The sequence below is a fragment of the Sipha flava genome, unplaced genomic scaffold, assembly GCF_003268045.1.
Source record: "Sipha flava isolate LNK unplaced genomic scaffold, YSA_version1 198_pilon_pilon, whole genome shotgun sequence".
Classification (NCBI taxonomy): domain Eukaryota; kingdom Metazoa; phylum Arthropoda; class Insecta; order Hemiptera; family Aphididae; genus Sipha; species Sipha flava.
In genome coordinates this window covers 333,253-477,431 of record NW_020272778.1, presented here as the reverse complement: position 1 = coordinate 477,431, position 144,179 = coordinate 333,253, and the positions used below count along the sequence as shown (strand labels likewise).

Sequence of the window (144,179 nt, the reverse complement as noted above, 5' to 3'; positions counted from 1 at the left end):
ATGATATTACAAGTTGGGTATTATTTTTTAGGTTTATTAGCAGTGATATGGCTTGTAGGTATGTTTCAGAGTATGAGGTTAGTGGGTGATTGGATAAATTTTTTTTTTATGTAAATGGTGGTGCCAACATGAGCTGTACCATCGGGATGACATGTTAGGCAGATTTGATATCCAGGAATAGTTAAATGATCGAGAAAAAATCGAGAAGTAAAGTGAGTCTTGGATATTAGGGCAATTTAATGTTTTTTTCGTTAAGTAATAATTGAAATTCATTTTTATAGTTATGAAGACCGTTGGCGTTCCAAGAGAGTATGGAAAAGGAAGATATTAGATCGGTGTTAGGTATCATAATTAATGCGTAAAGACTAGCTTGTTTATAAGTGTTGTAAGAAGAGTTATAAGAGAAGTTATGAGTGACTGGAGTTCTTGGATAAATGATGAAAGGTGATTATAAATATTAGGAGAGGTATCGGGATTGCAGGAGTGATTTTTCGTATTACCTTTGGCTGAATCGGCATAGGATGTCTGTCGCGTGGCATTACTGGTTGAGTTTGGATTTACGAAGTTCTGGTGGGTAGAATCCAAATTGATGGTGTCCGGGAAGTTGGTGGTTGAGGGTTTACTTGGAAGTTGATGGTGATTATTTTGGGCGGAATCCTTGGATTTTGAATTTCTCGATCGTTAAAGAAGTTTGTGTTTGACGCAACCTTTATAGTTGGCAGGATGAAGTTCACCACATAGTATGCAGGAAGGCGGCGTGTCTTTGGACTTTTCGCAGAGTTCGGACAAGTGATTAGAGCCACATCGGACGCATCTGGGTTCACGGTTAAAATATGCCTTGGTAGGTCCGTAGTCTTGGTATCTGAGGTATTGGGATAGGTCTCGCTGGGAATGAGGCTCTTCAATTTTTATTTTTGTATAACAAAGCGAAATCAATTTGAAGATATTTAAATTGTTTGGAGCCAATTCGACGAAAAATATTGGGAGGGCTAATTTGGAGATTCTTGACTGGATGTTTGAAATATTTCTAACTGAAAATCCATTTAGAGTGAGTTCATCTTTGATATAGTTTATATCAGTTGTGGGGTGAAGATTTCGTATAACGTCGCGATATGGTTTATCTTTTTTTGCTTGATAAGTGAAATATTCGTATTTATTTTTGTTTAAGAGATGGATTATTAGGCGGTATGAGTCGGTTGAGGTCGTTGATAGTTTTAAGTGTTTAGAAGTCGACTTACATTCGAAACCGTTTTCCCCTGTAATCACTAGTATTGATTTTACGAAATCGTTATAGTTTACTGGAGTGGAGATAAATATTGGTGGTGGAATTGACGGAGGTTTTTCGCTGTTTGATTCATGTAACATTTCGTTCTCATCATTTTCAGTTATAGATAAAACATCGTAACGGTTTGGTGAAGTAAAAGAAGAATTTGTTTTATTTGCAGTTTTTGGTTCTTTAGTTTTAGAAGATTGACCTGGCGAAGAGTTTCATTTGGTTTTGTAAGAGACAAAATGCTGATCATCGGAGTCTTGGTCCAAGTTAGTGTTATTTGTAAAAGGAGGACTAATAGTTAGGTTTTTAGTACTATTACTTTTGTTATTTGTTTTATCGGCCGTGTTTAAAGGCCGTTTTGATATATTAGTAGATTAGACATTTATAATCTTATTATTTTTAACTGGTGACCGCAAAGCCGTCGCCAACGTTGATGAAGATAACGGGCGGGCGTTGGCCACCCGGTTAGATTTAATTAAGTTTGTTACCTATTCGTTGATTGACTTAGATTGATTGGTTCGATAGAAGTGATGATGATTGGTGGTGATTGGTAGTAATTAAACGGAATTTTTTGAGTTTGTGCGAAAAAAATTGACGATGATTAACTTTTTAAGAAAACTAAAATAAGCAGCAAGACGTAATAACGATGTTACGCGGTCGGTGTGCATGGCGAGTATGAGTCAAAATACTTAAAATTGTATTGTGTCATCAACAAATGCTCAATAGAATCGAGTAGAAGTCTATTTCTATCATCAGTCCATTGTGCTTTCATAAGACTAAATATTTATTCGACATTGGCATTTTGAGCAGGTATGGTGAATTAGACCGTGCATATTTTTAATAGTTCTGAAGATGTATTATAGCTTCTTTGTTCAAAATATTTCACCCACTTTATATCTGATAATAATGATGAAAATTCTACATTTTTTCCATTTGTAACAAAAACAAATTTAAGTTTTGAGATTCATCAAATAATAAAGAGTCGTTTAATTGTAGATCATATTTTTTTAAAAATAAAATGTTATTTTCTATACCAGTTCATAAAGGTTTTGTGTTTAAAAACTTCCAGTTTAAACAATTAAATAGATCTAAATTGGCTGTCCGTTTTTTCAAATAATACAAATCATGATCATAAACATTTAACATTTCTTTTTTTAAATTAGAAGCATCTAATTGATTATAATTATTTTTAAATATTTATTTTACTTTTAAGGGTAAAAATTCTTGTAGTTTTTCATTCGTGTAAAATATTTTCTACTAACAACAATATTGATGATATCTCCAAAATCGAATTATTTTCTTTTTCCATTATCTCAATTTTTGAATGAAATACATACATTAGTGAATGAATAAACCATAAATAACTTTCATTTAAAGGATTTTCAAAAAATTATTTAATTGCAATCGGTATTTGATTTTGTGACGAAAAATATCACTTAAGTGCTAGATATATTTGTAACAATCTATTAATAGCCGGAAATAATGATAATCATCTTGTTTTTGAATGAAATAAAAGTTTTGTACTTTAACATATACTCTTAAAAGAGTTCTAATGGTAACCTTAGGTGAGGAGGATGTAATATATCGGCAAACTATTATTCTTCACGTTAAAATATCCTATTGTATAAAAAAAATAAATTAACATTTTATTCATATAATATATTCGTATAATAATTTAGGGGTTATTTCAACTTTTGAAATGGTGGGACAACTGATTAAATTTGCCGACTATAATATATATTATATATAATATATAATATATGATAAATGAACTTCCTAAAATCAGTTTGTCCACACTACATTTTAAATTATTTCTTAAAATACCTAAATAAATGTATTGATCCATTATACCATATATAAGCACTAATTTTCCTACTTCTGATGCACTCATACATAATATATTGAACCGCCGAGGGTGATTTATTTACAATTTTAGCAATTTTTCGAAAAGATTGTCCTTCTTCTCTTAGTTGATTTATTAATGCATGGATTTCAGTAGATACTTCCATGGTTAAAGTATGTCGTAGTAAAGAAAACGTTAACGTATAATTAACGTAGTAAAAAAAAATATTTAATATAAACAAATATAAATTGATTTGTTAGACTTCGATAGACTTAATAATAACGAGTAAAACGATGAAAAATAGTGTATGGAAACTTTTTTGACGAAAATAATTTAATTATATGCATTTTCCAAATTAATTTATTTCTACATGAATATTTTTACCTAAATTTGCCACGGAAATTAAATAATTGATTGTTAAGGAATGTTTTGGTTAATAAATAAAAATACTGATGTTTAATTTAAGATTTATTAAAATCATTTTATAAATTTAAATGCGATGTATGGAAACTTTTTTGACTGAGTGTATACTTTCGATTAATCTATATACATACCACAACCTCCTTGCACGACGCATAAACATTTAAACATATTTCGTTTTCACTGTTTTCGTACAAGTGCGTTGGACGTTACGGATAAATTGGTTTTGCGCGATTTATATAGGTTATAATTCGAATTACAAAATGAGATGGTTCGCCAAGTATCACGTTCAAATTATCTCATTTTGTGATAGCGGAGCACCAGATAACGGTGTCAGCATGTGATGTTCGAGAATTTTCGATTGGTACGTTATCGCGATACGATTATCACCGGTCCGTGGACGCCATTACTCCGGAACTTTTTTCTGTCGAAACTTTCTCTACGAACTCTACGTCCGACTCGTCGTTTTTCTTGTAACATCGCAATGCATCGGCCGTGTGTTTTTGTGGTTGCGGCATAGTACGATGGAATCGTCCCTCCGAGGACAATTACGTGTGTGTGACAACTGTTCGAACCGTAGGTGACCCGCGTCCGCGAAATTTTCTTTTAGTTATCGTCGTGCGCGGAAAAGCCAGTTATTGTAAATCGAGACCGACGCCGCTGATCAACAGATTCTTCTGCTGGTTGTGGCATTCGTCGCACGTGTGAACACGGTCGCGTAGGCATAACCATTCGAACGCCAGACCGTCCAAGGTATCTTCCGTTATATTTATTTTTATACGATTTTTCTTGTTTTATTATTCAATGCGCTTGGAGCATATGTGATTTTATTATTATTTTTAAATTTATCATATTTATTATTACTTTTTTTGTTAATATTATTGTGACGCTTTTGGCCTGTTTATCCCGGCATTTGTTATAATTTCATTAATTATTCTTGTTAAGTGTTCTTTTTTTATTGCAAACGACGCGAGTACGTCACAAAACCGAACCAGTGATGGTTTGACTGCGAAGTGCGTAAACAAGCATAAATACGAAAGATAACAATCAGTACAGTAGTTTTAGTGAACCATTAACTTCATCATACATGGTTAAACTGGCAAATGCTGTTTCACTAAATCTAATGCCTGAAAAATCAATTTCAATCAAAAAATCAAAAAAAAAAAAAAAAATCAAAAGAAAGATATACAATAGCTTATGAAAAACTTTTGAAATTGAGAAAAATAAATAAAACCAAATCGTTGTCGGAAAATGTGTTTCTTACAAATTTTAACAAATTATCTACAGAAATTAAACCATCAGCTCTATGGTCTATTTATTCAATGCTTAAAAGCATAAAAAATATGAAATATAATATTAACGTTGGTACTTATTTAAAATTACAAGTTTTTTTTAAAGAGAAAATTGAGTGGATTAAAAATAAAAATTCCAAAGTTTTGACGTTAACCGTTAACGTTTATTTTTGGATTCACATAAATAAATACTATTTTTCATTCAATATAAACGAAATTTATGAAAATTACAGAATAAAGTATAAAATAATATATATTAGCAAAAAAAATGGCACTAAAAATTAAATTTCATATTTGGAGTCTCTGGTTCATAATACAAATTTATAGTCCACTCTGCTATTTTTACTTATATCCTATAATAAGTATTGAATTTTATAAAACCGAACCCTGATTATGGCCAAAAAGATTGCTCCGATCGTCAACAGATTTTTTAATTTCCAATGTGAAATTTTGTATTATCGATATATTTGAAAAGTAATTTTCTGAATTTCTTAACTTTTAGATTAGATAAATGAGAAAAAATGATAACAACTTACAAAAAAAAGAAGCAAAATTTACTTGATATCGGGTTTCAATGAAATCAACTATATTTTTTTATCACAACTCAAAAACTAGTAGATATAAGAACTTAAAATTATCACTGAAGATTAATATTTCTCTTATTTATAGATGGTGATATTTCAAAAAATTTTGACTTTCTTATGTTAAAATTTGAAATCTTCATGATAAATCATAGTACAATATCGCAAATCACAAATAAAGTTTGGAACTTCATCTAAAACTCAGAGCTAAGCAATATTTTATTCCAATTAATGTTACAAATAGGTAAAATGGTCAATAATTTTAACTTGGGAACTTCATAATTTAATTACTATAAGCGAAATTCCATTATCAAGTGATTTCACTTAACCTAATTATAACAATTATATGAAAATCAAGTGTATGATGACAGCATAAAAATTCATAAATAACGGACGTTCGCTTCTTTGTGTTTCCTAAACATTTTTTATTGAAAGCAAAATCATAATATTAAGCAAATTATCACAAACTATTTGGGAATTACATATTCACAATTATTATACAATTATGCAATCAAAATTATAAATACACTTAATGAAATAACATCCACAGTCTAATATTTTATTATTTTAACCGGTGAATAATACAAGATTATTCTGGCCATGCGAATTTATTTTTGGTATTATAGTATTATCAAACGTTGTCTCTAAAAAACTTTAACTTAGTCGTATCATAAATATTTTATTATATTGTTTTAAAATTTGTTCTTTCATTTTTCCTTATTCGTAAATTTTAATTATTTTTAGTTCTACATTCCATCGTATTGTTAATTGCTATAACACTATTATTCGATAATTTAGTTTAAAAATTGAGGAGAAAAGTTAACTAGTTATATGAATTTAGTTATTCGATTTATAACACGTTCATATTAAGTCGCGTCCACACCTAACAAAAATTTTACAAACGATTGGTTAAACGTTCGTCAAACATCCAAAATATCCAACTAGGTAACATGTTTGTTGAATATTTGGTTGGTATAGACGTGTTCCTAAACAATTTTGTTTGTCAATGCCCCAAACAAAATTGTTCGCTAATCGAACATTATGGCATACATTTTGTGAGAAACAAAATGATTTCATATAAACAACTGTTTATTTACTATTTATTATTTATAATATACACTTGATAATGGGGTTGATATTTAAAATCGTCCCCTTCTTGATGTTTTGTCAAAACCAAAAAATTATGAAACAAATCACTTGCGTGTAAATCCAAAATGAAACGCTTACCACTATAAGTTTTTCGGCTTTATAGTAGTTGTCTTATCCATCATCGTCTTTTACTTCTGTCCATCATTTTATTTTTATAGTGTTTATAAATAATTATGAATGCAGCTCCTACACACGCGACTTGCTCTAGAGACGCCATAATCAAAACTATTGATTAATGAACTGAGCAATCATATAGCGAATAAATAAAATTTTTGTTATTTTGACAAACTGTTTAACAAACATTTGGCAAACGTTTGACGAACATTGGGCAAACGTTCAATAATGTTTCCCCAGATATTTGTTAGGTGTGGATGCGGCTTTATACATACAACAGGTAAATTCTCTGGCGTTACAGTAACAAATAAATGAAACAAAAATTAAAATACACTTGCTAAGAACCTAATATAATTTTATATTTTGCATTATACACAAATCAATATTGTTTATAATGTCCGATTCTAATGATATAATTTTTACAGTACTAGAACATTTTTTTAAATACATTTTTTTCTACATTATTTACTATACATTAACACTGCATTATTGATTTATAAGTATATATTTTTTATATCAAATGTACAGGTACAGGCCATATTTATATAGCTATATTATGATTCAAATTTGAATAATGTGATACTTCTAGCTTGATATAATAATGTATACATAAGGTATTGCACAGTCAAACGCGTATATTTGTGAATAAATAACATAGCCTAGATATTTTATTTTTACGTTTAATAATTCACAATTTATCATCAAAAAAATATTATTTATTCATTAGTGAAATATGTAAGAAAAATGAATAAGATGAACCATAAATGTATAAACTTTTGTTATACGTGCAGAGTCGTAGTTGGGACCAACGATTACCACTGAAAATAGTTTCATTTAACGTTTGAAATTGTTGTTATGAGATGTTTTAATATTTTTTTTTATTGCAAAAAATTATCAATAAATTTTGCTTGTCAGGTTTATCATTATTCAAACGTGCCCCTGGAAATATCATATCCTTGTCAATTGTCGTATCTACTGGACGTATTTTATCAAGAATCGTTTATTTGCATTTCAATATCAGTGGCAATGAACTCTATATTTAGTTAAGGCAGATGTCCTATCTGATAATATTTCAATGATGTGTGGTTTAGTTCAATCTCCAGTGGTTGGTTCAGCGTGTCATATTGTTGTTGTGAATTATAAACTAACTAGGTCGATTATTAATTGGTTGGTACCCACTGCCTGTGATATTAATTTACGTATTTTACTTATCTAATAATATTGTTCATGTTATGCAAGTATTATTATTAGACTCTAAATCCATTCGTAAGTCGTTGATCAAGTCTCATCGTTTTATGACCACTTGTCCTATCTGAATTGTTTGGTTTCGGCGTCACTGTTCAAACATCTTCATACGAGTTTATATTTTTTAGATTAATATTTAAATTTTTAAACAAAAATATTTTATATGAATTAACTTATTTATTAAGTTTAAATTTATATATCATACACATAATATAAGTATACATGAACATTAGTGGTGGAATTAAAAAAGGGTGTGTGTCCAAGGGGTCTTGTCTCCCCCCAAATTGGCATAAGTTAAGTTTATCAATTCAATAGTAAATATAGGTTTGTAAGTAAGCGAGTATCTAACTGAGTGAGTGGATTGGAGTAGAGAGATTATGTTTGAACCAAACTATATAAAAGTTCAAAGGTTTTTAAAAACAACATAAAAACGATAATCAAATTTTAAATTACACTACCTAGGTAGTAATTTAATAATATACATATAATAATACTACTCTAGAATAGGAACAGAGTTGTATCATGGTATCTAATAATCAGGGTTTGGGATAAATAGCACCTACAAACACTTACTCGATTCCTTGAAATACGTATCTTCCCAGTTTTTTTAAATGTTTTTCAAAATAACTAGTATTATCGACCGCTAGTCGCTCGAACTATGTTTATCGGTTTAGTTGTACATTAACGTTTTATAATTATATCGGGCGATACAGATCATCTATTTTTTAGAATAAAGTTATTTTTTCAACTCAAAAATTATCTTATCATATTGCAAATAGGTAGGACCTTCGATTAAATTAATATTTTATTTTTTCGATCGATTAAAATTCGTATACTTTGTGATTGTTAAATTTAAATACTTAGTTAAAACAATCGTAAGAAGCACAAAAATGGTGCAAATGAGTAATGCCCGGCTAAATCGAAAGCATGCACAGTTAAATTTTAGATTTGAAATCATGGCACTGAGAAATCAATTTATTTCTTAAACTGCTATGTTTTACAGCAAATAATACAAGTTGCAAATGTTACGAGCCCTGAACCCTGCTGATAACTAATAAGTGGTACACTGTGTGGTCGGCCGTCTTATTAAAAAATATATACATATAAATAGATGTACAACAGAAACGTTTGATTTACAACGCGTAGTACGTACAAGAACGTGACGCATACGGAATATTACCAGTTACCGATCGTAGGAATCGATTAATGCATTCGTATGACGTTTCCGCAACGGTTTCGGACAACGAATCGAAACACCTCGCTGGAAGCGTCGAAAAATAAAACATGGACACAACGATGAGATCGTGCGCGTACTGTTGAGGATTAAACGAGCCATTCGTACGCCCGACCGAAGGGTACGGCAGTACAGGTGCCCGTATATGGGTGTACTGTTTCGTTAGTGATGAGCTCACGAGCTGTAATAATAGCTGAACGCGTCTCGCCGTAGATATCTTTACAGGTGTTCTACCTCCGCGGAATAACAATCGACGGACACGGGGCACATCTGCTGTCCGTGCAGGTATTATTGTAATGTACGCGCGCGTACGCCGTCGTGACGACATCGCTGCCGCGTACGTGACGGGCTCCGAAACGCGTGCGCGCTTGTCGAAGGCCCGGGGACGAGGATCGTTTTTCGTCCGATCTTCGTTTGGCGAGACCGAACCGTGCGGTCGTTATTACATCGATATTACATGTGTTGCACGCCCGCCATCTCCGAGAACAGCGACACGCGATCGGTATAACTTATGAGGTTCAACGTCGCAGCAGCTGGTAATATGCATATCGGATCGGTTCGTGATGCACCGTGTATCGCGAAACCGATGTCGGATCGTGGATCATTCCTTCGAAGTCGAACAATCCAATATCGTTTTGCAGTACTATTAAATCGGTCGTAGCAATTTTTGTGCAATTGTAATCATGTTCACCGTAACGTAATCTAATTGTCGCACTGTCGAATGACGTTGAAGAAGTGTCAATCGATTTGAACGAGTGAAAAACGAGATTTACTTAAATTATTACTAATTCATTAACGAACATTATGATAATGCTGTACACAAAGCGCAACCGAATGTTTTTAATTAATTCGCTTTATTAAGCCGGGTCGGTTAAAAATAATGAGACGCGCGTGTCAGAAAGTTACGCGTAATTTACCTAGTAATGATTTTCGTATTTCCTATACGTTCAAACACTGTATTATACATTTCATATTCAACATCGTACCTGTTTACAATCAACCGTCATTTTAACAACTCTAATATATAATTCGTAATTATGTAAAAAATTTAGGTGATTTATGTAGTATTCGATATAATGATTTTTTTAATCAAAACAAATGCTGCAAAAAAACGGGTACGATGTAAATTTAAAATATAAAGTTTATAACGGTATTTCGTTGTTAATTCATAATTTTTGTCATGTTCGATTTCCAATCTGACGGTAGTGTGACATTTGATATAACACGAGAAAAAAAACCACTGTAAAACCAATGCATGTATTCATTTTGATTAGTATATAAATTAATTTTAAAACTTTTAATTAAAAAATTATCTACTTTCTAAATGCTAATATACTTAAACTATATTTACAATCTGTATATATTTTTTTACATTATATATTAATAATCTTCAACCAACATGACAGGTTTCAAATAACGTGGTACGATAAAAGAACATGCTACACAATAATTGTTTAGGTAATTCAGTAAGTGTTACACAATACCAACATATTGTCTACTATGTTTTCAGTATAACAAAACTGATTCGTTATCGCTGCCACCGGAAATTAAAAAGCGATTATTATTGTCATTATATTTTTATAATAATAATCATAATGTAAGAACAAACAAAGCAAATTTTTTGATCACTGTATTATTCTTGTGCTTTTAAAAAATTGTTGTTTACAATTTTAAGTGTTTTATCATACTTCACAAGAAACAAAAATTTTGTAAAACAATTATAATTTTGACTATAGATAATTGTAATTATATCGAACATATACTTTTTTAAATATGCAAATATTGCATTTTCAATCAATTATTAATTGTTTATAATATAATTTAATTCGATAAATCATTATGAAAATAAATATGAAAATAAAATTGGTTTTCAAAAATCATATATGCTTATTATATAAAGTTACATCAAAAATAATTTTTCAAAAAATCTTATGAACTATGAAAGTTATTTTTAACATTAAAAAAATCACTTTGGGTACAAATTATTTAACCGACTTAAACCTATTGCAAAATATTTCACTGTGTGGCTATGAATACTTAAAATTAATTTAATTATAAATGGTTACTGATTTCTTGTTTTTTGGTTATTATTATTGTAAGCATATTAAAATGTATTCGAACAATTTTCATCAATTTCAAATTTACAAAGAAAATATAAAAAGTACGTACCGATGACTAATTAATATTCCATGAAGCGTAATTTTCATAAAGCTTAGTCATCAATTATATCACAATACATCGATAATATTTTGCGATACCATTATTCACCGCCAAAAAATGGTTCAAAATATTGCGATCGATCGTTATTTCAATATCTAACTGTTTTCAATATAAATTATAACATTTTAGATACAACAAGGTTCCAAGTTCGTGTTTGAGTTTTATTTTTGCATCTTTGAATTTAAATATTTCACCTGATTCGTACGATTAAGTTAGTAAGTTAGAAACACGGCAAAAATACTGTATCATAATAATATAGAAATGTATATTGTGCAAAATTGTGAAAAATATTTATTTTTTCTTGCGTCTTGATGACATAGTTATATAGTCTTACAATATTACAATATAATGCCAAATTTAAAAAAATTATTTAATTAAAAAAAAAATAATGTTGCTATCATACTTAAACAAGAATTGAGTTATCATAAAAAAAAAAAATGGTAATGTTGGTAAAAGTTATTGTATCGATTAATGTATATATTCACTAGGTACAATTATTAAACATTGAAATTACATTAGTATGCATGCTTATAAAAATTTAAACATTAATCGTATTAAGTATAAAATATTATAAGTTTGCTCATGTAATTATAAGAAACATAATTTAAAAAAACTACTTTCAAATTTTCGTTCATACGAAACATACCTACCTAATATTATATTTTACTGATAAAATATAATTATTAAGTAAGTTTAATTAATAAGTAATTAATTTCGGTTGTTTTTTTTTTTTTTTTTGACAAAAGTGCCCAATTTTTAAAAATTAATATTAAACACATTTATACTCTGATTGAGGGTATTTATTATACAAGATAACTTTATAATTTTAATTTTTATATACCTAGTTTTATAACATAGTATATTATAATATATTATATTTAACATCAATACGTATGCATGTAATAATTTAGGTATTATATATATATATATATGACTGTAGGATTATGTTCTTTTGTTATAAACTATGAAATCATTATTATTATTATACGAATTCCATAGTACAAAATATTTACAACAAGAGATAAACAACGAAAGCATTGAAACGAAAATGAAGTCGATATAATATGCGTACAGTCAGTGCAGTACCGACAGTCATTTAAATTTATGTTTGTTGTACGAGCTACAATACATTAATTTTTGAGGTAGGTAAGTAAGGCGGCAATCGTTATAAAAAGATTCGGATACCTAAATATTGAAAATAACATATATAGAATCAATAAAATGGTAGACGATTTTTACCCGTTTATTATTTTGCGAAGCTTTTCTTTTTTTATAATTTATTATTAAATTAGATCGGATTGTCATACATATTGATGAAGACATTATACATGTACTTTGATGCGTGAAAAATAATTACATGGATTTTATTTACGGGTTTACAACTCTCTTATTAGAAAAATTATTTTTGAAGGAAAAAACATCAATATGGTAAAATATCAACAATTACTTCGTTGATTTCCTGTCTCATTATATATTTGAACAAAGGTTTGTAATTTTTTCGGACAACGATTTTTTTTTTAGTTTTAGTTTCTGTAAAATAATATAAATAATACAACCAATATGAAAAACATTTAAACCGCAATGTAATAATCATGTTAATTAAAATAAATTACGACTTACATTAGCAATTAGCTAGTAATTTTTGTTTATTTAAAATGTAAGTCTTATATAAACGCTTCAGATTTTAATAGAATTCTTAAAATTATGCTTTCATAATATTTTATATACTATTGGTTTTAATGTATTGAAAACTTGGAATTGATATGCCTTGTTCTAAAATATTTTTTTTTTTAAAAAAATACCTATGTAATAAAATCATTGTCCAATCCATGTGGGCAGCGGATATGTATTGTATACTAAACTATAAAGCTAGAAAAAAATAAAGTACACAGATATCTCGTTCACTTTGGGTTTGTGGGTTTGTCTTGATTGTAATGAATGGAGAAAACAATCGTGGATATTATGCCAATGACAATTCAGTTGTGGGAATTATCGTGTGTGTAGCTTATGCAATTTTACCCTAAGTACGTGATCTGTATGACAAAGTCCGTAAACGTGGACAAAGCAGTTCGGAATTTAAAAAAAAAAATCTTTTAGTCACAATGTATTGGGAGTGTACATTTTTTCTATAAAGAACATTCAATCGAAATAGGTTTGTGATATTTTTAGAACAATTATATAATACTGTAGCGCTTTATAATACACGGACATTGTTTTTTAAATGTATCTAATATAAATATTGATATGTAAATAACAGCTGAATTAAAATATTTAAACAAAGTGTGATAAATTGAACTGAACAAATAATTAAAATTTTAATTTTGTTGCATAAATGAACACACAATGAAATGAGACAAGCTAAATTTTACATAATATCGCCTACAATATGTTGGTATATTATTATATATGGTACAATTTACAAATTAGAGCATTATATAGCATTATAAATTGATGAGTTGCATATAGGTCATTTACTGCTTTGTCATTTTAACTGATTAGATGATAGTATTTATATTTTATACGAGTATAATACATAGTTGTATTATTTTTATAAGTGTTGATTTATAAATAAAAATCTAGTATGAACGTAATATGAAATGAATATATTCACAAAAAAATACAAATAATTTTTTCAAAGAAACACAAAAAATATTTTTAAACAGTTTATATTAGAAATACGTGTTATTATCATTGCAGATTATTATATAATATTGTACATTATATATTATTATTTATTAAATCTAGTAATAGAAACTAATGCATTTTTAAATAATTAATAATGAACATTTATGTAGTTGTTCTAAAAAATGGTTGTTTGAATAATTACTACGACGGCTGCTCTCGAAAAATAATTGTTTTTACTATAAATAACTATAAATTAATTAACTATGTTAACTTTTTTCTTCTTATTTATTTCAATAAAGCTATACTTAAAAATAATGTACTTTCTGTAGAGTATAATTTATATAGAATTTGCATTATCTTTAACAATATAAGACTTTTATTTTTATTTTTAAATTAAAGTGTTAATAATAAATATTATAGCATTCTCTTACATTTCATATTTTAGAATAAAATGAAATAAAATACATTTTTTCTAAGAGTATATAATTATAAGTATTTAATATATCTATAAAATCTAATAAAAAGTAAAGAATATTAATTTTATGTACGAACGCAAAGATAAAATGAAAATTAGTATAATATATTATATAGTTAAAAAAAATCATTAAAAAATATATACGTTACTTAATTATTTTTTATTATAAAGGGATTTATGCCAATTTCTCAGATTTTTCGATATATTCAATATTTGTTACATAGGCGTGTCGAAGAGGAAGATTTTGGCATTAGATTTCTTTACAATCGAATTTTTTCAGATCCGTATCACCAGCACGACCACTTTTGAATAGTAGTACCAAACCTTCTCAGTATTTTGTACTTTTTTTTCGTACAATTTCTTACAACCAAAATAAAATGTTGTACACTCACCCAAACCCGATTATTCTATGGTCGTGCAGGGGATACACATGCCCAGCACGGCCATTAACCAATTATTATAAAATTTAAATTTAACTTATACAGTATTATGTACTTTTTTTTGTACAATTTTGTACAAATAAATTAAAATTTTGTACACTCACCCAAGCCCGATAATGATACAATCACCTATAAAATACTGTATTTAGTTTATTACATTTTTCTCATAAGGTCAATGTTACGTACTACGGAGTACCTTTTACCATTCTAATTTATTAAGTAGTAAGTACCATTATACAATTTTTAATTGTTAACTTTTGTTACCTATAAGATAGCAGTGGTACAGATACCTACCTCGTATAAGTACGAGTATATACTTACAATGGACATAGTCATGTCTTAGTATTTTGCATGATATTTTCTTGACATGCCATGTACTTGTATTGATGATATACCTAACTAATTAATAAAGAAGTGAAATATTAATTTAAAACTTTTTTTTTATGAATCCATGTTGAAATTTATTAATATAATAAATAGGTAATAAACCTATTTAATTATTTATGATTTTTTTTAAAACAAAATGACAGATACGCCTAAAGTGAAGTTTTGAAGGATATGGGAAAAGATATAGGATATCAGTATCAGTATCAGTATCCATAGTTTGGATCACCCTATTCGACTATCAAACACAATATTAATTTTCTATTTTCGGAAATAACCATGTATAAAATAAACATTTAGTCAAATAATTCAAGCTACATGCACAAACCAGAAATTGGGGTTTTTCTATTTTTAATTATTTTAATTTATGATTAGTCCACCATATACTATAGAGAGGTATAGTGCAGTGGAAAGTAAAACTCGGGTTATTGATACCTAATATTATCTGACAAACTTGGTCTATACGATAATACAATCGACGCGACTGTGCGGCGGTGCGGGTCCCCTCTCATCATAGCACACACGTGCGCGCCTATCGTTATTGATAACTAAAAAATAAAATAGAATAAAAATAGAATACTACTAAATAACAATTATTATTATTATTATTATTATTATAACTATTAGCGATTATTCTGTATGGTTACAACTATCAGAATAATAAATATAAATATAACTAGACGTAATGGACCTGGTTGTAACTTACATAGCGTTTCTTAAGGAGATATAAAAAAAAATAGAGTCACCAACCTACTGGGCGAGACCATGAGGTCGGACCACAATAGGATTTTTTTTAGAAAAATACCGCGTTAATCAATGAAGTTAACTTGATACTTTTTTTTTGTAATTATTAAAATTGAATAAATTTTAATAATCGTATAATCGTGGTGTTGCTTCAATACCGCGTAACATTCGATCACATAACATGTGGGATGGTTGTTGAGGAAACCGTTGTCCGTACTTTAATTAAACTAAAGATTTTTGACAGGAAAAAAAAATCGTGACCCCGTTGAAGACGGAGCACACAAGAAAAAGACAATTTGTTAAAGTTGAATAATTTAATAAGGTTAATAAGTTTAATAAGTTTAATAATTAATATGAGATTTTACTTAAAGAGAATATTTTATATTAATATGAGGCAAAAAATCGAACGATCAAAAAACCTCATCTAAAATTAAAAGAAAGAAGAAAAAAAAATATATTAATTAAAAAAAATGATACCTACGCTTTTCAAATAATGCAATGAACGCCTTCGGGTACACGTCCCGGATTTTTCTGTGAGGTTGAATTACCATCACATATGGCATTATAACAATATGAAACGGGGCGGATGGTCTGATACACACCCGTCACCGTTGTAGATTTCAATAATTAACAATAATAATATACTTGGCTCATACATAATAATTAAAAAACCGAATACGTTACCAGCCCCGGAGGGCTATAGAAGTTGCGGCCTGGTTTGGCCGATGACATAAAAGAAATCACATTCTGGTTGATGTATAATATAATATAAAAACTATGGTTGCTCCGCACACAACCTGCGACAAAAATGGAGTGTCTCTTTAACTGGCGACGTTATCGTATCACGCAGAGCCAGTATTATTGAAAATAACAAAAAAAAACATCCAATTAAATATTTATAATTCGGCGATATGATGTGCAGTGCAATCCGTCGTGCAACAGACAGAAGGAGCGACGGGGTGAATGCACACACAAACGTCGTCTGTCGACCAAATTGACGATGTAGCGACACAGATAAGACCTCGCACGCGCAACAGAGATCGGAAAAATAATTGGGGCCTCCCCGTGTGTATAGATTATAATACACATATAATTATTTAAAATAATACAATTTTGTCACGTTACAATTCTTTGATTTTTTCCTAAATAAGTTTATTTATATCGATTATCGGTTGGTGATCTGGCCGGAGATAAAGGGCCCCATCGATCGCGGGGCCCTGGGCACGTGCCCAAAGTGCCCAATGGGAAAGAGGTGCCTGATTCCATCGTTGTATTTTTGCTTATGATTTATATCAGAATTTAATACATTTTGCATTCATTGTTTTAATGATATAGTTTAAACCAGATAGTAATTTATTAAAATCAAGAAAAATATATTTAATAAATAAGTAATAAAAATAACTAATACTGTAATGTACCACAAATAATTTTATACTATACTGGAGTTACACTTTTTTTTAATTTTTTATTTATTTAGTTTATTATTTATTATTATTTATTATTATTATTTATTATTTATTTATTTTGCTTTTGCTTGTTTGGAATATTGTAATATTTTTTTGCAATTATATTATTGATGCATTTTTACTTAAGTTTTATATATTTTTTTATATTTTTCATACATATTTGTATATGTATATACTCGTATGTTACATGTTTGTACAAAATATTCTTTATTCTGCTATACCATATATTTAGTCAATAATTTTTTATACTTCAGTTACTATAATAATTACATATATTTATATATTTTAAAATTTAGAAAAATGTCCTTAGTGTGTGTCTTCTATTTTTAGTTAGATACCTAGCTTATGATGTTTGATTTTTTTCGAAGGTATGTTAAATTCATACAGAAATTTTAAGATTGGGTATTTATTCAAATGTGTATATAATATTTCAACATTAGTAAAAATTTGATTATTTATCATAAACCTATGTACTTTTAAACAAATCCCGATAAACTTATTTGAAAGTAGTTCCGAGTTGAGAGTTCATGAGTTTATTTTTCTGTAAATATATGAATTAATACCACGTTTAAGGGGGCGGGGGGTTATGCGCAAGATACCATTATAATCTAAGTAGTATAAAACCATCGGTCAATTAAATTTTCATGGATGAACAATATGGATTTCGACTTAGTCGATCAGCCACCATATGTAACATTGTATTTGTAAATATGTTTGACGCATTTAATAATGGTAACCAAGTAAATGTTATTTATGCTGATTTAAAAAAAAACTTTTGATAGGGTTAATCATATAACGCTAATAAAAATTCTAAAGGCTAGTGGTTTTGGGGAGCCATTTTTATCTTGGTTTAGCTCTTACCTAACAAATCGTATACATTATGTAAAAGTGCTTGATATCAAGTCCGAAGTAAATATTATTCCGTCTGGTGTCCTTCAAAAGGGTCATCTTTCTCCAATTCTTTTCTCCTTGTTTATAAACAATATTAAACATGTTATTCGAAACCGTCGTTTTTTGATGTTTGTCGATGATTTAAAAAATATTTCTTGAAAATTCGTTGTATAAATGATTGTCATCAATTATAGAGTGATCTCGCTGGACTAAGTGCTTGGGCTACTAATATTAGTCTAGATTTTAATATCTCCAAGTGCCTTTTTATGTCCTTTTACAAAATTTGTAATCCAATCATATTTAGTTACACATTGTATAATCTATCTCTCACTGATTCAGGTGCAGCTGTCAGTAATCTTGGTATTATAATGGACCGGGCACTTACTTTTAATAAAAATATTGAAAAAAGATGCTGCAAAGGTCTAAAAATACTTGGCCTCATAAAAAGAGTTTCTACTGAATTTAAATTGTTAGCACCACTTAAAGCTTTATACTGTGCATTTGGCAGGTCAACTCTTGAATATGGTACTGTTATTTGGGACCTTTATACAGCTACTAGTAGGAATCAAATTGAAAGGGTTCAACATAAATTTCTAAACTATGCTGCTAAAGTTCTTCATATTGAACATAAACCTCATAATTATGAACCAGTCCGTACTCTCCTAGAATTATCGAACCTAACTGACAGGCGTATTGCAGCTAACAAGATATTCTTACAAAAACTCATAGATGGCTCTATTGACTGTTCTGAATTGTTAAGTCAACTTAACTTTAAAATCCCCTGTTTCTATTCACGGTCGCATTATCCTTTTTTCATACCACTTTGCACCACCAATTATATCCGTAATAAACCTTTGTTCAGAATGATGCGCATTGCTAATGAGTCTACAGCCACTCCATTTTAATTATATTATGTAATTACTTTTTACTGTTATAATATATTATCTTATACCACTGTACTTTGGGCCACGGACCGTTCTGTAAATAAAATAAAATAAAATAAAATAATCCATTAAAATAATTTTATTTTCCTTTGTGGGGGAACTTATTAAACAATTATAAATAAACAATCACTCAATTAATTTATAGAGTTGAAATTAAATCTAAAACTTGCTTCATGAAGTACTCTTTCATAAAAAAAAAAAGAAAAGAAAAATCGAAATAATAGGATAATTAGTTTCAGAGAACATGCATGACAAATATTCCATTTTCATATTTATATATAAATTATTTTCACTGTTATATGTACAGTTTGAGATTTATACTTAATATAATATAAACGTTTAGGCTGGCTTATAGAAGATTAATTTATATAAAAATACGTATACGAATAGTTATATATATTTATATTACAGTAGAAAATGCGAAAGTTAGTCGGAGTGGTAGAACTCGGTCGATCGTGATAAATTTTTTTTTTGTAACTTAACGAAATACCAAATATGTACTCTTATATTAAAATACAAACACATTAGACAAGTATATGTGCTCAACCTATATATATATATATATATATATATATGTATCATCATCATACGGTTTGCAACAACGGGAGAGATGTCCTGCTGTCATCGTAGGACTGTATAATCGTGGATGCCAGCGGGGACACGAACTTAGTGTACCACAGCCGAGATGCATGCATTAGCAAATTTCTTTCGACCATCATAATGTGTGGTATTAGACACCATTCAATTTTCTTATGCTCTACATTTCAGACGTGCGAAACAATGCATTATATAATAATAATAATATTAATTAGCGAATATAATCTAATTTCTTGCAGGCAGTGTTAAATTAGTGCATTGCGACGAGTGCCTAATAACGCATATTATAATTGGAGGTACGACTCGATAGTTGAGTGTCAACCACTATATTATAATAGTATATAGGTATGACGTGTTTGTTAAACTATTGGTTTCATAGTCAGGGGCGCAATTTAAATGAAAAAACTGGGGGTGCTGAAGCCCTTCTATCATTTTCATGGTTATAAACACCTGAAACCCGTACAATTAAGCACTTACTAAAATATTTGATAAATTTGAATGAATTTTACTATTTTTACATACATTTTTAACAATAAATGTTTATTAAAAAAATTTGGTCCATCCAATCATAATGAAATTTTGAATACAGATAAATATTTGGTTAAAAAAATTTTTTTCTTCGTTAAACGGGTTGATAAAAAAAAAAGAATCTGCCGATAATTAGATTAAAAATAGTAAAATATACTTATAAATGGTTGATTTTTATACAGAACCGTTTTGATAAAGAAATGACTTATCATTTCTTTAAAACTCAGTATATTTACTACTAGGCTTGCCACTCATCTCGGTGTCCCGGTCGATCATTCATTTATCCCGGTTAATAGAAGCTGAAAGAAAATAACATTTAATATTATATTATTTAATAATAAAACATAGAATAATATTGTACGTTATATTATTATATTATGTTGATCTAATTGGTATGGTTATATACAATTATAATGTATTTTGTATTAGCCAATAAATATTTAAATTACAAAATTAAATACTTATCTTGTTTTCATATCAATCAGAATAAAAAAATAGACACTCAATATGATGGTTTAGGTTTAGGAATTTCAAAATTGGGCAACCCTACCTATTACTATTATCAAGTTTGAGGACCGAAGAAACGAAGGATGGACTTCCACCACCATTATTTAAATAATAAATTTATATATTTACATAGTAAAAACTCTGTTTTTCTATACGTAATGAGTAATGAGTATTTAAATTTAAATTAATATGAACACATATGGGGGTGCTAAGCAAACCTAAGCCCCTCAAATTTCCCCTATATATATAGTTCACGGTTATATTTTATTCGTGATTTGACTATCGTTAGATTATAATAATATTATAACATAACATAGCATCGATAATATTATTATAAAAATAAAGATTAAGTATCCTTAAAATAAACTTTTTTTTATCAATATACGGTCACACACCCACATACACACCCACGTGTATATCAATATTTAAAGTAAAATAGGATACTTTAATATAATTTAGTAAACAATATGGCAGTATTTGAGCTGCACGAAACATTTTATGTAGTTAATGAATACTTATTTGTTTTTGCTAGAACACTGCAATAGCACACTGAAATTCAGTTAAAGAAAACAAAGTCTTGGTAACACAATATTTTATTGAATTTAATAATACTTTAACTGGAACACATTATTTAGCACCTTTGGTGCCAATATATTTTAAGTTTTAAAACCAATCAAATTTGCTTGTAAATGTTAAACGGATATTACTAGCTGATTCAACAAAATAATACGCCAATCTAATACTATAATGTGTAAGTATTGGAGGTTTATAGAAAACAACGACTTGAATAATTTTTTAATCTACTCGTATATAGTAGAAGTAGTAGTAATTTTTTGATATTGCGTTAACTTTACTATTCACTAATTCACTGCAGTGAATGAGTGTTAAAATTTGTAGCAAATTTCAGCAGCATTAAAACGTATACAATTATATTAAACGTTTAACATTAGCGAAGAAAGACTTATTGTATTATTCATTGATAATATAAAAGTCGATAAATTTATTATACTTTATGGAAATATTGCTTGACTTTTTGACAAGTACGAAGAAAGTTGCAATAACAGTTGTTATTGTCTTCTAGATTCATTTTGATAAAAATCATAAAAAATCTATATAAATATTGATTCCAAACATAAATTCTTTGTTGTGTTAGTTATGTTCATTTACGTGTATTTTTTATATGCAATTGATTGTATTTAAATAACGGTGTTCCGAGTACAGTTCGGTATTATACAAAATAATCAATATATTTTAAGTTAAAATCAAGTTCTTATTTTTAAATATTTTTCATAAATTAATAGCGCTTTAAGTTTATTGAAAGAAAATATTATTGATATTTTATTTACTTGGTGGAAAACTTATCAATGTACTGATATATAATTATGTAAACTAGGTATTTTTATGTTTTTCACTATTCTAAAAATTACAGGTGATACGGTCATCTATATAATATGGTACTCATGACTTGCAACAATTGTAACAAACTGATAAATGTTAAGACGTTTGCTTTAAAAAATCTTATTACTATCACTGTTCATTGAATAATAATTGTGTTAATAATCTATGAAACTATTATTACCTATATGAATTTTTTTTTTTAATAAGATCAATTATTCAAAAAAAAAAAAAATGTTAACAGATAAATAACATGATTGTAATACCAATTCGCTTGGGATCTAAAATTTTGCCATTTGTATTTTAATTTAGTGTGGGTGGTAAAATGTCACTTTTGATTTAAAAAGTTTGATAAATGACGTCACTGACAAGCTTCAGACTTTTCCGCTTCAATAATCGCCTGCTGTCACTCACGCCTATATGTATATTAATGTCCAAGTCGATAGAATACAATTAGGAGGCGTTTTCGAATAAATTTTTATTTTATTTATACAGGTATATATAGGATGATTTCTTAAGAATACTCACCTTTTTTTATGCCTAAATTATAATCTATTTTCAAATTTTTATTTTAGGAAAAATTTACATGTAAGTACTCGTTTATTAAAATACTATTTTTTGTATCTATATTATGGAGTATTTTTTGGCAATATTTATTTTTATTTTCAATTATGAATACCGTTTTTTTTTCGTAAGTTTTTGATAAAATATTATAAATATTTAAATCAATATTTTTGAAATTATTCAAATTCAAAATTGCATTTGAAAAGTGTGAAATTATTAGAATATTGGTATTTTTATTTTGTCATTATTGTTTTAAGATTATGCAAATATAATATCGTGCGTTGTAATGTGAATTTGAAAAATGCATAATTTTAAATATAATAAAAGAATGAGAATATTTAAGAAATTTCCTGATATAGTTTAGTTTTGTATACGATTTATACACGTTAATAATATATATAAATATATTCATTATTATACATGTAAATATTTAAATTTTAGACATGGCAGTGATTTATTTGACGAGTGACTATATATATTCTATTCAAACACCTACAGTTGGGTATTTGGTATTTCAACATAGGTATCTTTAACTTACAAACGATGGAAATAATCATCTATAAATTGTTTTCGAACGATAATTTCAATCATATTACCAATGGAAAACGGGGCATTTGATGTTGTAAGGTTATAAAAATTAACGGTGTCCATGCGTTGGAATAGGATTTGAACTAACCTGCGAAATTATTGTTTTTCCACATCCGCCAAACAGTATTATTGTCATGAGATTTTTTGGCCGAATAGCGATTTTCGAGTATTTATTACGTAATATGTGTACATATGTGTGGAATAATATTACGACTTAGACCGATATAATATATGTTCAGTGTATACGTTATTCTGCTATGTCGTATCATTAGAAAGATACAAATAGTGAATGAGATATTATCAAAAATCTGTGACTGTACGTGATGGTGGATGAGAGAGTTTCGAGCGTTTCATAACCAAGGGGTCGCGATCACCTTGACTAGGGGCAGCGTAGTTCAAAAATAATAAAATTATGATTAACAAAATGTGCCTTTTTATTGAACAAAAAAAAAATGATTAAAATATTAATAAAAAATAACCCGATAAGGATATACATAAAAAGTGAATAAACATTATAAAATAAATAATATGTATGATCGTTGAATTTGTTTTACATTTAAAAGTTGCTTAATTTGTGGTTGAACATCTAAAACACATAAAAGTGAGTTATTTTCTAGTGATAACAAACGATTTCTGTACTTAGTTTTTTAATGCCACCATGGATGAGAATCTTTTTTCGCTTAAATAAGAAGTAGCGAACGGAATCAAAATTTTCAATGTTTCTGTTACCTCTGTTACTAAACTTTAAATTAATTTCTTCGGGCAAGCCAAAACTTATATAAATTCTGGGATGAAAATACTAGTTGTAATGTTTTATCAATTGATAATTCTATAAATTGGTTGTGAGTTTCAACTGATAATTTGGCAACTGCAACAATATTTTCATCTAATGGATTAAGAATTCATCTATTTGAGAAATCACTGTTGTCACATGAGAAATATTCAAGTAATTGAATTTTTAATTCTCTTAAATGTGTTTTCATGGTATCCAAAACACGATCAAGAATAGGACATTAAAATTTTTGTCAATTCGATGTTAAATCAAATGCACCAAAATTTCGTTTTTCGAGATTTGATTGAAGGTTTCATATTTTCTTAAGATAGAACTTGAAAGAAAACAAAACATTTCTGCTTATTATCTAGTAAAATAAACCAATACTTCAAATATTCATTGTTGTATGACCTGAACTTTTTTTTTTCGCTGGTTCACCAGAAGTAAACGGTGCATTACGTTTTGTAATATATCCATGATTATTAATTCCAATTACACAAAACTAAAAAGATGCACTAAAAACCAACTTAATATATTTATACTTATTTTTGAAACTAATAACGCAATATCATATGAGTTTAATAACACGAGCGACGCGCAACTGTTATTGATAAATTAATCGTTTCATAACTCAAAAATAATATTAATAATAACAATAATTAGTATTCGATTAAATTTAAATATCTCAACAATAAAACGGACACTCCACCGCTAATGGAAATTCCCAACGACCCAAGACATAACGTTCAAACTTGATAAGTTTAAATTACTAGACATGGTACTTACAAATTGATATTTATAATAATATATTTCATTTGATTAATGATAGGACATTTTTATTGTTCAAATTTTTACCTAATACAGGTGGCAGGACGGGGCCCGCGGGGGTCACGAAGTGATCGACCATATTTTATACCTATTTTGAGGGTCGCGACACTAAAAAGGTCGAGAAATGATGTTATAGAGGAGTTAAAGGGCTAGCGAGCAGCTGCAGACGTTTTGGCGAATGGTTCGATAGAGAGTATTGTATTATTATTATTATTATTATTGTACAACATCGGTGGCTGTGGTACCGTAATTTGCATACAGGATTATAATAGACCGTATAAAACTTGTACGTATATATGTTTATGTTTTGCGAGAAAACTGCTTATCGTCCGTAGAGTTTTTTTTATTTCATTTTTTTTTACCCGCCTGTTTGTATTCGAGCACGCGTACGCGACCGTCGGGTCTGCGACTTCAGGGGGTGCAGGACATGGACGGCAGGCGATAATGGTGCAAACGAAAAACATACCATAATATAATGTCGAAGGAGTTATGTGTGAGGTTGCCAAATGTCGGACGTGTGTGTGACTGTCGGTCCAAACTAATGGGTCTATGCCAGATTGTATTGCGCTCGGATGTTTTCTTTTTTCCCGTAGGCCACCCCGGTATTTCACGCGCGCACACATACATGTTCGCACAATACACTTACGCGCGCTAACACGTAAATAAACACACACACACACACACACACACACACACACACACACACGTATACACACACGTATACACACACCCTCTCACACAAATATATACATATTTGGATGCACAAACCTACACATATACACACTTAGATGCACAAACTCTCGCACACTCCTATACGTACAGTAACGCATACATGTATTATATGCGTATGTGTGCTTTTGTGCAGCTGCCATCTTTTCGTAAATGATTCTTCCAAGGGCGGCGGTGGTAGCGACGGCAATGATGTGGGTCTGTGAAAAAATCGTCTAGGCTCCGTGCGTCTGTGTCTTACCCCCGCCGGTCCCGAACACTCGTCCATAGGACTTTCTACACACACACACACACGTGCACGCAGGCATACATATACACCCGAGCATACACTATTGGAGCACATATAGACGTGCCATACACGTACGACATACAAACGAGCGCACCGTCATCGTATATATATATATATATGTTTATAGTCCGTACACGCGTGCGCACCGATCCCTAGGATATGCACTTGGCCGTGTTTCAAGAAAAACCAACGGGACGACCCCGTTATATACGTTGCAAAAGTACCGAGAACCTAGATCATTTATAATATTTTGCTCGTAAGTCCTTTGCGGCGCATGTGCGCGCGCGTGTAATATGTATATAAACGTGTGCACACACACGCAAATATATATATATATATATATTTTTATTTTAAAAACTACATATATTTGTGCGACATCTGTAATAAATACGTAGACAAAAATGACTGCGAAGAGGAGAATATGATAATGAAGAAAAAGAATGAGTATAGAAGAAGGGAACAAAAGAGAATCATATAAGACAAAACGCATAATAATATATTACCGTATAGTATTAGTAAGTATAGTAGTACGCGACGTGTCCACGTATAACATAAACATATTATTTACACACATACACATATATATATATTTGTATATACAGCGTGCACAACCCACGAATCATAACAGATATATCGAGGGAAACCACTTTTGGCGATCCCGATACAGGACCGTACCGCAGCCTGCGACTGCTCCTGATTGATACGATACATTTCACAACCACCACCGTCGCCGTCGCTGCCACCCTGTGCGGTATTATTAAACGCGTACATTATTTATATACATGCTGTTGTACACGCATAGTGGATAGTCCGAGTGATTTATACTGTACGGACGCGAGTGTCCAACTTTTACGGTCCGATAAATTATTATTTACATACATACATACATATATATATATATATATATATATATACACTTACTATTGTATTATCCGAAACAATCAATTCATGAGTCGGATTTTTTCATTGAAATATCTAGTAAATTATTAATTTTCATCGAGTATTCATAATGTTGTATGTACGAAATGTACATAAGCTATAATCATTGATTTTAGAATAAAAAGAAACGCCGTACTTTATCAAAAATTACTAGCGTCTACGTTAATGCAGTCACTAGACGGCACGTTTGCATTCAACTTGATAAAAACAGGTTGTCATAAATTAAAATTATGATGATGTTTTCATAATACATTTTATAAATTATTTTCTATTTTTAAAAACTGGTTTTCATCATGTTTAATGCAACCGTGGGTGCTATCCATTTTAACAATAAGACGCAATCTCAGTGAATTCTTAAATTAAGGTTATAATTTATAGATCTATGTCAGTAATAGATTATTGCATTATATTCGCAACGTCCTAACGATATCATCACTGGTGTTCTATCACTATCATAGATTCTACAATAACGTCCTAAATCACTTTAATCCTTACATCATTAATTCTAGCATAGATCACACTACCAGAAAATTCTCCTTGTAGACTTACTTCTTATCTGGTCACGTGATTTTATCACCAATACAAACTTGAATTCATGAGTTCATATTGGAAATGGAGATAATGTACACTTCCCTCATGCGAACTAAACTGGACAAGTCTAGTTAAAAATTGTCAATACAATTAATCATTGTATTATATTTGTATAAAGATTGTAAATTTTGAATTATTCTATATTAAAAAAAAAAAAAAAATTATAATTAATTAATTACGTACATACATATATGTTATAATCATATCAGAAAAGTAATAGCTACAAATTAATGTTCAATGGAAATTAGTATACATTTTTCACGCTTTTGAATTGGCTTTTCTGAAACATGTAAGTTCTTTGAAAGTTATTAAATGTATAATATGTAGTTGTATAACAACACAATAGTTTGAAAATGTCAGGTATCAAAAGTGTTTTAAAAAAATAGTTTTTGGTGAAGACGAATATGGCACAATGTATACATAAGAATATGGGGTAGTTTATTAAGTATACTAAACTATTTTTTTGAATTTTAAAATTAATATGTTAAAATATAAGCATAAAATATTTGTTTATGTGATATTCTAAACGTGCTGCAATGTCCTTTCCAAAAATGCACATGACATAATTTATAATGGCTGTATGATTATATTATTTTTAATCATTTTTCGATCCTTCTTCGGTCATATGATTGATATCTAATAAGAATTATCCATACATTGTAATAAAATATAGATGATTCACAAATCTAAAATTGATAAGCTATTATAGTTAAAACCAATTACGACTATAAATTTTGCTCCATTCACATGCACAGGTATGAACTATAGTTAGGTAGAACATACATGTATAAAACAATGTTAAAATTCAGTTTATCACTTAACATATATAAAAGTTTAATATAGAATTAGTTTTGTTGACTTCATTTTCAGAGACTGCAGCAGTCAATACCTCAAATTCAAAACGGAATTTTCTTTAAACTTTGATTTGTACAATTTTTAAATTATCGATTATGTAGTGTAAATTTATTTTACTAGTACAAGTGAAAAAACACGACAAAGTTTAAATTTCCAAGTTGTTAAAAACGATTAAATATATAAATATACTATAAAAATTAGAATGTTGATTTTTTTTTTTTGTATAGAATTAAATTTTCAAATTAACTGATTTACTAAAATACAATTATATATATAAAATTAAAAAATACATTTTAATATATAATGGTCTATCATGTAAATGTTCTCATTTTCAACAATAATAGTTACACAAACATGTCCACATCATCGCTTTTCTAATATATTTTTTAATTTAACAATAAGTATAGGTTACGTAAGAAAATTAAGTTGAATTTTGACTATTTTTTAGTTATTAAGGAATTCTATTTTCAAATGTAAGTTTATTATTTAAAAAATTACATCAATACTAGCGTATATTATATTATGATTAAAAAAATTAACCAAAACATAGAATTTAATTACATGTCCATTTATTAATAGGTAAAAAATAATAAATTTAATGATTGTTTTATTATAATACTTAATTTAAATAAATATCATTTTAATATAGTTAAATAACTTGTCAACAAATATGTATAAAGACAGAATATATTTTTACTTCCAATATTTATTTTAGATAAATGTCTACAAAGTAACAATAATAATAGAAGTGTCTTAGAAATTAATAATTATAATATATGAATGAAAATGAAAATGCCGATTAATAAATTCAGGAAAAGAAAGTTAAACTGTGGCCTACTACCCACCCATCATGATTTTTAAATTATACCTATCATCTTGATAATTTATAAATATACTACTTCTATAACTATGTATAATAATAACTAAATTATTGATTGTACCAAGAATTCTATAGAAAATGACACTTACCTTTAAAATGTAAAAACATTTCCGAGAAAATTGTTTCTGATATTGTATCGCTCATCAGGCCACTTAAAATTTTCATCGTTGAATAATTTTAGTAGTATCAGTGTATGGTAGTCGCTAACTTAGTTAAAAAAAAAAAAAAAAAAAAAAAAAAACAAGTAACAATCAGTTTAGTAAATTTTTATAAAATATTTTTAAATTTAGCTTCTGTAGATGAGTTTTTCATTGTAGTAGTATAATTATCTCGTTTTCATGGGATTTTTTTTACCTCGTTGTACTTACTCCATTAGCCAACACATCTAGGATAATTTAAAAATATATAAGTTTCTAATAAATAACTAGAAAGAAAAAGTATATTATTAAATAATTTAACACTACGTATTATTCTAACACCAGTTATTTATTTTACCAGTCATCTAAGTAAATTTGTATTAAACCAAGTAATTTTTTGTCTTAAGTTTCATAGAATTTCTCCAAAAGCCACTTGATTGTGAACAAAAAAGTACAATCAATTGACTCAAATTATTCTTAAATGCACAGAATGGAACAGAAATGATTGCTTCTGTAAGATGTGATGTTGAAGGACTATTTAACAAAACTAACCTGAGTTAATTCAGCGATGAAGTCATTGGGCTGTATATTACAGATAATCTTCCAGCACCACGCAGTATAACAGATTTTACTGGAAAACTTTATTATTATTTAAAAATAAGTACACCAAACACTTTGTTTTCCAAACTCGTGCAGACATATATATATCCCTTAATCCTCACAGTTGTGGGTCTGAACGCGCTATATCTTGCCATACTATTTTAAAATCAAACAAGCAGTCTAATTATTCCAGAGAAACAATTAATAACCGTCTTTACATTGCTTTAAATAGCGGTGGTACAGCTAACTGATCCTAGACCATCAGTAGCTAGATTCTTACAGAAAAAAGAACATAGATTTAAAATACCGGATGAAGAAGCCCAGAAAGACCATTTCTTTATAAAGAAGTTCTTTGAAGAAGTGTGAAAAATAATTAATTTTAAAATATTGACAAATGTTATTGTTTTTTTTTTTTAATTATATACTTTTAAAATATGTTATTAACCATTACCTATATTATTATAAATAAAAAGAATACATTTAACTAACAAACTATTTATACTTATTAATATATTATGGGTTTGAAAAATATATATTAGACTCTAACAGTTAGAGTTTCCAAGGTTTGTATCTTTCTCTTTTTTTAGGCTTATAAAAAAATGATAGGTTAATGTTGATTTTATTAATTTTGCGAGGATTTTTTTTATGTCGCTCAGTGAAAATGCCTTAATATATTCACTGGCATACATTCTTTTTAAAATTTTAATCTTAGGATCCTCATTACTATTTTCAATGTTAGTTAAAAGAACATTTTGATAATTTGGTGTATTAAAGAAAACATAGACGTTTACGGATAAATATTTATAACCGAGGTTTTATTATTTATAAGTTTGAATTTGAGCTATTTGTAGGTTTAAAACAATATATAAATACAGCTGATGGGGGAGTCAAAATATGAATTTGAAATTTTATTTTAAAATTTTTACACCAACATGGTTTTTACATAAGTTTAAGAGATTATAAGTAAGTAATCCTAATTCGCATTATATTAACGGACAATAGATGAAGTGTCAAAACTTAGATAACGAGTGTGTACTATGTCCAAGTAATTTCTACCATTAAACAATTTATTTTTTTCATATTAAACGAAATATAAGTCTATGATATCTAGATCTGTGTACTACTTTTTTTTTAGATTTATACTATTTATACTAATACTATACTAAATATACTTGTAATATATTTTTTGAATACATTTAAAGTCATTTATACAATGCATTTTTTGAGTTTTTCCGTCTTTTAACTTTTTATTATAATTGATATAATTTTATTTATACTAAGATTTTTAAAAATAAAAATGTTAGTGAATTTTATAAGTGCATTATTTAGAGTTTTTAGGTCATAATAGCATTTTTTTTAGGACATTAAAATCCCAGCCCTAGTTATCATTTTTGGAATTATCAGTTTATTATTTTTTCTAACTATAATAAAAATGTTAAGTAATTTTTAAGCATTTAGTATAGAAATTTATATTAAATAATATTTATATTTTCATAAAAATGAAAATTTATTTTTAATTTTTATTGTTTCGTCAAAATATAATATTCAAACGTTCATATATTTTTCTTAAAATGAAGTTAATATTTTTTGTCGGTGACGATTGGAAAAATCCTTTTGATCGATATCACGTATCAATCACGATAAAAAAAGTAAAATAAATATACTTATATTTATAAGTATATTATATACACCATGATAAAGGTCATCGATATGGTTTACGGTACGAACAGGAAATTCAAAGAAAACAGCATACCTAGTACGGACGTGCGCTGGTACATGGGGTGACGACGACGCGTCATAAGGCATCGGTAGTCCTAGATGATGCAAGGGAAGAGGTTAGTACGAGAGGAAGTTCTCGGGGGCTTGTTCCTAGAGATCCTAGAGATCTTGACGGAACGGTGCCGTTGAGTCGGTGGGATGCCGGTTGTCGGGAAAAATTACTTATTCCGTATGCCGTTTAGGTGGTACCGAGCGAAGACCGATCGCGACCCCGCCAATACGAAACGCACCCTCCTCGCCTGGCAGACACAACTACCGATAACGCGCATGGTAATGCAATAATATATCGTCTGGTCCCTGCATTATTACATACGTCGCGTGGATCGTAATTCGCTCGTCAGCCGGGCTACACTCGGGGGAGCGCTCTTTACGCGGGCGTGCGTGCGTGCGTGTTCACCCGTGTCCGTCAGCAGCGATGGACGAGAAGGAGAGTCGGATGCGAACGCGGACGGTGCACGGCAGTAATATAATATAAGAACACAAGACGAGACGAAGACGCGACGGTACCTAGGACGTGTGTGCGTGTAAGAGTGTGTTGGGCGATGGCCACTTGAGCGGCTCTCTGTCGGGACCGTGCAGCCGACGATCGTACAAGGTCCGTCGAGAACGATGATTAAGGGACAACGGATAAAGAGGTCGAGCAGCGACGGTTGTAGCGGTGGTGGTGGTGGTGGTGGTGGTAACGACGATGGCTACGACAACGTCATCCGTCCGGCTTGGCGCAACCCCGCGCGTACAAGTGTGTGTGTGTGTGTGTGTGTGCGCGCGCGCCTACGTCGGCGGATTACATACGCCTTCTCACGTATTTACACTCGTCGCCGTAGCCGTAGTCTATAGGTCGGCCTTTCCTCCCGACGCTGCCTGGTGTAGTACACTCGTACACGCGTCATGCCATAAAAACTGTCAATTTAGAATTCCGATTCGGTACCCTTCACAACTCGTACAACTGCACGAATATATATATATATAGTATACCGTTTACCGCACATCCTATCCCATCCGCGAGTGCTCGACGACGCCGTCCGTCCACTTGCGAGGTCAAAAGAATAATGTCCGTCTAGTCGTTACTTCCGCGCCGAGTATACCGTACACATATGTATTGTTACGACACATTATGCACTGCGTGCGACGACGATTCTCGAGGGACACCGCGAACGGTTCGAGTACATCGTGAAACGAGTGCACGGACACGGGCAATACGATTCGCGCGCGCACCGCATGACAATACGATACGTGCAGCGCGAGTGAAAACAATGCGGAGGCACGGTTGCGCAACGAAACACTACGAGCTTTAACGACGTTAATTTATTTTTTATCTAGTCGTAATCGTGCGCAACACGTTACGTTAATATCGACGTGTCGTCTCACGCTGTCGGTCCAATTACTTACGCGTATTTACGGCTTCGCCCATCGCGATGCATCGATGCGAGTGTAAGCAGCATCGGCGCACATACAGGGGGGATGCCAGAAAGTGCTTAGAATCCCAAAGTTATGGATCGCTAGCGCCACCGGTTGGTTTTGAGGTAAAAAATATTGTTAGGAGAGGATTATATTCCGTCTGTGAGAAAGGGTTTGTTCCAGTTCGCATTGCTTGGGTTATGCCGGGGACGTACTATGCACGTACAAGACGGTACGCATGTACGAACGCAGTATTTGATAATCGGAGTATTCGGGTTTGTCGTGTTGCCGATTTGTGATGCGCATGTGATAACGGTCAAGTTTATTTTTATTTATTGTTGGGATATTATTTAGGATTTTGATTCGTTTACTGTCTACTGGTTTGATCGACTTGTTGATAAAAAAAAAGAATAATGATGTTTATTAATATCTACTATTTAGTGTAGTATAGAAAACTGCTAGACTTACAATCAAACGGTAAGAGTAAAATATTTTTAACCAGATAGATGTAAGGGGGTGTGAGGTGCTTGGCTCCCACGGATCACCTAGAAGTGAACAAGTTTAGCACTCCTAAGACATAGACTGAATGTACACGTATGGCAAACTGTTACGGGTTTACCGTTAAACGAAAATAGAAAATGCTTGGGGTATCACATTTTTGGGAGGAAGGAAGATTTGTAAAGTTGATGACCTTTTATTTTTTTTTTCTGGGAATATCTTTGTTTCGATCATTTGATACCTTTATTCGTTGTTCACCTATAATATATAGTTAATATTTTTATTTTCGGCGTTTAAAATTTAGTTAACAATCAATAATAAAGGATATAGCCAAAATTGTTTAGTAGTGGATAAAATCAAATTAATTAATTAATACAAAAATATAATGTACTTGATACATATTATTACTCTATAGTATGTTAATGTTCTAAAACCATACAATATAATATCACTCTACTGCGTACCATTCGACTGAAAAAATATTTCACTTTTAATTCAATTCTACTCTCGCGTGTTTATCTATAGAATTAAAGTTCAAAAATATAATTTTTATAATATTTGTTTGATTATATAACCCAGTGGTTCTCAATGGAGGAGGGAGACTTAAGAGTTGGCTCGAGGGGAAATATAGTGATGATAAAATTCGAAAATAATTATTATATATATTATAAATAATTATTATATTATAAAATTGTTATTTTACATTTATAATATGTAAAATTTAAATCACTCAATATTATCAGATTCTTCCGTATCGATAACAATTATATTTTTTAATGATAGCGGATAGACCTTTTCGCATTTAATCTAATATTGATAGTTACAAAGTTTGTTTTTTTTTGGGGGGGGATAAGATTTTTATAATTTACCAGTGGGTATAGAATCAAAAAGGTTAGGAATCACTTCTGTAACCGTATGCTTGAAATATTAATATAATATAATCACCGGATTTATAATAGTTTTTAATTTAATAACCAAACAGTTTTTTTTTTATAACTACTCGATAAATATACAAAGAACTTTTAAAAAATTTACTTAAAATGAATTATATATTATCAATAGTAAATTGCAACAATATTATTATCTTTTTTTTTTTCAAGTAATTTTGTATTTGATTTTGTAGATTATATTTTCATTTAAGGTGTTTATTTATACTTCAGATATATATTGTAATGATGAAAACTAATTGTTTAACATTTATAATTTAGTATTAAGAGTTTATAGATATTAGTATATAATTAAATACTCATGTTTGATCCTTCTTTTACTTTTAGAAAAAATTATTTATAATATAAGAATAAATATTATGTATTGGATACAAACTATATATTCTTCACACGTTTAATGGGCTCCTGAATAGTTTTGGAAAATATATTAACGATACTTGCACTTATACTCTTTAATATATTTAATGAATAAACATTAGTAAAATATTATATGTGCACATTTTTACTATTCATTACCAAGAGCTTTAGAAGTCGATAACCGGAAAAAATCAAATTGCTTTAAAAATATTGCATAAAGAACATTCCTCTTGAAGTCCATATATTTAAACCAGAATTTCTTAACCAGGAGGTCACGATATTTTTTAAATTTGCTGACAGTTTTAATTGGGTCACTTAACATAATTATTATTATTAAAAAATGTTTGTAAGACATGTAGTAAAAATAAAATCAAAGTTGTGCGTAAAACAATCATTATTTTTTTTTATTTTTGATGAGGAAACACGTTTTAAAAATAAAGATAAATATTTTAAAGTTTTGATTCCTAACATATTAAAATTAATGATTGAAAAAAAAAATTTGAACAACTTAACAACATTTTTATAGAATTATATGAAAATAATTATTAATAAAATAAAATAACTCATGATTACCTACTGGAAAAATATATTTACATAATTAGGTGAGTTTATATAATTTTATAAGTTTAATATCAAATTGGTTTTATAACAAGTTGTAAAAAAGGATACTAAATTAACATGCCAAATTGAAATTTATAATTTGAGCAATAATTAAAATTTTTTATTTGTATTATATACACGTGTCGTATTTTATTTTGTGATAAAACGTAAAATATAAATATTTTATTTAATTTTAAATAAAAGTACTGTATATTTTTCTGATTTTAAGATATGACCGAGGTAAAGAATGTATTAGTTTTGCAATTATGTTTTTCTTTCTGTCAACAGTTATCAATAAGTAAAATATGACTCTTATGTCTCATATTTAATCTTCATGTTTATATTCATTCGAATTTGGCACCAAATATGACACTTTTAAAGTACTTTCTTTATCTCCGAATTTTTGGAATACTGTTCGCAATGTTGCAATTTTACCATCCCCAAAGTAGTTGAATGAAAAAATCTTCATAATATCCTAAATTTATTTTTACAAACGCTAAAAAAAAGTATAAAATTTTGATTGTATTACAAATTTTTATTTTTATTATCAAGGCATATTAACTAAATTAAATCATTAAAAGGTACACAACTCAAATTATATTGATAGGCTATAGCTGATCTATATAAGGATAAAGACGAAAAAGAAGAAAAAGAAGGTTATAGCTGATCTATTTAATGCATTTAATAGTGATGGCTCGTAACTGCTATAATATGTACAAAGTAATGAATACATCGGTGGAACGAGTATATAATCATGAACCTCCTTAGTATCATGGGGGCCAATCTTATTGACACACAAAAAATTACTGCGCTGCGTTAGTGTGCTGGACGATTTTTAAACGTGTATAATAAGCAAATACATAATATTATTTCTGTTTTAAAATGTTATCTTTAATCCACTTTACGTCATCACTTATGTTCCAAATATTTTGTTTATTAAAATTATATTTCATCTCACTATTAAAACCTATATAGTTAATTAATTGTACTTGTCTACAGTTACCACTATTCTACCATTCTTCAACATATTATATTGTACTGTTTATTTTGTTTTGATTTTTAATGAAAATAACACTCAATTTTACATTAATTACTTTAATATTTCTCTTGTAATTCTATAATTGTATAATGCAAAAAAATCTTTAAAATAAAGGAGGGAAAAAGACTAAAATAAAAACAATTCAAAATGATATTATACTAATATGTAGATTAAATTATATTGTTTATATTATACCTATATTCAGAGCCGTCTCAAAGTATAGGTGAGCTAGTTATTTGCTTAGAGCGGCACTTTAGTAAGGGCGGTATTTTCAAAATTAACCAGAACATTTTTTTATTTCTATCCGTATTCGGAATGCATTCTAAAGTACATACCTATATAGAAACAAGTGTATAGAACCATCCCCAATACTTATGTGATATTAATAATTACACTAACTTAACTTGTAACTGCTGCTACAGTCGAGAGGAGGTTCATAAAACTTAAAATATTAAAAAAATATTTGCGATCAAATATATCTCAAGACCAATTAGTCTATATGTATAGAAATAATATAAAAATATAATAGAATTATAGAAATGCTTGTGTTTTTAAATAGTAATTTTTAGTAGCTATAACCAAATGTTATCAAGAAATATATTTAAAACATTTTATGAAAGGAAAATAGTACATAAAATATATTATTATTATTATTATTATTATTAATTTATTTCTCAAAAAAGTAATACCTCACTCAGTATTCTCGTGTGTAGGTCCAGCAGTTATTTTTGTAGAAGAGCATAAAAATTTGTGCTACACATTCAATGATTATTCAAACATATCTTGATGTTTCTTTGAGTACAGTAATTAGGTACCGACTACCAAATAATGTCCTATCCAAATACTAATTTCGATCCGGTGGTCAACTAGTTACGAGTTTTTACGGTATAATGATCGCCGGGCGTGTGTTGAAAAAAAAAATGTACCATATTGTACCGATGTAAAGAGTATTTTAGAAATGGTACTTTGTTGTAACTGTACCGATTGGAACGATTCCATAAAAGGAACGATAATTCCCAATGGTAGCATATTTCTATTTGATATATTATTATTTTCGTAGTTATCTTTGTCGCAGTATTAATAAAAAGTCGGTAATCTCTAATTCATAAGTTCATTATCTATAGCTATTTTTTACTATTTGTCAAAGGTGATTCATATATTGATCAACTAACATATTTAGTTTTTATTTATTGGAATTAAACATAAGTCTTAGATCCAAGGCTGAGAATAGATATTCTACTGTCTACTACATAATAAACAATGTACATTATATTATTATTATTTAATACATAACGGTTTTATTATACAAATAAAAACTTATGAATATAATAGTAATTTAATTCAACTTCTGCATATAAATATTTTTAATAATTACCTCTAGTCAAAAATATATTTTATTGATGTACGGATAAGGAAGTATTGATGTCAGATTTAAAATAAATAGGTATTAACTAATTTACAGTTTTATTTGGAAAAATATATCTTTTCATATCCCAAGTTTTGATACATAAGCAACGTTAAGTAACTAATAACGTCGAAACATGTGGGTTCAATATGTATGTCTATTTATAGGTTATATAATTAATACAAAATAAACTTATACTGAATTCATAATTTCTGTACTATATTAATAACGTATAATTTCATAATGCTTAAGTGCTACTTTTTAGACCATAAGATTTAAACTTTTAGGATGAGTAAATGTTTTTTAAGTTGTATTATATTGGAAATCAAAAAAGAATTTGAAAAGGTAGTAAGTAGTAATTTTTTTATGATAATATAATAAAATAATAATAATACATATAATTTATTATCTCGGCTTATACTAAACTGTAATAGTTTTAAAAAAAATTAGATTCATCATTAGAAATCGTTTGAAAAATATGATAATTGTCATGGTCAAATTTTTAATTTCTCTGAGTGCTAATTTTAGATTTGCCAACTACACAACTTCTCAATTTTTATTATGTTTACTTTGTAACTAAAACGAGTTTGCTCCGTATAATTAGGAACTTTATACACTTATGTTTTATGTTTTGAATTATCATATTAATTGTATATGTGTACATGATATACATTTATTTTGTATACCTATATATATATATATATATATACACATATAATTTTATATCTTGTTTAAAGACTTCATTAAGTAAATGGGTTTGTTACAATATATTTTTTTAAAAAAAAGGAATTTACATTTATTAGATTCGTGTTTTTTCATTACACTCATTATTTTTTTAGCAATAATTTTATCGGTATATACTAGTTGTGGTCAAAATTAAAAATTACGTACTAGTTGCGGTCACCCAACAAATATGTTACATATTAGTTGCGATCACTCAAAATATATAACTAGTATATATGGTATATACCATGCTATTTTATTTACAAAAAAGTTTTAACATTTTCCTTTTCATTTTATAAACAGACTTAGGATTGTCTACACTATTTTTATTATCTAGGTTCGAAATCACTGAAGATTCTATTTGGGATATAGTCAGACAAACAACCTTTAAGGTGGTCTAATACCATCTTGTACGCATTATAAGGCAATTTACTAGGCAATAACGAAAAAAAACAAAGATACGTATGAGCTGCTTTTGTTTTTATATCCATGTATCACAAAAAATTGTTTAAAAAAAAAATGGCAACTTGAAAAAGTACCGTCCATAAAAATTGAATCACATTGTTTTAAAAAAACTAAGGCTTATCTGATTAGTAAGACATATTATATTGTTCTGAACATCGTTTATAAAAATCCAATTTTCATTATTTTTGGTTTGCATTTTATTAGGAAGTGTCAAATGTAATTGTGAAAAGTCACGAGACAACTTCGGGTGAACATTCATTCTTGCAGTGTATATATTTTTTCTGATCAATGTAATGTAATGTCATTTGACACCAGTACACTGAGTACTATACTTGACATCTAAGAATAAAAAATTTTGGAGGGACGCTCGCTCAACTGCTCCACTGCCTTACGTTTAACACTGTAACTAACCTTTTGCCGTACCATTGATTGGTGATCATCTGTTTCGTGATTATACTACTATTGCAGGGTCGTATAAAAAAGGGGACGTGGGGTCAGATCCCCCCATAGGTCTTTTAAAAATTGTATTAAATAGTGTTCTTAATTATAAAAATTATAAAAAAAACAAAAAAAATATTGCAATGATTTATTGTAAATTATTATTTTGACACATTTAATATATATATATATTTTATTATTTATTATTTAAATGTGCAAGTACTAATGTTTAGGAATTTTCCTTCCATAATAATTTGTTTGCAACTGATCCCCCCCCTCCCCCATACAAAAGTTATATGTACGCCACTGTACTATTGGACTATACAATTTTATTTATTTTATATATAAACTTTAAAAATAAGTAATAGATATAAGACCATAACTAGGATATTACCTACAATTCGCGTGACCGCAATTGTTATAAATCCTTATCTCAAAAATCGTCTCTGATTGCAACTCAGATGTAGCCAATTTTATTATGTATAGTATTTATGAGTATAAAATAACATAATTCGATTTAAGTATTATTTAATACTTAAAAACCAACTAAAGTGTTTAATAATCTATAAATAATTTTATTGTTTATAGATTTAATATAAATATTATAAACCAATTAATTAATTGAGAAACATGATTTTATATTATATGATATTTATAATCATTTTTAATTATATTCTTCACAACCTACGGTACTTTTTTTGATTTTCTTTTATTGAAAGTCAAATGAAATACTTCCTCGATTAATATTTTTAATACCTTTATTTTTCTATTTATTTATTATTTTTAGAATAATTTGGTCGAATTTCTCTGTATTATATCTAAATATATAAAAATGGAGTCAAAAATGTATAACATTTCATCAATTGAGAACGGCTGAGCAGATTTGGCTCGAATTTTTTTTAATTGTTCGTTATTGTTAGAAGGTTTTTACGAAAAAAAATGTTGGAGAAACCCTTTTTTTTAAATTTTTTTTTATTTTTTTTAAATTCTTTTGATAATTGATTTTTTGAGTTTCGGAATGTTTTTTCGAATTGAAAAAGCTACAACAAGCTCTAGGTTATAAAATTGTCTATATGACATAATTAATCGTTAAAATGAGGCCCCCGGTCAACACCAAAAAAAAAATGGATCAACATGGAAATTTAGTCACAGTGTTTGTTACCATATCTCCAAAACGGCTTAACCGATTTTAATGAAATTTTGTATATACATTTGGTAGGTCTGTGAATAGGTTTTTATCTATTTTTTATACTCCTAAGTGTTATTGTTTAATAAATCATAGTTTAATTTAATAATTTTTGACCCAATCTATAACTGCGCAATTCAAAATGAATTATTAAATGATACTATTAAAAAACTATTAAAAAACTATTAATTTTATTTTCGGTATTAAATGACGGGTATTGCGTAAATATTAAACAACAATATCCCGCAATAAGTACCAAAACAATCAAGAATGTTAGTTGGAAGGATTATTATGCATATCTGTTGATCATTAGATGCGATCAGGACAACGTTATTCTACAATGTCGTGAGCTTTTTCAATAGTTTATGGTCGACATGTATATAAAGATAGAGATTGCACGATTACGATACTTGCGATTTAATCAAAAAAAAGCTGCGTGTGGATGGTTCTCAAAACAATTGTTAGATATCGGTGATGGGAAAGTTACTACAGATGAAACATGAAGCATACAATTACCGACCGATTTCTGCACAATCATTGATTCTCTCATTGATCAGATATTTCTCAATGTACACAGACAATACACAAATTATGAATGGTTGGTAGAAAGAGCAATTTCAACAGCAAAAAATGTGGACGTCAATGAATTGAATCTCAAGATACAACATTTATTACCAGGAGACTTGGTGTCATACAAATCTATTAATACAGTTTGCGATGCTACTGAAGCTGTAAATTATCCAACAGAATTTTTAAACTCATTGGATTTACCAGGCATGCCACTGCATAATTTACAACTGAAAATTGGATCGCCGGTTATTTTGCTTCGTAATTTGAACCCACCACGTTTGTGCAATGGCACGCGATTAGTAATTAAAAAATGAATGAAAAATGCTATCGAAAATATCACCATCATTTTAAATGATAAATTCTGAGGTGAAAATATATTTTTACCGCGAATCCCTATTATACCCACAGGTGTGCCAATACAATTTAAACGCCTTCAATTTCTAATTAGATTGGCATTTGGAATGACTATAAATAATTTTCAAAGCCAAACGTTGTCTGTCTGAAGCTTAGATTTGAGCACATCATGTTTTTTCACACGGATAATTATACGTGGCGTGCTCTCAAATCATCCAATTTGTTTGTGTTGGCGAAAGATGGGATAACAAAAAAAATATTGTACACTCTGTTGCATTAAGGGATTGATATTGTTTTTTACTAATTGTCATAATTAGCGATTTAATATATCATATATTATATGATTTTAAAGGATCAATTTTAATATGTTATTAAAAAAATAAATGTTTGATGTTTTTTCATTTTTATATTTCGTCACCGTTCATAGCACTCCAACCTCTTCTACATATATACCACATCCTTACACACTTATATTAAATGAGTTATTTTTTTTCTAACAAAATATTCTCTAGAAATAATTTATATGATAAAACAACATTTGTCGGGTCAGCTAGTATACTATATATACTATATATATATTAACTCTAATTTTACATTACTAATTTTAATTACAATTTAGGATTCAGGCATTTATCACTTAGATTTGTCATTTATTAATTCAATAAATTTTACTATACTACGTTACTTATCCCCGTAAAGATTGTTAGATAATAATAAATTGTTTCTCTAGTATGGAACTGAAGGTGAAAAATTACCATAAGTATAATTTTTTGAATTTTGAATTATTTTTGTTATCATTACATAAAAATACTATTATATATTACAATGATCCAGAAAGTTAAATATAATGTTCAATATTATAGTATAACTGTTTGATATTGTTTGTTTTATATTTTATTTAATAGAGTATTCATTATGTTCGTTAAAAAATATAATTTACCTCACTAACTACATTTTACTACTATTAAATTAATTTAATTTAAATATTGTAAATTTAAAATATAAAAATATAAATTAATGTAACAATAATTTAATCAGTGCATTGCATTTAAGCATTATTTTCAAAAGTATAGTGTTACTATACAAAAATATTTATTACATTGAATAAGATTCATAAGTAACTTTTAATATTATTTATTTTATTTTATTGATAATAATTTATTTTATTTTGTGTATACGTCTAGAAAATACAAAATATTATAAAATATTAAAATAAGTTTTTTAATTGTAGTAGTTCGCGTGATACACTAAACGTGTTTTTTTTTTCTCTACCCATTAGCCGTGATTTATATTGTTCATGAGGGGAAACCGTCCATCTTTTTTCCATCTTCTTGTTTTATTTTACTTATATTTTTATAAATTGTGCAAAAAAATGTTTGTGTTTGAAAAACTCGTTAACTCTATGGCAATTTACTTGTTCGAACAACAAGACTCTCAAAAGGTCAAAAAAAAAAAAAGGTTTTTTTTTCAAATAGGTTTTTATTACTGTATTTAAAACATTTGATATTCATATAAAATATCTTCGTGTTATTTAATATCAGTACCGTAGTTTTTAAAATATGTGTTTATTGCATTTTGTGTTTATATGTATAATTTATAGGTATATAGTGAATATATATAATGTTATTTATATATCTTAAAACTATAATACCTCATTTTTTAAACTAACGAAAAAATAATATTTACATACAGGGTCAAATCTAGAATCTAGAAGGATAGAAAGACGGAGATTAACTCGGGGTATAAAATTTTCCAAATTATAAAGAAAGTCAATTTTTTTTAATTACAGATCTTGTAACATTTTGAATTAAAATAGAAAAATAGTTGTACTACTAAAATGTACCTTTAAAAATAAAATAAATGTAAATGTTTCTGAATTGGTCTTAATTATAAAACAGATTGCAATATATTATACATAATGAATTGATAACGTAATATTGACCGAAATTTGTAAGAAAGAATTTATTATTAACTCCCACATATGTCGATAGACGATAAGAATATCGTAATATAGATGCTCTTGCGAAACGTTGTTGCGCGTTGTAGTCAAATAATAATGATAACAACATATTTGAAATTAATTTTAATGTTTTATCAAAATCTGAGTTAACTGAAAAAAATTCAAATAAATTGATTAAAGCAGCAATAGATTTACCAATTAAATATGATAACGATTTAAATTTAAATCTTCCGAATTAATTGAAGAAATTGTATATTTTAAAAATCTTTCACTTACCTGAACTTATCAATTAATCTAGTCCAAACATATTGGAAATATATTACAATATATTACATGAGTATTTAATGATTGACATCTTTCTAAAAATTTGAATTGCAAACCGCATTTACTTAAGATTGTTGTTTAGTAGGTACCAGTGGCGTAGCCAAGGGGGGGGGGCTAAGAGGGCTATAGCCCTCCCCATGGGCCGTATTTATATGTATAATGTATCTTGACTATTTAATAGAATCAATGGATGCTCGTTTTAATCAAAGGCTTATTGATGTTATGCCACTTGAAGGACTTATTTCGGCCAATTTAAATATGTATGACGATAAAAATATTATAAAAGCTGCTAAAATATATGTCCAAGATCTCCATGATGATACTTCATCTACAATCAGAGCTGACTTGTTCATATGGAGGCAACAATGGAATCAAAATACTATTATAACTGCTCTTGATTCACTCTCTCATCGCACCAATCTTCGACCTAACATTAAAATACTTTTACAATTATTCGCCACGTTACCAGTTACCTCTTTCACTCCGGAAAGAACGTTTTCAGCACTTAATTGCTTAAAAATTTTTTTAAGGAGCACCATGTCGGAAAACAGACTGAATGGGTTAGCTATGGCTAATATAAATAAAAAAAAGCAATTCGATAAAAGTGAAATAATAACGGAATTCGCCAGAAATTCGCCTAAGAGGATGCAGCTGTCAGAGTGGAGCAAGTGATTGAACACTGAAACCAAAATTATTATTATTATTATAAATTATATATTAATAAATATTTTTAAAACTATACTAAAATGCTTAAATTACGTTTAGAGGTAGATGGTGGGGGGGGGGAGTTAAGGGTGAATTCTCATATCTTCTCTTACCTTACTAATCCAAAAAAATGGTTAGCTCCCCCCCATTTAAAAATCCTGGCTACGCCACTGGTAGGTACCACAAATATATAGGTTTTTTAATCTCAAATTAATTAAAACCATAGACATATTAAGATGTACATCTTAATATGTCTATGATTAAAACTTATCGTCGATCTACAATTGGCCAAAACAAGCTCACTCATTTATTGTTATTATCAATCAAAAAAGACAACCTATTTTGGTTATGTGATTGATAACTTTGCCGTGATCTCATAAAAAAATCAAGTTTGAAGTATTATAAATCAACAATGTTTATACTTAAAACTAAAAAACTTTTTATACTTACATATTTTTTAAACAAAAAAGTTATTTATCATATTCTACTTATTTATTGTTTTGAACATTTGAGCTTGTTTTAATATATTTCCCAGTTGTAAAAATTTTTAGATCTGGTCCTGTACCTATATATTTTCAATAGAAAGACACTCACATTCTTAATGATAATTAGCAATAGTTCATTTTAGAATTAGTAAATAATTGACAAGTGATAAAATACTACATTATTTATATGGTTTCAATATCAAATTTGTATTCTTTAAGATTATTGATTTTACTTCAAAAAATAAAAGAATATGAGCACTTGTATTTAATCATGTTTACTTAATATGTTACATAAGTCTTTGATACCATGCTTATGCTCGACTTAAATAATTGTAACATTAACATTAAATAACTGTATTTGCATAAAAAGAACAAAGTAATAAATACTAAGAGTTTTCAACAAGCATAGAAACAATTTTTTGTGGTTGAAAAATGATGTTCAAATTCTTATTTAATTTTATTTAGTTCTCATTTTGTATAAAACTTTTTGAAATGAAGAAATATTGTACATTCAAACAAGATATTTTACTTTAATAATAAATATTATAACCTATTTATAAATATATACTTGAATTATAAAATAAATAAATTCTATAAAAGGTTATACATAACCACATAATAATTATTGAAACTTTTTTTGATATCAATCGTTTAATGATTCGATTCAGCATTTATTTTTTGTTTAATATTTCAAGATTTTTATCTTTATTAAAATACTGACAATAGAGTTCTTATTTTACACGCGTCTAATCAAACAAAAAGCTTGTGAAACGTATTACCAAAAAAATTATTTCTCAATCATCACTTAAACGTAATGATCCACTCAGCTAATTTTTCCTTATTCTTATAATTTTGGACTGAAAAATGTACTCATATTATTTTCTGAATATGATAAATAGGGCTCGGATTTCAATTCAAAGTGCATATTTTTTTGGTTGATCATACATAATGCTCTCTAAGAACATAATTCGTTTCTTATGACGAGGGCTTCAAAACTACAAATTTTGTCTTGTATTTTTTTGCATATTTCAACGTTTTTTCGTTTTTAGAGCATTTTTAGTATTATTGTGTCATTTTGTTGGTTTTTATTGCACATTTGTTTGATTTACTAAAAAAATTTAGCCTATTCAAAATAAAATCAAAAGAAAAAATTATTTTCTTGATATTTAAGTAGGTTTATCAGGTTTTTCCATACATATTGTTAATCTTTATTTTTCGATTCAGTTTTTATCTTATCTTAATTTATTATTGACTATAGAACGTCACCAGTATTAGGTCAAATAACAAATCAATTTTAGTTCGTATTACCTCGCAGACTTTGCTCGTATTACGTGTGAATGTGATTTTAATGATTAAATAGTGTGTTAAATAATGCCCAAAACAAACAAAATAAATTTCATTTTTAAGGTCATTTTTTCATTTTTAAGTTCATTTTTGTGGTGAAATGCATTTTTTAAAGACATTTTTGGCTATTTTTTCTATCATATTTGTATGGTTTTAAGTGCATTTAAATTCGGGCCCTAATGATTACATATGTCCTATACTTAAAATGAGCAAAATTACATAATTCTTCTTCTTTATTGAGATATTATTATTGTTTTTTCGGAATTCCGTAATTTGTACATAAAATATTTGGTACATAAAAAAATATTATGATGTGCATACTCATTTGTTCTTTTACTACAAACGTTTACAAATTTGAAAAAAATTGCCAGTTCAAATCATAATGTTTTTCTTATTTATTTACCAAGTCTGAATAAAAAAAAATACAAAATTATACGAGGAACTGATAGTTTTATAATACAAATTTTAATATTAATCTTTTAATTGTTTTTAGTAATTGAAGAACTCAATTACCAAGAACAAGTAATACTTGTATAATAAATTATAATATAATTACTAACAATTAATTTTATGTTCAAATTTTGTATACTGATTTTTTACAATATACAACATTTGACCTAAGAAATTATAATGATACAACGTGTAATGAAAGTAGGTGGTGAATCATTTCGGATTTCAATGCAAAACATGATATTTTGTTTGTTTTATTATTAATTTGTAACACGCGTTTGTATTTATAAATATTAAGTTAAACTGAATCATCAAAGTGAAAAATAAATTGACTTAAATAACTAATGAAAATCAATAGTTCGGTCAATAAAAGGACACTAGACAGAAGGTACTGTAATCCATTTATAACTAGGGGTGCGTGTATGTGTGTGTGTGTATACAATGTGTACTAATTTGTGTGTGTGATTTAAGCACAAATTGTATATAAATGAAACATAATCCACTAACTAATCTTATAATTGAGCTATTTTATAAAATAATTTATCTGTTGTGAGTCATCATCGAAAATTATGGCTATTTGAATGTTATCGATAAAAAATACGTGTTTCCCAATCATAATGATAATTCATACAATTTACACAATTGTATGCTATGATAGATAGTATTATATAATATTTAAATTTAAAGTAAAGAATTCTCAAAATATGTAAAAAGATATACAATTCATATTTAGTTTAAATATAAACATGAAACTTGAATAATATTCTAATTTTAATAATTGAATCACATTAATATTAATAATTAGATATGCACCTAAATATTATTAATTTTTACAGAAATTCATAGGAGTAGTAATAATACAATATATACGAGTGTATACTAAATAACATTTATAATTCATGAATAATTATTGATTCATAATATTATATTATTATTATTTAATATTATATATTATTATATTAATATAAATTATAAAATTCATGAATAATGATTTCATAAAGATAAATCTTTAATTGTAAATAAATAAATCTGAATTTTAAATTCATACTATGTATATTTTTGTAATTTTAATTACAATTAATATTTAGTTATCTTATCTCAGAAATATTAATGACAAAAATTAGAGTAAATAACGGATATAAAAAATGTTTTTTTTTTTTTTTTTATATATAAACATTATATATCTAAAAATAGATATTTAACAATATCGGAGATTTTATTTTGATTTTCGAGTATTGAGTTGAATATAATTAAAATTTTGTTGAAACAAGATTATTCATAAATATTAAATTTCAACAAACTACAACTTTGCCAATTTTTTAATTAGAAAAAAACTTTTTATACGAACATTTTTAAAAAAAATACTCTTTTCCAACATGTAAAAAAAAAGGAGTGTTGCTATAAAAAAAAAAAAATGTAATTTGTATTGCGCATGCGTTTATAGTCTAGGTCAAAAATTTGAAATTTGACTGAAATTGTGTACTCAGGCACTCCCTTTTATTCTCCGAAAACTCCATTTCAATACTCATACAAGGTCAAAAAACTGAAATATCTAGTGGTACCTTTAAGCATGAACACACTTTGTGTATATATATACAATATTCATTGTATATACACAAATTATAATTATAATTTTATTATAATTTTATGTTAGTACTTTTATATAAGTTATTATTTCATTAATTTAAAATTCTTCTTCTGTGTTATGCAATAGTCAAGTTGTAATCTATAGATTTTCTATCTATTAATATATATATATGTATATATATATATATATATATATATATATATATATATATATATAATTTTCTTTTTAATATTTCTTGCAGTATTAAACATAGAATATAATATATTGTCTAAAATTAAAGATTTGAGTAACAACACTTTTTATAACGTTGAACATTGTTTTGTAGTATCTCTATTTATTAAAAAGGTAATTGTATACAATTCCAATTTTAAATGCAAAATACTCCTATCATAGGTTAGTTTATATTTGTTAAAAATAATGCTGTTTTTCGTTTTCTAATAAAATTATGTGCTTTATTGTGTACTATATATGTTACGACTTAAGTCCGAAACATGGTTAAAGTGCACACTATACGGATAATGTGCAAATAATCCATACTAATTGGATAAAATGAACATTTAACATTTAAAATTATATTTTCGTATATTAACTGGCTATTTTGTACATTAGCCATTTATTGATGGATGAAGTAATTGGGTGGAAAAAATTTACAAATCCTGGTATTATATAATTATATATTTTCATCGGCAATAAATATATAGATATGGAATCACTTATGGTTTTATTTTTATGATGTGAAATCTGTAAAAAGATAAAATGGAACTTTCTATCATTACCATTTATTTCACGATAAATTATCGTAATTTGATGTTACATATATGAATTTAATGTCAGTTGAAATTTAGCTGTGTTTGGAGTAAAACGTGAATGTCTAATAATGAGTTCAAAAGAACATTTTTATGTGTGTTTTAAGAAACTTATTACGGAAAAAACGCAGATTTCGATTTTTCGAGTATTTATTTCAAAAAAAAGTATTTGTGGTGAGGTCCACGAAATATTCTGTATGCAATATTATCAATAAAAAATGGAAAACACTATGAACTAGATAATAAAAAAGGAACTATAAAACAATATTACTCTAGGTCTCAATTTGATGTTGTTCTAAAGCATTCATTCAAATAAACAAGGTGTCAGATATAAAAAAATCGTTAAGAGAAAACACAAAAAATATGTCATTGTTTGGTGGTCAGGGTTATCAACATTGTGCATTTAAATCAAATTCCAAAACAAATAAATGCAAATGTAAGGCATCTGGAATTTTATGCGATTCTAAATGTTATCAAAGTATACATGTTAAATAAATTATAAAAAAAAATTTTATCTAATAAATATAATTAATAATATATAATGGAAATTAATTTAATATTGTATAAAATATATTTTTATATTTAATTGTTAACTTATATTAATTAATTTTATTGAAAGAAAATATATATCATTTTATTATTATATTTATTATTACTTTAGCCGGGTAATGTATACTTAATCAATTTTTTAATAATTTTATTCACGGCTTAAATCCGAAAATGGCTAATATGCACATCATTCAGAAAATGTGCACATTATCAAAATTTTGACTTTAGCCTTAACATATACTCTTCATACTATAAACATAGGTAACTTGACAATAAGACTTATTAATTGTTTTCAATTCTAAAAACAATTCACCTTTTAGTGGATTTTATTTTTTTTAATAGTCTTATACATAGGTAATGTCAATTAATTCGATATGCATTTGGCAATAATTTTGCCTCAAACTTTAATCAGTATTGCGATATTTTGTTTAAATTATAGTGACACATATTATTTAATGTGTGTATAAAATTGTTTCTAGTGTAATGATATCGTATTTTTTTTTAATTTGCTTTTATTAAAAACATTACAACAAAATAATATTATGTCAAAATAATATTTTAATGAATAAACGAAAAAAAATAAATAAAAAAATCTCTTATATAAACACAAATTATGAGAATTATTATTATTTGTTTAATATTCATTTATTAAAAAAAAAAAAAAAAAATCAATACGTGACTAAATATATAAATTGAGTAAAATTATAGAATAAGTTTTTATATTAAAGTATACTTCAAACTATTTTTTTACTGTGATATCCAATAATAGTAAACTTAATGTTTACAACAGGAACTAATTACAAAAAAATATCTTCTATATTATTAATTTTATCATGTACCCTTACTGATGCGCCATTCTATTGTTCAAATTATTAGCACCTACTTGAACGCAGCTACTAGATGTTGCTGTAATTGTTTATACTATTACTAATAAAAACAGTATTTTAACATAATATTAATATTTATATTATATTGTCAACAACGATAGACATAGAAAGTTAATGCAAAAGATTTCAGCGACATCTGGTTATCTTACATAGACATTAACAGTTTTAATAAAAGTATTGTATACGTAAATATTATAAGATTAATGCTTTAATCATAATTATGTGTTGTATATATGTTACATAGTAAACATTAAATAGAGATTATGTATATTATACATTTATTTATTTTTCATAAAGTTCTTTACATAGAATAATAAATTTTGCTATGAAATTTTATGTTATAAATAATTGTATTTATATAATTATATTTACGAGTGTATATATATATATATATATATATATATATATTGTGTTGAATGCGACATTAGTATATTTTTTTATATTTTTATTGAATTATTTACAATCAATAAATAATGATGTGAATTAATAATAATTTATAATATTGGTCATTATTAATGAGAAAGAATATATTGTTGGTAAGTTAATCAATAAATTACACTAAAACAAATTAAATTGGCATTTGTATAACTAGAAAGCTTAAAAATACATTTGTAATCTGAAACTAGATGCCGTCCATTGATAAAAAATTACCATAAATAGTATTTTCGTGGATTGTATCCATTAAAAAATATTGATCGTTAGTAGAAAGAAATTAACCTTGAAGAAGTTTATTTTTTTGTAAATAATTTACGGCCCTTGAAACAAAATGCAAAATGAAAAACTAAGGATTTTCAAACTGTTTAGATGTACACAAATATAACCGAGTATTATAGTATACTAAATGTTTAGTGTTATACATTCAGAATCAATAATTATTAAGTAATTTTTATTATTATGTAAAAGTTTTCTTAGTTTAGAAACTTATATTTTATTATAGTGAAATTGTAGAAGTAATTTATTATATTTTTATGAGCTTCTGAGTTCCGTCTCGTTCACTTGAATAATGCCGCCATGACGGTTATTTGGTAGTGTGTGGTTTGGGGAAGAATTTTTATGCAACATGTGGATGTTAAATACACAATTAAATACTATTTCGTTTATTGAGTCGGTATATTAATTAATAACAATCAATAACTTAACACTATTTAACTTAAGAATTATACACTGTTTTGTAGCTAGATCGAAACACAACTGAATGCGCATTACTCCGGTCGGTCGTAAGATGACTGTCGAGAATGCGTGGTCAGCATTCAACTGTAAAGTGGTTTATAATAATATATACTACATATATAATCCAGTAGTATTATTATTGAGCAAAGACGTGCAGATTACAATTTTAGTTCTCTTCATAAATAAAATTTCTATAATAAATGTACAGATAATTAAAATAGTAATTGCGACTATAAAAGCTATATAATATATCGGATTTTAGATTTAATTAAACAAAAAAGAAAGAATATCAGTTAATTTTTGAAAAATAAAATATATTTCATTCATGCAACTTTATTTTATTTTTTTTTACTTAATATTAATATTTAATAATGAATGTTTATATCAAATACATACGTTTTTTTTTTTTTGTTTAATTATAACATTAAATAATTTAATGGTAACCCATTACATTTTATACTTTTTTATTTTTAATGGTTTTTATTGTTTTTATTTAAACATAAGTAGTAACTTTCTTAATTATTTCTTAATTTACATGGTGATTTGAAGAAGAAACCATCCAATAATGGTATTTTGGAGTAGATTAGTAGATTATCCTGGAGCAAATTGTCACTTGAGTCTTCTATGAAGGCATCTGGGGATACAGAAATTAAAACTATATTTCGGTCATGGAGTTCGATGTGACTTTCATAGCCAGTTTTTAAATTTAGCGTAGTACATTTTGGCTGTTTTTTTTTTTTGTTTTTTGAGAAAATTTGTATGTGTATGATATGAGATGTATAGAAGAACTTGCATTATTAATCACAGTATTTTATTTTTGAAAATTTGGATTTTTTGTATATTACGTGTTTTAACTGTGCCTAACATTTTATATTTTGTAAAAAAAATGATTGGTTAATCTGTATTATTATCAGTTACGTTTAAAATATGACGAGGAAGTTTCATAATACGTACAAGTAGCAAAATTGCCTATGCATAGCGCCGTTATAACAAAACCGCTGATTATCGTTAATCCTTTTACATCATCCACTTTCCTTTCGATTTACAATACGAGTATGTTGGATAATAATAATAATTATTCCACTTTATATACATCAACTAAGATAGTTAAATTTAAAGTGAAAAAAATTTTTCTAGAGATTAGAGTAGCGTAAAAATATACTTTTACAACAGTTTTTTTTTTTTTTAGGGTTTACGTTGAGAAACCTTACTGCTAAAACTATCTCTTCTGATTTCTCTTTATCATATGCTATACTTCATCAATATATTGGGCTATTTCATTCTGTATCTCATTTATGTTTTGTATTTATTTTCTTCGAGGTCTACCCCTTGGTCTCCTCTCCGCTAAAGTCTAAGTCATTACTTATTTGATTAGGCATCCTTTCACACTATTAATAATATATTTACAGTAGAAGACAACAGAGATTTTATGACTTTGAATAATAAAAAATTTTAAAAAATAGATAAATCAATCATAGTAATATTGTTTTGATTTATCATTGTTGTATATCTACGGGCTTAAATTTTTATTAATTAAATTACTCACTGATTAGTTATAATTTAACATTTAACTGTAAAATAAAATATTAATATAACATAATGAACAATACTGATAATATACTGATAATATACTAATATATTACTGATACTGATCACTACCTGGTAGCTATTGATTTCTGCACAAGATTATCAGTGAACTGGAGATTAAAACAGGAAAATAAAATCATTAAAACAGTATGCCTCAACGTAGAAAAAGCAAAGGACCCAAAAGTACAAAAAAAAATTTTTAATCGAAAATAGCCAATAGTTTTATGGAAAACAAAGCTACAATGGATGACATAGAGACAAACTGAACAAAAATAAAAGATACGGTGTCAGAAGTGTCAAAAACCTCAAAGGAGAACGACCGAAAATATCGAAACCATTGGTTCGACAAATTATGTTAAGAAGTTATCAAGAACCGTAAACGATACAGAGTACAAATGCTGCAGGATGCTACACAAGAAAACATACAAATATATAAAGAAGCAAGAAAAATAGAAAATTGTACAATATAAGACGTCGAAAAAAGATTAATAGAGAAAAGAGCGATACACAACATCGAAAAGTATGGAAATAATCCCAGACTTTTTTTCAAACAAATGAAATTCATAAAGGAAAGTTATAAAGAGCAAAACTGCATCATAACTGATCATGACGGCAAATTAATAATGGAAACACAGTCTGTTCTAAATTTATTCCAGGAATATTTCAAACGAATACTAAATAACAAGTAAATAGTGGAAACTAATGATAAATACCAATAAACAACACACGATACGGTAGAGTCAGAAGTCAAGGAACCTGATCAGAATGGAATTTGAGACATAATTGATTCATTAAAAAACAACAAATCACCGAGGGAGGACAACATAAACTCAGAACAGCTCAAACTAGCAGGAGTACCTCTAATAACACAAATACAACAACTAATTAGAATTATATGGAATAATGAGAGCATTCCAAAAGACTGGAACTTGGTGATTATCTGCCTAATATTTAAGAATAGTAATTCAGAAAAGGTAGAAAACTACTAAGGTTATCGTCTTATTAGACACATGCTACAAAGCGATATCCTTGGAAATCCTAAGAAGGTTAGAAGTATACGCCACTGATATCATTGATGTATATCAATGCGGTTTTAGGAGAAGGAAATTAACTACAGACCATATCTCCATGCGTCAAATCATGGAGAAATATTATATGATCAAAATTTATACATACTTTTTATATACTTCAAGCAGGTCTACGATAGTATGAACAGGCAACAACTATGGACAGCTCTGAGAAATTTTGGAATTCCTGAAAAATTAGTAAGGATGATTCAAATTTGTAACTCGAATACATATTTCAAAGTTCGTTATCGAGGAGAGCTATCTGACCTGTTTGAGATTAAGGCCGGTTTAAAACAAGGGGATGCTCTATCCCCTATTATATTTAACCTCACATTAGAAAAAAGTAGTTAGATACACGGAAACATGTCATGAAATGGAACTAAATGAAAAAAACGGTCATACTAGCTTACGCAGACGACATTATAATTCTAGGAGATACCAAAAACGAAATAATAAGTACCACAGAAAGTTTAATTAAATCTAGTAAAAATATGGGTCTCAGTATAAATGAAAACAAAACCAAATACCTAATAAAGTTCAGAAAAATGCTAAACAAATCTGACTTAAAAGTATTACCATATTGTTTTGAGCAGATGGATAATTTTCAGTACCTGGAAGAAAATATTAATGAGAATAATATGCATAATGAGATACAAATAAGGATAAATGCGGCAAATCGAGCATACTTTGCCATTAACAAAATTTTAAGCTTCAGAATGCTATCAAAAACCACGAAAGAAAAACTTTACACCTGTTATTTACGCCCAGTAGCAATGTAATATGCATGTGAAACTTGGTCCACTACGCAAGGCGATGAAGAAAAACTACTAACATTTGAGAAGAAAGTCTTGCGGAAGATAAATGGGTTCAAACGAAATTTAAATGGAGAATATGTAAGAAGGAAAAAACGCGGACATAGAAAAGATGTACAACAAACCAAATATTGGAAAATATCTCAAAGAAAAAACGCCTGGAGTGGACTGGCCATGTTTAGCGAACTGACGGAAGCCTTATCGTAAATTTTTAACTAAGAAAATCAACAAAAAACGACCAAGAGGGTAAAATTCAATGATGAATAGATAGAATAGTTAAAAACATTAAAGAAATATATGAGGGGATAATAATGGAAATGGCAAGAGATCGTGAAAGATGGAAAGGCTTGGTAGAAGCGTGCAAAAGGCCTTAAAGGCCTGTTGAGCACAAAAAAAAGATGAACAATATATTTCAAATAGATAACTATTACTAATATTATATATGGATTATACTTTATACTTGTCAGGATTTCAATACTACTTTTATTTAATATGATTGATTTCGTATGTGTATTTGTTTAATTTCTGTCTAATATAATCAACGGTCTGTCAAGTTAAACGCATTCTAATTTCCAATTTTTTTAAAATCATTCTGTTACCTTTGAAATTTTTGTTAGACTTATAATAATAATTATATAGTATATCAAACTGCATTATTACATTTTTTAATAACTTAAATACAATTATAGCATATTTTAAACTGAAATAAGTTTCCTTAATAAATGAATAATTTAATTTAATTAATAAATTAATAATTAATAATTTATATTTTCTTTAGTATTGCCATTAATATTAGTTTTCAAATTAATATAACATTAAAACAAGTTATTAAAAAAAAAGTCATAGAGTTTTAATAATAAAATGAATACATAGAATATTTTTTTGTAAAAACAAATGTCATAATTTACAACGAAAATATTTCATTAAAATGCATTACGGTTAAATAATAAAATAATATGATGAATACTAAGTATAAGAACAATTTACATGTTCATTGTATACATATTTTTATTATATTATTATTATTATTATTATTATTATTATTTATTTTATTATATTTTTATTATCTGACTAGGTGAATAAATGTTTATACAATATATCTTCAAGAAAATTTTTACGAATTGTGTTTAATGTATCTTTTAATACAAAAGTTTGTTTAAGGTTATGTATTTAGATTATGATTAAGCAGTATACGAGTATATTTGAAAAAATTTGTTATTTGAATTTAAATTCAGATAAGTTAGCCAATTTCATATGCAAATATATGAACACAAACTATAAAAATGTAAATACTTCGGAGAATGCTCAGATGAATATTTTAATAATAATTTAAAGCATTTGTCTTATTACATACCTAGATCAGTAAATTTCAATGAATAATTAATTTTTTAGATATATAAAATATTGTGCCCGATTTACGTAAGCTGAATAAATAAGTGTAAAACGCTATACTGTAGAACAATCGAAAAAGAAACCATCATATATATCTCTCAGCTGGCAAGTAAATATTTATTATAAAATGACTCGTTCACGATGCTATAAAGGTTAGGTAGTAAGATATTAATGGTTGGCTGCAAAAAACATACGTATGCATACTCGAGAATACAGTAGTCCAACTAGTTAATTATTTACTTGAAAAGAGTTATTTATATACAATCGTTGTCGCTCCTGGGTAATTTAAATTCCTATATGGTCATTGTGTAGTGGTTAATATAGTAGGTGAAAATAATTTTTGAAGCATAAAAAAAATGTAAATGTATCTACACACTTAATTAAATAATAATTATTTACGATTCTAAAGTGGTTCTAAATTAAATATTTCAAAAATGTTAAACGTTTGGATACTGTCAGATTAATTAAATGTTATAAACAGGTACTTTTCTTTAAATTTTAAATGAAGCTTAGATAATAGGAATCTTTAGTTATAGTTTTTAATGTTTTAAATTTATATTGGTTTCTTGTAGCACGCCATTAACAATTATACTAAAATTAAAATTTATTGTTTCTAGAAATGTCGTTTAGTTGATCTTCTTTGAGAATTGGAAATATATTTTTAATTGGTAATCGGGGACACTTATATCATCGACGCTTCTTGCAATGTCGTGTTATTTTATTTTCATTTAATTATATCTATATTACATCAGTTTTAACCATAATTTAAAACGTAATTTTATATATTAAAACCACCTTAGATGAAACGTAATAATTTGGTAACTGATTAGTTGAATCTCCTTGTTTAAGGTGAATGTGGGCAATTATTAGTATTTTTATTTTTATTCTATTTTTTCATAATATTTTCAATTATTCCCAAAGTTTACATTTTGTTTTAATATTAATTAGTTTATAATTAAATTTATGCATTTAATATAAACTTACAATGAATATAGTTATATTTTTACTATCTATTACTGTTTATATTTTACTAATATTTTGTCTATAAATTTAAATAATTTTCCGTACTGTTGATGGGACCTTATAAATTTGAAGCATTAAAATTTAAGTATTAAATTAACAGCAAGTTATTTGATTTCTTAAAAAAATCCACGGCTTGTTTTATAATTTAAAAAAAATATTTTTTATTTGTTATGATTAATAATGAAAATTATGAATAACGAGATTCCATATCTAAAGATATTATTCACTGATTGTTTTAACAAATCGATAGTACAACAAATTTCTTATCATTTATTATGACGTTTGTTGAATTCACCCAATTTACATAGTATATTTTAATGCTTTAACATAAATTAGCGAGAATAGAAATTTGCTAACAATAACTAATTTATATGATATTTTTTACTCATGAATAATTGAATAAAAAAAACTAATTATTAATTTGTGTAAAATAATTCAATTATATTTTGAAATGTAGCATTTGACAAAATGGTTAATTTTTATTTAAATTCGATTTACATTTGTGTAGTAGTAAATAATTATACTTTTTATTATACCATAGCATTTAAAATACTTCATTCATAAACCAAAAAAAAAAAAAAAATTAATTTAATTTATAATGTATTATAAGAACGTTTTAAATACGTAATTTAAAGTAATAAAGATTTAAAAATTATTATAACCTTATTAAAAATGTTACAGGATTAACAGCGTCAATCCATTCCGAAGTGTAGGTAGCAAAAACACGTTATATTAATTAGTAACGTGTTCATGAACTCGTTAGTATACTTAGGTTTACCGTAAATAAAAAAAAAATGGTTGAGGGGTGAAAGATAAAGACATTTAATTTGTGTTTAACTTTTTTCTTATAATTACTCGATGGATTGTTCTAACCGCTAACTGAATATTCGTGTATAGTAAAAGTATATGATTTGAGTTCAAAATGTTTTTATGGTTTCAACATCTGCACAGAGATTGAAATTATTATATTCGTTGGAAATTCAACGCATCGTAGTTCCATAAAATTGTTTAGATAAAACTGTTAAAAACAATTGATTTTCGTTATAATCTTGCATAACTTCAGAACGAACGTGTCTTGGGTCGTTTTGTTAAAGGTGAAAGTATAGCGATAAAAAAAGTGCCGTAGCGAAGCATTGAGCACTTACGTCTTGGCGCGACGATTGCGTCAAAACCATACGTAAGAGGAACGTCAAAATGTTGACAGTAAAAAAAAAAAAAAAAAACAAAATTAATACAAACAATAAAGGGCCGCCGCAAACGGTGATCGCGAGCGTATCGAGATAGTAGTACGTACACGTAAGTTCGCACCGATGGCACCTTTTGCGGTTAGACGCGCGTCTCCGGGTGGTCCGCTGTAAAAAATGATATACGCCGAAGAGATTCTTTACGGCACCGCCGGGTGTGCTTAAGAGTTGTGCGCGCGCGTGCGACCGTATCCGCGCGGCGCCGACTACGGGGTCGGGACGATGGGGGTGGGACGCAACCGCTGCCGACGACGACGACGCCGCCGGCCGCTGACACCGACAGGGACCGACCGACGACCGTTTCGTGGCAAAGGCCACATCGTGCATCCATGCACACGCCAGTCGGTCACGCCGCGCCGCCCGACACACTTGCGTTCGTCACCGCACCTTTGTTCACCAATCGGTCTGCCGCCGCGTGACGGACACGCACAACATGCCGTTGATACCGTCGCCCTGCACATCGGTAACACCACCGTAGCTGTGGCCGGGGCCGACATCTTCGGGTTGTACCTTCACCAATTTTTTCCCCGTTAACCGTTATATTTCGTTTTTCGCACGGTGGCCACGGCACGCGGATTTCTTCTCGCGTCGACCAAGTTCAACGACAACGTTTTCTTTTTTCCACCAATCCTCGCTCAATCGGACGTAACGGACTGAAGCGGATCATAGACTACTGCGGTTCACGGTACGTACGTGTTCACAATAATAGTGTTATACGTTGACAATTAGCGTCCGGCCGGGCCGACGATTATTTTCAAGTCACTCGTGCGCAAACGGAATTCCGGATTGTTTTAATGTTAATAAATCCGGTCGATCCGTTACATTTTTCCTACATTAATAGTAATAATAACTGATTATTTAGATTTGACTTGGCCGTGGGGACAATGATAATAATAACGATCCTATCAATCATTTCGTAAATATTTTATTTGTGATTTTCTTTCAAAAAATTATACTTACCTTCCTTTGCTCCACCAACACAATGCTGCCCGTAATGTTCAACATCTGATTTGGCTTTATTCCATCTAATGATAATTGTACATACATATACTTTTGTTCATTACTTATTTAAGTATCACTCTGATTGCAATTTATGGTGAATATGATTGTAACATGCCATTAGATTCATAATCACTATTGCATACTATATTAGCGCTCTAATTGCTGAACATTTTTACATTATTGATGGCATATGTATTGCATGTTATGTACCTGGGTTCATTATATACCATGCCATAGAAAGCAAGAGAAGTGTTGGTAGACAAAGGAGATCTTGGTCGAAAAATCTCTGACACTGGTTTAGTGCAACAATAAATGAATTACTTCGTTCGTCGTTAGAAAGAGAAGCAGCATTCAATATGATTTACAACATCCGAAATGGATTGGAACTTCAAAAAGAAGAATATCTATTCAAGTTTTGTATGTTAACTCATAAATGTATGAGTACATATGCTTTAAAAAATATTCGTCTGTAAGGCTTTCCATTCAAAGGCTAAATACATATAAAAAAAAAAAAAAAAAAAAAATAAGTTAGCGACAATATTGATCAATATTGGTCCATAAGCCTCAAATAAAAAGAATAACGTTAACTTTCATTGTTGTTTGTTCTATTCATCAGTATTTTTTTGCTGAAAATTTCACTTATAAATTAAGCTTTTAAATTACATGAAAGAACTTTTGAAAAACACATATTAAAGTATAAAGTTTCAACCATTGTATGGATTTTAATCAAAATGTTTGTAGTTCTATATGATATCACAAATTTTGTAATAAGGTAGATTATATTATTTATCGTAATTGATTAAAAAGTTTTACCTTGGAACTCGTCAGTTTTAATTCCACTTTGGAAGTTCTTTTAACTTTTTAGTTATATAGGTTCTATGTTACTGATATCAAATAATTTTATGCTATTACAAACAATAGTTGTTTATTAAAGTTGTATTGGGTTTCATAAAGTTTCAGATAAGACTGCTTTCAGAATTTAATAATTCTCAAAAAGGTGTTTAAAAATGTGAAACTATTGATAAATTTAATATTAAGTTTTAACAGTAATTATGATGTACTTGTGATTGAGATGACATCATTATGATATTAAAATAATTTTTCAGTCTATTATAGAAAAATTTGTTTTTAAAATGCGTATATTTTGTTTAAAATATTAATTTCTTAAAAAACAACTATACTCAAAGGCCTTATATACGGATTTTTATTTATGTCTTAAATTATCTGGCATTCAATTGTTATTCGATACACATAAATAATTAGAAGTTAAGCTATATGATATTAATTTATGATCGTTGTATTTATTGTTGACATGCTCAATTTTTAAACATGGTTTGGATTATAAGATACACTGATATAATTTTTTACCACATAAATATATATAGTTTAGTTTGTATCATTTTCTATAAACATTTAAATTACCTTTAAATTGTTAGATACTAGATTTTTTTTTTATAAGAGACAGTATTGTACAACGAAATATGTGTTTTAAATTATTAATCTACAATATTATGTATTGGCATTGTGTAATTTATGAAATTTATATATTGCTAATATTATATTTATGTTTCAAACTATATAAAATATAACTTTTTTACAATTCCATAATCACGTAGATTTATAGTATTATAAAATAATAAGAAGTTAAATATTTATTTTATAAAATAAACTTAGAAATATGTAAAAATATGCAAAATAATTTTTTATACATGGTTTCATTATTCTATGAAGTGGATTTATATCTCTAACTTAGTTGATTTTACATGTAAAATAAATAAATATGTAAATTCCATAATTATTTATACTCTAATAATATACGAATAATAATAAAATATATTCGAATTTGAACATACTAAGATAAGTGTGAAAAAGTAGCAAACGGGTGTTACATAAAGAAAAAATATAATACATTTTTTTTTTTTAGTTATACACATTTTTTTTTCGTATTCACTCATTGTTCTTATTAATTTTAACTAAGAAATATGTTTAATTTTAATTTCTAAAAGTTTATAAAATTAAATATAATATATTAATATACATTTTATATTTAATTATATCTATAATTATTACTGGTACACATAATTTTTGTCATAACATTTTATTAAATATCTATAAATGGTTTAACTATTTTAAAAAAAAAGTAATTGAAAAAAAACTAAAAAGTATATTATAGTATTTTTACTTAATTTTATATAATTTCAATTTCAATCAAGTATTTAATTTTATGAATAAAAATATTAAATTACAAGAATAATTATAAGTAAATTACCGTTTAATTTTATACTTTATTAGTTCAATTTAAATACTTATATTTATACTTAAATTATAGTTTTGTATTATATTATCAGCAGTAGTTAATATTAAAAATATTTGATCTTATCTAACTGAGTTTCTAACTATAATTAAAATAAATAATAAGCACTGCTTTACTTTCCAAGCAATTGATAAAATGTTGAATTTTTTTATCTGTATTTTTTTATTAGTAATGAATTGGTTAGAATCTTATTTTTTCTTTCAAAATAAAATCATCGTTTTTATGTTATTAATGATAAATAGAATATAAATACAGTCTAGGTACTTAAATAATCAATTTTATGTTTTTTTTTTTTTTTTTTGGCAACTGTTTGGCATTATTATTGGTGTTTTATTTATGTTTTTACATGTTTTATTAGCTTTAGACATTTTATTTTGAACAAATCACCTAATACTATCAATAAACTTTATTAGCTAATTTAAAATTTATGGGACATAAAATTTTAACCACAACATATAATTTAAATAAATTAACAAGTATTGTTAAATCTATTCACTGGAGGTTTTTAAGCTATAGTAAAATAATAATAATAATAGTAATTAGAAAATAATTATTTATTTATACTTCCTTATTTGAAAAACATTGTCATCTATATTTTTTTGCAGGCTAAAAATTAGTGTATACATTTTATAATCAAGTATGAAAAAAAAATATCACCCTAAGAAAATTAGAATAATGAGACTTTTTACCACTTTCATCGCCGTTTAAACTATTATTTATATATTATAAAATCCATTTAAGAAAAAAATATGGTTGCTTTATAAAAATGTTTTCAAAAATTATATAATATACTAATATATATAATACAATCGTGAGAAGCAGAGCCTTTAATTCTAAATTATCAATCTTCGAAGAATTTATACATAGCTATTGGATTTTTGTTATTACTATCCAAAATAAAATATAAAATAAAACAAAGCTTACGATTTATTAAGATGATTAGGTATCATTTACAAAAAGAATCCATTAAAATCTATGTTGATTTATAATTATTTACTGGATAATAAACTTCATCTGTTCTGTTAAACCCTAAAATACACTTTAATACGTCAAGTATTTAATTATACACTATTATAAATTACCTTAATTTGTCATATAGTATACTATAAGTATTATTATTTAACGTTTTTCTTACTAATAACGTATATATCACAGAAAAAAAAATATTTTATTTAATCATTGACATTATTTATACAGAGTTTGTGTATTTCAGTTATAAAATAATTTATGATTTTAGTTTAAGAATGACTATTTGTTTTTGTATAAATAATAAGGAGAGAATAAATAATTCTTATTTGTAACTTTTATTAATATTAAAACAATTTTTTTTTTCATCCTAGCTTAGTATAACTATCAAAGAACTATTTATTTAAGTTTTATGAAAACATTGTGCTAAATGTTAATAACTTTATATCAATACACAAAAATGATTTTTTAAATTGTTATTTTGAGTAATAAATTCAAATAATTAAAAAAGTTTGAATGTTAGTGAGTCATATTTCTTTGATATAAATAACATAATGTATTTTCTAAACTAATCAGCGATAAAAGTCTTTTTATACTCAATGTCATTAAAATTACATTTAGGGATACCGATTTCAAATATTAAAATTTTTATATATATTTAATATACTTAGAAAACATTAAAACATTTGTCAATACTAGTCAGTGAACTTTGATAAGTATAATTAGAGTTAATAAGTGACTACAGCATCGTTTATTTACAATACATCTATTGCATTCTAGTTATTCATAAGGATATTTATTGATTATCGATTGATGGTAGTTAGAAACAATAAAATTATTTTATATGGTGAATATTATGCACTTGATTCTATTGAAATAATAATGTATATATAAAGATTATTATGTTAACTTTTTAAAATTATAATGTATATTCATAAACAATACATGTTATATATTAAACACATTATATATATATATATTTAACATTTACACTTAAATTATTTATATTAACATTGGTTTTTTTAAATACATTCGTGTAATTATTTGTTTGTTATTTTAATATTTTTCGTGTATATATACAGGGTGTTTTTGGAATGAATGAGGACACTAGTATACACGTACTCGCTGAGATGGCCAAAAGTATATTTTTTTTTCAACCTCCAAAATCTTGGTTTATTCAATTTATTTTTAGGACATTACCTTAAATGTAAAAATAAACACTTAAGTTGTATTTTTTGGAAAATTCTCATACGAATCAAGACGTTATACTGTTTTTGGGCTTGTCCCGAGTTTTTCACGCTCAAGTCGCCAACTAAAAAAAAAAATCGTGTGACACATCAATTCGTATGAGAACACTTCAAGATAAATAGCGGTAATAGTATTTTGTTATCAGTTAACGTACATAAGTAATTAAAACAGCTTTAACATTATAAAAAAATCATAATTAAATATATTTTAAATTTAAAATCAATTTTTATTTACAAAAGTTGTTCAATGTGACTAGATATATCTATGCACTTTTCCACACGACGATGTAATGAACTCCAAGTTTTTTCCAATACATTTGGTGTTTATCGTATGATATCAGCTACATTATTAATTCTCATCAAAAGTTCATCTCTATTATTTACTTCTTTGACACAAACTTGTTCTTTCATAAAACCCCATAAGAAATAGTCACATGAGTTAAAATCAGGACTGTGTGATGGTCATGTTATGTCTGGGCTATATTGAGCATTATTTCCAGCTCCTCTATCTATAAATTTGTCTGGGAAAAGATAATGCGTTTGTTGTCGGACTGCATTTGTATGATAAGGAGGTACACTATTTAATATAAACCACTTTGATTCTTGTTCTTCCAATGGTACGTTCTCTAATAGTACCGGAAGATCATACATAATAAAATATAAAAATCCCTGACCATTCAAGCTAGCTGGTAATTCATATCTTTTGTAAATATAAACATAATAATAAATTAAAACTCTATTAACTCTAATTTTGTTATTATTTCATCATTGTTACAAGTAGATATTGTTAAAGCTATTTTAATTAATTATGTGTGTTAGTTGACAACAAATCACCAACGTTTATCTTGAAGTGTTCTCATACGAATCGATGTGTCACACGATTTTTTTTTTTTTTTAGTTGGCGACTTGAACGTGAAAAACGCGTGACAAGCCCAAAAACAGTGTAACGTCTTGATTCGTATGAGAATTTTCCAAAAAATACAACTTAAGTGTTTATTTTTACATTTAAGGTAATGTCCTAAAAATAAATTGTTTAAACCAAGATTTTTGAGGTTGAAAAAAAATTTCAAAAAAATCTACTTTGGGCCAGCACAGCGAGTACGCGTATACTAGTATCTTCATCCATTCCAGAAACATCCTGTATACTCGTATAATATAAATATAAATATATTAAACTATTTATATAATGAAATAAATTTGTAAAATGTGGAGACGCTATGTTGCAACATATACCATATTGTCGGTGAAAAAAATAAGTGGTGCCAAGCAGAATGCATAAGTGACATTACTCAGGAGTCACACATTTAGCGATCAATTATATTTTAGTGGTACAAATACCTATTCTACCTCGTGCAATATATAATATTATATTATTATTGTGTAATATATAAATATGCACCAAAGAATAATGCTATTGCATAGTTTTAGCCAAATTACATTTAATTTATTTACAATAATATAAATTAAAAAAAAATGTATTTTGATTAACACACATCGCTCTATATTTAATGTAGTATCGGTATTGACAAATATCGTACTTTTTAAAAGCGAGACTACAGTCATTATTATTATTATTATTTTAGCATAGAAGTGGTGTATAACTTAAACACTGCTGAAAATCTATTGAAATTAGATTTATTCTTATGTACGTGGATAACAAATAATTTAATAACCAAAGAAACTAATTACTTTGTATGATTATATAAAAAAAATCGGTCTGGAATAAAAATGACATGACGTGAGAGCCTACTTTGATAATTTGATCACCTATCACCTATAAATATGGCATCATGTAACTTTATATGAAAATATCACTTGTATTTATTTATTTTACTTTTAATCTCACAAAAGTCCATTAACTATATTTTGTGTATGGTTAATTGATTTACTTAATATTTATTATAACTACAACACCTACCTCTTACCTTTTTTTTAATTATTATTAACGATAATTGATTGGTACACATATTCAATGAAATAATTATACTCAAAACAATATTTTTTCAAACATATAATACGTGTATCAAAATAAACGTTTGCTTAGTGGATCGGATATACAGGTCACTGACTAGGTATTATAAAACAATTTTCTCAGTTTACACACATGGACTATACAAGTGTAGGTTGGTTATATTTTACATCTGAAAAAACACTATAAATCATCTTGTTTGTGAAAATACTCTAAGTGAAAAACAATGACAGTCATTTTATCTTAAAGTAAGTGATTTTTAAGAAAATTTAAGGAATTTCATACGTTTATTAAGAATTTTGATGTTTTAAATTACAACTTTTATTAAAATGCATTAAACAATTATTATAGTTATTAATATTATCAAAATCAGCATTACTAAAATAAATTAAATACTACCCGTGCATCAGTTCATAACCAATAGCTTGTAGATGTGGTAACAATAGTATTATACTTTCTGATATAACCCCAAAAAACTATACAATTTTTTTATTGAAAATAGATTAATAAATAAAAATATGATATTGGATACTTCAATTAACATCGAACCTCTATAGGATATTATAATTCTAAATATAAATTATTTATATTTACCACCAGTTATACAAGTTATAAATAATTTATAACTTGTATAATTATTATACGTTATATTCGAAACTAACTATTGAGAAATGTATTTATTTTTTCTGTTACCATGGGTAACTTAATGTGTTTTATGTAATACGTACAACGTAATGTTATAATATATTATAATATTTTTTTTATTAATAATGTGATTGATGTAATATTTATGTTATAAACTTAATATATCTTATAAAATTTATACGTGTCTCAAAAAACTTATTTATTTTATATAGTTTTTATGCAAAAAAAGAAAATTTAAATTAATTTCACATACACAACAGTATGATATTTTTTTACCATATTTTAAGTTTAGATTACTGTGGTATGTTTACTTTTTAGTCAATAATTTTTAAAATATTGAATTTATTACCTATTAATTTTTAACATAGATAAGATATTCATATTTATTAAACAAAAAGTTATCATGAAACAAAAATATTTGAACCTAAGAAAATGATTGATGGCAATAGAAAAATTACTAAGTCAGTGTGTAATTCATATTATGTGATATTTTTACGGAATAAGAATGATTGCTGAAAAATTCCTAGGAGTTTTGAACAAATTTCATACATAAATTTAATCTTATTTTACTATGTCGTGTGTATTTACACATTGCATTCAATAGTACTGATATCATGTCTCAATTTGAGTAAATACCACTGCACTTTTTTTTTTTTTTTTTAGTGCTATTTAAATGTAATCAAATTAAATTAAAAGTAAGGAAAATATTATAAGGAAAAATTAAAATTAAAAATATCTGTTATATAGAATATTTTTGATGAATTTGTTATTATGACATTAGCTTACACGTAATCGTGTTCAAGCGTAACAAAAACTTTTTATAGTTAAATTGATGTGTTTAAATATTTGCCCCAGAACATTCTATTTACACCATGATCTCGTAATAATATTTAGATTGATAGATATCATATTGCTATTATTATGATATTTTATTTTTTTCAGCTTCTAAACGATGTCTAATAGAAATGAGTCGTTTGCGGCTGAATATTGTCCTGGTGAAACAGTCACATTGTACAGTCAACAACACCACACGAGGATACATCTTCAAAATAATGGCCATACAAATAATCATATTCCTTTAAATCAAAGTAAAAATTCATTATTTTATTCTTATACTTATTACTTTATTATTTATCATGAATGATTACTCAACTATTTTTATGTGAAAATTCAACAGTTTTTGATCGTTAATTAATATTTTATATTGAATTACGCTTTATTTAATCATGTATAATTCTCAATATTGAAATTTTCTAAAATATATTATAAAATAACACAAATGTATATTTCTGTCATTCGTTGGAAATTAAAATGCTATAGTAATAGATAGCTAATGTATTTTTCATAATTGAATAAAATCGTAATTATAATTGATGGTGTAATCCAATTTTTCTTTAGTGATAGATACATCGTTTTTAAATTTGTTTATGGAGTGAAATTAAAAAAAAAAAAAATTAAACAGTAAAATGCATTAAACCCTTCGGGGTTAAAAGTAGAAATATAATCGACCATGTTATTTACGAATGCAATTCGTAAGCTGTCAAATGCAGCCCATGATTTAGATATCTAGCTTATTTTTCACACTGAGATTTATTAAACATCAGTGCAATATAGATAAACATCGAGTGTATTGGTAACATACTTATAAACATGGTCATTTTAAATGAGAACAATTTTAATGAAAAATGGGTGTTTCAAACTGTACCTAATGCCCGTTTTGTTATGATAAACACTTGACGTAGAATAAAGGTATATTTTTTTTTTAGAAATGAGACATAATAAAAAAAATTTAAGTTTTACATTTTACATTGTCATATTAACGAGAATATATAATTTATTATAAACGAATTATGTTTATGTCCATAATCTAACTTTATAACTTAATTTTAATAACTCGTTAAATTAATATATTAATTAGAGCTATTATAAATTTTGATTTTTTCTATATATGATTTACTCTTCGCCATAGATTTTATTTTTGAATGAAAGTAGGACATTCATTAACTTAATTTTTGAGTAATTCACACCCAAAATTAAAAAATTAATTACTATTTACTGAAATACCTAGCAGCTCAATTGAAAATGTATAATAATAATACACTTTATGTCATATTTCAAATAACTCTAAATATTATCAACAAACGATAATTCTTGTATAATTCTGATAGGTAGCTAATACAATTAATTGCACACTGAATGAAAAACAAGTATACTTGTAAAATACTTTTTATTCTATAACTATTAAACTTCAACCTATGTATGTGATTTTCCATTTAAGTATAACTAAATATAAGTATTGCGTTACAGGTTAATAAGAACAAATCCATTGTGTAACAAACATTTATTTGAGATAACTTTGATTTCAATTTGTTTTATTTCATTAAATTAACAATTGCATATAATAGCATTGTATCATTTATGCGTATACATATTAAACGGTTAGAAACATAAAGTATTTATTATACCATGACCGTTTAATTACATTTTCAGAAGGGGAACCAATTAAATTGCCAGATAACTTGGAGAGTTTGCCACGTGCTGAACATTTTCCTGTCCAAAGACATCGTTGGAACACTAACGAGGTAAGCTAAATTTTAGTATACAATAAAACTGCCATTGAAATATTAAGATTACACCGACAAAATCCATTTAGTTTTTCAAAAGTTTTCTAAATAATTATTTAACAACTATAATTCAAGTTAAATTAACTAAAAACTTTTTTTTCTTTCGGTATACCCAATAACATTTAACCACTATGTATCAATATATATATATATATATATAAGGTAAACTATTACAAAATATTCCCAGGAGCGAAAAAATGGAGATAATATTGAATAATTAATTTAAAATGTATCCAAAAGTAATTTTTTTATAATATTTTAATAAAATATAAATTAATTTTTTGTTAACAATTAAATTAAATCAAGAAGTTGATTGCTTATTTTTTAATTAGGCATAAACAATTAAAACCATATGATAAAAGGTATATCATAAAAGGCCGACAAATTATTAAAATATATGTAATTTATCTAAAACTTTATTTCGAGCTAGAATGTAAGTAGGCTGAATACTTAGACCAGAAAAAATAAACTTATGAAGACTAGTAAATACAATTTATCACATTATTGATTTAATGAATACTTGAGCTCCTTTGAAGTACTTAAATTTAAAAATACAAAACCACCTGCCATAAATAATTTTGTTATGAAATTAGGTATAGTTGCAATATTAAATTATTGTAAGTAAATCACCCCAAAAGGTTTGCTTATAGGTTAATAACTTTAAATTAATATGAGATAATTTATTAATGTATTTACACACATTTACATAAAATCTTTACTAAATCGTGTGATATTGTGGCAATGGTTTTGTGGTAGATTCCGTTTCATAATTCTAAATAGATATTAATGAGTATGAAAATTTTTTATGTTATATTCTCATAAAAAAAAGGGAACAATATGATTAAAATTATAAGAAATAAAAATACATTAAAAAAATGAAAAAAGAAATACTTTAAATTTTAATTCAGTATAATATATATGATAATGGCCGTACTATTTTCCAGACCCAGGAACTATAAAAATAATATAACCATCGTAAAATAATGCCCTTAACATTAAATCGTTGTTTAAATAATAATAATACTTTTATTAGCAATAAAAAATCACGAGTTTTAAAAACAATCTCATATTGTATTATCAACTCCAATAATTTATTTGATTTGTTGAAAACCTGTAATATCTTCTTTAATTTTTCAATTAACTTATTTACAATTTTTAATCGATAAATTACATTATATTATGATTGCATTTAAAATTATATAATTATTTTCAATTAAATGCAAACATTTTGTTTAATTTGTTCGACTTTCTTATGAGATTTAAATATACTTAATATTTTTATTTAAGCAAAGGAATATAACTGTTGAAAACTAACTGTTGGAACTCGTATTACGATAATATTATTTATATTTGTACTTTTTACTGCATGTCTGATATTAAGTAGATAATATTTTATTTCTTCGCTTCGATGTATTTTTATAATCAAAACAACATATAAATATTATAAATTTAATTTAATAAAAATAAAATGAATACTACAAAACTTACGTAAACAATAGTAATTAGATTAAGGGCCAGCAAGATCTACACATAACTATTATAGCTTAGAGATAAATTCTGAGATGAAGTCGAGATATGGAACTAATATAAATTAATATATATAAGTCAATATCTAGATTTTTTTATTCATTTGATTACATCCTTATTAGCTGAGTAAATGTCCTTCGATCATTATTTTGTCATCAAATCATTTCTCTTCCAAAAAACGGTCAACTACATTTTATAATTCTTTTATTAGTTATTGAAAATATTAATTTTTTTTTTTTTTTTAAATTCATTACCATTTTTATTTGATTACTAAATATAAATCAATCAATTTTCAATAACTTCATTTAATTTTTATTCCACTAAAGGTTACGCAAAATCAATGCAGTAACTTTTTACACGAAACACAATTATTAACAAGAGTAAAGAAAGAATAAATTAAAATTAAGAGTCTTACTATTTTTATTTTTAATAATTAGTGAAACCAACTCTTAGTATATTGAATATAAGAATGACATACGGAGAGGTAAATAAAAAAAAAATATCTCGTTTGCCTGATTTTTATATAAATACATATAAAAAAAATTGGAAAACTATGTTATATCCGTTGATAAAAATACTTAAAATAAGATAAAACTATTTTTATTCATTTTGTCATTGTATAAATAATTAATGTTATACTATGCTTGTCATTTGAAATTATTTATAACTTATATATAATAAACTTATAAATTATTTATTAGGTATATGATATTTTTTGTGACAAACTGTAATGAAGCAACATTCAAAATAAAAACCATTTCAGAAATATTGTATAGTTTTCGAAAGCAATAAGCTGTAAATTCAATGTATCATTTTTTATAAACACTAAACGGTTTTTAATGTGTTCTGATACATATTTATATCAAACTAGTGAAGACTAGTTTTGTTCATATGTGAAATGTCAATTTAGACGTCATTGGGTACGGACTGTCCGCTAGGGATTCATGTGAAAGGACTGCCTTTCCCCCCTACTTTTCCTACATGCCATTTCGTCGGTTGAATATAAAACGGCAAATTTGTCGGATTTCATACTCTATTAGACTTCTACCTTCCCATTTCTACAAAATCACCCGTGACTTGGCTGACGTGCATTCATATGATTTAATTCTATTGCTCGGCTGAACCATCTTTCATTTCTTTTTTTAATGATTTTTTCCAATCACCTATCATGGCGAAGCTAACAATTATGTCAATAGAATTAATGTTATAGCTATATTTTAATATTACAGCGTGAATAACGTGATAATGATTTCAAAATTTATTGTATATTTATATATTTCTGCATTATTAAAATTAAACGATGAAATAAAACTTCAAAGATTTCATGTAAAAACAGTTAAATTACATAAAGAAGGTCATTTATTTCATGCATATCGATTTCATTTAGCTATATGTATTTACAGCTACTATAATTCATAATATAATTAAAACTTGTTTTTAAGTAATTCAAATCTTATATACAGATCTTAATTAATAATGAAGTTTAATTTTTATCCATTTATTGCACATTAATCTTCACTGTTATTTTTATTTTTATTTGAAAGATATAATAAAATGGAAAAAATAGATTTCAATTTCTCTTCGTATAATTATCCAAATTAGTCATTATATATGTGTATGTAATTTTATAATATTTAGGAAATTATTCATTATAATTCATAATTATTGATATATTTTATTTCCTGAGATAATCCATATATTTTGATGAATAACAGAATAACACAACTTTATGTTTTCATCCATAACATATACAACAAATTACATAAATCCAACATTTCTAAGTTATTAGAAAAAATAAATCTTAAAAAAATTGTAATATTTAATAATTTTTTCATGTTTGACTCAATTAAATGTTTAATGTTTATATTTAATCATTAAATTATTATAATGATATTAATTTATTTATTTTAATATTTTGAAATTAAAAAAATATATGTAAGTGTATATATATTATCCATTAGAAACATTCCCATCAAATAAACTTGGATTAAGTTTAGTGTTATTGATTTTTATTTAATCTAACGTACATTTATATATTTATTTTGTTCGTGAAACATTAAGTACTGTTTTTGTCATTATTTTGCTTTTTTGATTGTATTTTTATTTGTGTTTTGTATATGATAATGTCCATTATTAGTTTTGTTCGATCATATCATGAGAAATATAATAAAAATATAGAAATAACCAAATAACATATTGTCGATTGTGTATTAAATATAAGTTTTATTCTTAACACAAGATTGAAATATTTCATTTGTTTAAAAAATAAATAAACACACAACATCTACACAGTATTTGGACAAATTTCTATCTTTTCGAATGTCAACAATATTTAATAGCCAACTCTAAATCGATATTATAAAAACTTAATATTTAAAATGAAATCAAAATCGCTAGAGGGATTGAAAGCCATGATGTGGCACCTATATGGGGGAATAAATTGTTTTTTCCCCAGCTGGAACCAGCTCGGAAACAACATCCCTCAAAAACAATTGTAATAAAATAGTTTTATTTGCATTCCTCTCTTTTATCGTTACCCCGATCTCGGCGGTGTATACATTTATTTTATACATGGGTATATACATATAATCAATTTTTTCTTGTTTCGAAAAAATAATGCTTTACACAATGTCATCAGTTATTTTTTCATGGTTGAATTCATACCGAGCCTATTTGCCCACATGGCAATTGATATTGAAATCAATCATGTTATTACAAAAAAGCTATTATAATACTATAATGAGAATAGTTTATTATTTTTTAAATTTTTGCTTAATTTTGCTTTTAATTCTCATTATTTCATAAAAATGCTCTAAAATTATTGATACTATAGTTTTCTGTCAATGGCTAATGTTTTTCACATTTTTTTATCAACTTTATTCATTAATTATTATTGATAATAAATTTAAAACAAATACTAAAATATCAGTTTTACTTTGTTTAGTTTATAACCAAAAATATCTAAAAATGTATGCATATTTACTTGATACATATTTTCCCTATAAATAATTTACTTATTAATCAAATATTAAATACTATAATTATTTCAATTTCATTTTGATACATTTCTAAATAAATATATATTTTAAACTAATATTATGTAATTAAATTAACTATTTAATGAATTTTGTTCAATGTCTTTAACTTACTCAACAGTATACGTAATATAATATAATTTAATTTAATGTAAAACAGTGTTTATAATGTTAAATATTTTATTAAAACATGAAAAAAAATAACTCATATAGTAACTGTAGTAAAACTTAAGTTATTACAATACAATACAATGTATAATTGAATATGAACATAACTAAATACTAGTATAAGTATCAAACATCTAATGGCTCAAAAATATACTTACACATGTAAAATGTATATTATTTTTCTGCGTAATCAAAAACTATTTTAAATACCCATCTCTATTTTGATAAAAATTCTTTTTTTCTCTGTTCTTAGGAACTAACTAATTACTGTACACGCAATAAATATAATTTATTTATATTTGTTAATTACCATGCTTATGGGATTTTTGAAAATGCTCTTGAACAACCCGGGTACTTTTATTTTTTTGCACGTGCTATTTTAGAACAAAGAGCGTGAAACAAAAAAAACTCATAAAGAAGTAGTTTATTTGAGTATACTTAATAAATGCAAAAAACTTAATGAATTATTCGCTTATTTATAACATAAAAACTAGTTTGATTAAAGTTTACTAAACGTAATTTTTCTTGTAACATTAGTGTTACAATGTATTAAAAATGTATTTTGTTAGATCATTAAATTTAATATTACTTAAATTAGTAGGAATGAATTTAATTTCAAAAACCTAATCTGATACGTTTATAGCATCTAATTGTTTTTAAAATCTGATTCAAAATTTCAAATACCTTTAAAAATATAAGAAAGTGCATAAAAATTATTAAAATAATACGAGTCATGTTAGGTATAAATTTCATATAATTATAATAAATTATATTTTATTTTTATTATAACAAAAAAATTATGCTTAGTTGACACTGCATTACAGCAGTAATAAATCGAACAGGTAGAAAAATTCCAAACAATTACTATTTCTCTCTTAATAAAATATAAAATTAATAGTTATACTTATTTACTTATTTTTATGAACGACAATGGTTCGTTATGCTCAATGTACTATTCAATGTTCCACGTATTTGATCTCTCTTTAATATACCATCACAAACACTATCTAAGGAATTGTCAAATTTATTTTATTTTCGAATAATTAAATCAAATCATGCAACTACATGTAAATTTTACAATGTAAAACATAAAAAAAAAATATATTACTTTTAGAACAAAATTAAAAATTGTTTTCGACTTATATCTATACAATGATACATAGTTAAAAATTAAATTCAATGACTTATTCTCTAAACTTAATAGCATAGAAACGGTCTTGTTGTCTCCTTTGACGCGTCGCTACTAAATAACAGTAAGATAAGTTACACCTTGAGATTTAATTTCACACTTGACTTTCAGAATATACTTCAACAGTTCTACTATAGGTACCTACTCAGAACACTAGTATTTACGTTAAAGCTCCAGTTTCAAGGTATATAAAATTGTTACTGTGATTTTTTTTTTTGTGAAGTAACTTATAATTGTTTAAATCATTCATTTAAGTATACAGTTAGGTATCGTTTATTAAGATTTATTCACTCGGATTATAATTTACAAAATTTTTAGAAGTATATTGAATGTTTTAAAACCTAAATGGTAGTTTTTCAACTGATAGGACGAAAATATTATAATTTGTTAGATGGTGTAACTAATTTGAGATCATATATTGATATAAGGCACGTAAATATATAATTTTTTTTTAAGTACTGCCTGAAATCACGCCTTACAAGAATACGAAAAATTAGTGTAACATTTTTTTGGACACTAGTGAAATACTTCATATAATATTTGATAGTTATGTGCGTGTGATAAGTATGTATTAACCACTACAAATGTTATCATAGAATGTGTGAATGGTATTAGTTTTGTAATATTAGTATTTTATTTGAAATTTTTAATAGGTTTTAAGTTTTAAATTCAAAATGAAATCATTTTTTTAATTTTTTGCAAATACAAATGTAGGCATTTATTAATTTATTAATAATTAAAATTCATATTTTAATTCGAGGAACTCTTTTTTCTCAGAAATATTGTATTGGTTCAAATTGTATTAAAAAAAATTCACTACTTGACCAAATTGTTTTCGTTAATAAGAATATTTAACTTTATTATAAGTTTATTTTATATTTAATACCATAATAAGACAAAGAAAATTTCAAAAAATTAAATTTTATTCAATAATACATTATATTATTATATTTTCAAACTAATATATTCATAGGTACATGTCATTTTTATAACTAATTAGTGCAATTTATTAACTCGATAAACTTATTATTAATAACAAATTTCTTTTTATAAAAATATGATTTTTCTTTAATTTGTATTTCAAATAAAATCTTACTTTTATCTTAATTGTCAACTTAAATTTGATTTTAATTTATGATGTTGATTAAGCAGAGAAGTTATGGTTTTTTCATTCGAAATGATTTACTTGCCATAAAACTTTTTAAATAAATTTTGTCTGATGCCTAAATTGTTAAAAAAAGTAGTTAATCTTAATATAAAATCACTAATATATATATTTTTTTATCGTAAGAAACTGATATTATGTGTAATATTTTCCATATCATAGAATTTGCATTTCAATATCCAAAAATAATATGTTTATAGTACTTACTGTAAAAATGTACGACTTTATTTTCGAGATTTATTTCATTGAATAATTGCAGCTCATGAGTAAACTAATAAAATTGACAGTTTATTATATAGCATATTATCAATTGAAGTTACATGAAGTTATTGAACTAGATATTTTCATAATGGTTTATATTCTATATCATTGCTGATTCTATAGGTTCTATACCATATCATTATATAGTAATAAGTTTTTATTTTAAAACACAAAATATTTCTCTCATTCACCGCATAAAACATAACTAAACTTTTTCGAAATATCAAATACTATAATTTTCAAGTAATATGATTTTAATAATTTATTATCAAAATTGTTGAATAATTTTTTGTTCCGTATTACATTTAATTCGCCATTCATTTTTTACATCGTTGAAATATTAAACAATTATACAGCTCTGGATACTTTTCAAAATGTCAAAATGAACTGTTAAATGACCTACCGTAGTAAAAGCATGTTGGCCATGCACGGGACGGTTCACAATACGTAAAAAAAAAATGTACACGTTTTTTTTGTTTTGTCCTATGCGAAAAGAGTAAAGAAATATATAATTTTATTTCACCCTGTAAAAGTTCAATGTGTTATTTTATTTGCCGTGCTAAATGTAGATGTTTAACCTCCGATATCATTCAACAGTCATCTAACGAGCTGTACGCAAGAATAATGTTGTTGTTTGGTGGACAGGCGTTGATTAATGGGATCACAAATAAACATGAATACATATATATATAATCGTAGTGTGTGGTAAAAAGTGCTTTGAAATTGTGTTCGTGGATAGACACAATGACCCTATTTAAAGGGATTAAGAAATTGTATTGGGTCATGAGGTTATAACCTTTGAATCGTTTACGTGGCGCAAGTGGGACAAATTCGTGTTTGTATAAATATATTTTTATGTATTCGAATTATATTTATATTTCGTACGGTTATGTCTCGCGTTGTATCATCCATATTAAGAAAAATGCGTAAATGTTTTCACGCATTCAAGATGCACGCACACGTACACACGTACGATCTCACAAAAAATCCTACTCTCCCCCCCTATCCTAATCGATACTTGACCAACAGTGTAGTTGGTGTGGCACTCCAGGTCCCCTTGCACGCACATATTTCAAACGTTGGGTTGAATACATCTTGTATACTTAAACTGACCCCAATGTTCGTTTTATACGACTTCATATATATTTTATCAAGTATCTGCATAAGAATAGAAAATTACAGTTTTGAGTGCAATTGTCAAACTCTGCTGTTTGTTTAGAAATAAATGTGTCTAATTTGGCACACATCCAACTGTGAATTTATGCAATTCTATACATATTATATATTGAGCTTTTTTTAGCTTGAATTGAAATCCTATTGATTCATGATACTAATTATATAATTAATTTTTATTGAAATACATTTAGTATTGTTTTATAATTTTACTATGCTCTCCTTATGTATGTTATATTTTGATAATTAATTTTTCATTACTTTAATAATGTTTTCTAATACATTTTTACTATGCAAAATATATTGCATAAATTAATACGAACGTTAATGAGACTAATTTTTTGTATTGTTGATTTTTAAATTTAATTAAATTAAATAACCTTGAGATTCAATTTAAAAATTAGAATACTTATTGAAGATATTAAATGTTATATATTATAACCTATAACCTAATTTTATCGAAGCCTTAATTTAAAAAAGAAATCCTTACCACTTATAAAACTTAAATAATTACATGTATTATCATTTATCAGATTATTTACATCCCATTATATTGAAGAACAAAATAAGGTGAATTTTTTTTCGAAAAATGACGATTAACGTAAAATTAGTTACTTCAAAAACTTTTTATTCAAAATTATTTAAACTCAAACACACACTATTCACTAAAATCGTTTAAGTATATCTAGTAAGATTTTACAGAAAAATAATTTTATTAAAATAAAATTACAATATTTTCAAACATTTTAAATAATATCAATGACACGTTTCAAATATTAATCAAAAATACTATTATACACTTTCTTTTACCGTTCATTTTGATCAATTATTTTGTTTCATTACTAAAAATTTAACATTTTACGATATATGGTGTATAAGAAATTAATCGTATTGAGAAATTATTACTCAGTCTACTATGGAGCAACCCGATAGTAACTTTTTATTTTGTGCATAATATATCAGTCTAATTTATAGCGTATACAACAATAGAATTATTCATAAAATAAAGGAAATATCGGTCTAATAATCAGACTTATTTAGTAAGCATAAAATTAATAATTTCATTTTATGAAAAGTACCCAACATTTTTTTGGAAAATATTATTTTTAAACTTACTTATGAAATTATGCAATAAGTAAACATTTTTAAATAACTATTTACTTTATATCCCCTGACTAACTGAAAACGTGCTGCTTTTAGTGAACGTTCTGGATGAAAAAAAATTAAATAGTATATTTAATAAATAAACGTATTTTTCGTGTTCTACGCCCATTGAATTTTGAGAAAAACGTAGCATTTTATGACTTGAAGTATAAACAATTACATTTTATTAACCAAACCGTTATAATTCCAAATTTAAATATTTTAAACTGCAAGCAGTGCTTAAGACAAGAGAGAATGAAGGTAAATGAAGTTACCTTTTTGACCATCATGATTTTATAAGTCAAAACGTATATTCTAATTTAATTAAGCAAGGAATTAAACAAACAATACTACTTCTATCCACATAAATTTTTATTTCAAAAGTTATTTTCTCTCGTTAACATTTTAAATATTATCCTAATATTATAATGGATATTTGTTTGATCATCATAGCTTAAGCTATTAAAAAACAACATACGATTTTGAAAATAACTGAAGGGTTCAGTGCAACAAACAATGTATTCGTATATTTATTTTTAAAAAATATTCAGTACCTAAAAGAAACAATTGTTAATATCATTAATATTTATCATATTTTATATATTTACATTAAAAAAATACAGTATTCCTTTATTGATAATATTTATTCAAATTACAGTTATTTATTGTGTATAATACTATGAACATCAAATAGAAAAAAATTATGGACTGACCCGGTTTTTGCTTATAAATTTTTTTCTATAATTTTAATAAAAACAAAAATATTTTCTATCAATATTTGTAGTAATAATTATTATATATCTATAATGAAAACATGTAGCATTATTTTTTTATGTACTGATTATTCGTATTCAAATAATTTGAGTACAATATTAAAAGTAGTAATTTATTTTAAATAGCCAACAGATGAATGACTATTCAATAGAATCAATTATGAAATTGCCTTGTTTTTGCTCATACTTTTTTTCTTTTAAATAAAACATTAATTAATTAACTTATACCTATTACTTAAACGAATGAACTAAATCAACAGTTTTAATGAAAAAACTATATATGTTTGTACATAACAGGTCGTCACATAGAAATTGAAAAACAGGTAAATCCATTTAGCTTATATCACTGTATCTAATAATTGGTCATACTCGTTTGTTACACCGAAATTTGCAAAATATTTCTCTTATTCTGAAACCACAATAAAAACGATTTTTCAAAAATATAAACTTACCTAATTGTTGCATTGGACACTATTCTATCATGTGACGTAAAAATGTTACATTTACTGAATAAAATAAAATTGAATATTGTATTGTTCATATCATTATAGTTATAATGAAAATAAAACAATTATATTACAGTTAATTATTGTACAGTAGTTGCAATCATTATCTACAATAAATATCTATTAAAAATAATAATATAATCCTCTTATTTACCACTTTCACTCTTTTATTCTTTCACTATGTTGCCCCAAGTTAAACAAAGGAAGTTTATATCATTATTCTTTATGAGTTAAATAAAAAATTAATATTGAATATGTTATAAAATATGTAACACCTAAATTTGTGATTAGTCGTAAGATATTTTTGACGTTAAATAAATTATTTAATGTACTTTGTAGTAAAAAAATGTTGGAGATAGTCATTTAGGAATTAAGATTAAGTTAATCTAATGTTTACGCTTTATAGTACTTTGAAACCCCCTTCTTTCTCAATTCAAGTATTGGATATATTTTATTTAAATATATTATCAAAAATGGTAATATAAAGTAAATTGTATACCATTAGTATATATGGTATAATAAATGGTATATCGAGAAAGTTATAATAAAAATGACTTTAAAATAAAATAAAATACCGAATTATTGTAAAATTAACGACGTAGTACAGTAATAATGAAAATTTGAATTATTTTAGATTTTTACTGAGATAGTACTTTTAAAAGCATATAGTCAAAAAAAATCACAATAAATAATATTTATAACAAGAAAAAAAAGAATCTAATTAATTTATATTTAATAAAATTTTATTAATTTCTTATCAATCAAGTATCATTCAAAAATGTTTAATCATACCTCTCTCAAAATATTAATTGTTTTCAATGAAGTGTAATGTTTAAAAGTGAAAACATGTATTAATCTTATGAATAATTATCATTATTAATAAATTATTCTTTTTATAACTTTGTAATAAATATAATTTGTCTGTAAATGTAAATGTTTATACTGTATATATTATAGTAATTACTGTTTTTAAAAAAATGCTGATTCTACATTTTAAGATATTTTCTGTAATTATTATTCAGACCTTGTTCTGTTAACCAAACTTTATTATCGATTAGGTGCGTCTCTTGTTTGCAATTTTAGTAAGTTTAGTGTGCGCTCACTGTTTTATCTCAAATATCTTTAGACAGAAATTATAATGATCTTAATAATTATGATAATTATTTATAATAATTATAATATGATTATTATATGATGAGGTGATATTTCCTAGCAGGAAACTAGTGAAAACTCGTTTGAAACTGTTACCGAAAATGAACCAGCTGTTATATTTCGTTTTAAATTCAATACGAAATCAAACTCTGATTGTTTACGACGGTATGCAAAGCCACGCTCGATGTAGCTACGAACGATGATTATTATTTATTATTTGAATCGATGGTATTTGCAAGTGCAAATTGGATTGTCTATGTATTTACACCAAAGTAAACCTAACGGCCGTCTAAATGGTTTTTCTTTATTTTGTTTTCCGCGCGCACGGGCGTGGTAGTACATTTTTGGAAAAACAAAATGGGAACGAGCGGTTTAAAGAGTTGTATACAAACCATATTGTTTACTTTGCACTATCTATATACGCCACTGTTTTCCACCGATGCGTGACGTCTGGTTATAAAATGTACGGAATAGGTACTTACTTTATCAGTGACCCCACCATTTTATTACCGACCAAACGGTACTATATTACAATTAATATTTTATTATTTTTAATTATTATTATTATTATTATTAATAATAATCTTTTCCATTTGTCGCAAATGGTTATATGAAATAAATAATTTTCAATTTTATGTTTTGCGAATGTCCGGTGGCCATCATTATAATTGCGATCGATATGATGATCATAAAAACATACGGGTGAAATTAGAGATTTCAAGAAAGCTAAATGTGAATCCTACATAAAATTGTATTTTATTTTAAGATGATCGAAACGAACAACAAATAATCAGTAAGAGAAATATTTCAATAGCTGCCATTTATCAAATGTTCACGGTTTAAATAGTCATATTCGATTTGAATATTTTATGAATTTTACAGTTTAATATTATTATTGTACAAGTTTTATACAAGTTACAAATAAGTATTCTTTTTGAAATGCAAGATGTTTTCAAACTTTGTAGTTATATAAAATTCGTTTCTATTTAATTTTTCTATTTATTTTCGATTTAATATTTTGTTCTTGCATATAATAAAATCTAATATAAATGGAATTCCGCAACAGAAATTTTATTATTTTAAATAAATTTTGTTTAAGTTTTCACATTTAAACATTTTTTTTTTTTTTAATAATTGATAGCTAGAATTATAGAAAAGTATTTATGTTTGTTTATATTGAATATTAATAAGCTGTTTAATTTTGAATACTCCTGAATAGTTATCATCGCATCGGCAGTAACAATTTTGCTGCTTCGAGATTTAGAATACCAACTAAGATTAAAATTACAATTACAATTACAATTACAATCAATCTAATTTTTTTATCTTTTACGAAAAGTTATTATAGTTATATAATATCGAATTAACACGAAATTTATTTTGATATTTATAATTTACTGTTTCATAATAAAACATGGATGAAAGTAAAACCATTCAGAAAAAAGTGATTCACCAATTATTTTACTTACATATATAGATTTAAGATTTAAGATCTAAGATTTCGAAACACATGAATTTGAATTTTCACTGTAGCATAATGCGTTTTCTATATATGCTTAAGTTAATGTTCAAATGATTTTCTCCAACAGTCATTCAGAAATATAAATGATTCATTAGTAGTTGTATGGTTGTTATAAGTGTAAGTCGTAGAAATTACGATTCAATCGATGCGGTATTTAATGATTAATGGAAATAATATCATATTTAATTTCATCAAAATTGCACTGTAACAAATCTTACGTCTTTTGTGATCTAAACAATTTCTTAAAAGTCTATAAGCCCAGTATACATTTGAGAAATTTAATAATATTTTTAAAATATTTAAAATACTTTTCATTTACATTTAATAGTTAATTATATGCACGAAAATAATATTTGAAGGCTGTATTATTATTCTCTATGAGATATACTCACCGTAGGTATAACATTCTGAGATATTATTTCTTGGAAAATAATCTAAATAAACTAATCTAGTAAAATACTTGTAAATTTTAAGGTGTAGGTATATTTGATTGCTTAATGTTCATTAAAATATGATACTATCTCTAAACTATTCGTCTTTGAAACACTAGGGAGTGTCATTGTGGCTCAGTGCTTTTAGACGATTTTACTTTTAAACTAATAAAAAATTCACCACCGAGTGGTACAAGGAACGAATAATTTTCTTAGTTTATAAAGTATCGTAGAGGTAGGTTGACACTTTCTATAAAATATATATTATACAAGCAACAACTTGCACGAAATATATTCGCTTAGTGAATTAATCATAATATAATCTCTAGGAAACATTACAAACATATGTAAAATTAAATTCCGTTTCACGCATCGTTCATTTTTTGGAAATTGTTAGTAATACCATCGTTTAACAAAAAATAAGTAAAAAATAAGAGTTACGGTTTATTTTACATATTTTATTTACACAATAAAAGTAAGTACTTACTCCGTGAGTAAATTTAATATACCGTACCTACGTGATTAATATTCATTAAACTTATATAATAATAATAATTTATGTAACTTAAGTGTTGGGCTTGTAAATTATTTTAAAAGTGTTATTGTTATTTAGTTGCTTTTAATACATTAAAATTAATGATTTTTTTTTTTTATATAATCGGTCTTCTTCCTTTCAAGACGAACAATTAATACTTATTTAATTTGTAGAGATGTAACGATTGCAAGATAATGTTTTTTAGCGTTTAATAATTTTATTCTTTATTGGATAGGTGAATATTTTTGTTATAATATTTATAACTGAAGATATACTCGTATACCATGTTTGAATTATATTTGCGTAATATATAGACCAAGTATATTTCATCGGTTAAAAACAACATAAAAATCGAGTAATCTAAGGTAGAATTTAAGTAATTTAATTTATTTCACTATGAATAAAAAAAATAAATTAAAATATCAAACCACTTTCAACTAAAATAATGCACCTATTTCACAAATTTAAATCAACATTTTATATTTAATATAAAACAATACACATTTTAATAATAGGCCTACATTATTATAGAATTAATTTTAATTAAATAATAATGTGTTTCATTTTTCCATTTTCACGCTATCATTTCTTAAGATCTTATGAAACCATAATAGAAACATACAATGTATAGACGATAGTATTTATATGCGTACGAATATTATATTAAACGTTAAAAAAAAGCCGCTTTGGAATTAAGGTACCGACGACATCGGGAAATGGTTGTTGTAGACTTTTTCGCTTGATTTATGTGAAAATAAAAAAAAAAAAATGAAAAGAAATGTTTGAGATTAATTTTTTTTTTTTTTAGCAATACGCTATGATTTTTGATTATATGCATAATAATAAAAAAAAAACAATTGCAATACTCTACTGAGTAGATTTTCATCAAACTATACATGAGTATAGATATTGGATATTGATCTGTTTGATTATTTAATTGTGATCTATTATTTATATTTCTACATCCTTTTGTAAGCGTATGTGTGTGTACAATTTTAAAAAGAAACATGCAATTAAAATATTTTAAAAGTTAAAAGAAGCATGTATTTATTTTTAAATTAAAAATATGGACTTTTTTCTAATACATCATTGTCATATTATGATTTTAATAGATAAATATAAATATCATTATACTATTTTAAATTTGACAATTCTTTCAATTGATGTTTTTTAGAATTATTATCAAATTACAAACATAGTATATTTGGAAAGTTTTGTTAATCCTTAATTCGTATAGTGACGATTATGAATGATAACTAAAAATTATTAAGGCTGACAAAACAAATTAAATAAATTTAATTAATTTTTAATCATTGCATTATTATCATACCGTTTGATTTCCATTCAAAATATATGGTTTCAAAACTTTCCTGTTAAATTTATGTTGATTTACCTTTTGACTGATTGTATTTGATAAAGCAAGTTTACTGCTCTCTTAGTGAAACAAGCAGTATCTTCAAAATACAAATTGTTGAGAAAATGAATTTTTCGATTTTTTGTTTTTCACTTTGAAATTATTTTTATTTTTTTTTTGCATTAATGATTATTTATATACATCTTTAATTTATTTAAAATAAATGTTGTTTTAAAATTATTATTTTGACTTTATTTCCATTTGGAGATGCTGTGTTTTTCTCTAATATACGCATGTATAACAAGAAAATACACTTTACAAAATGTAGATCATAATATTTCCATTAGAATTTTCCGTCAGGTTACTGACACATAAAATTTAAATTTATATATTATATACATATGATATAAAATAGTATATACAATATTTCATATTTTATATTCTTTAAATTAACTGATTACATTTAAATCTATAACTTGTTTTTTAAGTACAATAAACATATTGAAATATCATAATATCTAATAAAATAAAATAATGATAGGCAAGTTTAGTAAATCGCCTATTGTAATAGTTTTAATAAATACCTGATAAATGATGATTGATGTTTTGATTCATGATGTGGACATACTACAAATTTGTTTTAAATGAGATTATTATACTAGCTAAATACGCAGTTATTGCATTGAGACATCAGTTTACTAAAACAACATGCAGTACATCCATTGTACATATGCATTTATTCTCTAGGACATTCTTTATACTGAGATTTTCTCTATAGATGCTTTAGTATTGGATAATATTTTGATTGATACAACATATTATAATGCCTTTTTAAAGTATTTTTAATGGATTAACTATACAGTTATCTCGAATATATTTTTAAAAATTTACTGCTTGTTCCACTAAGAAAGAAACATAGAAATGTTGTTAAAAGAAACAAAATGGTTTACATATCCATAATTTTCATAAAATAGAGTATTTCACCCTTTTTTTTCTCGTAGAGGTTCATTTTTAACAAATCAAATATGTTTTCAATAATTATTGTATTACTAAACGTAAATACAAAAAAAAATATATAAGCGCAACTGTCGACCATAACATTTTTCAGTCATTACGTATCCCCCAGCTTTCATGAGCACCCGTGTCGTCGGTTGGAATTCATAATACAGTTGAGAACGATGGATTATCTCAGATAAGTCGTATTGTTGCTCATAATACAGTCACAGCTGTACAAATAGTACAATAACGGGATAGAGAGGTGGGAGGGAGGTTGAAATGGAAAAAAGAACCGTCAGAAGAAGCGGCGAACCAAAGGTGTGTATGCGTATATGACCATAAATCATGTCCAATCATAAACTTTCGTTGGTCGGCTGCAAATCGTCCCGACACACCAGAGGGAGTATACATAGTCTCGTCAGTCAATAATAATAATAATAATAATTTATCACTGCACGTTATAGATACTACCGTCGCCACTGCCGCCTACTGTTAAATGGGTGGGTCTCACTGCAGGTGTCTGCTCTGCGATGAAATATGCTCTGACTGTTGAATCGCGTGTGACTGCTGCTAAACTTTCTCGCATTGTTACGATGGCCATCATTCCGATATCCTCAGTAAGAATCGCCCGCTATCATATTTTAATATGCACCATTGTCAACAAAAATAAACTCTCACATTCGCTAGCTAGCACACCTCCTCGTTGGTTTTCAATTTTCCCTATTTCATGGGTACAAAACGTTCACGGATAAGGTATTGTTTTTGTACGGTTAACGATTTTGTCGATAACATGCGGGACGAGTAAGAGTTTCGAAAAGACGTGAAAAGTCGAGAAGACCGATAGAGCTTGGAGTGGCAAAAAAAAAAAAAGCTGGAAAACCTTACATCCTTACACCGTACTAACCGTCTCCCTGATCATTTTTGTATTTACACCAGCATTTCATACCATATACGAATAACGTTTAATATGACTTAGTGTTTGTTTGGAAAACATTATTATTTTTCTCAGCAACTGCAATAAAATCATAATTATCAAAATAAATTAATTTTTTTAAATTATACATTAAATTTTTAACGGTCGATTTGGGTGGATTCAAACTGTTAAATTTTCCAGTAAACTTTTCGGAGAAATGTTGAAGGGCACGCTTTTTAGGTACTATGAAAGGTAGGGAACTGGGTACTCTTGTGTCTCCCTCCACTTTAAGCGATAAGAACATATAGGAGTTTATATTTCATCAATTTCGTCGCACACCACTTATTTATTATATTATTATTCCGTTCCCATCATAATAACGACAAATAAAAGTTCCGCACACAACCACGCGACAGGTAGGATGTCTTTGATTTTCCACGACCGTAATAACATCAGTAACGCGACTGATGGATCATTTTTTCGCATTCGTGTCCTTGTGACACTGTTACTATTCATCATACGATGTTTATATGTATATTTAAAATACCAATAACGCTCCTCGATAAAGTATGTACCATAAACGGATTTTCGTCCATCTTGGTAACATATTAATCGGTTAATCATTTATTATTTACACGCGATATACAGGTATTATGATTGATATGTAAATTTATAAATGATATTACAAGAAAATACGTATTATTTATTGATGGATTTTGGACAATTTTTTGACAGTTTTTCATTAGAATCCAAATTACCTTTTCGATCGATGGTTGAAGTTTTCATCAATCAACCGACAAAAAATTTCGCAATATTATTATCTGATACGCGCGATTATATAACACATGGTCATGGTGGTATAACGATTTCAACATGACACAAATTAAAGATACTTGTTCGTGTATGTATTTAGTCGTATGGAATAAATGCCCAACGTATATAGTTTGTAATTTCATTATTGCATTTGAATGTGCAATAAACTAAACAGGAGACTGCATAATGACTTTACATTTCAATGTTGTTGATAGTGACATTTATTCGTTTACATATACGGCTCTATTTTGTTGTTCTATATACATATACACACACATATATATACAACAGTGTATAATGAGATTATGCATTTGGGGGTACGTATAGTACGATTAAAAATGAATTCAATACTAACTAATGTGTAGGTAGGCCATTATTCAAACTATTTTATCTCGTTCAAATGTTGGTATTGTTAATGTAAATATTAACTCTACGGACCAACTTACACATGTTTTAAACTATTGTTGAATAATATTGATATATCAGTCCAAGATCTTGTTGGTACGAGTTAGTGGATTTGAATTGTCATAAAATCTGGAAAAACAATCATAGTATTATTAGTTTATATAATTTTAAAGTGTACTGTGTTAACATCAATGATACTTTTCGAGTGTCAAACGAGCAATTGTTTCCATGCGAATAAATAAAATAAATGATCTTTTAAGCTTCTGTCATTGTTATTGAATTTTATATTGGTTCACAAATCACGATATTTGTACCTTAAAGCCTCTTGTATGCACAATAGTCAATCGTCTGTCATATTACATTTAGAGATCTAAAACTCAAACAGATCATGCGTTACTAACGATTGGAACGTTTGTGCATTGGTACAAACGTATGTAATGTATATGCCGACCAGTCCAATGTGAAACAATAAAGTTTAAGAATGATTCATCGATTTGGCGTTTGTATGTGTACGACAAAAAACGTTCCATAATAAACGACAAGGGTTTTAAGGGTTGAAAATATCGTCGGCGGCAATGATAGATGGGTTATGAATCTCATTTAAATAACTAAAATGAGAATTCCAGACGTCTGCAAACTCGTAGTATTTTTCCGTATCCTAAAGGGACCGTTATCATTATTATTATTATGAAAAAGTCTATTCATGTTTTTGTATAATATATATGTATTCAATAGACGTAATTGTTTTTATACCACACGATCAGCGTAATTCGAAGAAATAATTTATTCAAAAACCGATTGTTATAATAACCATTATACAAATACACAGCAGTAGTTGTGCAGGAATAACGTTTATCTGTGAAAAAAAATCTGTCGAAAGTCCTACACAGAATTTTGTCAGTAATAAAGTGTACCGACTAGGGAAAAACATTTATCATTGTAAATGGAAAACATTCTCTTGGAAAATCATCTTAAGCATTAAAAATAATTTAACTTTTTCCGTTTATCTTGTTCCTGCATTTCTCTGTGTTTAATCATTTTATTTTCACCCAGGTGCATTATACTACCCAGAAATTGCACAAAAATCCAGTAAGGACTAGTAAAGAAGAAAACCGGGGTGGAGTAGCCACTTATTTTATCGGGGTGTAAAAGGTCTAAAGTGTCCTCTTCTCTCTCACCCCATTGATATAAGAAAAAAAAACACTTTAACAACGCCAGTTCGCCGCAAAAGCGAAAAAGGCTTATGACAGCTGGCTATCCATTTGTCTTACATAAATTAATCATCGCCCAACTTGCCGAAAAGACCTTCGAGGTATTTTGCTTTAATGGCATTAATGATAATTATGGATACGTGTTTAGATATTCATTGATGGATCAATTTATCATAAACTATAACGTTTATTGGTTTATAACTTGGTTCTTTTTTAAACTTCAACGTCAATAAAAACCAATCATATCAATATTTATAACTTAACCTTGAAATTTCTCAAGTCAAATCACCAAGAATAATAAATTTTTGGTTATCATATTAAATTTTTACAGATTTTGTTTGATAAAATTAGTTTTATTATATAAAATTTAAAAAAAAAATAATTTTATTTATAAAGTTAGTTAATTTATAAATAAATTATTTAGAAATAATTTTATAATTTTTTTTTTTATATAAAAAATTTTATTTTAATTTTATTAAATTTAAAAATGTATTATCAAAATAATGTAATTTTTTTTAAAACTTTACATATTTAATACAACTATATAATACATGTATTTATTTAGATTATTTTGTATTTTGTTATAAATACTTATATCAAATAACATGCACATTAATTCTCAATATTAAAAGGGTTATTTGTTGCTAATCGTGTAGTTTATTTGGATTTACATTAACCTGTATTAATCACTCACATAACTACATAAATTACATTTTTTTTTCTTTTAATTCATAAATAAATATTCATTATGTACTGTTAAATGCCATTAGGTACTCTAGTACATATTACACCACAATATATTTACCATTAAATTTCAGACATTATGTGGTAACATTCAAGCAATAAAAATACTAGTTTTTTTAAATAAAGAGTGTAATTTTTTGTGTTGATTTAATAAATTATTAACTATTGATTAATAGCTACATCATCTACTGCAATTATCTTACATTGCATTTCCTCATCATTGTTGATTGGATTCATATTTTATAGTATTGAATGAATAAAAAAAATTTAAGCTTTTTGATAAATTAAAATTATAAAAAGGCAACAAGCGAAGTGAGAACTACAGCAAAAGTGATAACAAGTATAGGTGTTCCGGGTACCCGGAAATTACTCGATAGCTGAGTACTCAATGCAATAATTAAGATTCTACCCTTACCGGCGTATCCGTACCTGGCGTAACATAGAATTTTTACCTGGCCCTTATCCGGAACTTGTAGCAGTATTGAAATATTTACTCGGCTAATACTCGGTACCCGATTTATAAACAATTTTCTAAAATCTCTAATATTTATCACATTTTACGACTCTAAATCCCTCTACCATTTCCATTGAACGATATCCTCGCACCTTATAGTATAATTATATATTTTTAACTAAAACCGTTCTTACTTAGTACATGGTGAAAACGAAATCAAATTAAACTAAGAAAGAAATGTTAAACATGGAACCGCCAATAAATTGTAAATTCTATTAAGTTTGAACATTTATGAATAGTTGTTGATAATTAAATTATAGCTCTATTCAAATCATTATTTTTCAATGTCACGTGAATATTTATTGGTCGCAAAAGAGGAAAGTAAAAGAAAGTGATGAATTAATAGTTTAAAACTACAGTGGTTTTAGCACGAAGTGTTTTAGCTTAAAGTTATTTTTTGAAAAAATATTGGCGAATTTTAAATTGCACGTATAATAAATAAAAACCGAAAGAATTAACGTTTGCGAATAAAGGTATGGGTTAAAAGGTGTGTCAAGACGCAACGTCCTGACGCAGTGCCTGGCCTGCTTTCCTACACTGCGTCTAATCATTGTTTCTTGCCATAAATTAAATCGTTTAATTTTTACTTTGCATTTACCATAGTTGTATAATAACACAAATAGTTATTATTTCTACAATTTCTGTTGAATTCTGTCGATCGTTTGTGTACCATCGTTGTTTTAACTTAATAATTTTATAGAATTTGTTAACTTTGTTAATATTAAGATTCATTTAACATACAGGAATTACTACAATAATTATTAATTTACCATTCATGACTGTTGACATTCATTTTGCAACTATTATATATTATATCAGCATGATTATTATTTATTTTTTCTTGTTAAATAGAATAACTTAATGCGGAGGATAATAATTTCTGAGTATAATTAATCCTTCTCACCAAACGTTCACACTCCTTTGATGTTCAGTGGTCACTGTTCGATGACAATGCACAGAGACTGCGTCTGATGTGCAATACTGCTGTCGTTAAGGTAGAATTCCTGTACACTGCTTTATATGTTATCAAATGGACGGGTTTTCCTAAACGTGTCAATAACTTTACGGCTGCCGGGTAACCACTGCAGCCGCACGCGTGTTTGTTTTCATAATTGATTTCCGCCAAAGTGACAAAGGTTAGGTCTCTTTACCGTCTACAAGGACGAACAACTTGTGAAACGATGGTCAAATTTGATTGTTCGTATATTTTGGCTAGTTCACACTACAAAAAATCAATTAATCAAAGATAAACCGTAACATAAGATCAAACGCAATACGTAATTAAATTATTCAATGTTCAACCCGAAAAACTTCCGGGATTTCTTGCCGTTTTTTCTTTGTTGTCATTATTTCTATGCCGGTTGACTAGTGTTATGAAAATTTCTCATTTAGCCTAGACATAAATAAGGGATGTTCGTTTGCACTAGCCTGATCTACTAATAACTGTTCTATAAGAAGTTCTTCTCCTTAAACCTCTTCAATAAGTCACATTCACTCATCATGAAATTAAACATTTTCAAATTCGTCTACTACTTCCCAATGAACACACGCGTCTGACATGTAATAAGAATTGCACCTTGAAGTTGTGTCAAAATTCTAGACTCACAGCGTCAAATGTGTCGTGAAAATCAGTTTTCAGAAAATAGATATGAACAGTTATTTGCATCTTGACGCACCTTTATTTAACTCTTAACATTTTTTAATAAATTGAAATCAATAAAATGCGTTTACATATCTTAATTATATTTATACTTATAAGTTACAACGATTTACTTGGTCGAAAATGAAAACAAACTCAACGGAACCAAATAATTAAAAAGCATTTTTAAGAGCAAAATTAAAAACATATTAAAAAAAAAAAAAATACAAATACAAAAATACTAACACATATTTATTAATATATCAGAATATTTCAAAATAAATAAATACAATATTTTAACATATAGATTGATACAAAGTAATCATCTTTTGTACATTGAAGTGGAATTTTTAAACTGTACATTAGATAGGAGAATAACATTAAAACATAGTAGAATAAAAATAAATACTTGTCATTGGCACACATATAAGAGTATAAAGAGGAGCTTAACATCCCCAGTTAATTTTGAAATAAAAATATTGTTTTAAGAGGATTATTTTGCATTTATGAGAATGGGTTTATTACAATTTGCATTGGTAAAATGCATTAATGCCATAGATGTAAAATGTACATACGTTATACATGTACACATATGTATGCATCCAGAAGTATTTTGGTATTTTTCTTTGTCGTGTTACCTATTTAATACGCACATGATATTCTGATAACGATCAAGTTTATTTTTTGTTTTTATTGGTGGAATACTATTTAGAATTTTGTTTTTTTTTTGCCGTCTACTATGGTTTGCTCACTTATTAATAAAAAATTATGATGTTTATTAATATTATTCAGTTATAATATAAAAATTGCTAAATTTATAATTAAATGGTAAAATTAAAATATTTTGTGTCATGTAGATGAATAATATGAACACTCTCGATTTTTAGCTGAATGTACGCCTGTAATACTCGTTCAATAGAATAAAAATGTCAAGGAATCATTTTCAATGAGAATATTTGGAAGCATGTTATCACCGTTGAATACATGTCATATAATAAAACCTTAATATGTTTACGTGTTCTACAAGTTTGATGTGGTAAAAAATGAATCATTTTATAAATACCACTCGGAAAAATGTGTAAAAATAAGTAAAATATGTTCATTATACATTGTCTTAAATCATATTTCAGTTATATCAGTTCTTTCGTTCTTTATAGACGTGCGTGTATAGTGTTATCTGTGTGTCACGTATCTTAATTAATAATTGCGTAATCCAATTATTTACTGTATAATGTTATGCAATGTATGTAACGACGATATTTACGAGAAAGATGATTTGAAGTGTTTTACATGCAATGAATTTTTTTCATTTTGGATGTGCGGTGTTAAGAAAAAAGACTTTTCGGAAAATGTCAAAAACGGCTAGACAAAAATGGGGCTGTGCAAATTGCAAATTCTCAACTGATGCTAAAATAAAATCATCTTCTGTGAACGTTAAAAAGGGAAATAAAGCAAAGTGTGTTAACAAATGAATCATTCATTAATTTAACGGACTCTGTTAAATATATAAGCGATAAGTTTGACTCATTTGGAGAGCAACTACAAGAACTTCTTAAATCTATGAAAGACATGAGGGAAGAAAACAGAATTTTAGAAGTTCAAAATAATAATTTACGTAACAATTTAAATATACTATCGAACAAATTGATTATACTTGAACAATAGTCACTAGATAATTTCGTTGAAATTATAAACGTACAGGAAATAAAAAAATGAGGGTTGTAAAAATACAGTTAAAAAATTGCATAATAATTGAACGTGGAAATTGATGGTGTCAATGCTTATCGTGCCCAATCAAAATTCAATACCAGATCAAAGAAAATCATAGCTGAATTAACATCGAAGTCAAAAAAAAGTCAAAAAAGATCTGATTGAATCATCTAGGAAAATCAAACCAACAGATAATATTGTGGAAGCAAGTTGGAAAAATGAAACTATTTATATTAATGATAATTTGACGCAATTCAATAGAAATTTATTTTATAAAATTAAAATAATTGTAAGTGATTCGTGGTATAAATTTGTCTGGTTCAGAGACTATAAACTATTTATAAAAAAAAACTGAACTTACAAAAGCTATAGTTGTCGACAATGAGTTATTTCTAAGTTAACTTAATACTTTATTTGTATTTATATTACTATTAGTTTTAACTTTTTACTTTCATGGAAAGTATCTGTAAGGGATATTTGAATTACAGAACAAATTACTATGAATCTTTTTCTGAATTTGTATATATCAATAATAATATGTGTAATAATTATCTTAAAATAATATGTTGTAATATTAGGAGTGCAAACGAACACCTTGATGAGCTTCTATTGTTTCTGGAAAATGATGCTAAATATAGGGACATTGATATAATTGTACTTATGGAAACCTGGCATAATGCTCAATCATGTAATTATGTTTTAGATGGCTATAGCTTGTATTTTTATTCTATAAACAGGAATCAAAATTATGGTGTTATGGTATTTGCAAAACATTACTTAAGTGTAGAGTTTTTTGAGTATGATTTCGTAGTTTCTAATATAGTAAAACTCTATGTATCTAATATCAATGTGCCAATTAATTTAATATGTGTCTGTAGGTCTCCGGGTACTGATAGCGATAACTTTATAAACTCATTTGGAAAAGTATTAGATGGTTTAAATACTAACAATGAATTAACGGTAATAACTATTGATATAAATGTCAATATAATCGGTGTACATGAATATATTAATAAATATCTTGATATGTTATCTGAAAGTGCATTTATCTCTTTTATAAACGTTTATACCAGATTGCCAAAGGGTGTTAATCATTCTTGTTTAGACCACATATTTATTAATGATAATAATAACGTCACAAGTAAAATTAATGCTGATGTAATACTCACTGATTTAACAGATCACTGTATGGTTTGTGTTTCAATTCCAAGTAATGTAAATTTTGTTAATAATCGAAAAATGTTTAATAAAATTGATTATAAATCAATTATGTCAATTTTAGCCAATTCAATTGGACCGAAGTATATGATGCCTATAATGATGTCAATCACTGTTATAATTTTTTTGATCAAATAATTAAAAATGTAATTGACGTAATAAACGTTAAATTTTTCTGTTCATTGACTACTCATGATATCAAAAAAAAGGTTGCCTATTTCATCAAATAATAAATTGTCGCATAAAATAAAATTTAGTAGAGAATAACCTGAAACATTAAATAACAACCATTTCGGAAAAGTGACTCGAAAACTTTAAAAATTGCAAGATAAAATAAATGTCTAACTTAGTTTGAATATAATTTTTAGTTTACTAAATTATTATTCAGCCATAGCTGCACTCATAAATCAATTTCTCTAGCACGAAGTATTTTGATAGAAAATAAAAAAAACTGAAACCTATTTATATTAAGAAAGACTATCAAAAATATTATAGTAACTAATTTTATAAAATATTTGAGTAAAGTAAAATCAATTATAGGTATGAAATTTACCACAGTGACATTTTACGATCGCCCTACGAAACAAAAATATTTAACAAACATCCAACGACCGAATTCTATTTGTATGATAATTTTCGTAGTACCTACTTGAAATAATCGCGTGGTGAAAATTAGGTTATAATTATATATGTATAAATGGAAAAGCTGTGAAAAATTACATTAGCCGTTATTGAAAAAACGCGATGATGTTTTAAAAGCTGTTGATATAGTGGTCGAACAAATATTAGAACGATATTGATATTCGTTTAGCGGAATGCCACTAAATCAAACAAACGTTTATAGTAATCAACAATGAAAAAATAAGTACAGCTCACACGCCCGGGCCAAGTAATACTTGTAAACAGTGCCGGCGAAAGCTATGAGCCACCTGGGTGATTGCTCGGGGTGCCAGCACGAAAGGGGCACCAAACTGAAAATTGTTTTCATCTAATTTATCTTTTAATACCCATTAACAATCTACAGAAAGTAAGAATATAACAGTTGTGCTTTCTACTTCATATGGTACTACATCCATACAGCAATGCTTTTGATGTAAAAATAATACATAGAAACATACCACCGCATTTGTCTGTGTAAATAAATAGATGGTTGTGATATTTATTTTCATAAAATATTTACCCGTTTACAAATAAATTTATATAACTAGACGATTGCGTAGAAAACGCGGTGGTAAAACCGTTTGAACCTTATGGTGAAAATACCGTGGTGTGTGGCGTAAATCAAAAAGATACAGTTGCCCTACACACACGCACAATTTATTGTTTTCGATGAAGGCTCGTTACGTACGATCTGCTATGTAATGTCAAATGTTTAACCTAACAAGTTACAGTTAACAGGTAATCAATATTCATATTTTTTGTTTAGTTAATTTTACATAATATTTTGGTTCCTTATTAGTTATTTACAATGAACTCCGCTTTCTGGTTGTCTTAATAAATGAGTTAGTAAAATACAGTATTCCTATATTGTGGGCAGTGGCGGCGTAAAATAATATATTGCCAGAAAAACATTCAAAAAGTAAAAAAAGCCAAGCTCAAAATTAAATCTGTTATATTCTTGCAACGAAAAAACAAAAAATTTCCCAAAAAATGCATTGATATAATACTAAGTTATTATAATAAATATGACTAATTTTTTTTAAATTCACTAAAAACTTTATTTTACTACTACTCAAAGTGGGTTGTAGGAGGGGGGGCATTGGTTCAAGGGCGCCAAATCATGGTTTCGCCCAAGGCGCCAATACTTCTAGCGCTGGCCCTGCTTGTAAAGTATTTACTTATACAGCTGTAGAAACCCCGAACTGAACCATTTAAATTGAACTTTAATATACGTCTTAACATAAACCTTTATCGTATTTATATATTGTACGTGCTCAAGCGGTGTTCCATTCAAACGTGCGATAATAAAATGAAAAAAAAAAGAAAATGAAAAAATAATAATAATAAGAATCAAATAATCCCTACGCACATTATCCACAACACTCCATCACGACACGTTTAAGCCATTATAAATATATATATATATCGCAGGTACAGCTGTCCAATCTATACAGTCGATAAATCTACGAATAGAAAAATGAAGAAACCAACCCCACGAGAAATTCGAAAGGTATTGATTTTGTTTGCAAACGTATTCGAGCGAATCAATAATAGCCTACAGTAGATCTCGAGTTGCGAACGCGCGCACCTGAATAAGGGATGAGTTCGGAACAGACGAAAACTACATTTCGGTCTATTGAACAATTTTATATCGTGCCTATATGTATATATATATATATTATACATCATCAACCATCGCACAAACGTGTGCCATATACGCCAAGCACGAAATTGATCTCCAGGAATTAGATACATAAACTACGCAGTGCATATTAGATTATTTGTATTGTAAACGAGTATACGTAAAATTAAATTCAAATAAATCATTATTCTTGGAAAACAAATTTTGAATACCACCATGCGAAGGAAAGAAAATGGTGCACACACATACACACACACGTTTACACGCACATATGTTTAAGTGTAAGCACAAATTATGGAATGCACGACATTTCGTTTGCTTCGCATATTAGAATAACTATAGATTAGTGTAACCGACATTTAACACGGCATTGAACATTTTCCCAGATTTGTGACCCGAGAGAAATTTTCATCGAGACCCCTTCAACGTTAGTCCGTCGTCAAAATCACTCTTTGATATTTCTTATTTCATTGCATTTGAACGCCCAAACATCTTACCGTCGAATAGCCCTTACGAGTATTTTAATAATTCCGAGTGAACCTAACAATATGACCATCGTGTTTGTTAAAATAATATTCGATGTGCTATTTTTGTGTCGGAAAACCCGTATTGTTGAGTAATGTTCCGTTATATTGTAGAACGCATTGCGAATCAAATTTTTGTTCTCAAACTGTAAATAGAAAAAAAGCGGTTGTTTATAAAATAAATCACAAGAAAATTGTATGGCCATAAATATTATTTACTATCGCGTAAGGCGCGATTACATTGATTACATGGAGAGTGCGAAAATTATTGTATCCATTTTTACCTCTTCGAGCGCAATAAATATTTATCCGGACAACGCAGCATATATGTAATAATTATACATGGAAATTGGATTGGACTTGCATACATCAAATTTCGATCTTCGATTAATTAAATGCATTGAATTTTCGATTTTGAAAATTAACAAGACATTAAGCATAGTAATCCATTGCCTTTGTTTATTTATTAATAACGTCTTCGAAAAAAGAGAATTAGAAACAGTAAATTAACTATACATACTTAGATATTATATAGTATATAAAACGTAAAAAACGAACAAAATGTACATAGATCAAATATTTTAATGTTAAGTAAAGAAATTATAGAATAAAATATAACTATACATAATATAATAAATGTTATTTAAAAGTTTTAATGCAATTTGAATAGGCTATAAAAGCGGAAATCATAATGTGTAATTCAATTAAGAAAGTATTCGATTATTGAATAAATTATGTAATTTCAAACGGAAATATGCAAATCCACAAGTAAAATCACAATAGGTTAATAGTCATAACAATAGTTATGAAACATATATAATAATTGAAAATATTTTATGGATTTCACGAGCAGTCCACTGCAGTTTCGAGAGAATAAAAGTGAATCGTGAACACGACTAAAAAAATTAGCGTTTTGAAAGTTGTTATTTAAGATCATGTAATTATACTACGCTTAGATAGTATCGTGTACACGGAGAGCTAGTCAAAATCATATTTCCATCCTTAAATGTTTTCATGCCCGACTCGGTGCCTAAATATGATCGGGCGTCTACTTATCTGACCAAAATTAATAACATATAAATGCGACAAGCTGAATATACCGATTCGTAGCACACTGCGCGCGTCCTTCACATACGGTTTTGCGTTGGAGCAAAAATTTGTCGATAGGTGTTTTTATTTATACTTTTTTTTTTTTAATCAAAACACGGTATCGAATTTAAAACGGTAATAAATTGCGTATGTCGGGTAAAAATATGTTTGGTTGTTAGACAAATTTGTTCAGTAGAGACAGAACTGCACCCTCTCGGTTAATATTATATATATATATACGCGTCGGGCATTTCCCCTTTTACGGCACATAATCCCTCTGCCCCGACTCTGCTGGCTCGCGGCTAGTGTATTTTATTACTTTCACACTGGGCTCAGACAGTGGTCTATATAATTTATGACCATGTTAATTTTCCTTATGTAACAGTTAATAATTACATTAAACAATACACGGGGAAAGAGAGAGAGAAAGGATTAAAAAATAATGCGAGTACACAAATACACATATAAATTTATATACGAATAGATAAATAAGTGTGTATTGTATTGTATACACACACACATGTGAATTATAAATATTAGTATGTTATATGTGTGTATATAAAAATGCATAAAATATATCTTCGGGCGAATAATATAGAGTTATAGCCCGGGACAACTTTAAAATTTCTTTTTCTGGCTACAGCTTATGAATCGGTAAACACAACAAGCGTCATGACCACCTATATTTCTATACAAATATATATATATAAGTATACAAAAGATATATACAATAAATCCTTCTAAAATCACCGTCACATTTTATCACAAAGAAATAGTGACATTCGTATGTATATACAATGCTATTTGCAGATTATAATGGAGGTATGTGTGCAGTATTATAGATATTAATAATGGAATATATAATATAAATTATATATCTATCTTAAAACCTTGACTAATAACATTATATTAATACATTTATATTCTAAAAGTAAATTTCGTATGCTATGGAAAATATAATAAAAATGTCATAAAGCATTATTAGCGTTTATATTTAAAATAAATTATAGTAATGATTTTTCGCTCTCGTGTAAATCGTTTTTTCCGTTAAAGTAACATAGTATATAAGGTTATTTCCGATGTGAAAATTCATTAAATATTCAACCTAGAATTTGTTTTAGAGGTGTTTATACTTCCTGCGACGTATTTTAAAACTAAAAAAATCATAAAAGTAAAATAAGACCACTATATTAAATTTAATTAATTTTAGCAATTTTGTTACTCATTGAAAAAATTCTTAGAGATTGAAAATTTTTACTTGTATCAATAAAATATATGTAGTTTGAAACAAATTTAGAAATAGATAAATTTAAAGACTTAATTAATCTTATAATGTATATTATTCTTAATTATTTAAATTTGTATTTTATGAAATTATATTTATTGGTGTGACTGTAATTTAAAAATCGTAAATTAGCAAGTATTTATGAGCGTTGGTAGGTACTTAAAATTGAAAAGAGCACATTGATTTACTTCGAGATTTATTCTGTAACTAGATTTAGATTTAATCTAAATAAATTATTACCATTTCAAATTATTTAGAATTATATTTAATTTTGTATTGTTGAAATATTTTTCACTATACGAACTTCAACAATGATCATTGACATGAGTGTAATAATAAATTCTTGTGGCTGCTTCAGTGAACCACTCAATTACTATTAGCTTTTTATTTTCTGAATGCATTTATTTTTAACGTAACAATTGTATTATTCTACATTTATACCTAACATATTTTCTGAACTACAATTGAAAGATATGCATGACATTTTATATCCGTTTTGTCATTTGCGTAGGCGTAACAATTCGACCGATTATGTTTTAAACCACGATCTTAGTTTTAATTTAGTTTGTGGGAAATTTCCACCACAATAAAATTGTATATTTTATTTTTTTCAATTATCCTTTGTGAACTCTCATGGGGTTTTGCTGAAACGAATTTTGGCTTATCGACAGTGACGTTTATCCAGAGTCCTGGTGTACCGCAACAGCGAAACGCACGCCTGTGAAATTTAACAATATATTATATTTGTACGATAAATTTGAGTTTACCTCTCCTGCCACTCCTGTACCTTATTGTGGCCGTCAAGTAAAACATGTCAATGAGACCGAATGGTGAATCTGTACGGCAATCTGGTGTAAGCACCGAATAATTCACAAATTCGCCCTGACCTGTACCTTTCAATGCATATTCTATTGAGTCGTATAGAAACATCGTGCAATTTAATTTAACTTTTAATACCAGAGTTTAATTATATTCATTAAAGGATCAAAATGGAAGAAAAAAATCAAATTCGCGGTACTTGGATTTTTTTTTTATCAACGTAGAAATATCACTAATATTTTTTGTTACATGTACCATTCAGAAACAGCACAAAAAACCAAAACCATTTTAATCTCATTCCAGAACTGTATCGAATGTTCTTCTCTGATAAAAATATTTAAATATATGTTGTACATAATTTATTCTACTATAGTTTTTTATATTAATCATAACCAACAATGTATTTATGACAACCGTTACAGTTATGAAATATCAAGCTATTACTGTAAAAAAAAAAAAAAAGAAAAAACAATTGATAAAATTATTTTTAACGCGTGGCAAAATATCGAAAACTAAGGTTCGAAAATTAATCAAATTTTTTTGCTACTCTCATTATATAAAACTTTTCATATATTATTACTACTAGATACAATTAGTGTTCTAAGCATCTATTTATTAAAATAAACGTGCATATGAATGCCCTATTGTAAATATCATACATCATTGTACTATTATACTGAAATAAAATAAAAATTTTACTGAGATTGTAATTAGTCCAATGAGTAAATATTTTTAAGATTTTTAGATAAAAATCAAATACATACGTAATTATAGCATAAAAAAATTGTTCAATTACAAATAATTATTAGGCAATGGTTTATTGATTAAGTAACAGACGTGATCAACGTCATTATAACATTTTATCGATTAATTGATCTCAATGGTAGAACTATAGAATATACACTACTATATTGGAAAAATTTAAATTTTAAATTATTATCATTAAATAATACACACAATTCGAATTCATTAATATTCATATTTGTTTTAAAGGAAAACAATTTATTTTTTAAATTATTATGATTAATATAAATACTAGCATAAATGTTCAACATTTTACTGTATATTACTATTAAGATCGGTCATTTTAATACGTATACATATTAAGAAATTTTATATTCATTGAAAAGTAAAACTTACACTTTACTAAATAATAATAATACAAAGCTCAACAAAATCCAATAAAAAGAATTAAAGGATTATTACAGACACCAATAGGTTTATTATAAAGAATACTTTAGCTGGTTTTTAAGTTGAAAAATGTCGCTATTCAGAATATACAATATATTATAATAATATATACATATCGTATTACCTAATACTTTCATAGTACAATTTTAAATATCGGATCAAAATAATTCAGAATACAATCAATTAAATATTATATCATTAGGTTATTATAACCTCTATAAAACTTTAAGATTTTCACGAAAGTGTAGAAAATGAGTACATAATTAATATAAAACCTATGTACACAAGTAAATCAAAGATTCATTTAAAAGAAAAAGGACACGATTTTAATTATGATAAATTTAAACCCCGAATTAAGTATTCAGTGTTTTTATTGATAAATAATATTTACAAAAACTAACAACTTTCCAACAAAACTTAATATTTATCTTTATATTAAAACTACCTAAAACTATTATGAACAAAACACATAAATCATTAAAGTTTATTATTACCTTCTAATTAACAGAGATCAAAAACTATGTTTGGATCCATATTTATTTTAACAAATTAGAATTTAAAAGTCAATAAAACCTGTAACTTTTCTATCTTCTATCATCCATCTGTTTTTTCGTTTAACATTTGGTTAATAAACCACAAAGAGATAAAAACAATTGCTTAACTGTTTCTGATATATTTGTGGTGTACTAACCTAATAAACCAACAAATCTGTTTAATTTTGTTTAATATTTCTAGGAAATAGCGGCTATATTAATCAATTTTGAAAGACATAACGAATGGCAATCGAAAGAAGTAAAAATAAGGTAAGTTCTACCTCGTAATAAAATACATTTTTTATGATTTATATGCAAATCATAATTCTTGAAAAGGGGTATAATTTGGAAAGGAGGACAGAAATATGCATTTTCTTAATCCTAAAATTTGAAAGTATTTATGAGTCGGCTACCGGGTCCACATAAAGGGCCGTGATACAACATTTCAACATAGTAAATACAAATCATAAAGAGTTAAGACTTGAGATTGATTTTAATATCTTATTAGTAATCTACTATAACTTATAAAATGATCGTAAAAATTCATTAAAATAATGAAATAATAATAATATTAACGGTATTAATATAAATTAAAAAAAATAATCAAATAAAGATTAGTTTGAATAAAAATCTTCTAGTATTGTACTTAGAAAAAAACAATTGATCAAGTGTTTAAAGCAAATTTTTCAAAGTTCATCAAAGACTTAAATATAATTATTTTTTAGCAGTTAGTCTGCAAAAATACCTATATCTTGAAATTTTTAAATTTCTGTGTGATAAATATTTTTTTGATTTTTGAATGAACTATATATAGAAGCTTCAATGTCATAGATAACAAAATCTTTTAAACTAGCAACGTTTTTCTTTCCTTTATCCCTGAACATTTTAATTTTCTCGTAAATTGCCTATTTCTTGATGGTTTTTTACAAAATTATGAGCACTTTAATATTATATAATCAAACTTAAAATTGAATTTCTTAGAGGCAAAGAATTACTTTCAGGTATTTTAAATAATAACAATGATAATGGTTCTTTATTATATTTCAAAAACATTACTCCCACTACTTAAAAGTTAATCTGAAACATTAAAAATAATCACCATCCTTATGACTACACGTTTCCACAGCATCTAATGAACGGTTTCTTTTATCACTTAAACGAATAAAATCATACTTAATTCTAACTATGATTAATGATCGTCTGAATGATTTATTTGTTATTTCTGTAGAAAGTGATAAAACATCAATAGTAAATTTAAATGCAACACTAGAAGCTTTTACAAACATGAAAAATCGACGTTACCCACTGAAATTCTAAAACTACTAATGTTAGATGCTTTAATTATTTTATATTTCAATTGAACATATTACGCATGTATATCATGGCTATTGATTTATTTTGATTTTAATACACAACAATTATTACAAAAATAAAAATTCCTGTCGCTTATAATTGCTTTGAAACTATGGTGTTTAATATATATTTAATTCGCATATTGTTATTAATATTATTGGTATTTTAATATTTAAATTTTTTAGCGTACAGTTAACCGATATAAAACCTAACATTTATATGTTAAAATATGCTAACAAAAACAAATGTAGTTTGCTTAGTAAAAATTACTAAACAATAATCAGTAATAGTTTGATAACTTATCAAAGGCTTTTTTTTAATAAAATTTAACATTTTATTATTATTGTGCCGGTCATTATCATGGTCATCCTCGGCAAATATTGAAATGACACACTCTTGTTAGACCTTGAATAAAAATGTAATAATAGGTATTTTATGTGCATAAAATTGTATAATTTTACTGTTAAATATTGTACAAATAATATTGTACCATATATTGATCAGTTATCAATACATTTGTTTGCATGAAATATTTCTTTATATTTTATCAACCGTTTGTATTAAATCCTCCATAAATTGAAAATACAATGCACGAGTTTAAGTAGCGAAAATAAATTAAATAGTAAATTGAAAAGAGCCTACATGCAAATGTATATATTATCCTGTATTACAATCTTCAGATTACCTACGTATAATACATTTCAAAATAACAGAACCATTTTAAAATAGGTAATCCAACAATATCACGTAAAAGGTCATATTTTCAGACTATTATAGCACTTAATACGTGAGTACTTGATTTGAATCGATTGAGTACTAGGGTTTCCAACATTTTTTTTTCATCACATAATGTATACTGTATTTTTATAGTATATTATAACTACCTAAGTATGTATACGGAACAACCTTACAATAATATGAGTGTTGGAGATGGTTTAGAATGATTTAAATTGTATATAATTGAATTTAGTCTGCTGATAAGTTATGATGAGCGTCCATGAATCATATTAGATTAAGATAGAGCTTAATGATATTGTTTATAATTTTTTTGATATTTGACCTGGTTAATTGTGTAAAATTATATTATCCTTAACTAAATAATGTTGTGTAATTGTAATCAGTGGTCGAATTGGTAGAGAGAGCATAAAGGGATAGAGCTCCTGTACAATATATTTAAATTTAAGGAGCACCTTTACTAATTATTTTCATTAAAATAAGGCTGTATGGGTGGTAAGGTACATATAATTTGCGAAATTATTTTTTTTTAACAAGAACAAACTATATTTTTTAATTATTCATGTATTTAAAAAGTATAATTTAATTATAATTTCAAAAAAGGATTTATTGTATTAATTTAATTAATTGGAGATTTCATTATAAATTTAAATTTATAAAATACAAAATTAAACTAAGTATTTTTTAAAAGAGTGGGAGGAGAAACGCCAAAGGAGAATATAGTATATTACAGTTTTAAGGATCCCTAATTTTATTGGCTCAAGAATTTCTTTCTTTTCTTTTTTAATTTATATACTGGTATTAATGCACAGCGTCGTACTACTTTTATGGTGTATAACTCAATATATATTATGTGTATACACTTATTTTACTTCTATAATGTATATTTTCTTGTTATATCTTGCTATCTAGGTATTCTCTTTCTTGTCATTATTATAATTTTGTTTTTATATAAGCAGCGAAGAAAATGACAGGATATTTGATTGAATTTTGACGTGTCATTTTTCCTTGTATTATATGTTAAAATAAATTATAAAAAACTGAATGAAGTGTTATTTATTTGTTGAAAATATATGTTAAATAGCTTGTGTACAAATGAAACCTTATGTAATCTAAGACTCTAAGGATATTTTGTAAATCTGGCCAAAAAACTAAAAAATAAATAAATAAATAGAATTTTTTCAGGATGAGCTTTTACCATTATTCCGCCAACTGAAAATATTTTATTATATGTGTGGTATACATAAATCACTTTGTCGGGACTGTTCTTTGTGGATGACAGTGTGTGTATGTGTGTGTGTGTGTGCTTGTATATATTTGTGTATATACAATATACGTTTGCAATTTACATCAGTCCGCCAAGAGTGCCTTTTAAAACTTTTACTAAAGCTCTCTTCTGAATTTAAGTTTTTACTGTTTTAGCAGATTTTCTGTATCACAAAATATTTCTAAAATATATTTAAACTGAATCTCTTCTAAATTGTATTCATCCATTGTTTTAATAAATGGCACATAAACAAATAGTCCCATAAAATTTAAATCTATACATAAAAAAAAACATATTTAATATAAAACAATATATGTGTTTAAAGACAAAGAATAAGAATAATTTGAAAACACTAGTAATGTTTAAAGTTCTATACTTAGTCCTACAATTATAATTTAACATCTTGATTCTATTTAATTTTAAAATATTTAAAGCGAACACTATTTCGGCAAATTAGTTTAGCTATTATAAGTGAACTGATTTGATGGTAGTTATTCATACTAATCAGAGAAGTTAGGATAATTTTTATGACTTATTTAAAGAAATTTAAGGTGACGATTCAAACAAATCTACCAATAGTTAATTATTTTATTTTTAAATTAGCCTCTAACCTAAAATATTAGTCATATAATCGTTAGTTTTTGAAATTAAGTGTCATTGTAATATATTTCCATTAGACTACAACAGAGGTCATGCGATGTATCCAATTTCGTAAATACTTAATGTACATAATTTTTGTCAACTACAAGTTGAATAAAATAATATGCTTTAGCGATTACATTTATTATGGAGTAGTTTTAAATAACATTTATTGCGTGAAGAATACAATTTTAAACGCTAAACGTGCTGCATATTATATATATATATATATATATATATATATTATATAAAGACTAATACCTACCTACCAAGTTATAATCTTTATTTAAACTCCTTTGGATATTATCTTCAATTAAGTTTATGTACATTTTTTCATTAACAATTTTTGAAACAAATTTGATAAATATACTGATTTTAGTAACAATAATTTTCCACTTCTGTAATATTGAAAATATTTTATTTAAAATATTTTTAAAAAAAAACGAAGAAACAAAATTGTTAGTTTTTCAGTTATAAGCAATCGAATTTGTTTTTTAGCGCAATATACCAAAAGTTATATTGTTTTTGAAAATGCAATAATTTTCTAAACATTTGATAAAAGAATCTGATAAATTTTGCACTTGATATTTATAGATACTTTTAATAAAAATGCTGAGATGACAACTTAAAAAACAAAAAACAAAATTGTATTGGAATATTTTAAACTATTGATGTGGAGCTTATAAAAATAAAAAATAAAACTACTCGTACATGTGATCTAATTTCATATGCAACTTCAATATTGTATTCCTGCAAGTTGTTATTATTTATTTATTTATTCAACTTTTTTTTTTTTATATTTATATTATTTATTTTCCATATGCCATTATCGGATTAAAATATAGTAGCCTTATAATAAAAATGATAAAGATATTAAATAAACTATAAGATAATTATAAACAAATACTGTGACTTGGTAACTTGTTAAATCACTAAATTACAATCTTATTTCCAGATCTTCCATCCACTTCCTTGCGTTCGTCTCTATTTTATGTGGTTTCTCTAGACTTCCATCAAAATTTGTTTGTGGGCATACATCGATACGATTTTCAGTCAAACATATGTGTCATAGTTGGATTTTAACTAAAATAAACCAAATTCATAAATTTGTTTTTAATGCTTCAGTTCTGCTAACAATGATTTTTGATGATAAGTACTTCTGTGTTTCTGCATGCTCACTCAAGCTAAAATAACCTCATAGGAATGTAAATAGACAAACAGGTAGAAGCAGATGGTCCATATCATAAAGAACACGGCATTGCGATGACTGAATCTTTCGTCCGATCGAAAATAATCACGCTTTTCGTAATATTTGTAAAACATTTAAGACAATTATATTTTACATAAGAGAATTAACGTTCAGATAAACAAACAAATCAGCACTCTAAAAATTATCTGATCTAAACTACTTATAACACATTTTTCCTCTTGGATGTAATACAATTTATTGATTTTCGACCATATGCTTAATAATTATTGTAATGTACTTATTATAGTACTTTGAGTATGTTTTACTTAATAATTTTTTGATTTTGTGAATATATACAGATCGAAATTTAACTTAAAGCTTGTAGATAAAATTACATATTTTATAATTTTCTAACATAGTCTTTAAGTTTAAACAATTCTGTAATCGGTCAATTTTCTTAATTTCAATTGGTTTGTCAATTGAAAATTTACAGCGGTATATTTTGTTGATACTTAATATTCAATTCATAAGACTAATCGTCCTTGCAAGATGTATAAGCTCCAATTAATAAACAATTGAGTCGAACGATTACTATCACTTTCAAATTTTTTTTTAAAAGTTTTATTTATTTAATTTTTTATTTAAAATATACATAAGTCTCTTTGAGTGTAAATAAAAAAAGTTTAAAAAAAGAAAAATTTCACTGGCTTGTTATTTTTAACAAATAAAAAATAACAACAAAAATGACATTAAATTGTGTTTAATTTTTAAACATATTTATACTATTAAATTTCTTAGTGAAACAAAATGATTAAAAATATTTTAAATATTACTCTTTATATTTTAGCTATTGTTGGATGGTTTTTTTTTATTTCAATAACATTTATCGCTGTACGTTGGAATGACTTCGTAAACAGAAATCCAAATGCACAAGACATCATAAATCGAATAATAATTGAAGTGATTTTTAAAACATGATTTCAACAATTTGACATGACACATGCAAATAGAAAGTTAAAAATAACAAAATTCATAGTATGAAATGCACAAGTATCAAACGTTTAGAATTCAAAAGATTATATCATATGATGAGGACAAAATTAAATCATTAAAAGTTAGATGTCATTTTTAATTATTTTAATATACGCTAATTGTGTACCAACATAAATCAATGTAATTTTTATTTTATTTATAATTTAATGAACTATAATTTTATCTATCATAGTTACTTATGTATATTTTTAACAATGTGATACAAAATGGGTAGAAGAAATAAAATCGAAGATTTATTTGGCTTAATAATAATAATAATAATACACAGCTATACAGCTTTCATGATAAATAAGAATATCTATATACTAATAAACATTTTTCTTTAATAGATTTTTAATGCATAATTATACATTTTTAAATTATTTCAATGACTATGTAGTAATTTTCATTTTTTTTTTCACCACCTACCAGTCAAATTAATAATCATTTTATTTTTAAGAATTAATTCAACAATATAATTAATCAAACAATATTTTTTAATTAAATGAGTTATCTCTTTACTTCAACTTATATACGAATAAATCACAATAGCAATATCCAATTTTTTCTTTTTAAAAAGCAAAAAAACCAAGTACGTTTTTGCTCTCATATTTAACGAGTAATTTGCATTATAGTAAACATTTAATTATAAAATTTGCTATTTAAATTTTTAAGTTTTAATCAATAACATATAATTGTATACATAACATTATAATTATTTAGGTATACAAATATTTAAACGACTTCTAATTTCAATATTCATTAAAACTTCAAATCCTAATGGGAATATTAATTGACGTATTACGTGATTTTTATTTCATTGTTCTGGTTATATTTAAGATCTTAATATATTTGTAATTATAGGCTTAGGTAAATTTCGATTTAAAATTATTAAAATGGATTAATACTGATTTTACGTCACACTAGGTTTCATAGCCTTGATTCAAATGTCAAATTCTTTAACAGTAAATTATTTGATTGTAGATTGTCGTGATTAATCTAATGTTATGATTTACTTTTTTATTTATTTAAATACCAACAGTAATAGTATAATGTAATTATGTATGTATAATATTTATGTCATAGTGTATTAAATGGTTTTCACTCGATTCCGAATCAAACGTTTTTTAAATAGTTTTATAAAAAAAAAAAAAAAAAAAAAATGGTATAAATTTTAACTTGTAAGTCAAACATAACATAATTATTCAGCGCATAGATTATACAAAAAACTATTTAGAAGAACCTGACCTGGAGGTTTTCTTTAATGACTTTAAGGGTTATGTGCTTATTTTTTTTATTCCACTCCCCGTGAATAACTAACAATAGAGTGTTGTTGACTTGTTTTGCAAAAGAGCGCGAAAAAAAAACTTTAATTTCAAAGTTTGCAAATGAAGTTGATGTTTTCGCAGCCTTTCACTCGCGATTGAAAAGTTTTTGAATAAACGAAGAATAAATAATTAAATTGTCACCCGTCAAGAAACTACTCGAAAGAGTACTATAACGGTGATCTAGAAGCAGAGATCATTTACAGAAACCTCTGGCGACTAGTTTTTTTTTTTTTTTACTTTTAGAACACCAGAAACATTTTAAGTGCCAGTAATTTTGTGAACGAAACAGAGGACTCTTTGAAAAAGTTGTACAAATTCGAGTAGATTTTTTTAATACCTACCTTAGATTTTACTATTTAAAAAAAACCAGAAGGAAGTTTCCAAGTTTCGTTTCATTATAAATGATTCATTAACTAATAAACCAGCGGTAATTTACGAAAGCCTGAGGACTTCTTCAAATCTAAAATATTTATTCGCTTACTCTCCGTACATACACAAATTTTTTGTGTACTGTTTGTTAAGATGTCAACATTTCGAGGTATTTAAACACAGTTTACTTACTTCACGATTTCATAATAATTCTGGAATAAATATCGTTCTATTTTTAAGTCTCAAAATACATCACCTTATGGATAGTTATTGCATCAAAACAAAACGAACAAGAAATGTTTTATAACTGCAGAGAAAATACTTCAAAACTAAAACCTCTAAATTGATTACGAAAATTGATAAATACAAAAGATGTATCTTAATGAATTCATTCATAAAAATCCTTATTTATTGTATAGGTATAGTTATATATATATATATTCATTATATATTTATTATATATTATTTATTATATACAATAAATAATAATGGAAATTATTAAGACAAACAATCTTATGGAAAAAATCAGTAATGTCTTCGATAAATTTACCATAAAATAATTATTTTGAGATAGAAATTGCATATTGGACGTTATTAGTTATGATTATAAAAATATTTAATTAATAAAAATTAAAACAGGAAATTTGCTGATCAATTATTTGCTTAATTAATTCTAATTCAACACTAAGATAATTGCAATACAATAATAATAATAATAATAAATCATAACATACAACTAACTGTGATTTTCAACAATGGCAATATTTTGTTTTTAAAACACTAGCAACCCATTTTTACTTAATAATAAGTTATTACTAAAAACCATTTTTTTAGTTTAAATTTTATTTTATTGATTTTAAATATAATATGACTAACATAATTGCTACTGCACTGATGTGAGAGAAACGAGATAAGTGACGACATTTTATTCAACAATTTTAGTATATTTCATTTTTAAACTAAATAAATGTAAAACTGTCTAATGTTTATTTATAGTATTTAGTTTATAAACTTATTGAACAATTAATTAAATGAATTCGTACCTGTCATAATCAGTTTAAAATGTAATACAAATAATAATATAATACATTAGTTCTAGGAAATAATTATTAAATCCTATAATAATTCTTTATGGAACACGACGTTGCGAAAGTAAGTAATTGCAAAAAGGTTTTCTGAAGGATTATTATATTTTGCTTTGTATAAAATAATTTAAACTCAGCCAAGTATTAATGAAATCTTTAATATCTTATTATAGGAACTAACAGAATTAATGTGATATGGTATTAAATTACTTCTTCTCGGTGATTTTTTAAACACAAAGAATAAAACAAAATATATTTCATAATTGATTTATGAAGTCTTTTATATTATTCATTACTTTGATATCTCAAAGTTTTAGTAAACGCCCTCAATCATAGAAAACGAATCTTCCTGTAATCCTTTCCTCTAGTCGACAGTTGACGTTGGCTTCCGAACGAATTCACATTCAAGTGTCTTACTAATTCATCCTTCTGTATTTCTATTATTTCCTTTTATTACTTTCTGGCATTTCGTCTTTTGTCCGTAAACATTTTCATGCTTTTAGTCCTGTCAACAGTTCGTTGCTATTTAATTCATTTATTTATATATAATTCGTCTTAGCGACACTTTTTGTTTCGATAGTTTCTCAATACCCTACACCATCCCTTTTTATTTATTTTATTTTCAAATCGAACTTGCTATTCAAATTAATGTGTATATATATATATCTGTATTTTACGTAACAATTAAAATCTCTAAAATAATGTATTGTATTATATTTAAGATAGTTTTTACATAGGTATATTATAATTAAATTTATAAACATCGAACTTTAAAATTTAATTTTAATAACTGTTACAATTAAAATATGTACACACGTTAAAAAATTCGGATAAAATACTCTATATTCATGTCATGCAACCAATGCTAAAATCATTGATTTTTTTTTACAAACCTAGTTATATTATATTTATACAAATTGAATTATAATTTTCAAAGGACACAAATATTATTTTAAATGCTTTTTATTGTTCAACGTTAATTTATACAAGTATAGGTAGTGCAGCAAACTCAGTTCGGTGGTAAAGTAGCATTATTAATATCCAGTAACGTAGTTATACAGTGTGATGAAGGGTCGTTAATAAATAATGAATATACTCGTATGTGAATAAGAAAATTATTCCAACTTAGTTAAAGTAATGTAATAAAACTAACCATATGTATATCTATGATATTATAATATACTAGTATGTAGTATGTATATGTAATAATATTTGTTCGTTTTATAAGTATAACACGCTTTAGTTGTTTAATTAAGGATGTTTTTCCATCCACACGCTTTAGAATTGTGTCCATATTTTAGGCCCAAAAGTGGTTCGATGTTGTTGTACAGCAGAAAAAAAGTGCGGTACCGACGCGACGGTTATTGTTGGAAAAAAAGAAAAGATGGCAAGACTACCCGTGAGGACCATATGAAGTTGAAAGTTCAAGGAACCGAGGTTAGTATGATATAAGTTTTGTATACCATTTCAATTAGTTTAAACAAAATATAAAAAATTCTCATATATATTGTTCAATAATAAGATACAAAATAGAAATACGAGACATACATACTCGTACGTATATACATTAATAGCCATTTTTTCTGAAGTATAATACTGAACAGTGTATTTTTTATAATTTGAATCTCGAGAAAATTAAAAAAAAAAATTAAGATGTCTTTAACTATTGAAAAATCAATAACACATAATTATACTCGTACGTCTATTAGATTCTCAAAAGATTTACTGTTTCAAGTTGTTAAGAAAATGTAATATTTTCTATTCAAAGCTATTAGAATTCTAGAGCAATGTGTTAATGTATAAAAATAATAAAAACAAAAATCGATCTATGTATTTTATTAACGAAACGCGTGGGTTGAAAAATAAATCCAATAAAGTTATCATTTCAGTTCGAAATCCTTATTATAAAAAGTAACTATCACTATTATTGTTATCATTATTTTTTTTTTATATCACATAATATTTAAAGATTATATATAATACTAATAATAATAATAGTCACTGTTATTCTAAACTCGGTGAAAATGTAATGACAATCATAAAATTGGGTTATCGTCCTATTTTCTTCGCGGACAATTAACTTTTGATTGTCTATAAGTATGTGGCTTTAGAGTTTTCCAATTACCCGAGAAGTTAATTCAAAGTCTTAAATCAATAGTAATATACTATTTATGTATATATATATATATTTATATATATAAATATATAAATGAGCAGTATAACCGTAGTGATTTTCGTTGCAGGTGTACCTATACAGACGCTTTGGTTTTAACGTAAACTTAATATACTCGTAAATCACACACGCGCACGCAAGCAAATCTCGGCATTTGTCATTACTATTTAGCATTTTTTAGGTTTCGTTTTGTATTCATTTCCACACAGAATTTCTCAATGTTATTCATCGGTATAAATATTTTACATTTTATGAATTCGTAAACACTCCGAAATATCAATACCCGTAGGGTTGTGTACGATGGACAATTTTTTTTTTTTTACTCACCGCGAATACGTCAAGTCACTGGTGACGTACTAGAACCAATATACCGTCATCGCACCCCGCACGATTCTCATCATATTAAATGCACAATCATATTCCTACTGGACTTATAAATTATTTTTAGCATGGAAAATACACATGTTCGGTGGAGTCGGAGTTGTAGAATAAATAATACAACTTTGATTGCAATAAGAAACGACAACGTCTAAAGACCCAAAGACGTATGTTGACAGTAGTCAAACGTTATTTATCGTCGTTGGCATTTAAAAAAAAGAAAACCTTTTTAAATATGATGAATTCTAGGCACTGTGTCGTCGTTAAGAATCAAATGTTTTTTGTATCAACGAATTTCCCATAGTAATACTCATATACACTTCATAGTGATCAAAATTTCCATTGCAAGTTCTTAAAACATATAAATATGCAAAAAACAGAATAATTAATAGAATTAATTAACAGTATTATGAAGTAATTAATCTAAAACTCAATACCAAGTTTCAGTTTAATAATGCCTTTTTAGAGAGGATTTTTTAAATACAATAGCATATAAAAGTTTAAACATCAACAGATATAATATCAATTTGGATTTGAGTATTATAATGCTAATTTCGTATTCAGTTCAAACGCATATTCATTTTAATTCCAAACAACGTTCGTTTTTCTATTGAAATATATTTTATTATTATTGTGACCATTTTTTTTTTTTTTTTTTTTGTAATTAAGTCATATTACTCGTAATATGATGGAGCAACAATACATAATATATCCAATACTTGATACAAAAAACAAATATTGCCAATATTTTAGTAGATAAAGAGGTAAGTTTAATAATGTGTAATAATTCATATTTTACTCCCGTGAACGACTAATTTAACATATTATCTAAGATGACCTTTACATAAAAAATAATATATATTCTCTCATTTACAAATACTTTCTCGATTTAATTTAGGTAAAATATTTGATAATTTATGTATACTTATAATTGCACTATAAACAAAATGTATACAAAAATAATGTTCTGTAATTCATCATTGATGAAATAATTAAAACTAATGGATATAATATAATATAAAATATTATAAAAAAAAAATCAATATATAATTGTTATATCAGAATATTATTTTATATGATAAACAAAGTTTAAAAAAATATTAAGGTATTCTTATAAATAAGTTGTACGAAAAAAAAGTAACAATAATTGAAAACTTCAGAAATAAATCATTTAAATAGGTCTACTTTATTAATAATTAAAAATAAAATTACAAAAATTGAATTTAATTACTTCAAACATAAATTGTTTCCTTGGATATTAAGAGAGTTTACATGAAATACAGTAAAGTTTCACGGTGGAGTTAAATGACAATGAGAGCTCATAAATTTCAAAATTTACCAAAAACATAATTCAACGTGATAACTTATCGCCGTATCGAAACGACCTACTGAATTAAGAGCTGTTTCCTCTCACTTGATAAATTTTTAGTGTTGCCTGAATTTTAAACGGTTTACATAAACATTATATTTCTAAACAAATCCAATATCTCGAGAATGTATGTGGTAAAAATATACGAGTATTATTTTATGATGGATTTGATCTTTTTAATCCGATAATGACTCTAAATACAATTATAACATTTTCACCTAATCGCACTATTTGAATTAGTTTTTATAAAATCATATGACACAGATAATTTTATAACTCTGGAAAATTATTACTTTTGCTTTAAAATGTATAATCCATTTATACGTCTACTGATTATTTGATTTTTGAATACTATTGCACATTTACAAGATACTAGACCTATGATATTATTGATGATATTTCAAGTATAATCAAATGCTCAAATATCAGTTTGGCATTTTATATCAAGTACTATCAACATTATCCTGTTGCAGTGGTTTCATTTTCGGTTCTAATTGTATTTTCTCTAAATGTTTTAACATGTTGGTGGTGTAATTATTGTTTTTTCTTTATTATTTTTTCTTTTTTAACGCGCAAAAACGTCATCATAAATTACGTCTCACAGTCGATATTATTGTCCAGAAATGTGCAAGAAAATAACAAACGGACAATAGAAAAGAACAGATTATTATCGTGGATATTTTTTGTTAAGAAAAGTTTTGCTGGTCGTCTTACCTATAGGTACAATCCCTAGATTTTAATTACAAAATAGTAATCATTTCTTTTGAATTTTATTTTTATTTTCTGTATTAAGTGAGTATAAAAATACTAACTAATATATAAACACGATTCGTTTGTAGCTTCTAATTTTTCTAAAATTTGATATTTCAAACCGTTTATTGCTAATATTATTTTTTGAGCATAATAGAGACAAAAAATCACAAAAACGCATAACTTGTATATGTCGGATGATTTACTGTAGGTACTTGAAAAACTGAAATAATCTTGGTACTAAAAATTAGATTAAGAATTAATAATAATTAATAAATTAATTAATATTTATATTTGGGAGAATTAATTTTCGTAACATTATGATAATATTTAACTTACTGAAATAGGTAAATATATTCATTGAAACCTTATAAATTTCAATATTAATTTTTTCTTACATATGATTTATAATTTTAGATTGTGGAATTCATACTTTTCATTTGCCAATTAAATTTGCTCAAACCCGAGTACCAAAATTCTGATCAAAGATAGTTAAATGAAATCTGAAAATTAAAACACAAAAGCAATCCCACTGTACTATATTATACTATATTGTAAATCGTGCCAAAATAATAAAAATATTACAAAATTGCTTTCGATTAACTAAAAGTTTTACCAAATCTCCTGGCTTATGTGAAAGGATTCCTTCTGCATTTACTATGATCCAATGAATATTATTCTATTATATTATAATATCGAAATAGAAATTCCATCTCTATTTTATTTTATTTGTTTCATAAAAAATAAACGACTTTTTTAGACAACCTATAAGCTTCATAGATTTTCCTCTACACTTCTGAAATATCTGAAAAGTTTTTTTATTTGGATTTTCGCAACTTGACGTACACGGACCTTCGTTTAAATAACCAGTGTTCAAAATTATCTCACGTCATAGTCAAATCCAATGGTTGCTAACACATAATGTTCTACTCCATGTTTCACTGACCTATAATATTCATTGCGAAATGCAATCATTTTTTTTTAAGTTTTTAATTCAATAAGACTTGTTATTTTCTTAATAAAAATAACTACATTTATAATTACTAGATAGTTAAACTTTGTATGTGTGGAACCATCTCGGCTACGATAATAATAAGACTGTAAAAATGTTTACATCATTTTCGATAATCGATAGAAATATGATTCTTCCTCGAAAATAATGAACTTCCACCGCAAAGTTTACGAATTTTCCGGACCCTACTCGTGCATGAATATCTCGTTTGTCTGTTGTTTATGTCTCTAAACAGAAGATTTCATATCGTTAAATCGCTTGAACGAAGTGCAGAATAATACAGTTACTTATAATTTCGTTTTCGTCGTCGATCAGCGTATATAAAAATAATATTTACACGTGGTATAAGAGTTTTAGTGATATCGTAATAACAAATACATATTTCCAAGTCCACAATGTACGAGCAGCGTACATCGAATGGAAAATAACTTTTGCATTGTTCATGTGATCCATGCCAAGCATCTTGGAGGAAAATGCAAATGTGCCGACAACGTTTTTACCATAGACATGTGCATCCCCGCCGCGGGCAACCCTAACCACTGCCCCGAGTGCACGTCACTACCTGCAGCAGTTTTATCCCAACCCGTGCAGTACGTGCAGATGGACGACCAGACAGTCGGACGTCGAACGGGGACAGCAGTAAGATGTTTCCCGTCCACGTTGTTTATAATAATAATATTATTACTATTGTTCTGTTTTCGTATGGAACAGCGATTCCCAAAGTTTTTCCTGCCACAGAGACTTTTCTTAAGCAGTGTTTTCTATTTCTAGGAATATTTCATGATTTGTTTGTCCGTTTTCTACCAAGCATATTACACATGATGTGTACACGGGAGGAAACTCTAAACAATATAATGTATATGAGATATAATATATAATATTTGTATACAATATAATGTATATATAATGTATATGTATATGTATATGAGAGTTCTAGTTGATCTTTTTTAAGGAGTAGGAATTAGGCAAATTAAGTAGCAGGTAAATTTGGGTCATGTCAATGTATGCGATGTTTTTTTTGTTTTTGCCGAATAGAACCACCGTAATATTATTATTTATGTACAATGTACCCAGCCAGGTAATGCCTGGAATTGGAATGCGTATTATCTAAAATCAAACAATTATATTTTTTTATCGAGATTTCAAAATGATTTGTACACGTATCGGTTAATTATATTTGATTTGATGGAGGCTTGTTAAAATGTATGTATGCTCGTTGTTTTAAATTACGATCAATGATTGCTATAATGTTTAATATTTTATGTTTAATCGAACATAGCCCTAAGGGCTCCACGGAACACAATTTGATATAGAACATACGGAAAATGCATAATATTTCCCCGTATTGGCCACTGTCATTATCCCCCACATTCGTCCGACTTTCAGAGGCGGGTCAGGAATGCACGCTTACGAATCCCTCTCCCACAAGTAATTTTGATCCTTGTCTACGTATATCATTATAATCAGGGCTCGTGAGTTCATACCTTAAGTAAAACCTAAATAAGCATGCACATATGCACTAAAAATTGATAAATTTTCTATTGAAATAAGTCTTAAAAATTTAAAAAAATATGCATTTATATGCACTAAAATTCTAAAACAAAATTAAAACTTGCGCATTAAAAAAAAGTTCAAACATTTTTGAATTGACAAGAATTTTCATTTAATTTTTTTTTTTTGTAGTTTTATATAAATTATTATTGTTAGATATTGTAAAACAAAAATACGCGTACACACATCACAATAACAACTGAAAAAGTTTCCATATTCCATGAATGAATTCTTTAACTTTTAAAGTACGAGTATCCAAAAGATTTGTCTTATGACAATTTCTATATTTTATATACATTTTCCATTTGTACCAAAACACTGATAAACTGAATAAAGTAATGACCACTATAATTTAATTTTTTATCATTTTATGTTGCGACCGAATTTCTAAAATATTATATAATGAAAAATTATAAACGATCGCATTTTTCTTTTTTTGTCTAAAATTTATTCTTTCATAGTATTTTCATAAAAAAAAATGCACATTAATATAATAATATGAAAAAGAATGTCAAAATTATAAATAATATGAATATTATTATTATAAATAAATATGTCAAATAGATAAAAAATCTCTAAATATGGAAAAACATGCAAAATAAAACTTCATATATTTAATCGTGGTACTTTGAAATAAGTTCTTATATCATCTAGTATTATATACAATTTGGCAAGATTGATATGCAAATGCATGAACTTATGATCCCTGATTATAATACATGCATTTTAAGCTTATACATTTTTTTCACTTTAGTTTCGTTCTGTACTTTCGCGTACAGTTATACAATATTATGTATGGCTACGACAAGATGACATTCTGCAGTACCATTACACAGTAAAACGATAAACCGAAAATAAAAATTCCAAAAATTAAATATTGATGATCAAAGGTATAATACAGTAATGATAAGGAGTGACTCCTCGGTTTTCGAAAAAATGTAAAGACAATATACCTAATGCGCACAGATTTTGCTACTCGGCATACAAGGCCGTCGAAAACTTTTGAGGACCCTGTGACTGATTAGTTCCAAGCCCCCTTTACTTGCACTTTTTTGCCAAGGTAGTCATACTACTTGTAGGTTCATACTTTAGTACAATAAAAATATTCAAACTCGCATCTTATGCTATGGTGAGTGAGATGATAAAACAATTTTGTATAAAAGGCTGAGACGATAGGCAGGGCCAGCGAAAGGAGAAATTGCATTTATTCCAAGAATTCCCATGATTCCCTCTGACTTGCCGTTTTCTTTCAAACGGCTTCAATTCCCGGTTAAAGTTTCTTTTGCCATTACCATAAACAAAGCGCAAGGTCAAACATTCAAGTACGTTGGTGTAGATCTTCGTACAGAGTGCTTTTCACATAGGCAATTATACGTGGCATTTTCTCGAACTGGGGACCCGAATCATCTTATAATTTTGATTTCAACAGGAAATATAACAAAAAACATCATATACTCAGAAGTCTTATAAAATTCTTATTTTAATTCTTTTTTTTTTTTCTTCATTAACTTCAATCAAATTCTTTATCAACCATAAATTATTTCTTTTTATCTGTATTTATTTTTATCATTTATAACGCTAGAAAACTTTCAATCCGTTTTCATTAACCGTTTTTTTATATTTACTTACCAATCACATTAAACAATAATATTTGAATAAAAAATTCTACATATCATGGTCCGAAGGCCAAATAAACAACCAATCACGGGCGAAACTGTGACGGGTCGGCTATATATATACATATGGGCCCCGGGGCTCTAGCCCTCTCTGCCCTACCCTTTCACCAGCCCTGTTGACATACGTGTTAAGTATTTTAATTATTAGAAACTGTATTTGACTACTTAAATGCATTTTAAGATAGTTCATAGATTTTACGATTTTTCAAAACACAGGCACAAGAATAATTATTTGGATTATACATAATACATGTATATAATACCTTATAATTTTCAGTCAAAGCCGTTTTTGACTATGCAGCAGCTCTTGATTACATAGACTTTAAGGGCCCTTTTAGGAGCAACACTACGATTATTATTTCACATTGCACACCAATTTCCAAATTATAATAAACATTTGGAATTCGAAACGGTATTTTTAAACTTATCTCTTTATTCTAAAACATATCAACGACATTATTATATTACGGAATTATTTATATTATTTTTAAATTATAACTTACTGTTTAAGCCTGACAGTCAAATATTCAGTTGATATAGGTTACTCAAATATGTTAAAACGTAATGATATAAACTATATTTTTCGGAGCTTTCGTCGGTCAGGAGTCACATTTATTCGAGGGCCATGAGACCGTGCCTCACTTGCCCTTCGGGTAAAGAAGGAATAGTTTGTAGTTGAGCTCCCCCCTTGCACATACACATGCACACATGAACGTACATTCCTGGATGTGGCTTGAATCACCAATCGAAACGCATCCGTCAATCGACACGTTCACACAATTTTACAACAATAACATTATTGTTAATACATACTTTAAGATCGTAATTCCGTGCGATTCGTGTTCTCGGTTTGTTAGCGACTGAACAAGTAAATTATGGAACGAGGACATCGTGTTTTACGCTCAAAACAACACTTAAATTTCTCGGGTGATTCAAAACTCGAAATCCAAACTTATTTCTGGCACCAGGCGGCTGCAATGTGTGTCTGTAGGGACTTTTTCCGGGACCGACCTGCGTACCGTCCACGTATTTAATAATATGTTACGGTACGGCAAGTTTAAAATTTGCTTTCCGAGCCGCTGCGAACACGTGTTTGTCAATTATTATTCCCATTCTTGTATGCCGACCCGTGTCCAATTAAAATTCCTCTAATTTTACGTACAGTGACTTCTAAGACGCCAATTACGGGACTTTCTTGCGACGGACTTTCGCGAACGCGAGCAACCGGAACTGCCGGTCGCCGAAGCTGCACTTTGTGATTTATTGCGAGTACGAATATCCTTCGCTGGAATTAAATAACCCGTAAAAGATATTTACGATTGGTATAATGAGTATAAGGAGTTTCGTTGTATTTTTTGTAAAAGATGCTGCAGCGACGTTGTACAAAATATGATAACTTTGTTTATTATTAATCGATGTTCGCAATTTTTACATTTAAATGCATCCTTCTCTATTATCATTATAATACGTTTAATACGTTACAAAACGTATTAGTTTGTTAAAAAATATAAATAAAAAATAAAATATTAAATTATCAGTCAATTTTCTAATATTTATTTCGATTCAAATATATTGTAAATAATTATTTTTTAAAGCATAATTAAATGAGATAAACACAAGTTGGCAGAGTTTTTTTTGTTTTATGTTAACACAGTTCAACTGCAAGTGCAGACAAGTAATAAAAATATTGTTTTAGTGCATTTATGGCTGTTATGTGCATTCAGCTATACTACCAACATTCCATAGAAGATGTTACTGGTTACTACAAGTGAGTGCTTTTATTTTTATGTACATTATTATTTTTATTGATTATGCATATATATTTATACAAGTGTAAAACAATTCAAAATCCAATATTATTACGTGACTATAATAAACACCCAATACATTTCACTTATATAACAATCGTAATGTAATTTTCAATTCCAAGCGAAGCGAAAAAGCTATACATTTTTTTTTTCGTGAATTGTTTTATTTTTATATTTTGAAGAATACTTCTTAAGTCCATAAAAATGCTTCGAAACACGTATATAACTATCTTATTATATATATATATATATATATATATATAGGTACAAATAATTCGATTGAAAACTGTACGCTTAATATATTTCAAATATTGCAGAATTGGACATTTTTCCATTATATTTCTCATATCTGGATAAAATAGTAAAGAGACCTTATAAGTATTTTTTCCGTTGTCATTTTTAGAAATACAATTTTCACAACGCATTTTGAATCGTGTTCAATCCTGAACTTCCTAGCATGACAATAATTTGTTTTTTTCACATTTTCAATTGATCGTTATACTCGTAGGTAGGTGTGCATTATTAAAGTATTTCTGACTAGTTCTACTTCAATACGAAGAATAATAAACCGTACAAAATCATTACATCTAAAAACTTTTTTTACCGATGGTGGTACCTTACCATTTTAATACCAAGGAATTAAAATCAATTTAACCACACATGTTTCTGATTAAAATATATTTCTAAGGTCTACCGAATTTACAACACGTCTCTTTATCCACAGAATCCGGACATGGTGCTAGTACACTACCTCAACGTACCCTATCCAGATGACAACAAGTTGTCAGTGATTTCTCCGAGTCTTGCACTGTGGGCTGATCGAAAAGAATGGACGAAAGATGAACTGTTATCTCAGCTAAAACCTATGTGTAAGTGTGCCAGTATACATATCTCGTATTTCACATAAATCATTGTTGTGCCATCGTTATTTCTCTTTTTAATAAAATAATATTCTTTGAGTTCCGTTTTTTTTTCACAGTTTACGAGGAAGACCCTGACCTTAACAACGAAATGGAAGTATCGGTAAGTACTACTTGTGGTGCTTCTTACAAAATCAAATGGGGTCAACAAGCCCGCTTAATATATTATAAACACTTCTCACCGCACACTTCGTCATATGCTCCCATTTAAGTTTTAACAAAATTGAAAATATTAGAATTTATATTCATACTTTTAAATTTTTTCCCGCTCATATACGTTTTATTTATATTTTTTTATTTAAATGTAATGTATTTTCTATAGTAGGACATTAAAAAATTTGTATAAATTTTATATATACGCTAGAAAAAAAAATGTTTGGGCCGACTTTTTTTTACTAGGTCATCCGTATTATTTTTATGCTCTTTTTACCAAACATTATATCATATTATATAATTACTACAGCAAAATCAAAATTTTTAAGTTTTTTTACGCATTTATCTTCGATAGAACAAAAAATTTGTTTATTGTAAATACATCTTATGAATATTTATTGAATTAAATATACATATTAAACTGTGTATTGGGTACATTGTTGTATTATAATACGTTATAAATCAATACAGCATATTTTTATGTTTCAATGAACGAGTATTATTTAACATAATCTTTTTTAGCATACTTTTATTTTAACTAATGAAGAATTTTAATAGGTATATTGTACTTTTTATAAACAGAATAAACATTTATTAACTAAATACTAATTTAAATATAACTTTTTTCACTTAAATTATATTTTTAAACATCAACCAAAACAGTAAATAATTAATTGTATAAAATATTTTAGTAAAAGTTTTGACTATTCTTCAGGTACAAAAAAATACTCGTAAATTATATACATTTAAATACAAATAAACGAATTATTAATAAACCTTAATTATATGAAAATTTTTTCGATGTTATTTGTATTTATTTTAATGATTGAAATAAAAAATAATTTCTCTGAACTATTCCAATGGAGTTATATCCATACTAATTTAAATTAAGTTATCCTGAGAAACCAAAAAAATAAATGGAAAATGTAAATAAATGAAAACAAATTTATTTGAATAAATTATTTTATATATAAATATCAAAATAAAATCAAACCTGCATTCTTATATCAGTGTAGTTTTAAATATTTTCGATATGTTTATTAAAACAAATTGTAATTTTATTGCAAATCCGGTCAATTATAAATATTTAAATGAAGTAAAAGAATATTGAAAGTGTATCAAATTTTGATAGAACGTCAAAATAATCATAAGTTCGTAGTTCTCTACGTTCTTGTATTATTCCCTTTAAATCGATTTAAAAATTGATAAAATTAGTTTGAGAGTTTTCTTGTTCGATTATGCAATTATATACATCTTGAAGGGGATATTTAAAATCTTTACTAGATTTTTTAATGAATTTGCGACGTACTTTCGATGTAGTATAATAATATATATAATATATATTTATATATATAATATATATTTATATATATATATATATATTATATTATTCTATTTCTAAACAATATAATACGTTTTATTATTAATTTGAAGTGCCCTATGATATCTATGCGAGTGCATAAATGTGATGATCTCAATATTAATTCCATGTACATCTTCCTTCTAAGATTTCTCAGAGACGTAATTTTGAATTAGATTTGTTGCACGTTATCTATGCGATAACGTATAGAAGTTGCTTTCCGCAGTCACATTTGAGATTATAAAACTACAGTCGCATAGTTGTTAACATCCTGAATTTGCACATAGAGAAATTTGTTCTGTAGATAATGGAATGTCTCGATGTATGTTTACTAACCCAATCCATTTAACCGTGACTGTCCCATCGTATTTCTTAAATACGTTTTTAAACGTTTAAGACTAAAAAAAAAAAATTCTGCTGGGAGATGTATCCCCCATCATTCCTCCCTGCGCACGCCACTGCACGCGTCTATCGGGGAAATGTTTCACAATTTTTCGCATAAATCTAAACAATAAAATGTATACCACGATATATTGATTCAATAAATTTAAAATATTTCTGATGGATATATTACTTGTAAATATTTACTAACCAATCAACTAGATAAAGTTTCGAGGTAATAACAAATACAAATATTAACAATTGTAAAATCAATAATTTGATCTAGCAATGACATTTGTCACTCCACCGAAAACTTAAAATGGATGTGAAGAAACTATCCATCCAATAAAAAATACATTTGAATGACATATGATAGATACCATCGGATTATTAACATAAAAAGTAATCTAAAACTAAAATACAGTAGCAGATGATCACGAAGAATTTGATAGAATGGTAATCAACTTCTGCAAACTGAAACGGTGTATAAAAGTTAATCCAATTTTTTATATAAATTCAATACTGGAGGTTCCATATTATCCAAACTGTTAACATGCAAATAACATGATGGCATTGTATTAAACTTTTCAAATCTAAAATTCATCCGTCCTACACATATTTTTATATTTTAATATTTCTTTTTAAATTGATGGTGAATTTTTTGTCAATCGTGTCAACAGCGTATTTTTCCCTAGTGTTTTCGAATGATGAACATTTTGAAGACTTTAATAAACTCTTGAAACTCGTGGTTGACAATATAACCAGATAAGCCGGTTTATAGTTTGTATAACATATTTAGTTTTGATCGTAAAAAATAAATTGTATAATTATTTGGAAAACGTTACAAGTATGTGAATTCGAGAAAATTGTACGTTAATATATTTTAGAATACCAAAAAATTAATTAAAATATTAAATAATGAACTAAAATTAATATTTTAACTTAATTTTAACTGTTTACCAGTACTTACTCAACGTTACTATAACCGGTGTCCACGATGAAAATATGCAGTGTTTTTCATGTTCCCGACAAACCTAATGAATAGTTCTATTGAACTATTTACTAAGGATTTCAAGGGTTTAAGCTTTTTTTGTTATTCTTACATTGTGCCAATTTGCACTAAACATTTTTCTCGTAACATACCGATATTCAAGACGATGCAAATCATCAATAACAACCCGTCCGTTTATAGCTGTTAAAAATATGATACTATATAAACAATAATAAGCATTAAGTGTTACTGTAAATGTACGTATGTATTATATTTATATGTAACTGTATAGTGTATATTCACTACACTTTGGGCTACGATAAAAGTAAAATTAAAATTAAAATATTACAATTATTTTCAAACATTTTTTAGACTGCCGAATGTGTAGCCGCCATGGTCACGCAACTGATGGAATGGCAGAAAAATGCTAGGGCAACTCTACTGAGCCGGACGCTCGAATGCGGTTGTCCAGACTCCACATGCGCGGATGGACAGTCATGTTCGCGGCCGATAAGACGGATTTCACCATCTGACAGCAATCAGGTACTATATGCGACCCCGTGTGCTCATCAAGTTCATCAATTCTTAAACTTTTTCAAACACGAATATGTATATTTTGTTTGTTTTTTTTATTTCACAGGTATCGTCGACAACCGGAAACAGATCTCGTCCCGGAACAATGCTACTCACCAACCACCACGTGAATCCTTCTAGAACTACGATGAACACGTTAATGATCACTAACCACGTGAATAAGGTGAGCGCAACAATATAAAAAAACCATAAATGTTCGTTCGTGAGATGCACGATTTCAAATGAATGCAATACAAGCTGTAACAAGAAAAAATAAATGCGTACATTTTTCTCTAAAACGATAAAAACGAATAAATGTGATTTACAGACACAAAACGGACAGACTTCTTTGAATAATAACTTGTTGTCGGATTCTACAAGGGATTTTCGTAACCAATCACAACAACAACCACAACCGCAACAATCACAACAACAAATAATCCTCAAACACGAATGTGTAAGTTTATTGGAGTACTACATGAATATATCAAGTTTGAATTTTTTTTTTTTTTATAAGTCCAGGTATAGTAGATCATTTTAAATTTTCGACGTTAAATAAAAATTTTAATTTTGGAATTTTAGTTTCAAAGACATAAAATAGTCATATAATAAGTTAGTTAATAATATTTTTTCAAATTTTATAAACTCATAACCATATGTTTACAAATTATTTTATATTTTCGTTAGTAAAAAAAATGGTATTTATTTTAAAAATCAAAATTTGTTTGCTTAACGTTTAGTTAAGTTTTGTTAATTTTAACAAATCAATAGTAATAATGTTTTTAATTTCAAATCACCTAATCACATTGGGAAAGAAAATATTTTATATTTGTTAAACTTGTTAAACAGTTTTATAGATTATACATTTTTAATAACAATAATTTTGTTTTGTTCTAATCTATATAAATCTTACTGGTAACAATATTTTTTCTTTTATATTTTATTATTTTTTTTTTTTTTACAAGCAATAAAGTTTAATCAACGAATGAACTATAGTTAATTTATTACCAACTTATCTGTTAATTAAATCGCGTTGTTCAAATAATTTTCAAAAGTAAAACAATTCGAAATGTTTTGATTTTTCTCTTTTAGAGAGATAACAATCAAATTTTAAACAATCGGCAATCAACAATCAACGTGGCTAACAATAATCACATTCCCACTACAATGATATCGTATAAACCTCAAGGCGCTGATGAAGTGATCCACATATACACGGAAAAACAACCGTATCACTCTTCTCCGAACCAGAATGAACACGTACATTTGTTCCACGGGCAAGAACACCTCAAATCACAGTCGGACTCCGTTAAGTCCGAATTTTACAACGTAACTTTGGATTTGTCAAACGACGATATACAACAGACGCTTTCGGCCAACATGCCAGTTTCGTGTGCTAATGCCGACCATCTTTTAAGGTAAAAACGATTTCATCGGAATAACACTTGTTATGTGGGCGCTCAGTACGCCTAACCGGTCTTTAGTATAGATAAACACTGTATTTACAATATACCTAGAGTCTAGACAAACCTCTAAATGTTGTACAGAGTTACTAAGACCATATTTTTGTTACATTTTTTATGTTTCTGTTATGGAACGTTACGTATAAATCGTTAATCATAATATGTAGCTGTTTACTGTACACACATTATTTCATGTGCAGATTGGACGATGATCGAGACAACAAGAACTTAGACGGTACCGGAGACGACGTGTTCGTGAGTCTAGACGCTTTCGACATGCTTACCGACTTTCAAGAGCTCGATATATTAGAACACGCTACACAGCAAGCATCCAGTACGTACTCGATGTTGTTTAGATTTTGAAATTTTATTTCAATTTATTTAGTAATAGTCATTTAGTTCTCGACAATATCTATACGTTCGTAGGTCTGGTCACGGACATTGTAACGAATTCCGGAGATTTACAGCCCCACGGACAGGCACAGTTAGATATAGACGTATTACAAATAACAGACTACTGTCCCGAATGGGCATTCCCCGAGGTTTGTCAAGATCTTCTAATTTTGACGAATTTATTAAACAACCGCTTGCTTATAGGGAGGTGTTAAAGTACTGATCACGGGCCCTTGGTATTCTTCCTCGTCGTACACTGTTATGTTCGATACGATTTCAGTCCCGAGCACTTTGATCCAAGGAGGTGTTCTGCGATGTTATTGTCCAGGTAAATGCATTCATATCAATATTTATGTACGCGGTAATTTAAGCTGCATAGTGAATTTGAGGTATTGATAGTTCACAAAAATAAAACATAACGCAATGAGTAGATTATAAAATTAATATATTCAAAAATATAAGCCAAACCCACCGTAAAGTTGTATTTTATTAAAATAAAAAAACAAGTCAACACTTAATTAATTATTCAACGCATTTTAATTACGATATGTTCATTAAAGTTAACAGAAAATAGGCCCAAAAGAACATTCACTAGTAGTTTCATAATGATTCCTTTTTTCCCATTGCTTGTGTTAAAATATAAACAGAAATTCGTTACCAGTTAAATTAAATATGAATTATACAGCAATATGGTAAAAGATATACCAATATAGTAAACTCGATTTCTTATAACTTGAAAAAATCTTACTTAATCGATGCAATTTATTGCAGTCCTAAACTATATGTTTACATAAATATGAATTTGTTGCTATAGCTCATGATATAGGAACTGTTACATTACAAGTGGTAGTCGATGGCAGACCCATATCGACCACTGCTATATTTGAATATCGTCAGCACGAATTCCCCCTAACTATATCATCATTGTCAATGCCACATGCACCGTCACTACTCAAATTTCATCTGCTTCAAAAACTTGACACCCTCGAAGATTACTTACAGCCCAACAGTCAACAAGCAGACCATCCTTTAGTATGCATGATTTGTATCTATTAAGCCAACACGAGTTACATTTTTTCTTTTCTCTCTTGATTTTCTAGAAAGAAAATATCGTCATGTTTAGTAAGCCCAACTTTGAAGACCACCTTGTAAATTACTGTGAAAAAATGAAACAATTTTCGTGGAAATCTGAATCCGAATGTAACGTTAAACATTTGGACACGGAAACTACTATATTACATATGGCAGCTTTTCTGGGATATTCTAAGTGAGTTAAAAACGATATTTGTTATAATCAACATAATTGTATTCAAATGTTTTTATTTATTCGATTAACATATTTAGACTCGTGTGCATTCTTCTTCAATGGAAATTAGAAAATGTGTCAATGTTTTTGGAAATGGAAGTCAATGTTTCGAAACAAGACCGCGAAGGATATACACCTTTGGTAATATATTAAAAATAACCCATCGCTTAAGTGATGATTACAAATTAAAATGTAATTTTCATAGATGTGGGCCTGTAAGAAAGGACACAAAGATACGGCAATTTTACTCTGTCAGTGGTATCAAACTATTCAAAGCTCTAATGAAAATTTTAATCAAGAATATAACCAGCCCGACATTTTAGAATCCGTTCACCAATGTATGCAGTAGAATCAATTTTCTCATATTTAAATATATTTTGTTTTATTTTTTTATGGCTTAAATATTTTTGTTTGTAATGATTATAGATTTTAATGATTTCAATCAAAATCAATACTATACTACTGACAATTTAAACAATGATTCGTTTTTGAAACCTGATGGGTATGGAATAAAATGTTAAATATCTTAAACCCAATTCGTAATGTATTCGTGTTTAACAATTATTTCAGTGATATAAAAAAAGAAATCAGTCAAAAGTTTGAAGAGCCGTACAATTCAACAGCATCTCCCAATAGATCTATTACCATATCATGTAAGATTTATTTTAAACAATATTTTGTTTTGAAAAAAAAAATTGTCAATTTAAATTGCATTGATACTATAGGTTTGAAAGAAGCAGACAAACCATGCAAAAATGAAGAAATCAGAATTCAAGAAACCCAAGGGTCCAAAAGACCACTTCCAAACAGTTTTTTTCAAATGGATGATTACTACGACCAATTTCACAAGCCTACGGTTTACTTTCCATCTGATCAAAAGTAAATAAAATTTAACCATACTAATGTATTACATTTCATACGTTTGAAAATATTAAGTGTCAAACAAATAACTATTTTTTTTAATAACTACACACCTTCATGTATTAAGGTTTCAAAAGAGTTTGTTTCTACCATTACAATCTCCGACGTCTGACAGTGGAAATTCGTCAGAAAAGTCACCGGTTCTTACGAAGTCTGATTTTATAATTTGTAAGTATTTTATTAATCTATTGATTCGTTATTCTTTTTAATATAATCTATTATATTAAATATTAGACCTTAAAATTTCGCTTTCAGCAGTATATTATAAAATACTATAAAATGAATTTACTTGTATATATATATATATATATATATATATATATATATATATATATATATATATATATATATATTATATACACATTATTTTATATTATTATTATTGTCGTAAAATCGACATTTAGAAGAAATGTATATGTATACGTAGGAGAAGTAAATATGTTTTTGACGTATATTTATATTTATTATTATATTATTACTTTTAACCGCTATAATTACAAATGTATTTAATTGTCACACGTTGACAAGATCGTTATGTACGAATAGCTGTATTATTTGTAGAGTAATATTATTATTATTTGAAATTAGGCATATACTAGGTCCTATACTACGCCATAACATAATATGTAGATGAAAATATAAAATTAGTTACAGTTGAGTCGAAAATTGACAATATTTACTATTCGAGTTCCGAAATCATATCACAAAACATTTATACTATATTATATTACGTATATAAAAGTACTGTGTGTTAGTCTTTGGTTTTTGTTGTTTATCTTATTTTTTATTTCTCCGTCGTTAATAGGGTTTGTTATGTGATTCGACACACCACTTTAATGGAACGTGTAAAGTGACGACTGCCGAACTACTAATAGGACTCCAGATGGTTTTTTTTTTTTTACATTTTTTTATGCGTTCGATAGCTTTTATTTTTATTAGCTTGTTACGGTAGAATTTGATTGGCTGACCGTTAGGCATGGTAACCGCGCAGGCCGATGGACCGGCGGACGGCGCTGTGGGTAGTGAAAACAATGGCAATGGTAACACGCGATCAGGCGAACGTCAAAATGATGCACAAATCGAAGACGCTGTTCAAACGCCCAAAAATCTCGCGGAACATGGTATGAACTACACTAGCATATTATACTGTGTTACTATTTTAATCGTATTGCATACGTATGAGACGTTTTTTTTCTCGCCAAACGTATGCAATCACATATCTCTGTACGGGAAATATTCGTGATTTTCATCCATCGCCTTTTGTTCGACTCTCAGCCACATATATCCTCGATGTTTTCATAACAGCTATATAATTACTAAAATTTTCCTTTCTTACCTGTCATAGAACGGTAGAAATGTTAAATTATTTAGGTTCCCGATGATTTCACTTTCTGAAAATGTTGATGATATCGAACTTTCCAAAATATACTTTTACCGTCGAAACTTTGAATTATATTACGTATATTTTTAACGATTGAATCAATAATATTGCCATTTCCCGACCATTCCAAACTGCAGTTCAAACATTACAGTTTTACCCTAACAATTTTGATCCACATCTTGCTTATGTGGATAGGTTGGTTTAGTGGAGTTTGTCCATGAGTTAGTTTAGGTTTGCTCCGCCATCGCATACATAGTTATATTATACATACACATTTTCAGAAATATATCGTTCGAGTTTATAATAAATATTATTCAGAACGTAATTTAAAACAATGATAATATTGATAATAACTTAACATATAACAGTGAAGGATACGAATAATATAATTATAGAAAACATCGAATGATGTGTTTTTAAATGTCTTTATAAAAATGACGAACGTTTCCCGAGGCATAGCCAAGTTAATTTAAAACAATCACCACTCATACATTATATATTATAAATATATGAATATGTAAAAGTTATAAACATGCACATACATTTATACAAAATATACGTATATAATATATGTTATATATTTTTATACGTGTGTAGATATAATATAATACCATTAATTTTTTCGCAATTCATATTATTTAATCATTAGACGTTTTTATTTTCTTTATATAAATATATATTATATATATTATCATTAAATTGCACTAGGTTTTCGATACGATTTTTTTTTTGATTGACTTTTTAGAGTAGAAAATATTTTTAAGCGTAGATGTATAGTTAGCAGTTGTTATTCATAGCGATAATAAATTGTTATAATAATAATGTATCTACGATTTACATATAAGTATAAAAATGTCGGAGTTACTGGGTGAGTACATTGATTATATCAATTCAGAAAGCATTACAAACATAATTCAATTGATTTCTAAACCTTATAGATGAATCAGTGGTGTAATTTTGTTTCACAGGGGAGCAAGATGTACGTGTTTTGACGTTAGCTGAACAGTTTATAGCAGCTATGCCTGATCATATAAAGGTAATATAATAATATAATAAGGTATACCATAACAATAACCGTAAACTATATAAATCAAATAAATTGCATTCCAATTATACGTACGTGGGATTTATTGTCATATTAATTATAGACTATATTAACGACGAGTACAAACTTTCAAACTAAAGTTGTTTCGGCAAGTCACATCGTGATAGAAATAAAACGACTAGTACATTTACTATAGTTTATCGCTATTCAGATAATGTGAAAGGGTGTGCATTGGACTGTGTTTATATGGGGGAGAAGTCTTTCGTAAAAAGCCGCAATTCTGGTGTTATCGATACACTCTATTCCGGAGGGAATGTATAGTTCACTCCCTGCAGGTGGTTTACATTACGTGACGTATACACAGGATCTCGAACCTGACCTTCGTTATTATGTAACCGTTAGCCTTGCACTGAAGGGTTCCTTGTCATCCACTTACAATATGCTCACGAAATAACGAAATCGTACATTTAATTTTATCATTTTTACTGTTCATAGTTATTACTATAACTTGTTTTATTTTTTGTTTTCTAGAATGAAAACGGATCACATGGTAAAATTATAGATTCATCAATTTCAATGGACGTTACTGATGACCCTCCGTCATCCGTGTCGTCATGTTGTTTTGATGCCAACTCTGAAATAAATACAGAATTCAACGAACACGTTTATCGTTATCGGTAACATAATATTAAAATAAATTCTTAATGCTTTTATAATAAAATCGTAAGCCCGTCCAAATATACGTATACAAGACAAATGCGTTCTCTTGTTTTTTTTAAGACTAAGTCGAAATAATTTTTCAGGCAAAAAGAACGTGAAATAGAAACACCAACGTCTAGCACGAGTTTAAGTTTAAGTCCAGTTTCCAGCGCATCACAGTGCTCACCAGCGTCACCACCACCCAATGCTGCAGATTTATGTGAATTTCTTCACGCTTCGTCGAACAATCAATATTTCGAAAAAAACTTTTCTAATCTTACATTATCCGGTATGTATCTATTATAATTATTATTTAACCAAAAAAAGAAAACAATGCATTCAATCGATTACATATTCTAAACCGTTTCTACAGATTATGAACAACGTGAGTTATACGAGGCAGCTAAAACGATTCAAAAAGCATACAGGACGTATAAAAAAAAAGAAGAAGACAAAGAAATTTCAGCCGCTTCGGTCATACAAAATTACTATCGTCGTTACAAACAGGTAAACAAGAAGTTGGATTTAAATAAACATAAAAATATTAAACGTGAACATAATTTTCCAGTCAAAAATATTTAAGCAATGGTGTATTATATACTATGAATAACAATGTAATAATGTTCATTGTTTGGTATAGTTAAAAATTTAACAAACTGTAGAGTAAATGTTTATTTAATAATACAAAATACAATTTAAATTTATTTTTCTCTAGTACGCGTACTATAAACAAATGACAAAAGCTGCAGTTCTAATTCAAAATCAATACCGTTTATACAGAAGACATAAACGATTCAAAAAAGAAGTTCCTCATTACGCTAATAATACATTCACAGTCATCAAGTAAATATTATATACCATCAACTTTTAATAAATTTTTTACTAATTAAAATTATAGTGCTGAATCGTTTAATTTTATCACATTATTATACATTATATTTATATGTATTAAATTATAATCTTTATGTAATTGGGTTATTACCCGTAAATAAATAAATACTAATAATAATAATAATAATAATAATAATGATACATTCAAATACAAATTGTAACAATAAAATTTCAATATGTTTATGTGATTTTGAATCGTTTGATTACTAGTTATAAATTATTTTTTTCACCACAATTAATTCAAATTTATTTTGAACTTGTAAATTTAGAAAAAATCAGACTCAAAAGCGCCAAAACCAAGCAGCTCGAAAAATTCAACAATTTATGAGACAATCCAAGAACAGGTACATGTAGTACTTTTTAGTTTTTTCACATATTTTCATAATTTGCTATTGCGTTTTATCTATAGTAGAATAAATATAAATAATATAATATATTTAAATGTGTTTGCAAATAATTGTTAACATGAAACTATATAAATAAATTGTTTATTTACAGTACGTCTCCTCCTGTCTCTGTAAGTTACCTTGTTTATTGATAAAAATTAAATGAACATAAAATGTGTACGTAGCTAAAGATTTTCGATTTCACGGTTGACTTCACGTACTTAACATGTATTAAATTTAAATTCGATAAATTATAATTGCATTCGACTTAATTGCTGAGATGGAAAACGATGTTTATGCGAGAATCATTCATATTTATTTAAATTTGCGAGTGTTTTTAATAACCCTTCAAGTTTTTTAACTTAATAGTAAGTGATAAGTCAACCCGATAATCCGTTTTAAATCATTTCTTAGTCGACCATATACGTCATAGTTATTTCCACGTTTTTCTCGGACTTGGAAATATATTTTTGAAAATATATTTATCTTACAAATCGATGATATTCCGATTACATTTCAGATTAATGGCCGTTCTTTTGGATCTCGTAAGCGGGAAGCTAACAACAGTCATAATATGAAATATCCACCGACAAAAGTGGCCCAGTATACGACACTCAATTGAAAATATCACGTATAAAATGATTAATCGTAGAGTTTTGAACAATTAGTTTTTTTGTTTATTATTATTATTATTATTATTATTATTATTATTATTATTACTATTATTATTATTATCGGTATTTTCATAAGTTATTAATAGTTTTCTTCCTTTAGTTGAAGATGATAATAATGCATTGTTTTATTGAGCACCAGAGCTTACCAATAATTTTTACAATTAAAATGCGAAACGAGAAAATATAATTATTACTTATATTATACATAACATAATAATAAATACCTATATTATTGTTTATGTGTTCTATTTTGCTGCTAATATGATAAAAACCGTCCCAGTTTGTTTTAAAACAATAGTGACAGCGATCCAACCCAAACAATATATTATTATTACTCAGCGAAAGTATAGGATTGTTGCTCCTCGTAGTCATCGTCGTATCAATGCCCACATCATAATATCACCCTATGCCTACATTTCTCATAATTTAATGTAATCTAGTTTTTCCCTACTCGATTACACTTCAAACATAAATATTATTTTATTTACAATTGTATTACGTAGTGATCATATGTGTCCGCTCTCGCGCACGAATACTCGGTCGACATGGACATTTGTATACGCGATGGTACTTCGAAACGGATACAATAATATTATTATTAGACGTATTGATTTGTACCGGGGAAGATGTCCGTCATCATTGCCCGAGCTTACGCAAACAATAACAATTTGTTCCTAATAGGTCATCATTGGGGTAACATGTATACGAATCAAGCTCCGACCGAGTGCAGTAAAACATTTTTAGCGAGTGTACGGCATAAAATAATTATAAACATTCAATCGGAAACGGGTTTTTTCTCTACACAATCGGTGTGTAATAAAATATAATAGTGACAGAGATCAGGCTAGACATGCAGTTGTACGTAGCGTAACGATTCGACTTTTGTCTTGAAACCGTGAACCATTTACTTCGCTTGAGGAAGAAAGATTGGTCTTAATATTTAATTAATATAATATTACCGGTTCCGTCGTTATTTTTGTCGAACAATCAATTTGACGTCATAATAAAATTGTTCTACAATTTTAATATTAGTTTTGTGCTAGGATTCTGCCTAGTATAAGAAATAAATAATTTTTCTATAGCTATAACTCCATTATGCAATCACATCTGTTCTACAAGTCTACACTTATAATATGAAACACGTTAATTTAGTGAACTTTTTAATTGTAAAGTATATTCGCTAAAAAACTTGTTAAAATGTTAAATGTTAAAAACAAACGTAATTTATAAAAAAAATGTTTACATATTTTTTGGCTTCTCGACGATCTTCAAATTTTCCATTGAAAATAGTTGATTCATGTTTTAAAAATGTAGACTATCGATATCTTTATGACAGTTACCATTCGAAGTTTTAAAATGTAATCTTCATTGAATAATTTTTTTCTTCGTATATTCTTTCATATATATATATTTTATATAAACAATAGTCTAGTGATTAATATTTTTAGTGGCGAAATAATTGTAATCCATCGCTCTATTGGATATCCATTCAGAGTTTTAATAGATACAAATTTACTGTATATCATTTGTATAACAATATCTGTATAACTCGTAGTAAGAAAAATATTCAACAAAATAATCCTAAATCGTCCATGTATATTAATAGTATTTTGTAACCTATTTATGCCGTTGCATAAATACTGTCTCGTTTTCGCACTGCTCTAGAGCTCGACTAGCTGTCAGTCCATCAGCCCTCAAACAATAAAACTGAATTAAATTATTAGCCAGTATATAACAATAGTCTTATGATTTAATAATCAATGATTTAAATAAACAACACAGCTATGAGTAAGAAATACGATTTGTATTCATACGTCTGTTTTTTTGTACTACAACGCAGATAGGTTAAACTTTTTACAATACATTTATAACAATAGAAGTATTTATGAAAACGGCAAAATCTTTTATTTACATTATTCTCCAATTTATTTTCCCGCATGTCTCTAAATGGAACGTCTGCAACGATCAAACAGTCAGAGCATATTAAAAACCGTAATCACGTAATTTTCCGACCATTATAAACAATGGAAATTCCGAGGTTAATTAATATTGTGTATTTGACACTAAAGCAAACAGTTTAGTGAGACCTTTAGAGAAACTGCTATAATATATCTGACGACAAACAATTTAATACAAACTAACACGATATAGAAAAATGTATGTATAATCTTCCTTTTTTCTAATTAATCATTGGATCTTGTATCCGTATTATTTTTCTTACTATATACCACATTGATTCGAATTTAAAAATAATTATATTTTTTCGAAGCACTTGTGTCTTATATTAAATAGTCTTTATGAATTAAATTTCAATATTTTATATCAATTCTTAACATTTCTAAAGAATACATTATTATGGCCATACATGTTCTTTCTTTGTTCATTCTTTAATTATATTTCGCTATTTTATTTTTTAATAGACGTCTCTGGGTACTTATTTTTCTAGTTATATGATTAATGTAACTTAATACGTCCGATAATAATTATTTACGTACTTATACGATTTTTTTAGTGCTGCTCAATTTTAATAACAATAAGTTTTTTTTTTATTATTATTATTATATTCGTGTTTAATATTGTTAAAAATTATTTAATGTATTATTATATAACGATTATCATAATACTATTAATATATATTATTATTTTACTACATAGCATTATGAACTCGAATTTAAGCATTTATTTGAAAACTCTTAGAGTTTCATTTTATTGATTTATAAACTACTATTGTTTTATTTGATTATGTCTTTATATATAATAAACTTTTTTCTCTCGAGTCCAAAATCTTAGTGTTTCGATATTATATTTTATGGCATATTTTGGTTTAATAAATTTATGTAAGTTAAAAATATTTATAGTTTTTTGTCATTATTTGTTCTTCCAACACATTTAGTTTAATGTCTAGAACATTAAGAATCCAAAAAGTATCATATGTGTAAAAATATATTTGGATAACTCGAAGACTATAATGTATGGTTTAGTGCAACTGTAGTCATATCATATAAAATGTAATCAACAATTAAATTAAACCGTATTAACAACATGATTAGTATTAAGTCCATAAATTCGAATTAAAAACATCAGAAATAATTTTATAGATAAGAACACGAGAAAAACGAGAAAAACTATTCTGCCAACATAGGTGAAAATAGTGATACTTTTTTCACATTAATCATTGTTTTTTAATATGTTACCGTTTTCCTTAGTAACAGCTCTAAACAATTTTTTTTTAGAATTTCTTGATGATAAAATATCAATCAAATAACGGTCATTCAAAATATTTGTGTTTGTAATCCCTTTAAAAAAAGGACTTATAATTACGATTTTTTTTGTAATGCAATAATGATTACTAACACAGATAATTCCATCCCAGAATCACAAATTCATCGATCAAATACTTACAGTGATGAATATTTAAAATTTAAAATTTATAAAAATGTAAAATCACGGGCAGTAAGTATATAAAAGTTGGTTTAAATTTTTTACAAACTAAACAGTAATTAAATTCATTTGAATTTAATTATTTTATTTCTTAAACTGAAATTATTTAAAGTCAGGTAGTTATGATATTTGAATATTTTAATAATTAGATATTTTGTTCATATTTTTATTTTAATTCACTTTATTCAATTATTAAGAATAATATGTTGAGCTAGAAAAATAACTCAATTACATCGTTGAACTTTATATATTATATAATAATGGACAAAAAATCAAAGTCAATCTCAGTATATAATAATATTTTAATAAAATTGATTTAGTAAATTAATAGAATAAAATAATAAATTAGTTAATTCTCGTAAAAAAACAAATACATAAATTAATAGTTTATATTTAGAAATAAATAAATAAATGTGTAATAAGATATATGTATTGTTGACCAAAACAAATTAAAAATGTATTATCAGATAAATTACAAAGTCAAAAAATCCTTGTGGCTTTGACTTGGGGTTTACTTTAGTTTACCCGATGACAAATTTTTAATTCAATAACTGATTTTACAATACCCATATCTTAATACTTCAGGCTAAGCATTTATTTATTTATTTCTTCATATAAACTATGTATTTATGTAAAATTGATTTTACTAAAAATTTTTTATTACTTTGAGCTAAGCTATGATGTTGTGATGAATTTATAATAATAATATATTTAATTTATTCATGGTGTTTTAAGAATACATTAAATCTTAAGAAAATTTTTAATTACTATTATCTTAAGGGGTTTAGTATTTAACTAACCCCATACGATAAGTTCAAACATTTTTTTCTGATCGCACAGTGATTTTTTTTTAAAGTTAAATTGCTAACTTTTGATTTTCTTAGTTACCAGAAGAAGAACTACGCGACAAGTTCAGTGGTAATATGGATTATTTGCTGTATTGTTTTAGTCTCACCGGAAGTCTCGCAAACCTAACCAGATTTTCATATTTAGCATATTCATACAACGGATGTAATATATTTTTACTTTATAATTTAATAATAATAATATTAATTTCCTTTTGAAAGGGATCAGACCAAACTATTTTGTTTAGACCATTGAATTTAAAATAAAATCATGCTTTTTCAGTAGACGATTTATACCTTAGGTCAAGTGTAGGTACATATATTTTTCATCAAATCTCTTGTTAGCACTATCAAAATGAAAGTTGGATATGCTTCTCCACTTCAATATTTTTGAACCAAAGTCACCCCCCCCCCCCCGGTAAAAATTCAAGTCTGGTCAAACTTTTCAGTAGCGCTAAGCCCCTAAATGGGTGTTAAAATAACAATATCTTAAAAATGGAGTTGTGCTAGTCCTAGAAATACTTATCCCGGCATTCAATAGTACATAGCTATAAATATATATATATATATATCTTATGATATTTTTAGTGAATTGTACCTAGTTTAACGTATATTTGACAATTGTACTTTTTTGGGGTTCGGTGCTATTTCTCGCACATAATGTAGCATATATTGGTCTTCATTCGCCGCACAGTGGGATGAAACCCATTTTTAGCATACATAAATTAATAACTTTAGAACTGTTACATTACATAAGACTGTTCGATACATCAAACCTACTATTTTAAAGGATACCAAAACCAAATATTGCATAGATTTTTTAATATGGTCTCTAATTAAATGGGCAATAAAGAAAGTACTATTTTTAAATGTTAAAATAATTATATTTTACATTTATTTATGTTTTTAAGTGTGGTAATCTCAATTATTGATACGTTTTTTAATTGGTATGTCTCTTAATGTGAGCCCATAGGGACAATGGAGGAAATACCTTGTATTTTAAAAAAAACTAACATTTTCATATTTCACTATTGTTTATTTATTTTAACCAAACATTGAATGAAATATTAATCTTATATAATAATAATAAATAAACAAATAAAATAACTTAATCGGATTGTGATAAATACTCATCATGCAAATTGTCTGAATTCTTTGAATCATCTAAATCGTTTTCATTGACTATTACTATACTCAGAATCAAATAATATAAAAATTGCTTATGTAATTTACGCTAAAACTGATCGAAAAAAAAATATATGTAATTTGCGCCATGTCCAAAAATGTATACCTATATGTAATCTGCACCACAACTGATAAAAAACACCAAGTTCTTTGCTTGTATAATTTACATTATGAGAAGATACGACGTGGCATAAAATACATATGTAACATTTACTACTATAGGTGGCGCAAATAACATGTGCTATTGGTGTCTCAAATGACCATCGTCCTATGAAAAGTGATTGTATTTCAGGGGAATAGTCAAGATTATTTTTTATTTTTTATTTTTCAAATTTATGAAATTAAAAAATCGGAAGATAATAATAAAATATAAAAGGGATGCGTATTGGTAATTATTCTGGACATTTTCCGAGTATTATGTTTTCGATAGGTTTTATAATCCTTGTTACTTGATTCCTGGGCTTCTTATGAAAGTTGTCCTTAAAATATTTAATTAATTAATTATCAATTTTTGTTCAAACATGATGCATCGTGATGTCTGATTTATCGAATATTACATTAATTTTCGGTCGCCGACGTGTTATGGAATAGCATCGACAACACTGTAGGTTCCTACTCATAGGCGTACGCAAAGAGAATGGCGGGTGTGCCCAAACTTCGTCATCATAATGTAAATAAAGCTTCACAATTTAGGTTTAAGAATAAGCAGCCCGTATTTTAACTGATCATACTCAAATCAAATTTAATTTATTCTAAAATATTTGGTTAAAAGTACCTAAATAAAGTTCTGTAATAGAAAAAATTAAAACAATATGTTCTAAATTTTTGTGTAAAATCTTGTTTTGATAATATAACATCTACAATTGCCTACAAAAGTACAAATTATAAATAATTGAAGCTATCTAAGAAAAAAATACAAGAATCAAAGAAAACATTAATTAGGACTAATATACCACAATATTAAATAAAAAATTAAAATTATGTTTATTTAATTATTTTTACATTATGATTAATTAAATATACTTGCACATTTTGTTTTTAAAACAGAGTCCAAAAGTATTCAAAAGTACTATAGCTACTCTTGAAAGACAATTCTGCGCACGCTTATGATACCATAGTAGAGTAAAATAAACTTAACGACCTGTATAAATCGAAAACGACGATATCCAGTATTTGTACATAGGCTGAAGCGTACGATGCGCGTGTCGTAAATATTTTGATAAAAGCATCTCAAATTAAGAAAGGCAAAAAAAAAATCTAATTAATTTTAAACGTGAAAACATTATCATTAAATTGACATAAGTTTGATAGTAGTTAAATAAAGTTAATTCAAGGCCTACTGAGTATATATCTAATGATTAGGGCTGATATTTTGATACAAATGCATATTTTTTTTTCTGATGTCCCAATACATAGGTCCGTAAAAAGAAATTGTGTTTCAAGAGATACTGATTAATTTAATGTAGTTTTTATTTTGCATTAATTTGCATTTTATGGCAAAATTTATAAAAACTTTATATGAAAACTTTATATGCATTTTTAGGGCATATTTTGTTATT

At 27.0% G+C, this 144,179-nt stretch overlaps 2 protein-coding genes across 4 annotated transcripts; both read left to right on the top strand.

Annotated features, from left to right (window-relative positions):
* Positions 1–18,764: 18,764 nt before the first annotated feature.
* Positions 18,765–19,301, top strand: LOC112681884. The gene has a single exon (XM_025552222.1). It carries the CDS (start codon positions 18,765–18,767, stop codon positions 19,299–19,301), a length of 537 nt encoding a protein of 178 aa, XP_025408007.1.
* Positions 19,302–59,611: 40,310 nt separating this feature from the next.
* Positions 59,612–137,178, top strand: LOC112681873 (calmodulin-binding transcription activator 1). Of its 3 annotated transcripts, XM_025552205.1 has the most exons (32): positions 59,612–59,976; positions 68,377–68,522; positions 69,925–70,016; positions 104,101–104,168; positions 114,197–114,332; positions 123,501–123,572; positions 124,337–124,481; positions 124,592–124,635; positions 127,790–127,960; positions 128,058–128,174; positions 128,319–128,447; positions 129,083–129,408; positions 129,654–129,787; positions 129,880–129,995; positions 130,051–130,174; positions 130,661–130,878; positions 130,947–131,113; positions 131,191–131,293; positions 131,358–131,490; positions 131,579–131,654; positions 131,723–131,805; positions 131,878–132,031; positions 132,141–132,241; positions 133,048–133,194; positions 134,423–134,490; positions 135,031–135,176; positions 135,303–135,487; positions 135,572–135,705; positions 135,914–136,041; positions 136,359–136,433; positions 136,588–136,606; positions 136,996–137,178. In XM_025552205.1, exons 2-32 carry the CDS (start codon positions 68,387–68,389, stop codon positions 137,095–137,097), a joined length of 3,849 nt encoding a protein of 1,282 aa, XP_025407990.1. In that variant the 5' UTR covers positions 59,612–59,976; positions 68,377–68,386; the 3' UTR covers positions 137,098–137,178. The 3 variants fall into 3 exon arrangements, with proteins under 3 accessions (XP_025407990.1, XP_025407992.1, XP_025407991.1); XM_025552207.1 differs by lacking the exon at positions 133,048–133,194; XM_025552206.1 differs by lacking the exon at positions 136,588–136,606 and having other exon boundaries at positions 136,996–137,140.
* The last annotated feature ends 7,001 nt before the right edge of the window (positions 137,179–144,179 follow it).

Excerpts from the sequence above, each read along its gene's own strand:
- LOC112681884 (XM_025552222.1), top strand. The coding sequence starts at position 18,765 with ATGGACCGGGCACTTACTTTTAATAAAAATATTGAAAAAAGATGCTGC.
- LOC112681873 (XM_025552205.1), top strand. The coding sequence starts at position 68,387 with ATGTCTAATAGAAATGAGTCGTTTGCGGCTGAATATTGTCCTGGTGAA. Across the intron at positions 129,788-129,879 it reads CGCTACACAGCAAGCATCCA|GTCTGGTCACGGACATTGTA; the intron begins GTACGTACTCGA and ends ATACGTTCGTAG. Across the intron at positions 130,175-130,660 it reads TCTGCGATGTTATTGTCCAG|CTCATGATATAGGAACTGTT; the intron begins GTAAATGCATTC and ends TTGTTGCTATAG.